Source organism: Oncorhynchus masou, unplaced genomic scaffold (assembly GCF_036934945.1).
Source record: "Oncorhynchus masou masou isolate Uvic2021 unplaced genomic scaffold, UVic_Omas_1.1 unplaced_scaffold_1693, whole genome shotgun sequence".
NCBI classification, from domain to species: Eukaryota; Metazoa; Chordata; class Actinopteri; order Salmoniformes; family Salmonidae; genus Oncorhynchus; species Oncorhynchus masou.
In genome coordinates this window covers 1-120,376 of record NW_027007080.1, presented here as the reverse complement: position 1 = coordinate 120,376, position 120,376 = coordinate 1, and the positions used below count along the sequence as shown (strand labels likewise).

Here is a 120,376-nt window from a genome sequence, read left to right as displayed (position 1 = left end):
GTACTTCGTTCAGTTACATGTGCTTTGGGCTGGGGTCGTTGAATGGTGAAATGTGGCTGGGCTGGAGGTCGTTGAAGGGTGAGATGTGGTTGGGCTGGAGGTCGTTGAAGGGTGAGATGTGGCTGGGCTGGGGGTCGTTGAAGGGTGAGATGCGGCTGGGGAGTCGTTGAAGGGTGAGATGTGGTTGGGCTGGAGGTCGTTGAAGGGTGAGATGTGGCTGGGGGTTGTTGAAGGGTGAGATGTGGCTGGAGGTCGTTGAAGGGTGAGATGTGGCTGGAGGTCGTTGAAGGGTAAGATGTGGCTGGGGGTTGTTGAAGGGTGAGATGTGGCTGGGGGTCGTTGAAGGGTGAGATGTGGTTGGGCTGGGGGTCGTTGAAGGGTGAGATGTGGCTGGGGGTCGTTGAAGGGTGAGATGTGGTTGGGGAGTCGTTGAAGGGTGAGATGTGGCTGGGGGTCGTTGAAGGGTGAGATGTGGTTGGGCTGGGGGTCGTTGAAGGGCGAGATGTGGCTGGGGGTCGTTGAAGGGCGAGATGTGGCTGGGGGTCGTTGAAGGGCGAGATGTGGCTGGGGGTCGTTGAAGGGCGAGATGTGGCTGGGGGTCGTTGAAGGGCGAGATGTGGCTGGGGGTCGTTGAAGGGCGAGATGTGGCTGGGGGTCGTTGAAGGGCGAGATGTGCCTGGGGGCCGTTGAAGGGTGAGATGTGGTTGGGCTGGAGGGTCGTTGAAGGGCGAGATGTGGCTGGGGGTCGTTGAAGGGCGAGATGTGGCTGGGGGTCGTTGAAGGGCGAGATGTGGCTGGGGGTCGTTGAAGGGCGAGATGTGGCTGGGGGTCGTTGAAGGGCGAGATGTGGCTGGGGGTCGTTGAGGGGCGAGATGTGGCTGGGGGTCGTTGAGGGGCGAGATGCGGCTGGGGGTCGTTGAGGGTGAGATGCGGCTGGGGGTCGTTGAGGGGTGAGATGCGGCTGGGGGTCGTTGAGGGGTGAGATGCGGCTGGGGGTCGTTGAGGGGTGAGATGCGGCTGGGGGTCGTTGAGGGGTGAGATGTGGCTGGGGGTCGTTGAGGGGTGAGATGTGGCTGGGGGTCGTTGAGGGGTGAGATGTGGCTGGGGGTCGTTGAGGGGTGAGATGTGGCTGGGGGTCGTTGAGGGGTGTGATGTGGCTGGGGGTCATTGAAGTGTGAGATGGGGTTGGGCTGGAGGTCGTTGAAGGGTGAGATGTGGTTGGGCTGGAGGTCGTTGAAGGGTGAGATGTGGCTGGGGGTCGTTGAAGGGAGAGATGTGGCTGGGGAGTCGTTGAAGGGTGTGATGTGGCTGTGGAGGTCGTTGAAGGGTGAGATGTGGTTGGGCTGGAGGTCGTTGAAGGGTGAGATGTGGTTGGGCTGGAGGTCGTTGAAGGGTGAGATGTGGCTGGGGGTCGTTGAAGTGTGAGATGTGGTTGGGCTGGAGGTCGTTGAATGGTGAAATGTGGTTGGGCTGGAGGTCGTTGAATGGTGAGATGTGGTTGGGCTGGAGGCCGTTGAATGGTGAGATGTGGCTGGGCTGGAGGTCGTTGAAGGAGATGTGGTTGGGCTGGAAGTCGTTGAAGGAGATGTGGTTAGGCTGGAGGTCGTTGAAGGGGTGAGATGTAGCTGGGCTGGGGGTCGTTGAAGGGTGAGATGTGGCAGGGGGTCGTTGAAGGGAGATGTGGCTGGGGAATTCGTTGAAGGGGGAGATGTGGCTGAGGGAGTCGTTGAAGGGAGATGTGGCTGGGGTCGTTGAAGGGGAGATGTGGTTGGGCTGGGGTCGTTGAAGGGCGAGATGTGGTTGGGCTGGGGGTCGTTGAAGGCGAGATGTGGTTGGGCTGGGGGTCGTTGAAGGGCGAGATGTGGTTGGGCTGAGGGAAGTCGTTGAAGGCGAGATGTGGTTGGGCTGGGGGTCGTTGAAGGGCGAGATGTGGCTGAGGGGTCGTTGAGGGCGAGATGTGGCTGGGGGTCGTTGAAGGGTGAGATGTGGCTGGGGGTCGTTGGGGGTGAGATGTGGCTGGGGGTCGTTGAGGGGTGAGATGGCTGGGGGTTGTTGAAAGGGCGAGATGTGGCTAGGAGGTCGTTGAAGGTGAGATGTGGCTGGGGGTCGTTGAAGAGGAGATGTGGCTGGGGGTCGTTGAAGGTGAAGATGTGGCTGGGGGTCGTTGAAGGTGAGATGTTGCTGAGCTAAGGAGCTGTCCTGGTACAGCCAGGGTTGATTCTTCTGCACTCTGTGTGCTGCATCAGGACATTTCTATACAACCGGGCTAGATGATCATCACATGGACGTCAGCAGCAAAGAGACTACAGTATTCAAATAGTGATGGGCGGTGTTGTGTTGTGTTTTGCAGGTGGAATAATTCAGTGTAATTGTCACGTCTGTATATTCTAGGTAGATGTGGAGATATGATTCTATAATGTCTGTATATTCCAGGTGGAATATGATTCTATAATGTATATATCTTTTTATATTCCAGGTAGAGGTGGAATAGGATTCTATAATATATCTCTGTATATTCCAGGTAGAGGTGGAATAGGATTCTATAATGTGTGTATATTCCAGGTAGAGGTGGAATATGATTCTATAATGTATATATCTGTATATTCCAGGTAGAGATGGAATAGGATTCTATAATGTATATATCTCTGTATATTCCAGGTAGAGGTGGAATATGATTCTGTAGTGTATATATCTCTGTATATTCCAGGTAGATGTGGAATATGATTCTATAATCTCTGTATTCCAGGTAGATGTGGAATAGGATTCTATAATGTATATATCTCTGTATATTCCAGGTAGATGTGGAATATGATTCTATAATCTGTATTCCAGGTAGATGTGGAATGGGATTCTATAATGTATATATCTCTGTATATTCCAGGTAGATGTGGAATAGGTTCTATAATGTCTATATATATTCCAGGTGGAATATGATTCTATAATGTATATATCTCTGTATTCCAGGTAGATGTGGAATATGATTCTATAATGTGTATATCTCTGTATATTCCAGGTAGAGGTGGAATATGATTCTATAATGTATATATCTCTGTATATTCCAGGTAGATGTGGAATATGATTCTATAATGTATATATCTCTGTATATTCCAGGTAGATGTGGAATAGGATTCTATAATGTATATATCTCTGTATATTCCAGGTAGATGTGGAATATGATTCTATAATATATCTGTATTCCAGGTAGATGTGGAATAGGATTCTATGTCTATATATTCCAGGTGGAATATGATTCTATAATGTATATTCCAGGTGGATGTGGAATAGGATTCTATAATATATCTCTGTATTCCAGGTAGATGTGGAATATGATTCTATAATGTATATATCTCTGTATATTCCAGGTGGATGTGGAATAGGATTCTATAATGTGTATATCTCTGTATATTCCAGGTAGAGGTGGAATATGATTCTATAATGTATATATCTCTGTATATTCCAGGTGGATGTGGAATAGGATTCTATAATGTGTATATCTCTGTATATTCCAGGTAGAGGGGTGGAATATGATTCTATAATGTATATATCTCTGTATATTCCAGGTAGATGTGGAATATGATTCTATAATGTATCTCTGTATTCCAGGTAGATGTGGAGGTGTACAGGAGAGACTCCTGGAAGCTTCAAGTTTAGGGGAGAACCTGACATACGAGCTAGGAGAGTGTTTACCTGAATCTGATCTTAATGAAGGTTGGTATGACAACAAGCTCATTCCAAGGCGGTCTCCTCCCAGTACTAACCAGGCCCCGACCCTGAACAGGCGGTCTCCCTCCCCAGTACTAACCAGGCCGGCCCTGAACAGGCTGTCTCCGTCCCAGTACTAACCAGGCCCGACCCTGAACAGGCTGTCTCCCTCCCCCAGTTACCTAGCCGACCCTGAACAGGCTGTCTCCCGTCCCAGTACTATCCAGGCCCGACCCTGAACAGGCTGTCCCAGTACTATCCAGGCCCGACCCTGAACAGGCTGCTCTCCTCCCCAGTACTAACCAGGCCCGACCCTGAACAGGCTGTCTCCGTCCCAGTACTAACCAGGCCCGACCCTGAACAGGCTGTCTCCCTCCCAGTACTAACCAGGCCCGACCCTGAACAGGCTGTCTCTCGTCCAGTACTATCCAGGCCCGACCCTGAACAGGCTGTCTCCCTCCCCAGTACTATCCAGGCCCGACCCTGAACAGGCTGTCTCCGCTCCCCAGTACTAACCAGGCCCGACCCTGAACAGGCTGTCTCCGTCCCAGTACTAACCAGGCCCGACCCTGAACAGGCTGTCTCTCCCTCCCAGTACTAACCAGGCCCCGACCCTGAACAGGCTGTGTCCCTCCCCAGTACTAACCAGGCCCGACCCTGAACAGGCTGTCTCCCTCCCCCAGTACTATCCAGGCCCGACCCTGAACAGGTTGTCTCCCTCCCCAGTACTAACCAGGCCCGACCCTGAACAGTTGTCTCCTCCCCAGTACTAGCCAGGCCCGACCCTGAATTGGGCTGTCTCCCTCCCCCAGTACTATCCAGGCCGACCCTGAACAGGTTGTCTCCCTCCCCAGTACTATCCAGGCCCGACCCTGAACAGGTTGTCTCTCGTCCCAGTACTAACCAGGCCCGACCCTGAACAGGCTGTCTCCCTCCCCAGTACTAACCAGGTACGACCCTGAACAGGCTGTCTCCCGTCCCAGTACTATCCAGGCCCGACCCTGAACAGGCTGTCTCCCTCCCCAGTACTAACCAGGCCGACCCTGAACAGGTTGTCTCCCGTCCCAGTACTATCCAGGCCGACCCTGAACAGGCTACTCCCTCCCCAGTACTAACCAGGCCGACCCTGAACAGGTTGTCTCCGTCCCAGTACTAACCAGGCCCGACCCTGAACAGGCTGTCTCCTGTCCCAGTACCCAACCCAGGCCCGACCCTGAACAGGCTGTCTCCCGTCCCAGTACTATCCAGGCCGACCCTGAACAGGCTGTCTCCCTCCCCCAGTACTAACCAGGCCCGACCCTGAACAGGTTGTCTCCCCGTCCCAGTACTAACCAGGCCGACCCTGAACAGGTTGTCTCCTGTCCCAGTACTAACCAGGCCCGACCCTGAACAGGCTGTCTCCCTCCCCAGTACTAACCAGGCCCGACCCTGAACAGGTTGTCTCCTGTGTCAGTACTAACCAGCCCGACCCTGAACAGGCTGTCTCCCGTCCCAGTACTAACCAGGCCGACCCTGAACAGGCTGTCTCCCTCCCCCAGTACTAACCAGGCCGACCCTGAACAGGTTGTCTCCCGTCCCAGTACTAACCAGGCCGACCCTGAACAGGCTGTCTCCCTCCCCAGTACTAACCAGGCCCGACCCTGAACAGGCTGTCTCCTGTCCCAGTACTATCCAGGCCCGACCCTGAACAGGCTGTCTCCCTCCCAGTACTAACCAAGGCCGACCCTGAACAAGCTGTCTCCCTCCCCAGTACTAACCAGGCCCGACCCTGAACAGGTTGTCTCCGTCCCAGTACTATCCAGGCTGAGCCCTGAACAGGCTGTCTCCCTCCCCAGTACCTAACCAGGCCGACCCTGAACAGGCTGTCTCCCTCCCCAGTACTAACCAGGCCCGACCCTGAACAGGTTGTCTCCCTCCCCCGAAAGGCCTAGCCAGGTCCGACCCTGAACAGGTTGTCTCTCGTCCCAGTACTAACCAGGCCCGACCCTGAACAGGCTGTCTCCCTCCCCAGTACTAGCCAGGCCGACCCTGAACAGGCTGTCTCCCTCCCCAGTACTAACCAGGCCCGACCCTGAACAGCCAGGCTGTCTCCCTCCCCAGTACTAACTTAGGCCCGACCCTGAACAGGCTGTCTCCCGTCCCCAGTACTAACCAGGCCCCGACCCTGAACAGGCTGTCTCCCTCCCCAGTATAACCAGGCCGACCCTGAACAGGCTGTCCTGTCCCAGTACTAACCAGGCCCGACCCTGAACAGGCTGTCTCCTGTCCCAGTACTTATCCAGGCCCGACCCTGAACAGGTTGTCTCCCTCCCAGTACTAACCAGGCCGACCCTGAACAGGTTGTCTCCTCTCCCAGTACCCCAACAGGCCCGACCCTGAACAGGCTGTCTCCTGTCCCAGTACTAACCAGGCCCGACCCTGAACAGGCTGTCTCCCTCTCCAGTACTAACCAGGCCCGACCCTGAACAGGCTGTCTCCCTCTCCAGTACTAACCAGGCCCGACCCTGAACAGGTTGTCTCCCTCCCCAGTACTAACCAGGCCCGACCCTGAACAGGCTGTCTCCTGTCCCAGTACTAACCAGGCCCGACCCTGAACAGGCTGTCTCCCTCTCCAGTACTAACCAGGCCCGACCCTGAACAGGCTGTCTCCCTCTCCAGTACTAACCAGGCCCGACCCTGAACAGGCTGTCTCCCTCTCCAGTACTATCCAGGCCCGACCCTGAACAGGCTGTCTCCTGTCCCAATGCCTTAGACCCGACCCTGAACAGGCTGTCTCCTGTCCCAGTACTAACCAGGCCCGACCCTGAACAGGCTGTCTCCCTCTCCAGTACTAACCAGGCCCGACCCTGAACAGGTTGTCTCCCTCTCCAGTACTAACCAGGCCCGACCCTGAACAGGCTGTCTCCTGTCCAGTACCCAACCAGGCCCGACCCTGAACAGGCTGTCTCATGTCCCAGTACTAACCAGGCCACGACCCTGAACAGGCTGTCTCCTGTCCCAGGCTAACCAGGCTGACCCTGAACAGGCTGTCTCCTCCCAGTACTATCCAGGCCGACCCTGAACAGGTTGTCTCCTGTCCCAGTACTAACCAGGCCCGACCCTGAACAGGCTGTCTCCTGTCCCAGTACTAACCAGGCCCGACCCTGAACAGGCTGTCTCCTGTCCCAGTACTAACCAGGCCCGACCCTGAACAGGCTGTACTAACCAGGCCCGACCCCAGGTTGTCTCCCTCCCAGTACTAACCAGGCCCGACCCTGAACAGGCTGTCTTCTTCGCGGTACTAACCAGGCCCGACCCTGAACAGGCTGTCTCCTCCCCAGTACTAACCAGGCCCGACCCTGAACAGGCTGTCTCCTCCCCAGTACTAACCAGGCCCGACCCTGAACAGGTTGTCTCCCGTCCCAGTACTAACCAGGCCCGACCCTGAACAGGCTGTCTCCTGTCCCAGTACTAACCAGGCCCGACCCTGAACAGGCTGTCTCCCTCCCCAGTACTAACCAGGCCCGACCCTGAACAGGCTGTCTCCCTCCCCAGTACTAACCAAGGCCCGACCCTGAACAGGCTGTCTCCCTCCCAGTACTAACCAGGCCGACCCTGAACAGGCTGTCTCCCTCTCCAGTACTATCCAGGCCCCGACCCCTGAACAGGCTGTCTCCCTCTCCAGTACTAACCAGGCCCGACCCTGAACAGGCCGTCCCAGTACCTAACCAGGCCCCGACCCTGAACAGGCTGTCTCCTCCCCAGTACTAACCAGGCCCGACCCTGAACAGGCTGTCTCCCTCCTGAGTACTAACCAGGCCCGACCCTGAACAAGTTGTCTCCCTCCCCAGTACTAACCAGGCCCGACCCTGAACAGGCTGTCTCCTCCCCAGTACTATCCAGGCCGACCCTGAACAGGTTGTCCCAGTACTAACCAGGCCCGACCCTGAACAGGTTGTCTCCCTCTCCAGTACTAACCAGGCCCGACCCTGAACAGGTTGTCTCCCTCCCCAGTACTAACCAGGCCCGACCCTGAACAGGCTGTCTCCCTCCCCAGTACTATCCAGGCCCGACCCTGAACAGGTTGTCTCCCTCCCCAGTACTAACCAGGCCCGACCCTGAACAGGTTGTCTCCCTCTCCAGTACTAACCAGGCCCGACCCTGAACAGGCTGTCTCTCTCCCCAGTACTATCCAGGCCCGACCCTGAACAGGCTGTCTCTCCCCAGTACTATCCAGGCCGACCCTGAACAGGCTGTCTCCTGTCCCAGTACTAACCAGGCCGACCCTGAACAGGCTGTCTCCCTCCCCAGTACTAACCAGGCCGACCCTGAACAGGCTGTCTCCCTCCCCAGTACCTAGCCAGGCCCGACCCTGAACAGGTTGTCTCCCTCCCCAGTACTAACCAGGCCGACCCTGAACAGGTTGTCCCAGTACTAACCAGGCCCGACCCTGAACAGGCTGTCTCCTGTCCCAGTACTATCCAGGCCCGACCCTGAACAGGCTGTCTCCCTCCCAGTACTAACCAGGCCCGACCCTGAACAGGCTGTCTCCTCCCCAGTACTATCCAGGCCCGACCCACTCATGGCTCTCTCAGATATCTACATTTTTATTAGCCATTACCCGTCACATGATCGGATCCTTCAAGCAGCCATCTTGGGTCCTTCTAGCAGCCATCTTGGGTCCTTCTAGCAGCCATCTTGGGTCCTACTAGCAGCCATCTTGGGTCCTACTAGCAGCCATCTTGGGTCCTTCTAGCAGCCATCTTGGGTCTTTCTAGCAGCCATCTTGGGTCTTTCTCGCAGCCATATTGGGTCCTTCTAGCAGCCATCTTGGGTCCTACTAGCAGCCATCTTGGGTCCTTCTAGCAGCCACCTTGGGTCCTTCTAGCTGCCATCTTGGGTCCTTTTCAGGCTCCAAGTGAAGACAGCCACATCAGGGACGCAGTTGAGCGCTTCCTTATATTGAAGATGTTGGAAGAACTGTCCACATTTTTCTTTGAACCATTTCATCAACCAACAAGATGAGTAGGCCTAACGAACCACAAAATAACTAGCCTATGTCAATTTACTAGTCCCCATAGTACAAAAGTTGACCTATTCTGTGAAAGAACAATAAATATTCCAAACATTAGTCTGGGACAGTTGTGGAATATAATAGATCCCAAATTACCACCAGCATGAAAAAAATACCCTTTTCAAAAGCAATGAGGCTGATTCAACAGATCAGACCGTTCCACTGAAAACGTTGATGAACCATTCAGCTTGTTTCTCCATATAAGCGCAGCAATGCACACGGCAGGAGGCTATGAGCACGGAATGTTCCAAAATGCTAGCAAATAGCGGGACACAACTGGTATCAAAAGTGTTTCTGCGTGTAATGCTTTCTTATAAAGGGGCTTTTTTTTTTATGGTGAAAAATTATCTTCCCCAAATACTGTAAACTGACACACTGTCTATGTATTCCAGTTTGGCTGTCTGTATTCCAGTTTGGCTGTCTATGTATTCCAGTTTGGCTGTCTGTAGGCCAGTTTGGCTGTCTATGTATTCCAGTTTGGCTGTCTGTAGGCCAGTTTGGCTGTCTATGTATTCCAGTTTGGCTGTCTGTATTCCAGTTTGGCTGTCTATGTATTCCAGTTTGGCTGTCTATGTATTCCAGTTTGGCTGTCTGTAGGCCAGTTTGGCTGTCTATGTATTCCAGTTTGGCTGTCTATGTATTCCAGTTTGGCTGTCTATGTAGGCCAGTTTGGCTGTCTATGTAGGCCAGTTTGGCTGTCTATGTAGGCCAGTTTGGCTGTCTATGTAGGCCAGTTTGGCTGTCTATGTGCCAGTTTGGCTGTCTATGTATTCAGTTTGGCTGTCTATGTATTCTAGTTTGGTTGTCTATGTATTCCAGTTTGGTTGTCTATGTATTCCAGTTTGGTTGTCTATGTATTCCAGTTTGGCTGTCTATGTATTCTAGTTTGGCTGTCTATGTATTCTAGTTTGGCTGTCTATGTATTCCAGTTTGGCTGTCTATGTGTTCCAGTTTGGCTGTCTATGTGTTCCAGTTTGGCTGTCTATGTATTCTAGTTTGGCTGTCTATGTATTCCAGTTTGGCTGTCTATGTATTCTAGTTTGGCTGTCTATGTATTCCAGTTTGGCTGTCTGTATTCCAGTTTGGCTGTCTATGTGTTCCAGTTTGGCTGTCTATGTGTTCCAGTTTGGCTGTCTATGTGTTCCAGTTTGGCTGTCTGTGTGTTCCAGTTTGGCTGTCTGTGTGTGCCAGTTTGGCTGTCTGTGTGTGCCAGTTTGGCTGTCTGTGTGTGCCAGTTTGGCTGTCTGTGTGTGCCAGTTTGGCTGTCTAATGTGGCCAGTTTGGCTGTCTGCGTGCCAGTTTGGCTGTCTGCGTGCCAGTTTGGTTGGCTGTCTGCGTGCCAGTTTGGTTGGCTGTCTGCATGCCAGTTTGGTTGGCTGCCTAATGTAGGCCAGTTTGGCTGCCTAATGTAGGCCAGTTTGGCTGCCTAATGTAGGCCAGTTTGGTTGCCTAATGTAGGCCAGTTTGGCTTTACACTGGTTCTAAAGGGGATTAATGTGCTTAATTGTTATTTGGCATCTTTAGCTGTGATCCAAACCTTATCTGAACATATAGGCCTATGGGCTAACACGCCATTCACACGGGATGACACGCCATTCACACGGGACGACACGCCATTCACACGGGACGACACGCCATTCACACGGGACGACACGCCATTCACACGGGACGACACGCCATTCACACGGGACGACACGCCATTCACAGTGATGGCCTAATATTGTCACCCATCACACTTTGGGTGTTAAAATGTTATTTATTAAATCTTCTCCCCTTTTTCTCCCCAATTTCGATCTTGTCTCATCTTGTTGCAACTCCCCAAACGGGCTCGGGAGGCGAAGGTGGAGTCGTGCGTTCTCTGAAACATGACACGCCTAACCGCGCTCCTTAACACCCGCCAGCCTAACCCGGAAGTTAGCCGCACCAATGTGTTGAACAGGAAACACTGTTCAACTGGCGACTGAAGTCAGCCTGCAGACACCCGGCCCGCCACAAGGAGTCGCTAGAGAGCGGTGATCTTTACTTGGCTCGTGGCTCTCTAGCGACTCCTTGTGGCAGGCCGGGTGTCTGTAAGCTGACTTCAGTTGACGGTTGAATGAACCCAGGTCTGTGTGTCGCCTCGAGCACTGCGATGCAGTACCTTAGACCGCTGGGCCACTTGTAATTTTCCAGGAAAATGGTTGAATAAAACCAAGTTCATAACCTCTTTTTTCCCCTATCAGCTGGACTATGTGGTGACGTGTACCGTCTGCACGCGCTCAGACGCAGGAGACATCCACATTCACAGGAAGAAGTCTCAGGTAAGAGAGGACTCTTCAGACTACATCCCATTGGATTTACTGATGTAGCTATGGATAATGGGCTTCTATAGAACCTGACCCAGTAACTCTCTCTTCTCGGTTTTCTCTCTTCCTCGGTTTCTCTCTCTTCCTCGGTCTCTCTCTTCCGCTTTCTCTCTCTTCCTCGCTTTCTCTCTCTTCCTCGCTTTCTCTCTCTTCTCGCTTTCTCTCTCTTCCTCGCTTTCTCTCTCTTCCTCGCTTTCTCTCTCTTCCCGCTTTCTCTCTCTTCCTCGCTTTCTCTCTCTTCCTCGCTTTCTCTCTCTTCCTCGCTTTCTCTCTCTTCCTCGCTCTCTCCCCTTTCACGCTCTCTCTCTCTCCCCCTTTCTCGCTCTCTCTCTCCCCCTTTCTCGCTCTCTTTCTCTCCCTTTTTCTCGCTCTCTCTCTCCCCTTTCTCGCTCTCTCTCTCTCCCCCTTTCTCGCTCTCTCCCCCTTTCTCGCTCTCTCTCTCTCCCCTTTCTCGCTCTCTCTCTCTCCCCCTTCTCGCTCTCTCTCTCTCCCCCTTTCTCGCTCTCTCTCTCTCCCCCTTTCTCGCTCTCTCTCTCTCCCCCTTTCTCGCTCTCTCTCTCTCTCCCCTTCTCGCTCTCTCTCTCTCCCCCTTTTCGCTCTCTCTCTCTCCCCCTTTCTCTCTCTCTCTCCCTTTCTCGCTCTCTCTCTCTCTCTCCCCATTTCTCGCTCTCTCTCTCTCTCTCTCATCACAGCAAGTGTATGCGTCGCCAAGTAAACACGCCATGGACAGTAAAGGAGAGGAGTCTAAGATGAGCTACCCCAACATCTTCTTCATGATTGACAACTTTGAGGAGGTAACCATGACAACCGCCCACAATCCCTCCTCCCAATCAGGCACCTGACAGGTTGTGATTGACTGCTGGGGCCTCTAGGAAGGGCCCCCTGGGAGATGGGCTGTGTATTGAAGTGTGACCTGGGGTGTATTCATTATTCGGTCTCCGTTGCAACCCGGAAACCATTTACTCCAAATGGAAAACGTTTTACAATGAAAACAAGAGTTTCTATTGGACAAATTCAGGTAGGAACCTCTCTCCCGTTTCATTCCATTTCCTCTGCTTCCGTTGGTTCGTTAGAGTGCAAAACGTTTTAGCAACAGAGCAGACATTTTTTTTGCACGGAATCTAACTAATGAATACACCCCCTGATGCTGTCGGTCCATTTCAAAGCCACTACTGCAGTCCTGATTCCAGTGTATTAACCTCACGGCAGACGGGGTCAGTTACAACGTCTCTACGTTTTTACAGTGAGAATATAAAACAGCAGTGATTGAACCAGTCTTTTTCAGTTTCTGGTATCAGCTTTCTCAGCTACGTGACTCTGCAAACATACTTGTGACACACTCTGCAAACATACTTGTAAACAGACACTCTGTATTCTATATTGATATTTAATTAACCAATTGTATGGCAATAAAATGTTGCCCATATTCTTGAAGAATGTTAAGTTGGTTTCAGAATCCACTAAATAGGGCTGCCGATAACTCTAAAAACACTGATTTAAACGATTTAAAAATATATATTCAGTTCCAGTCAACAGTTTGGACACACCTTTCTCATTCAAGGGTTTTTCTTTATTTTGACTATTTTCTACATTGTAGAATAATAGTGAAGACCTCAACTATGAAGTAACACATATGGAGTCATGTAGTAACCAAAAAAGTGTTAAACAAATCAACATATATTTGAGATTCTTCAAAGTAGCCACCCTTTGCCTTGATGACAGCTTTGCACACTCTTGGCATTCTCTCAACCAGCTTTTTAAATACATTTTTATTTAACCTTTATTTAACTAGGCAAGTCATTTAAGAACTAATTCTTATTTACAATGACGGCCTACCCCGGCCAAACCCGGACGACGCTGGGCCAATTGTGCGCAGCCCTATGGGACTCCCAATCACGGCCGGATGTGATACAGCTGGATTCGAACCAGGGACTGTAGTGACGCCTCTTAGACCCCTGCACCACTCGGGAGCCCTAAGTTTCATGAGGTAGTCACCTGGAAGGCTTTACAATTAACAGGTGTGTTTTGTTAAAAGTGAATTTGTGGAATTTCTTTCCTTAATGCGTTTGAGCCAATCAGTTGTGTTGTGACAAGGTAGGGGTGGTATACAGAAGATAGTCCTATTTGGTAAAAGACCAAGTCCATATTATGGCAGGAACAGCTCAAATAAGCAAAGAGAAATGACAGTCCATCATCACTTTAAGACATTAAGGTCAGTCAATCGAGGAAATTTCAATAACTTGGAAAGTTTCTTCAAAATCAAAACAAATTTTATTTATGTTCAAGTGCAGTCGCAAAAAAACCATCAAGCGCTAAGATGAAACTGGCTCTCATGAGGACCGCCACAGGAAAGGAAGACCCAGAGTTACCTCTGCTGCAGAGGATAAGTTCATTAGAGATACCCGTGACCAATTCAGAACCTCCCGAGACCCAAATTTGGGTCGCGAACCACCAGTTGAGAATCACTGTTCTAACGTGTCTCTCTCTCGCACCCGTCTCACTCGCACCCTGTGTCTCACTGTCTCTCTCTGTGTCTCTCTCTGTGTCTCTCTCTCTGTGTCTCTCTCTGTGCCCCTCTGTCTCTCTGTATGTGTAGGTGTTCTGTGACATGACGGTAGGCGAGGGGGAGATGGTGTGTGTGGAGTTGGTAGCCAGTGATAAGAGCAACACGTTCCAAGGAGTCGTCTTCCAAGGTTCCATCCGCTACGAAGCTCTGAAGAAGGTTTACGACAACAGGGTAAGTCTCTCTACTCTATAGATATCTATCTGGGATGCCTCTCTACTCTATAGATATCTATCTGGGATGTTTCTCTACTCTATAGATATCTATCTGGGATGCCTCTCTACTCTATAGATATCTATCTGGGATGTCTCTCTACTCTATAGATATCTATCTGGGATGTCTCTCTACTCTATAGATATCTATCTGGGATGTCTCTCTACTCTATAGATATCTATCTGGGATGTCTCTCTACTCTATAGATATCTATCTGGGATGCCTCTCTACTCTATAGATTTCTATCTGGGATGCCTCTGAAGAAGGTTTATGACAACAGAGTAAGTCTCTATCTATAGATGTCTATCTGGGATGTCTCTTTACTCTAGAGATATCTATCTGGGATGTCTCTCTACTCTAGAGATATCTATCTGGGATGTCTCTCTCTACTCTAGAGATATCTATCTGGGATGTCTCTCTCTACTCTAGAGATATCTATCTGGGATGTCTCTCTCTACTCTATAGATATCTATCTGGGATGTCTCTCTCTGGAGAACTTCCATTCAGTGTATTTGGAAAGTTTGCGAACCCCTTGACTTTTTCCCAAAAATGTGTTAAATCATTATTCTAAAATATATATTTAAGAAAAATCAATCTACACACAATACGACAAGCATTTTTGCAATTGTGTTAATAATAAAAAACTGAAATCACATTAACATAAGTACTCAGACCCTTTACTCAGTACTTTGTTGAAGCACCTTTGGCATTTGATTACAGCCTCCAGTCTTCTTGGGTTTGACGCTACGCTTGGCACACCAGTATTTGGGGAGCTTCTCCCATTCTTCTCTGCAGATCCTCTCAAGCTCTGTCAGGTTGGATGGGGAGCGTCACTGCACAGCTATTTTCAGGTTTCTCCAGAGATGTTGGATCGGGTTCAAGTCCGGGCTCTGGCCGGGCCACTCAAGGACATTGAGACTTGTCCTGAAGCCACTCCTGTGTTGTCTTGTCTGTGTGCTTAGGGTTATTGTCCTGTTGGATGGTGAACCTTCGCCCCAGTCTGAGGTCCTGAGCGCTCTGGAACAGCTTTTCATCAAGGATCTCTCTGTACTTACCTCTGTTCATCTTTCCCTCGATCCTGACTAGTCTCCCAGTCCCTGCCGCTGAAAAACATCCCCACAGCATGATGCTGCCACCACCATGCTTCACCGTAGGGATGCTGCCAGGTTTCCTCCAGACGTGACGTTTGGCCTTCAGGCCAAAGAGTTCAATCAGACCAGAGAATCTTGTTTCTCATGGTCTGAGATTCCTTTTGCAAACTTCAAGTGGGCTGTCATGTGCCTTTTACTGAGGAGTGGCTTCCGTCGGGCCACTCTACCATAAAGGCCTGATTGGTGGAGTGCTGCAGAGATGGTTGTCCTTCTGGAAGGTTCTCCCATTGCCACAGAGGTAAACTCTGGAGCTCTGTCAGAGTGACCATTGGGTTCTTGGTCACCTCCTGACCAAGGCCCTTCTCCCTGATTGCTCAGTTTGGCCGGGCGGCCAGCTCGAGGAGGAGTCTTGGTCGTTCCAAACATCTTCCATTTAAACATGGAGGCCACTGTGTTCTTGGGGACCTTCAATGCTGCAGAAATGCTTTGGTACCCTTCCCCAGATCTGTGCCTCGACACAATCCTGTCTCGGAGCTCTACAGACAATTCCTTCGACCTCATGGCTTGGTTTTTGCTCTGACATCCACTGTCAACTGTGGGACCTTTATATAGACAGGTGTGCTTTTCCAAAGCAAGTCCAATCAATTTAATTTATGACAGGTGGACTCCAAGTTGTAGAAACATCTTTCTGAATATTCTGTGAAAATGTGAAATCAGCCTCAAGCTGTGAGAAACTTTACTGCTTGAATTATATAAAGACCTTGGAAAGAAGGAACTGGATGTGTTTGTCTTGATGAAATGGAGTTTACAGACATTACTAACAGAAAAACACAGTACTTTGTGGACAAGACATTACTAACAGAAAACACAGGACTTTGTAGTTTGTGGACAAGACATTACTAACAGAAAAACACAGGACTTTGTGGACAAGACATTACTAACAGAAAAACACAGGACTTTGTGGACAAGACATTACTAACAGAAAACAGGACTTTGTAGTTGATGGTTAAATACAAGACAAGATCCAAAAGGATCCATTATCAAGTCTTCCTGTTGTGTGTTTGTCTTGTAGGTGAGTGTGGCAGCGAAGATGGCCCAGCGCATGTCGTTCGGCTTCTACAAGTACAACAACATGGAGTTCGTCAGGATGAAGGGGCCGCAGGGCAAAGGTCACGCTGAGATGGCGGTCAGCCGGGTCCCGACGGAGACACGTCCCCTGCGGCACAGAGGAGGACCTGGACTCACCCCTACACGAGAGGGTAGGTAGAGTAGACAAATAGGCACGCACACACACATACGAGAGGGTTAGTATAATACACACACACACACACACACACACACACACACACACACACACACATACGAGAGGGTTAGTATAATACACACACACACACACACACGAGAGGGTTGGTATAATACACACACACACACACACACACACACACGAGAGGGTTAGTATAATACACACACACACACACACACACACACACGAGAGGGTTGGTATAATACACACACACACACACACACACACACAGAGGGTTGGTATAATACACACACACACACACACACACAAAAACGTGCATGGACACATTAGGAACACCTTCTCTTCCCATGACAGACTGACCAGGTGAATGCTGTGATCCCTGATTGATGTCACCTGTTAAATCCACTTCAGTCAGTGTAGATGAAGGGGAGGAGACGGTTGAAGAAGGATTTTTATACCTTGAGACAATTGAGACATGGACTGTGTTTGTGTGCCATTCAGCGGGTGAATGGGCAAGACAAAATATTTAAGTTCCTTTGAACGGGGTACGGTAGTAGGTGCCAGGCCATCCGGTTTGAGTCAAGAACTTCAACGCTGCTGGGTTTTTCACACTCAACAGTTTCCTGTGTGTATCAAGGATGGTCCACCACCCAAAGGACATCCAGCCAACTTGACACAACTGTGGGAAGCGTTGGAGTCAACATGGACCAGCTTCCCTGGGGAAGCGTTGGAGTCAACATGGACCAGCTTCCCTGGGGGAATGCTTTGGACTCCTTTAGAGTCCCATGCCCTGGACGAATTGAGGCTGTTCTGAGGGCAAAAGGGTGTAACTCAATATTAGGAACGTGTTCTTAATGTTTTGTACACTCAGTGTACACACTCAAACACAGGACACTAACCGTCCGCTAGACCAGAGGGTCGGGACGCTAACCGTCCGCTAGACCAGAGGGTCGGGACGCTAACCGTCCGCGAGACCAGAGGGTCGGGACGCCAACCGTCCGCTAGACATGCAGATCGCTGGAACACACTTCTATTCTGTAACGTGTGTGTGAGAGCATGCACACTTGTCCGTGCATTTACCACACAGGGAATAGAGGTGTGTGTGTGTGATTTATTGTGTCTTCAGTCACAGATGGGTTCTGTATGTCCTGAGGTTCTGTATGTCCTGAGGTTCTGTCCCCCTTTAACTGAGGTTCTGTCCCCCTTTAACTGAGGTTCTGTATGTCCTGGGATACTGTCCCCCTTTAACTGAGGTTCTGTATGTCCTGAGGTTCTGTCCCCCATTTAACTGAGGTTCTGTATGTCCTGAGATACTGTCCCCATTTAACTGAGGTTCTGTCCCCCTTTAACTGAGGTTCTGTATGTCCTGAGGTTCTGTCCCCCTTTAACTGAGGTTCTGTATGTCCTGAGGTACTGTCCCCCTTTAACTGAGGTTCTGTATGTCCTGAGATACTGTCCCCATTTAACTGAGGTTCTGTCCCCCTTTAACTGAGGTTCTGTATGTCCTGGGATACTGTCCCCATTTAACTGAGGTTCTGTCCCCCTTTAACTGAGGTTCTGTATGTCCTGAGGTTCTGTCCCCATTTAACTGAGGTTCTGTATGTCCTGAGGTTCTGTATGTCCTGAGATACTGTCCCCCTTTTAACTGAGGTTCTGTCCCCATTTAACTGAGGTTCTGTATGTCCTGAGGTTCTGTATGTCCTGAGGTTCTGTCCCCCTTTTAACTGAGGTTCTGTATGTCCTGAGGTTCTGTATGTCCTGAGGTTCTGTCCCCCTTTAACTGAGGTTCTGTATGTCCTGAGGTTCTGTATGTCCTGAGGTTCTGTCCCCCTTTAACTGAGGTTCTGTATGTCCTGAGGTTCTGTCCCCTTTAACTGAGGTTCTGTATGTCCTGAGGTTCTGTCCCCCATTTAACTGAGGTTCTGTCCCCCTTTAACTGAGGTTCTGTATGTCCTGAGGTTCTGTCCCCTTAACTGAGGTTCTGTCCCCCTTTAACTGAGGTTCTGTGTGATGTCCACTAGAGGATATCAGAGACTGGATTTGACTCAGTTGGAGGGGGGGGATAAATGGATTGACTTAAGTGTACTGGCATAGTCTTTAATACACAAAACCCAGTCTATTAAAAACCAATGAAACAACAGTATACTATTACAGAGTTACTGCCATGTTTAATACACTATTATATTACTACTGAGTTACTGCCATGTTTAATACACTATTATATTACTACAGAGTTACTGCCATGTTTAATACACTATTATATTACTACAGAGTTACTGCCATGTTTAATACACTATTATATTACTACAGAGTTACTGCCATGTTTAATACACTGTAGTATATTATATTACTACAGAGTTACTGCCATGTTTAATACACTATTATATTACTACAGAGTTACTGTCATGTTTAATACACTATTATATTACTACAGAGTTACTGCCATGTTTAATACACTATTATATTACTACAGAGTTACTGCCATGTTTAATACACTATTATATTACTACAGAGTTACTGCCATGTTTAATACACTATTATATTACTACAGAGTTACTGCCATGTTTAATACACTAGTATATTACTACAGAGTTACTGCCATGTTTAATACACTATTATATTACTACAGAGTTACTGCAATGTTTAATACACTATTATATTACTACAGAGTTACTGCCATGTTTAATACACTATTATATTACTACAGAGTTACTGCAATGTTTAATACACTATTATATTACTACAGAGTTACTGCCATGTTTAATACACTATTATATTACTACAGAGTTACTGCCATGTTTAATACACTGTAGTGTATTATATTAAATAACATTGCCACTGAGTTACTACAGTTTAACTACACAGGTATTAGAGCAACTAATTCGAACCATGTTCTTCCTCTTGGTAGTATTAGATATGTTGTGATTGGCTGTCTGTGTGTTTTCTCTGTAGTAGGTTGGTTTTGATTGGCTGTCCGTGTGCGCTCAATGTAGTAGGTTGGTTCTGATTGGCTGTCTGTTCTGTTTGGTCAGGTGACGCCATGTTCAGCACCCCTCCCACCCCGGAGAGGAACCGCCCTCGTTCTTCTCCCCTTCTCTCCGTCGGAAGGTCCCCAGGAACCGGATCACTGAGATGAAGAAGAGTCACTCAGCCAACGATAGTGAAGAGTTCTTCAGGGAAGAGGATGACGAGGTAATGATATTTTATACCCAAACACCACGTGTTGTGTGATTGTTGAAAATAGTGGAACCTGTGTTGAAAGATAGTGTAGAACCTGGATGTGTAGAGAGAGAGTGTAGAGAGAGAGTGTAGAACCTGGATGTAGAAGAGAGTAGAACCTGGATGTGTAGAACCTGGATGTGTAGAAGAGAGAGAGAGAGAGAGTGTAGAACCTGGATGTGTAGAACCTGGATGTGTAGAAGAGAAAGAGAGTGTAGAACCTGGATGTGTAGAAGAGAGAGAGTGTGTAGAACCTGGATGTGTAGAACCTGGATGTGTAGAAGAGAGAGAGAGTGTAGAACCTGGATGTGTAGAACCTGATGTGTAGAAGAGAAAGAGTGTAGAACCTGGATGTGTAGAAGAGTGAGAGTGTAGAACCTGGATAGAAGAGAGAGAGAGTGTAGAACCTGGATGTGTAGAAGAGAGAGAGAGAGGAACCTGTGTAGAAGAGAGAGAGAGTGTAGAACCTGGATGTGTAGAAGAGAGAGAGAGTGTAGAACCTGGATGTGAAGAAGAGAAAGAGAGTGTAGAACCTGGATGTGTAGAAGAGAGAGAGAGAGAGTGTAGAACCTGGATGTGTAGAAGAGAAAGAGAGTGTAGAACCTGGATGTGTAGAAGAGAGAGAGTAGAACCTGGATGTGTAGAAGAGAGAGAGTGTAGAACCTGGATGTGTAGAAGAGAGAGAGGATGTAGAACCTGGATGTAGAAGAGAGAGAGAGTAGAACCTGGATGTGTAGAACCTGGATGTGTAGAAGAGAAAGAGTGTAGAACCTGGATGTGTAGAAGAGAGAGAGAGAGTGTAGAACCTGTAGAACCTGGATGTGTAGAAGAAGAGAGAGAGAGAACCTGGAGAGAAGAGAGAGTGTAGAACCTGGATGTGAAGAGAGAGTAGAACCTGGATGTGTGTGTAGAACCTGGATGTGTAGAACCTGGATGTGAGAGAGAGAGAGTGTAGAACCTGGATGTGTAGAAGAGAGAGAGAGTGTAGAACCTGGATGTGTAGAAGAGAGAGAGAGAGTGTAGAACCTGTAGAACCTGGATGTGTAGAAGAGAGAGAGAGTGTAGAACCTGGATGTGTAGAACCTGGATGAGAGAAGAGAGAGAGTGTAGAACCTGGATGTAGAAGAGAGAGAAGAGAGGAGAGAGAGAGTGTAGAACCTGGATGTGTAGAGAGAGTAGAACCTGGATGTGTAGAAGAGAGAGAGAGAGTGTAGAACCTGGATGTGTAGAGAGAGAGAGAGAGTGTAGAACCTGGATGTGTAGAACCTGGAGAGAGTGTAGAACCTGGATGTGTAGAAGAGAGAGAGAGTGTAGAACCTGGATGTGTAGAAGAGAGTAGAACCTGGATGTGTAGAACCTGGATGTGTAGAAGAGAGAGAGAGAGAGAGAGAGTGTAGAACCTGGATGTGTAGAACCTGGATGTGTAGAGAGAGAGAGAGTGTAGAACCTGGATGTGTAGAACCTGGATGTGTAGAAGAGAGAGAGAGAGAGTGTAGAACCTGGATGTAGAAGAGAGAGAGAGAGAGTGTAGAACCTGGATGTAGAAGAGAGAGAGAGAGAGAGTGTAGAACCTGGATGTGAGAGAGAGAGAGAGAGAGAGTAGAACCTGGATGTGTAGAAGAGAGAGAGAGAGAGAGAGTGTAGAACCTGGATGTGTAGAAGAGAGAGAGAGAGTAGAACCTGGATGTGTAGAACCTGGATGTAGAAGAGAGAGAGAGAGAGAGTGTAGAACCTGGATGTGTAGAAAGAGAGAGAGAGAGAGTGTAGAACCTGGATGTGTAGAAGAGAGAGAGAGAGAGTGTGAACCTGGATGTGAGAGAGAGAGAGAGAGAACCTGGATGTGTAGAAAGAGAGAGAGAGAGAGAGTGTAGAACCTGGATGTGTAGAAGAAGAGAGAGAGAGAGAGAGAGTGTAGAACCTGGATGTGTAGAAGAGAGAGAGAGTGTAGAACCTGGATGTGTAGAAGAGAGAGAGAGAGAGTGTAGAACCTGGATGTGTAGAAGAGAGAGAGAGAGAGTGTAGAACCTGGATGTGTAGAAGAGAGAGAGAGAGAGAGTGTAGAACCTGGATGTGTAGAAGAGAGAGAGAGAGTGTAGAACCTGGATGTGTAGAAGAGAGAGAGAGAGTGTAGAACCTGGATGTGTAGAGAGAGAGAGAGAGAGTAGAACCTGGATGTGTAGAAGAGAGAGAGAGAGAGAGAGTGTAGAACCTGGATGTGTAGAAGAGAGAGAGAGAGAGAGTGTAGAACCTGGATGTGTAGAAGAGAGAGAGAGAGAGAGAGAGTGTAGAACCTGGATGTGTAGAAGAGAGAGAGAGAGAGAGTGTAGAACCTGGATGTGTAGAAGAGAGAGTGTAGAACCTGGATGTGTAGAAGAGAGAGAGAGAGAGTGTAGAACCTGGATGTGTAGAGAGAGAGAGAGTGTAGAACCTGGATGTGTAGAAGAGAGAGAGAGAGAGAGTGTAGAACCTGGATGTGTAGAACCTGGATGTGTAGAAGAGAGAGAGAGAGAGAGTGTAGAACCTGGATGTGTAGAAGAGAGAGAGAGAGAGAGAGTGTAGAACCTGGATGTGTAGAAGAGAGAGAGAGAGTGAGAACCTGGATGTGAAGAGAGAGAGTGTAGAACCTGGATGTGTAGAAGAGAGAGAGAGAGAGAGAGAGAGTGTAGAACCTGGATGTGTAGAAGAGAGAGAGAGAGAGAGAGTGTAGAACCTGGATGTGTAGAAGAGAGAGAGAGAGTGTAGAACCTGGATGTGTAGAAGAGAGTGTAGAAGAGAGAGAGTGTAGAACCTGGATGTGTAGAAGAGAGAGAGAGAGAAGATGTGTAGAACCTGGATGTGTAGAGAGAGAGAGAGAGTGTAGAACCTGGATGTAGAAGAGAGAGAGAGAGAGTGTAGAACCTGGATGTGTAGAAGAAGAGAGAGAGTGTAGAACCTGGATGTGTAGAAGAGAGAGAGAGAGAGGTAGAACCTGGATGTGTAGAAGAGAGAGAGAGAGTGTAGAACCTGGATGTGAGAGAGAGAGAGAGTGTAGAACCTGGATGTGTAGAAGAGAGAGAGAGAGAGAGAGAGAGACCTGGATGTGAGAGAGAGAGAACCTGGAGTGTAGAACCTGGATGTGTAGAGAAGAGAAGAGAGAGAGAGTGTAGAACCTGGATGTGTAGAAGAGAAGAAGAGAGAGAGAGTGTAGAACCTGGAGAGAAGAGAGAGAGAGAGAGTGTAGAACCTGGATGTGTAGAGAGAGAGAGAAGAGTGTAGAACCTGGATGTGTAGAAGAGAGAGAGAGTGTAGAACCTGGATGTGTAGAGAGAGAGAGAGTGTAGAACCTGGATGTGTAGAAGAGAGAGAGTGTAGAACCTGGATGTGTAGAGAGAGAGAGAGAGTGTAGAACCTGGATGTGAGAGAGAGAGAGTGTAGAAGAGAGAGAGAGAGAGAGTAGAACCTGGATGTGTAGGAGAGAGAGAGAGAGAGAGAGAGTAGAACCTGGATGTGTAGAAGAGTAGAGAGAGAGAGAGAGAGTGTAGAACCTGGATGTGTAGAGAGAGAGAGAGAGTGTAGAACCTGGATGTGTAGAAGAGAGAGAGAGAGTGTAGAACCTGGATGTGTTGACGAGAGTGTGTAGAACCAGGATGTTTTGAAGGGAGAGTGTAGAACCAGGATGTTTTGAAGGGAGAGTGTAGAACCAGAACGTTTTGAAGAGAGTGAGAGTGTTTAACCTATAACCTGGATTATGTGACCCCATGCAGACCTGTGTAACCAGTCCAACCTGCGGTCTCGCTCCCTGTCGGGTACAGGTCGGTCCCTGGTGGGATCTTGGCTCAAACTGAACCGTACGGAGGAGTACTTCCTGCTTTACTCCCACCTGACCTACGTCACCCTGCCGCTGCACCGCATCACCTCAGGTCAAGACCCACACTATCAGTCCCTAATGGTTCCCTATTACCCACACTATCAGTCCCTAATGGTTCCCTATCACCTCAGGTCCAGACCCACACCATCAGTCCCTAATGGTTCCCTATCACCTCAGGTCCAGACCCACACCATCAGTCCCTAATGGTTCCCTATTCCCTCAGGTCCAGATCCACACTATCAGTCCCTAATGCTTCCCTATTCCCTCAGGTCCAGATCCACACTATCAGTCCCTAATGGTTCCCTATCACCTCAGGTCCAGACCCACACTATCAGTCCCTAATGCTTCCCTATCACCTCAGGTCCAGACCCACACTATCAGTCCCTAATGGTTCCCTATCACCTCAGGTCCAGACCCACACCATCAGTCCCTAATGTTTCCCTATCACCTCAGGTCCAGATCCACACTATCAGTCCCTAATGGTTCCCTATCACCTCAGGTCCAGACCCACACCATCAGTCCCTAATGGTTCCCTATTCCCTCAGGTCCAGACCCACACCATCAGTCCCTAATGGTTCCCTATTCCCTCAGGTCCAGACCCACACCATCAGTCCCTAATGGTTCCCTATTCCCTCAGGTCCAGACCCACACCATCAGTCCCTAATGGTTCCCTATTCCCTCAGGTCCAGACCCACACCATCAGTCCCTAATGCTTCCCTATCACCTCAGGTCCAGACCCACACTATCAGTCCCTAATGGTTCCCTATCACCTCAGGTCCAGACCCACACCATCAGTCCCTAATGGTTCCCTATCACCTCAGGTCAAGACCCACACTATCAGTCCCTAATGGTTCCCTATCACCTCAGGTCCAGACCCACACTATCAGTCCCTAATGGTTCCCTATTACCTCGGGTCCAGACCCACACACCATCAGTCCCTAATGGTTCCCTATCACCTCAGGTCAAGACCCACACTATCAGTCCCTAATGGTTCCCTATTACCTCGGGTCCAGACCCACACACCATCAGTCCCTAATGTTTCCCTATCACCTCAGGTCAAGACCCACACTATCAGTCCCTAATGGTTCCCCGGGTCCAGACCCACACACCATCAGTCCCTAATGGTTCCCTATCACCTCAGGTCCAGACCCACACCATCAGTCCCTAATGGTTCCCTATCACCTCAGGTCAAGACCCACACTATCAGTCCCTAATGGTTCCCTATCACCTCAGGTCAAGACCCACACTATCAGTCCCTAATGGTTCCCTATTACCTCGGGTCCAGACCCACACACCATCAGTCCCTAATGGTTCCCTATCACCTCAGGTCAAGACCCACACTATCAGTCCCTAATGGTTCCCTATTACCTCGGGTCCAGACCCACACACCATCAGTCCCTAATGGTTCCCTATCACCTCAGGTCAAGACCCACACTATCAGTCCCTAATGGTTCCCTATTACCTCGGGTCCAGACCCACACACCATCAGTCCCTAATGGTTCCCTATCACCTCAGGTCCAGACCCACACACCATCCGTCCCTAATGGTTGACTATTCCCTCAGGTCCAGACCCACACTATCAGTCCCTAATGGTTCCCTATCACCTCAGGTCAAAACCCACACTATCAGTCCCTAATGGTTCCCTATCACCTCAGGTCAAAACCCACACCATCAGTCCCTAATGGGTCACTATCACCTCAGGTCCAGACCCACACACCATCAGTCCCTAATGGGTCACTATCACCTCAGGTCCAGACCCACACACCATCAGTCACTATCACCTCAGGTCCAGACCCACACACCATCAGTCCCTAATGGTTCCCTATCACCTCAGGTCCAGACCCACACACCATCCGTCCCTAATGGTTGACTATTCCCTCAGGTCCAGACCCACACACCATCAGTCACTATCACCTCAGGTCCAGACCCACACACCATCAGTCCCTAATGGTTCCCTATCACCTCAGGTCAAAACCCACACTATCAGTCCCTAATGGTTCCCTATCACCTCAGGTCAAAACCCACACCATCAGTCCCTAATGGGTCACTATCACCTCAGGTCCAGACCCACACACCATCAGTCCCTAATGGGTCACTATCACCTCAGGTCCAGACCCACACACCATCAGTCACTATCACCTCAGGTCCAGACCCACACTATCAGTCCCTAATGGTTCCCTATCACCTCAGGTCCAGACCCACACACCATCAGTCCCTAATGGGTCACTATCACCTCAGGTCCAGACCCACACACCATCAGTCCCTATTACCTCGGGTCCAGACCCACACACCATCAGTCCCTAATGGTTCCCTATCACCTCAGGTCAAGACCCACACTATCACCTCAGGTCAAGACCCACACCATCAGTCCCTAATGGTTCCCTATCACCTCAGGTCCAGACCCACACACCATCAGTCCCTAATGGTTCCCTATCACCTCAGGTCCAGACCCACACACCATCCGTCCCTAATGGTTCCCAATCACCTCAGGTCAAGACCCACACTATCAGTCCCTAATGGGTCACTATCACCGCAGGTCAAGACCCACACTATCAGTCCCTAATGGGTCACTATTCCCTCAGGTCCAGAACGACACTATCAGTCCCTAATGTTTCCCAATCACCTCAGGTCCAGACCCACACACCATCAGTCCCTAATGGGTCACTATTCCCTCAGGTCAAGACCCACACACCATCAGTCCCTAATGGGTTACTATTCCCTATCACCTCAGGTCCAGACCCACACACCATCAGTCCCTAATGGGTCACTATCACCTCAGGTCCAGACCTACACTATCAGTCCCTAATGGTTCACTATCACCTCAGGTCCAGACCCACACACCATCAGTCCCTAATGGGTCACTATTCCCTCAGGTCCAGACCCACACTATCAGTCCCTAATGGTTCCCTATCACCTCAGGTCCAGACCCACACTATCAGTCCCTAATGGGTCACTATTACCTCAGGTCCAGACCCACACACCATCAGTCACTATCACCTTAGGTCCAGACCCACACTATCAGTCCCTAATGGTTCCCTATTACCTCGGGTCCAGACCCACACACCATCAGTCCCTAATGGTTCCCTATCACCTCAGGTCCAGACCCACACTATCAGTCCCTAATGGGTCACTATTCCCTCAGGTCCAGACCCACACACCATCAGTCCCTATTACCTCAGGTCCAGACCCACACACCATCAGTCCCTAATGGTTCCCTATCACCTCAGGTCAAAACCCACACTATCAGTCCCTAATGGGTCACTATTCCCTCAGGTCCAGACCACACACCATCAGTCACTATCACCTCAGGTCCAGACCCACACACCATCAGTCCCTAATGGTTCCCTATCACCTCAGGTCAAACCCACACTATCAGTCCCTAATGGGTCACTATCACCTCAGGTCCAGACCCACACCATCAGTCCCTAATGGGTCACTATCACCTCAGGTCCAGACCCACACACCATCAGTCACTATCACCTCAGGTCCAGACCCACACTATCAGTCCCTAATGGTTCCCTATTACCTCGGGTCCAGACCCACACACCATCAGTCCCTAATGGTTCCCTATCACCTCAGGTCAAGACCCACACCATCAGTCCCTAATGGTTCCCTATTACCTCGGGTCCAGACCCCATCAGTCCCTAATGGTTCCCTATCACCTCAGGTCAAGACCCACACCATCAGTCCCTAATGTTTCCCAATCACCTCAGGTCCAGACCCACACACCATCCGTCCCTAATGGGTCACTATCACCTCAGGTCAAAACCCACACTATCAGTCCCTAATGGTTCCCTATCACCTCAGGTCAAAACCCACACTATCAGTCCCTAATGGGTCACTATCACCTCAGGTCAAGACCCACACTATCAGTCCCTAATGGGTCACTATTCCCTCAGGTCCAGACCCACACTATCAGTCCCTAATGGGTCACTATTCCCTCAGGTCAAGACCCACACTATCAGTCCCTAATGGTTCCCTATCACCTCAGGTCAAGACCCACACTATCAGTCCTTAATGGGTCACTATTCCCTCAGGTCAAGACCCACACTATCAGTCCCTAATGGTTCCCTATCACCTCAGGTCCAGACCCACACACCATCAGTCACTATCACCTTAGGTCAAAACCCACACACTATCAGTCCCTAATGGGTCACTATTCCCTCAGGTCCAGACCCACACACTATCAGTCCCTATTCCCTATAACCTCAGGTCCAGACCCACACCATCAGTCACTATCCCTCAGGTCCAGACCCACACACCATCAGTCACTATCACCTCAGGTCCAGACCCACACACCATCAGTCCCTAATGGTTCCCTATCACCTCAGGTCCAGACCCCACACCATCAGTCACTATCACCTCAGGTCCAGACCCACACACCATCAGTCCCTAATGGTTCCCTATCACCTCAGGTCAAGACCCACACCATCAGTCCCTAATGGGTCACTATTACCCACACTATCAGTCCCTAATGGTTCCCTATTACCTCGGGTCCAGACCCACACACCATCAGTCCCTAATGGTTCCCTATCACCTCAGGTCAAGACCCACACCATCAGTCCCTAATGGGTCACTATTACCCACACTATCAGTACCTAATGGTTCCCTATCACCTCAGGTCAAGTCCCACACACCATCAGTCACTATCACCTTAGGTCAAGACCCACACACTATCAGTCCCTAATGGGTCACTATTCCCTCAGGTCCAGACCCACACACTATCAGTCCCTATTCCCTATAACCTCAGGTCCAGACCCACACACCATCAGTCCCTAATGGGTCACTATCACCTCAGGTCCAGACCCACACTATCAGTCCCTAATGGGTCACTATCACCTCAGGTCCAGACCCACACTATCAGTCCCTAATGGTTCACTATCACCTCAGGTCAAGACCCACACTATCAGTCCCTAATGGTTCACTATCACCTCAGGTCCAGACCCACACTATCAGTCCCTAATGGTTCACTATCACCTTAGGTCCAGACCCACACTATCAGTCCCTAATGGTTCCCTATTACCTCGGGTCCAGACCCACACCATCAGTCCCTAATGGTTCCCTATCACCTCAGGTCAAGACCCACACCATCAGTCCCTAATGGTTCACTATTACCCACACTATCAGTACCTAATGGTTCCCTATCACCTTAGGTCCAGACCCACACTATCAGTCCCTAATGGTTCCCTATTACCTCAGGTCCAGACCCACACCATCAGTCCCTAATGGTTCCCTATCACCTCAGGTCCAGACCCACACTATCAGTCCCTAATGGGGCCCTGTTCCCCATTAGTCACATGCACAGGGTTGCAGATGTAAACTGAACAAAGATTTTACTGAGTTCCAGTTCATAGAAGGAAATGAATGAGGCCTTTATCTATGGATTTGACATGACTGGGCAGGGTGGGGGGGGGGGTAAATGTCCATTGGGGGGGCATCTTGGGATAACAGCCTGAGCTAGAGAGAGTGAAAATGTTCTGACAACACAACAGCCAGCTGGTCTGGCCATGCTCTGAGGGTGCGGCTCGGGTCTTCAAATCTTGATTCTTTACACTTTCTAGAGGACAGGGAGCCATTATGGGCTTTCCCTGTCGTGTGAATTACAGTATTGACTGCTCATTGACTGCTCATTGACTCTGTTGTCTGTCATCAGATATCCTGGAGGTGAGACAGAAGCCCATCCTGATGACATAGCAGATCAGAGCCTCCCTACGAAGTGCCTTCCTGCATCACTACAACCACCACTACAACCCAGTGGTGAGATGGGAAACTACAGCAGCATTACCGCCATCTGGTGGTGACATGGAGGAATTACAGCAACATTACCACCATCTGGGGTGAGATGGAGGAATTACAGCAACACCCATCTGGTGGCGAGACAGAACTACAACCAAACCTGAGTCAATGGCAAGAGGTGACTAAAAAACAACTTTGGAACAATGAAAACCAGCCAATCAAAAAGTGCCTCTTCCCTCTGTCAAGTTCGATGAGGATTCGCCGGTGGGTGTGAGGCGGTCGCCAGGGAAATGGGCATAGCAACCCACCTGTCCTGTCAGGATCACATGGTCGTGAAGTGCCGTGCCATTGGCTGAACTCTGACCTGGAACTAAAATGCTTTAGAATGTCTCTGGACAAATCTAAAATGGAACTCTATTCCCAGTTTAGTGCACTAACGTTGGCCTTAGCCCCAATGTGGACTCTGATCTAAAGTAAGTGCTCTATAAAAGGAACAGGGTGCCATTTTGGACAACGTCTCCTGTTTTCTTGTAAATATCCTGCTGCTTAACTATTCACTGATACGCCTTTAGGAAAGGTCACGCTTCTTCTGATGGGAACATAAAGCTTCTGTCTGTTTTGTCGTTGCGTGTTTGTGTTTCTATCTGCGAGGCGGAGAAGGTTAAAGAGTGGCGATGTGTGTCTACAACGTTGTCTCAGTCCCAGGGCTTTGTGGATGTGTGTCTCAGTCCCAGGGCTTTGTGGATGTGTGTCTACGTCCCAGGGCTTTGTGGATGTGTCTCAGTCCCAGGGCTTTGTGGATGTGTCTCAGTCCCAGGGCTTTGTGGATGTGTGTCTCAGTCCCAGGGCTTTGTGGATGTGCGTCTCAGTCCCAGGGCTTTGTGGATGTGTGTCTCAGTCCCAGGGCTTTGTGGATGTGTGTCTCAGTCCCAGGGCTTTGTGGATGTGTGTCTCAGTCCCAGGGCTTTGTGGATGTGTGTCTCAGTCCCAGGGCTTTTGGATGTGTGTCTCCATCCCAGGGCTTTGTGTCTCCATCCCAGGGCTTTGTGGATGTGCGTCTCAGTCCCAGGGCTTTGTGGATGTGTGTCTCAGTCCCAGGGCTTTGTGGATGTGTGTCTCAGTCCCAGGGCTTTGTGGATGTGTGTCTCAGTCCCAGGGCTTTGTGGATGTGTGTCTTCAGTCTGTCAGCACACCACTGGCACATAAAGGATGTTCCTCTTCCAGAATGGCACCGTATTGACCAGGGAGTTGGTTTCCATCAGGCTCACATTCTGGAGATCCTTCAACTCTTCAGTTTAACATGACGAACTTTCAACAGGGAACTGAAATTATCATCTATATAAAACAATGACTTGGAAATTCACACACACGCGAAAGAGGAGGATTTTCCTCAGCACTGGAACAAGATGGCTGAATATAGAAACACAGGGCTTGCTGATACTCCACTTTAGTAGCCGTAGATACTAAACCCTGTTTCTGTCTGGTCTCGTCCCCAGGCTGCCGTTGCTGTTACGTAGAGCCTGGTAACTGTGGGACTGTCTGGAACTAAGGGGGTGTGGATTTACTGAGTGATATGCTAATCAATTCAAATTCTGGAGCGAATCACACGACTGAGGAGGGAGCGATCCTGGGATAGTTGTATTTATGGAAGCCCATTCCTGCCACCCAAAATACAATGTCGACACTGCCTCAACATGTTGAGCTTCTAACTAAAACCATTTAGACAGAACATACATACACTACATGGACACCTGGTCGTCAAACATCTCATTTCAAAATCATGAGCATTAGTATGGAGTTGGGTCTCGTCCCCCTTTGCTGCTGAAACAGCCTCCACTCTTCTGGGAAGGCTTTCCACTAGATGTTGGAACATTACATAACAGCCTCCACTCTTCTGGGAAGGCTTTCCACTAGATGTTGGAACATTGCTGCTATAACAGCCTCCACTCTTCTGGGAAGGCTTTCCACTAGATGTTGGAACATTGCTGCTATAACAGCCTCCACTCTTCTGGGAAGGCTTTCCACTAGATGTTGGAACATTGCTGCTATAACAGCCTCCACTCTTCTGGGAAGGCTTTCCGCTAGATGTTGGAACATTGCTGTGGGGACTTGCTTCCATTCAGCCACAAGAGCATTAGTGAGGTCAGGCACCGATGTTGAGCTATTAGGTCTGGCTCGCAGTCGTTGTTCCAATTCATCCCAAAGGTGTTTGATGGGGTTGAGGTCAGGGTTCTGTGCAGGCCAGTCAAGTTCTTCCACACCGATCTCGACACACCACTTTTGTATGGACCTCACTTAGTGCACTGGGGGCATTGTCATGGTGAAACAGGAAAGGGCCTTCCCCAAACTGCTTCCATAGTTAGTTTGGAACTCGGTAGTGAGTGTTGCCATGGTGAAACAGGAAAGGGCCTCCATAGTTAATTTGGAACTCGGTAGTGAGTGTTGCCAGTGTTCAGCACTCGGCGGTCCCGTTCTGTGGCCTACCACAGCCGTTGTTGCTCCTAGACGTTTTCCATTTCACACTGACAGTTCACCGGGGCAGCACGAGCAGGGCAGAAATTTGACCAACTGACTTGTCGAAATAGCCAAATCCACTAATTTGAAGGGGTGTCCACATACTTCTGTGTATATACATACTCTGTGGTGAATGCTATCTATCCACATTGCAGAGTCCATTGCTGAACTGGCATTTGCCCCAACACTTTATATTGTTTAATAAAATAATTGACACAAAAGCATTGGTGTTAAGACTGATTTGTTAACTCCTGCTTCAGTCTGATGAACCACAGCTGGTCTAGAGTAGCCTACTGATAAACCACAGCTGGTCTAGAGTAGCCTACTGATGAACCACAGCTGGTCTAGAGTAGTCTACTGATAAACCACAGCTGGTCTAGAGTAGTCTACTGATAAACCACAGCTGGTCTAGAGTATCCTACTGATAAACCACAGCTGGTCTAGAGTAGCCTACTGATGAACCACAGCTGGTCTAGAGTAGCCTACTGATAAACCACAGCTGGTCTAGAGTATCCTACTGATGAACCACAGCTGGTCTAGAGTAGTCTACTGATAACAACCACAGCTGGTCTAGAGTATCCTACTGATAAACCACAGCTGGTCTAGAGTAGTCTACTAATAAACCACAGCTGGTCTAGAGTATCCTACTGATAAACCACAGCTGGTCTAGAGTATCCTACTGATAAACCACAGCTGGTCTAGAGTAGCCTACTGGCAACAACCACAGCTGGTCTAGAGTATCCTACTGATAAACCACAGCTGGTCTAGAGTAGCCTACTGATAAACCACAGCTGGTCTAGAGTATCCTACTGATAAACCACAGCTGGTCTAGAGTAGCCTACTGATGAACCACAGCTGGTCTAGAGTATCCTACTGATAAACCACAGCTGGTCTAGAGTATCCTACTGATAAACCACAGCTGGTCTAGAGTAGCCTACTGGTAACAACCACAGCTGGTCTAGAGTATCCTACTGATAAACCACAGCTGGTCTAGAGTAGTCTACTGATAAACCACAGCTGGTCTAGAGTAGCCTACTGATAAACCACAGCTGGTCTAGAGTATCCTACTGATAAACCACAGCTGGTCTAGAGTATCCTACTGATAAACCACAGCTGGTCTAGAGTAGCCAACTGATAAACCACAGCTGGTCTAGAGAAGCCAACTGATAAACCACAGCTGGTCAAGAGTATCTAACTGGTAACAACCACAGCTGGTCTAGAGTATCCTACTGATAAACCACAGCTGGTCTAGAGTATCCTACTGATAAACCACAGCTGGTCAAGAGTATCCTACTGATGAACCACAGCTGGTCTAGAGTATCCTACTGATAAACCACAGCTGGTCTAGAGTAGCCTACTGTTAACAACCACAGCTGGTCTAGAGTATCCTACTGATAAACCACAGCTGGTCTAGAGTATCCTACTGATAAACCACAGCTGGTCTAGAGTATCCTACTGATAAACCACAAATGGTCTAGAGTAGCCTACTGATAAACCCTGCTGATCTAGAGTAGCCTACTGATAAACCACAGCTGGTCTAGAGTATCCTACTGATAAACCACAGCTGGTCTAGAGTATCCTACTGATAAACCACAGCTGATCTAGAGTATCCTACTGATAAACCACAGCTGATCTAGAGTAGCCTACTGATCAACCACAGCTGGTCTAGAGTAGCCTACTGATAAACCACAGCTGGTCTAGAGTATCCTACTGATAACCCACAGCTGGTCTAGAGTATCTAACTGGTATCAACCACAGCTGGTCTAGAGTAGCCTACTGATAAACCACAGCTGGTCTAGAGTATCCTACTGATAAACCACAGCTGGTCTAGAGTATCCTACTGATAAACCACAGCTGATCTAGAGTATCCTACTGATGAACCACAGCTGGTCTAGAGTATCCTACTGGTAACAACCACAGCTGGTCTAGAGTATCCTACTGATAAACCACAGCTGGTCTAGAGTAGCCTACTGATAAACCACAGCTGGTCTAGAGTATCCTACTGATAAACCACAGCTGGTCTAGAGTATCTAACTGGTAACAACCACAGCTGGTCTAGAGTAGCCTACTGATAAACCACAGCTGGTCTAGAGTATCCTACTGATAAACCACAGCTGGTCTAGAGTAGCCTACTGATAAACCACAGCTGGTCTAGAGTAGCCTACTGGTAAACCACAGCTGGTCTAGAGTATCCTACTGATAAACCACAGCTGGTCTAGAGTAGTCTACTGATAAACCACAGCTGGTCTAGAGTATCCTACTGATAAACCACAGCTGGTCTAGAGTATCCTACTGATGAACCACAGCTGGTCTAGAGTAGCCTACTGATGAACCACAGCTGGTCTAGAGTATCCTACTGATAAACCACAGCTGGTCTAGAGTATCCTACTGATAAACCACAGCTGGTCTAGAGTATCCTACTGATGAACCACAGCTGGTCTAGAGTATCCTACTGATAAACCACAGCTGGTCTAGAGTATCCTACTGATAAACCACAGCTGGTCTAGAGTAGCCTACTGGTAACAACCACAGCTGGTCTAGAGTATCCTACTGATAAACCACAGCTGGCCTAGAGTAGTCTACTGATGAACCACAGCTGGTCTAGAGTATCCTACTGATGAACCACAGCTGGTCTAGAGAAGCCTACTGGTAACAACCACAGCTGATCTAGAGTATCCTACGGATGAACCACAGCTGGTCTAGAGTATCCTACTGATAAACCACAGCTGGTCTAGAGTATCCTACTGATGAACCACAGCTGGTCTAGAGTATCCTACTGATAAACCACAGCTGGTCTAGAGTAGCCTACTGATGAACCACAGCTGGTCTAGAGTAGCCAACTGATAAACCACAGCTGGTCTAGAGTAGCCTACTGATAACAACCACAGCTGGTCTAGAGTAGCCTACTGATAACAACCACAGCTGGTCTAGAGTATCCTACTGATAAACCACAGCTGGTCTAGAGTAGCCTACTGATAACAACCACAGCTGGTCTAGAGTAGCCTACTGATAACAACCACAGCTGGTCTAGAGTATCCTACTGATAAACCACAGCTGGTCTAGAGTAGCCTACTGATAAACCACAGCTGGTCTAGAGTAGCCAACTGATAAACCACAGCTGGTCTAGAGTATCCTACTGATAAACCACAGCTGGTCTAGAGTAGCCTACTGATAAACCACAGCTGGTCTAGAGTAGCCAACTGATAAACCACAGCTGGTCTAGAGTAGCCTACTGATAACAACCACAGCTGGTCTAGAGTAGCCTACTGATAACAACCACAGCTGGTCTAGAGTATCCTACTGATAAACCACAGCTGGTCTAGAGTAGTCTACTGATAACAACCACAGCTGGTCTAGAGTATCCTACTGATAAACCACAGCTGGTCTAGAGTATCCTACTGATAAACCACAGCTGGTCTAGAGTATCCTACTGATAAACCACAGCTGGTCTAGAGTATCCTACTGATAAACCACAGCTGGTCTAGAGTATCCTACTGATAAACCACAGCTGGTCTAGAGAAGCCAACTGATAAACCACAGCTGGTCTAGAGAAGCCTACTGATAAACCACAGCTGGTCTAGAGTATCTAACTGGTAACAACCACAGCTGGTCTAGAGTATCCTACTGATAAACCACAGCTGGTCTAGAGTATCCTACTGATAAACCACAGCTGGTCTAGAGTATCCTACTGATGAACCACAGCTGGTCTAGAGTATCCTACTGATGAACCACAGCTGGTCTAGAGAAGCCTACTGGTAACAACCACAGCTGATCTAGAGTATCCTACGGATGAACCACAGCTGGTCTAGAGTATCCTACTGATAAACCACAGCTGGTCTAGAGTATCCTACTGATAAACCACAGCTGGTCTAGAGTAGCCTACTGATAAACCACAGCTGGTCTAGAGTATCCTACTGATAAACCACAGCTGGTCTAGAGAAGCCAACTGATAAACCACAGCTGGTCTAGAGTATCCTACTGATAAACCACAGCTGGTCTAGAGTAGCCTACTGATAAACCCCAGCTGGTCTAGAGTAGCCTACTGATAAACCACAGCTGATCTAGAGTAGCCTACTGATCAACCACAGCTGGTCTAGAGTAGCCTACTGATAAACCACAGCTGATCTAGAGTATCCTACTGATAAACCACAGCTGATCTAGAGTAGCCTACTGATAAACCACAGCTGATCTAGAGTATCCTACTGATAAACCACAGCTGGTCTAGAGTAGCCTACTGATAACAACCACAGCTGGTCTAGAGTATCCTACTGATAAACCACAGCTGGTCTAGAGTATCCTACTGATAAACCACAGCTGGTCTAGAGTATCCTACTGATAAACCACAGCTGGTCTAGAGTAGCATACTGATAAACCACAGCTGGTCTAGAGTATCCTACTGATGAACCACAGCTGGTCTAGAGTATCCTACTGATAAACCACAGCTGGTCTAGAGTATCCTACTGATAAACCACAGCTGGTCTAGAGTATCCTACTGATAAACCACAGCTGGTCTAGAGTAGTCTACTGATAACAACCACAGCTGGTCTAGAGTAGTCTACTGATAAACCACAGCTGGTCTAGAGTAGTCTACTGATGAACCACAGCTGGTCTAGAGTATCCTACTGATAACAACCACAGCTGGTCTAGAGTAGTCTACTGATAAACCACAGCTGGTCTAGAGTAGTCTACTGATAAACCACAGCTGGTCTAGAGTAGTCTACTGATAACAACCACAGCTGGTCTAGAGTATCCTACTGATAAACCACAGCTGGTCTAGAGTAGCCTACTGATGAACCACAGCTGGTCTAGAGTAGTCTACTGATAAACCACAGCTGGTCTAGAGTATCCTACTGATAAACCACAGCTGGTCTAGAGTAGCCTACTGATAAACCACAGCTGGTCTAGAGTATCCTACTGATAAACCACAGCTGGTCTAGAGTATCCTACTGATAAACCACAGCTGGTCTAGAGTATCCTACTGATAAACCACAGCTGGTCTAGAGTATCCTACTGATAAACCACAGCTGGTCTAGAGTATCCTACTGATAAACCACAGCTGGTCTAGAGTATCCTACTGATGAACCACAGCTGGTCTAGAGTAGCCTACTGATGAACCACAGCTGGTCTAGAGTATCCTACTGATAAACCACAGCTGGTCTAGAGTAGTCTACTGATAACAACCACAGCTGGTCTAGAGTATCCTACTGATAAACCACAGCTGGTCTAGAGTATCCTACTGATAAACCACAGCTGGTCTAGAGTATCCTACTGATGAACCACAGCTGGTCTAGAGTATCCTACTGATAAACCACAGCTGGTCTAGAGTATCCTACTGATAAACCACAGCTGGTCTAGAGTATCCTACTGATAAACCACAGCTGGTCTAGAGTAGCCTACTGATGAACCACAGCTGGTCTAGAGTAGCCAACTGATAAACCACAGCTGGTCTAGAGTAGTCTACTGATAACAACCACAGCTGGTCTAGAGTATCCTACTGATGAACCACAGCTGGTCTAGAGTAGCCTACTGATAAACCACAGCTGGTCTAGAGTATCCTACTGATAAACCACAGCTGGTCTAGAGTAGCCAACTGATAAACCACAGCTGGTCTAGAGTAGCCAACTGATAAACCACAGCTGGTCTAGAGTATCCAACTGATAAACCACAGCTGGTCTAGAGTATCCTACTGATGAAGTTAAGTTAGTTAAGATTCCCCACTTCTCTGTGGTTTAAGTTAGTTAAGATTCCCCACTTCTCTGTGGTTAAAGTTAGTTAAGATTCCCCACTTCTCTGTGGTTTAAGTTAGTTAAGATTCCCCACTTCTCTGTGGTTTAAGTTAGTTAAGATTCTCCACTTCTCTGTGGTTAAGATGACGGAGAGAGTTGAGAACCCCCCCCCCTAGTGTTATAACTGCTGGTCCAAAGCTGTGAGAGAGAACCCCCCTAGTGTTATAACTGCTGGTCCAAAGCTGTAGAGAGAACCCCCCCCCTAGTATTATAACTGCTGGTCCAAAGCTGTAGAGAGAACCCCCCTGTCTCAGTATTATAACTGCTGGTCCAAAGCTGTAGAGAGCTCCCCCCCCCGTCTCAGTATTATAACTGCTGGTCCAAAGCTGTAGAGAGAACCCCCCTGTCTCAGTATTATAACTGCTGGTCCAAAGCTGTAGAGAGAACCCCCCTGTCTCAGTATTATAACTGCTGGTCCAAAGCTGTAGAGAGAACCCCCCCCCTGTCTTAGTGTTATAACTGCTGGTCCAAAGCTGTAGAGAACCCCCCCTGTCTCAGTATTATAACTGCTGGTCCAAAGCTGTAGAGAGAACCCCCCTGTCTCAGTATTATAACTGCTGGTCCAAAGCTGTAGAGAGACCCCCCCCTGTCTCAGTATTATAACTGCTGGTCCAAAGCTGTAGAGAGAACCCCCTGTCTCAGTGTTACAACTGCTGGTCCAAAGCTGTAGAGAGAACCCCCCCCTGTCTCAGTGTTACAACTGCTGGTCCAAAGCTGTAGAGAGAACCCCCCCCCTGTCTCAGTGTTATAACTGCTGGTCCAAAGCTGTAGAGAGAACCCCCCCCCGTCTCAGTATTATAACTGCTGGTCCAAAGCTGGCTGTAGAGAGAACCCCCCTGTCTCAGTATTATAACTGCTGGTCCAAAGCTGGCTGTAGAGAGAACCCCCCCCCCGTCTCAGTGTTATAACTGCTGGTCCAAAGCTGTAGAGAGAACCCCCCCCGTCTCAGTATTATAACTGCTGGTCCAAAGCTGTAGAGAGAACCCCCCCCCCCCCGTCTCAGTATTATAACTGCTGGTCCAAAGCTGTAGAGAGAACCCCCTGTCTCAGTATTATAACTGCTGGTCCAAAGCTGTAGAGAGAACCCCCCCGTCTCAGTGTTATAACTGCTGGTCCAAAGCTGTAGAGAGAACCCCCCCCCTGTCTCAGTATTATAACTGCTGGTCCAAAGCTGTAGAGAGACCCCCCCCGTCTCAGTGTTATAACTGCTGGTCCAAAGCTGTAGAGAGAACCCCGTCTCAGTGTTATAACTGCTGGTCCAAAGCTGTAGAGAGAACCCCCCCTGTCTCAGTATTATAACTGCTGGTCCAAAGCTGTAGAGAGAACCCCCCCCGTCTCAGTGTTATAACTGCTGGTCCAAAGCTGTAGAGAGAACCCCCGTCTCAGTGTTATAACTGCTGGTCCAAAGCTGTAGAGAGAACCCCCCTGTCTCAGTATTATAACTACTGGTCCAAAGCTGTAGAGAGAACCCCCCTGTCTCAGTATTATAACTGCTGGTCCAAAGCTGTAGAGAACCCCCCTCCCCCGTCTCAGTGTTATAACTGCTGGTCCAAAGCTGTAGAGAGTCCCCCCCCGTCTCAGTGTTATAACTGCTGGTCCAAAGCTGTAGAGAGAACCCCCCTGTCTCAGTATTATAACTGCTGGTCCAAAGCTGTAGAGAGAACCCCCTGTCTCAGTATTATAACTGCTGGTCCGAAGCTGTAGAGAGAACCCCCTGTCTCAGTATTATAACTGCTGGTCCAAAGCTGTAGAGAGAACCCCCCTGTCTCAGTATTATAACTGCTGGTCCAAAGCTGTAGAGAGAACCCCCCCGTCTCAGTATTATAACTGCTGGTCCAAAGCTGTAGAGAGAAACCCCCCTGTCTCAGTGTTATAACTGCTGGTCCAAAGCTGTAGAGAGAACCCCCTGTCTCTCAGTATTATAACTGCTGGTCCAAAGCTGGCTGTAGAGAGAACCCCCCTAGTATTATAACTGCTGGTCCAAAGCTGTAGAGAGAACCCCCCTCCCCCCTGTCTCAGTATTATAACTGCTGGTCCAAAGCTGTAGAGAGAACCCCCCCCTCCCCCTGTCTCAGTGTTATAACTGCTGGTCCAAAGCTGTAGAGAGAACCCCCCCGTCTCAGTATTATAACTGCTGGTCCAAAGCTGTAGAGAGAACCCCCCTGTCTCAGTATTATAACTGCTGGTCCAAAGCTGTAGAGAGAACCCCCCTCCCCCTGTCTCAGTATTATAACTGCTGGTCCAAAGCTGTAGAGAGAACCCCCCCCCGTCTCAGTATTATAACTGCTGGTCCAAAGCTGTAGAGAGAACCCCCCTGTCTCAGTATTATAACTGCTGGCCCAAAGCTGTAGAGAGAACCCCCCCCTCCCCTGTCTCAGTATTATAACTGCTGGTCCAAAGCTGTAGAGAGAACCCCCCCCCCTGTCTTAGTGTTATAACTGCTGGTCCAAAGCTGTAGAGAGAACCCCCCTCCCCCTGTCTCAGTATTATAACTGCTGGTCCAAAGCTGTAGAGAGAACCCCCCTGTCTTAGTGTTATAACTGCTGGTCCAAAGCAGTAGAGATAACCCCCCTGTCTCAGTATTATAACTGCTGGTCCAAAGCTGTGAGAGAACCCCCCTGTCTCAGTATTATAACTGCTGGTCCAAAGCTGTAGAGAGAACCCCCCCCCCTGTCTCAGTATTATAACTGCTGGTCCAAAGCTGTAGAGAGAACCTCCCCCCTAGTATTATAACTGCTGGTCCAAAGCTGTAGAGAGAACCCCCCCCTAGTATTATAACTGCTGGTCCAAAGCTGTAGAGAGAACCCCCCCCGTCTCAGTATTATAACTGCTGGTCCAAAGCTGTAGAGAGAACCCCCCTGTCTCAGTATTATAACTGCTGGTCCAAAGCTGTAGAGAGAACCCCCCTGTCTCAGTGTTATAACTGCTGGTCCAAAGCTGTAGAGAGAACCCCCCCCGTCTCAGTATTATAACTGCTGGTCCAAAGCTGTAGAGAGAACCCCCCTGTCTCAGTATTATAACTGCTGGTCCAAAGCTGTAGAGAGAACCCCCCCCTGTCTCAGTATTATAACTGCTGGTCCAAAGCTGTAGAGAACCCCCCCCTGTCTCAGTGTTATAACTGCTGGTCCAAAGCTGTAGAGAGAACCCCCCCCCCTGTCTCAGTATTATAACTGCTGGTCCAAAGCTGTAGAGAGAACCCCCCGTCTCAGTATTATAACTGCTGGTCCAAAGCAGTAGAGAGAACCCCCTGTCTCAGTATTATAACTGCTGGTCCAAAGCTGTAGAGAACCCCCCCCTGTCTCAGTATTATAACTGCTGGTCCAAAGCTGTAGAGAGAACCCCCCCTGTCTCAGTATTATAACTGCTGGTCCAAAGCTGTAGAGAGAACCCCCCCCCCCCTGTCTCAGTATTATAACTGCTGGTCCAAAGCTGTGAGAGAACCCCCCCCTGTCTCAGTATTATAACTGCTGGTTCAAAGCTGTAGAGAACCCCCCTGTCTCAGTATTATGACTGCTGGTCCAAAGCTGTAGAGAGAACCCCCCTGTCTCAGTGTTACAACTGCTGGTCCAAAGCTGTAGAGAGAACCCCCCTGTCTCAGTGTTACAACTGCTGGTCCAAAGCTGAGAGAACCCCCCCCTGTCTCAGTGTTATAACTGCTGGTCCAAAGCTGTACAACTAGAACCCCCCGTCTCAGTATTATAACTGCTGGTCCAAAGCTGTAGAGAGAACCCCCCTGTCTCAGTATTATAACTGCTGGTCCAAAGCTGTAGAGAGAACCCCCCCCGTCTCAGTATTATAACTGCTGGTCCAAAGCTGTAGAGAGAACCCCCCCGTCTCAGTATTATAACTGCTGGTCCAAAGCTGTAGAGAGACCCCCCACCCTGTCTCGGTATTATAACTGCTGGTCCAAAGCTGTAGAGAGAACCCCCCCCCCTGTCTCAGTGTTATAACTGCTGGTCCAAAGCTGTGAGAGAACCCCCCCCTGTCTCAGTATTATAACTGCTGGTCCAAAGCTGTAGAGAGAACCCCCTGTCTCAGTGTTATAACTGCTGGTCCAAAGCTGTGAGAGAACCCCCCTGTCTCAGTATTATAACTGCTGGTCCAAAGCTGGCTGTAGAGAGAACCCCCCCCCCTAGTATTATAACTGCTGGTCCAAAGCTGTAGAGAGAACCCCCCCCTCCCCCTGTCTCAGTATTATAACTGCTGGTCCAAAGCTGTAGAGAGAACCCCCCCCTGTTTCAGTGTTATAACTGCTGGTCCAAAGCTGTAGAGAGAACCCCCCTGTCTCAGTATTATAACTGCTGGTCCAAAGCTAGAGAGAACCCCCTCCCCCCCTGTGGGAGTATTATAACTGCTGGTCCAAAGCTGTAGAGAGAACCCCCCCTGTCTCGGTATTATAACTGCTGGTCCAAAGCTGTAGAGAGAACCCCCCTCCCCCCTCACCCGGTATTATAACTGCTGGTCCAAAGCTGTAGAGAGAACCCCCTCCCCCTGTCTGGAGGGGTATTATAACTGCTGGTCCAAAGCTGTAGAGAGAACCCCCCTCCCCCTGTCTCGGTATTATAACTGCTGGTCCAAAGCTGTAGAGAGAACCCCCCCTGTCTCAGTATTATAACTGCTGGTCCAAAGCTGTAGAGAGAACCCCCCCCCCCCCTGTCTCAGTGTTATAACTGCTGGTCCAAAGCAGTAGAGAGAACCCCCCTGTCTCAGTATTATAACTGCTGGTCCAAAGCTGTAGAGAGAACCCCCCCCCCCTGTCTCAGTATTATAACTGCTGGTCCAAAGCTGTAGAGAGAACCCCCCCACCCCTGTCTCAGTATTATAACTGCTGGTCCAAAGCTGTAGAGAGAACCCCCCTCCCCCTGTCTCAGTATTATAACTGCTGGTCCAAAGCTGTAGAGAGAACCCCCCTCCCCCTGTCCCTGTCTCAGTATTATAACTGCTGGTCCAAAGCTGTAGAGAGAACCTCCCCCCCCCCACCCCTGTCTCAGTATTATAACTGCTGGTCCAAAGCTGTAGAGAGAACCTCCCCCCTGTCTCAGTATTATAACTGCTGGTCCAAAGCTGTAGAGAGAACCCCCTGTCTCAGTATTATAACTGCTGGTCCAAAGCTGTAGAGAGAACCCCCCCGTCTCAGTATTATAACTGCTGGTCCAAAGCTGTAGAGAGAACCCCCCCCCCTGTCTCAGTATTATAACTGCTGGTCCAAAGCTGTAGAGAGAACCCCCCTGTCTCAGTATTATAACTGCTGGTCCAAAGCTGTAGAGAGAACCCCCCCCCTGTCTCAGTATTATAACTGCTGGTCCAAAGCTGTAGAGAGAACCCCCTCCCCCTGTCTCGGTATTATAACTGCTGGTCCAAAGCTGTAGAGAGAACCCCCCTCCCCCTCACCCGGTATTATAACTGCTGGTCCAAAGCTATAGAGGGAACCCCCCCCTCCCCTGTCCCGGTATTATAACTGCTGTGTAGTTGATACGAGGGCTGAATGTATCCGCTCTGTTTAAATAAGTCTCATCACAAATGGCTCCCTATATAGTGCATTTATCAAAAGGTAGTGCACTATGTAGGGAATAGGGCACCATTTGGGATAGAGGCATCAGATTTGATAACTTGAGTTTGTGATGCTTCTCTTGGCACTAGAGAACCCATCTCTGTCTGGCTGCTGTGGCACCGACAACCGATCCCAACGCTTCTTAACTTTGGTTTCTGTATCAGGACAGACAGTAAAATGTGCATGTCAGTGTAACAGTATAACTTTAGACCGTCCCCTCGCCCGACCCGGGCGCGAACCAGGGACCCTCTGCACACATCAACAACTGTCACCCCCTCGAAGCATCGTTACCCATCGCTCCCACAAAAGCCGCGGCCCTCGCAGAGCAAAGGGGAACTACTACTTAAGGTAAGTCGGGATAAACTACTAAATGACTTAAATGTAATGTAATGTCTCAGAGCAAGTGACGTCACCGATTGAAACGCTGTTTAGGCGCGCACCACGGCTAACGAAGCTAGCCGTTTCACATCCGCTACATGAGGACCATTCTTCTGTCTCACTTCTCTTCTGTTTGGACATGGTCCTGTACTGATGAATGCAGAGAATACCAGGGGGCCTTTTCTTCACCTCAGGCCCATTTAGAGTCATCAATCACCACAGGCACACTGTGTTCTTATTCGGACAAATGGCACCCTATTCCCTTCCTAGTGCACTACTTCAGACCAGGTCAGACCCTTCTTCTAAGTATGACATGTATTTAAAGTGAGTCTGGTACATATTTCAGTGTTCGACCGCCAGGCGGTACCCGGCCGACCGCCAGGCGGTACCCGGCCGACCGCCAGGCGGTACCCGGCCGACCACCAGTGACAAGAAAAACAAGTGCTACCCGTTGAATTGTTGATGAATTTATTCCCCATTTTAAATCAATGACTACAAAATGTTTCAGACAGGCGACGGCTGCATTGCCTCACCTCAGCGACAGACAAACAGGACACTTGGAAACAACCAAACCTAGAGACGAAGGATTGAGCATCCTTTCACACCAACTGATGATGCCTTGTGGAAAACAGACTGTGTGACCTTACAGGCCCTCTCCCTGCATCCAAAATGGTGTGCTTCTTTTGAGCAGCTCTAGAAATATATATCTATAATGCCTCTGAGAGGCTGTGAAGGGAGACATATTCCCAAAGAAAGACAATTACTGAAGCAGACATTCCCTTTCGAGACAGTTGTGGATGAACCGGCGGCCATTTTGAGTGAGTGTAATTCCACGAAGGAGAGAAGGGAGATGGAGTCCTTTTACTCAGACAGGTACACAGTTATGGGTGAACCGGCGGCCATTTTGAGTGAGTGTAATTCCACAAGGGAGAGAAGGGAGTTGGAGTCCTTTTACTCAGACAGGTACACAGTTATGGGTGAACCGGCGGCCATTTTGAGTGAGTGTAATTCCACGAAGGAGAGAAGGGAGTTGGAGTCCTTTTACTCAGACAGGTACACAGTTGTGGGTGAACCGGCGGCCATTTTGAGTGAGTGTAATTCCACGAGGGAGAGAAGGGAGTTGGAGTCCATTTACTCAGACAGGTAAAATAATGAATCTCACTTCAGCACAACATATTTCCATTTATCTTTTACAATAAATACAGTCTTACAAAGAAAAAAAAGATGTGAACAAACATTCAGTAGAAACACAGACAACACGAGGTTTAGGCAGTGAACGGTGAGAACTAACTAGATGCTGTTGGGGAGGGGAGGGTTTATCTAGTTCTCAGATTATCTGCTAAAACTGACCCAGTCTTGCATTAACATAAAAGGGTCTGCAGCTAAAATGACCCCCTATTCCCTACATAGTGCACTATTTTTGACCAGGGCCCTATGGGGTGGAACCCTATTCCCTACATAGTGCACTACTTTTGACCAGGGCCCTATGGGGGGGGAACCCTATTCCCTACATAGTGCACTACTTTTGACCAGAGCCCTATGGGGGGGAACCCTATTCCCTACATAGTGCACTAGATAGGGAATAGTGAGCCATTTGAAATGAACCCTCATCAACACACCCCTTTCAAAACACGGTTTAACTCCTCAAGTTATCCTCGGAGAGCTGGACAGAGAGCAGGTAGGAAGAAAAAAACAACTCCCTCGTCATACTAGTCTCCCACACTTTAATTAAAGGTCTCCTCTTGTCCACAACCAGAAGAACCACGGTATCGCCAACCGTTTAAAACATCAGCCTGCTTCCCTCTCGTCTCTTAACTCAAACTATAGCAGCAGTATTCCATTAGACGGAATGTTACTGAACCCCCCCACAACAAGATGAATGAACATGGGGCATTCAACAAGCCTCATGTCTGCCGGGAGCAAGACAGTGGAGCCCGTTGGACTTTCACAGTAATAAACACAACCATATGTTACAACTAAAAATGTGTGTTGCTACACAACGCATGCAAATAAAACATTTCAACGGTCACATGTACGTCTCTGTGTTAAAGTGGGTCTAGTCCAGGTGTGTCTCTGTGTTACAGTGTGTCTAGTCCAGGTGTGTCTAGTCCAGGTGTGTCTCTGTGTTACAGTGTGTCTAGTCCAGGTGTGTCTAGTCCAGGTGTGTGTCTAGTCCAGGTGTGTCTCTGTGTTACAGTGTGTCTAGTCCAGGTGTGTCTCTGTGTTACAGTGTGTCTAGTCCAGGTGTGTCTAGTCCAGGTGTGTCTCTGTGTACAGTGTGTCTAGTCCAGGTGTGTCTAGTCCAGGTGTGTGTCTAGTCCAGGTGTGTCTCTGTGTTACAGTGTGTCTAGTCCAGGTGTGTCTCTGTGTTACAGTGTGTCTAGTCCAGGTGTGTCTAGTCCAGGTGTGTGTCTAGTCCAGGTGTGTCTCTGTGTGACAGTGTGTCTAGTCCAGGTGTGTCTAGTCCAGGTGTGTGTCTAGTCCAAGTGTGTCTAGTCCAGGTGTGTGTCTGTGTGACAGTGTGTCTAGTCCAGGTGTGTGTCTAGTCCAGGTGTGTGTCTAGTCCAGGTGTGTGTCTAGTCCAGGTGTGTGTCTAGTCCAGGTGTGTGTCTAGTCCAGGTGTGTCTCTGTGTGACAGTGTGTCTAGTACAGGTGAGTTTAGAGGGGTTGTCCAGTCCAGGTGTGTGAATATAAAACTTGTTGTAGACGACCCCTCTGGCATCACATGACAAAATGGCCTCCTATCCCCTTTGTAGTTCACTAGTTCCAGATGACATGTTTGGTCTAAAGTAGTGCACTATATAGGGAATAGGGCCCTGGTCTAAAGTAGTGCACTAGATAGGGAATAGGGACCATTCCAGATTGGACAGTTGTCAGTGAGACAGGCAAGGATAAAGAGGGTTAAAATAAACATGACCTGGAGTGGAGGGGCTAGGGGTACAGGACTGGCCCTGGGGTGGAGGGGCTAGGGGTACAGGACTGGCCCTGGGGTAGAGGGGGTACAGGACTGGCCCTGGGGTAGAGGGGTACAGGACTGGCCCTGGGGTAGAGGGGCTAGGGGTACAGGACTGGCCCTGGGGTGGAGGGGTACAGGACTGGCCCTGGGGTGGAGGGGGTACAGGACTGGCCCTGGGGTAGAGGGGGTACAGGACTGGCCCTGGGGTGGAGGGGCTAGGGGTACAGGACTGGCCCTGGGGTAGAGGGGGGTACAGGACTGGCCCTGGGGTAGAGGGGGGTACAGGACTGGCCCTGGGGTGGAGGGGGTACAGGACTGGCCCTGGGGTGGAGGGGCTAGGGGTACAGGACTGGCCCTGGGGTGGAGGGGTACAGGACTGGCCCTGGGGTAGAGGGGTACAGGACTGGCCCTGGGGTGGAGGGGGGTACAGGACTGGCCCTGGGGTGGAGGGGCACAGGACTGGCCCTGGGGTGGAGGGGGGTACAGGACTGGCCCTGGGGTGGAGGGGTACAGGACTGGCCCTGGGGTAGAGGGGGGTACAGGACTGGCCCTGGGGTGGGGGGTACAGGACTGGCCCTGGGGTAGAGGGGGTACAGGACTGGCCCTGGGGTGGAGGGGTACAGGACTGGCCCTGGGGTGGAGGGGCTAGGGGTACAGGACTGGCCCTGGGGTGGAGGGGTACAGGACTGGCCCTGGGGTGGGAGGGGTACAGGACTGGCCCTGGGGTAGGGGGGGTACAGGACTGGCCCTGGGGTGGAGGGGAGGGGCTAGGGGTACAGGACTGGCCCTGGGGTAGAGGGGGGGTACAGGACTGGCCCTGGGGTGGAGGGGTACAGGACTGGCCCTGGGGTAGAGGGGGGTACAGGACTGGCCCTGGGGTAGAGGGGCTAGGGGTACAGGACTGGCCCTGGGGTAGAGGGGGTACAGGACTGGCCCTGGGGTGGAGGGGTACAGGACTGGCCCTGGGGGAGGGGGGTACAGGACTGGCCCTGGGGTAGAGGGGGTACAGGACTGGCCCTGGGGTGGAGGGGGGGTACAGGACTGGCCCTGGGGTGGAGGGGGGGGTACAGGACTGGCCCTGGGGTAGAGGGGTACAGGACTGGCCCTGGGGTGGAGGGGCTAGGGGTACAGGACTGGCCCTGGGGTAGAGGGGGTACAGGACTGGCCCTGGGGTAGAGGGGGGTACAGGACTGGCCCTGGGGTGGAGGGGGGTACAGGACTGGCCCTGGGGTGGAGGGGTACAGGACTGGCCCTGGGGTGGAGGGGGGTACAGGACTGGCCCTGGGGTGGAGGGGTACAGGACTGGCCCTGGGGTGGAGGGGTACAGGACTGGCCCTGGGGTGGAGGGGGGTACAGGACTGGCCCTGGGGTGGAGGGGTACAGGACTGGCCCTGGGGTGGAGGGGGGTACAGGACTGGCCCTGGGGTGGAGGGGGGGGTACAGGACTGGCCCTGGGGTGGAGGGCTAGGGGTACAGGACTGGCCCTGGGGTGGAGGGGTACAGGACTGGCCCTGGGGTACAGGACTGGCCCTAGAGGGGTACAGGACTGGCCCTGGGGTAGAGGGGGGGGTACAGGACTGGCCCTGGGGTGGAGGGGGGTACAGGACTGGACCTGGGGTAGAGGGGGTACAGGACTGGCCCTGGGGTGGAGGGGTACAGGACTGGCCCTGGGGTGGAGGGGGTACAGGACTGGCCCTGGGGTGGAGGGGGTACAGGACTGGCCCTGGGGTGGAGGGGGTACAGGACTGGCCCTGGGGTGGAGGGGTACAGGACTGGCCCTGGGGTGGAGGGGGTACAGGACTGGCCCTGGGGTGGAGGGGGTACAGGACTGGCCCTGGGGTGGAGGGGTACAGGACTGGCCCTGGGGTGGAGGGGGTACAGGACTGGCCCTGGGGTGGCTAGGGGTACAGGACTGGCCCTGGGGTGGAGGGGGTACAGGACTGGCCCTGGGGTGGAGGGGGTACAGGACTGGCCCTGGGGTGGAGGGGGTACAGGACTGGCCCTGGGGTGGAGGGGGTACAGGACTGGCCCTGGGGTGGAGGGGGTACAGGACTGGCCCTGGGGTGGAGGGGGTACAGGACTGGCCCTGGGGTGGAGGGGGTACAGGACTGGCCCTGGGGTGGAGGGGTACAGGACTGGCCCTGGGGTGGAGGGGGGTACAGGACTGGCCCTGGGGTGGAGGGGGGTACAGGACTGGCCCTGGGGTGGAGGGGGGTACAGGACTGGCCCTGGGGTGGAGGGGTACAGGACTGGCCCTGGGGTGGACTGGGGGGTACAGGACTGGCCCTGGGGTGGAGGGGGTACAGGACTGGCCCTGGGTTGGAGGGGGGTACAGGACTGGCCCTGGGGTGGAGGGGGGTACAGGACTGGCCCTGGGGTGGAGGGGTACAGGACTGGCCCTGGGGTTAGTTGATAGGCAGAAGGGAGGAGTGGGGCCAGCCTGTACCCCTCCAGGGGGCTCGTCCTCTAAGCTTTCTTCTCCTCCAGTATGTTGTGTAGTTCATCAGCGTCCTCTGCTGTTTTGACCCTGATGAGCATGGCGACAGGGTTGGTAGGGTTGTTGTGGTCCACGACAGGGTTAGGAACACACATCACCATCACGTTGTTCTTTCCCATCCTGGAACAGAGTATGGAGGGCTGGACCATGATGTTCAACAGGATGTTACCTGGAGGAGAGAGAGAGAGAGGGGGGGGGGTGTTATTGATGAGGGCTGGACCATGATGTTCAACAGGATGTTACCTGGAGGAGAGAGAGAGGGGGGGTGTTATTGATGAGGGCTGGACCATGATGTTCAACAGGATGTTACCTGGAGGAGAGAGAGAGAGAGGGGGGTGTTATTGATGAGGGCTGGACCAGGATGTTCAACAGGATGTTACCTGGAGGAGAGAGAGAGAGAGGGGTGGTTGTTATTGATGAGGGCTGGACCAGGATGTTCAACAGGATGTTACCTGGAGGAGAGAGAGAGAGAGGGGGGTTGTTATTGATGAGGGCTGGACCATGATGTTCAACAGGATGTTACCTGGAGGAGAGAGAGAGAGAGGGGGGGTTGTTATTGATGAGGGCTGGACCATGATGTTCAACAGGATGTTACCTGGAGGAGAGAGAGAGAGAGAGGGGGGGGTGTTATTGATGAGGGCTGGACCAGGATGTTCAACAGGATGTTACCTGGAGGTAAGTAAGGTTTAATAAGGCTTAATGCAGTAAGGTTTAATAAGGTTTAATGCAGTAAGGTTTAATAAGGTTTAATAAGGTTTAATGCAGTAAGGTTTAATAAGGTTTAATGCGGTAAGGTTTAATAAGGCTTAATGCAGTAAGGTTTAATACGGTTTAATAAGGCTTAATGCGGTAAGGTTTAAAAGGCTTAATGCGGTAAGGTTTAATAAGGTTTAATAAGGCTTAATGCAGTAAGGTTTAATAAGGTTTAATGCAGTAAGGTTTAATAAGGCTTAATGCAGTAAGGTTTAATAAGGCTTAATAAGGCTTAATGCAGTAAGGTTTAATAAGGCTTAATGCGGTAAGGTTTAATAAGGCTTAATGCAGTAAGGTTTAATAAGGCTTAATGCAGTAAGGTTTAATAAGGTTTAATAAGGCTTAATGCAGTAAGGTTTAATAAGGTTTAATGCGGTAAGATTTAATAAGGCTTAATGCAGTAAGGTTTAATAAGGCTTAATGCGGTAGGTTTAATAAGGCTTAATGCAGTAAGGTTTAATAAGGCTTAATGCAGTAAGGTTTAATAAGGCTTAATAAGGCTTAATGCAGTAAGGTTTAATAAGGCTTAATGCAGTAAGGTTTAATAAGGTAAGGTTTAATAAGGCTTAATGCAGTAAGGTTTAGTAAGGTTTAATAAGGTAAGGTTTAATAAGGCTTAATGCAGTAAGGTTTATAAGGCTTAATGCGGTAAGGTTTAATAAGGCTTAATGCGGTAAGGTTTAATAAGGTTTAATAAGGCTTAATGCGGTAAGGTTTAGTAAGGTTTAATAAGGTAAGGTTTAATAAGGCTTAATGCAGTAAGGTTTAGTAAGGTTTAATAAGGTTTAATAAGGTAAGGTTTAATAAGGCTTAATGCAGTAAGGTTTAATAAGGCTTAATGCGGTAAGGTTTAATAAGGTTTAATGCAGTAAGGTTTAATAAGGTTTAATAAGGCTTAATGCAGTAAGGTTTAATAAGGTTTAATAAGGCTTAATGCAGTAAGGTTTAATAAGGCTTAATGCGGTAAGGTTTAATAAGGCTTAATGCAGTAAGGTTTAATAAGGTTTAATAAGGCTTAATGCAGTAAGATTTAATAAGGTTTAATAAGGTTTAATGCAGTAAGGTTTAATAAGGTTTAAAAAGGTTTAATAAGGCTTAATGCAGTAAGGTTTAATAATGTTTAATAAGGCTTAATGCAGTAAGGTTTAATAAGGTTTAATAAGGCTTAATGCAGTAAGGTTTAATAAGGTTTAATAAGGCTTAATGCGGTAAGGTTTAATAAGGCTTAATGCAGTAAGGTTTAATAAGGTTTAATAAGGTTAGGTTTAATAAGGCTTAATAAGGTTTAATAAGGCTAACCTCTTAAAACTCTAGGGGTGCAATTTCATTTTGGATGAAAAACTTTCCGTTTTTAAACAAGATATTTTGTCACAAAAAGATGCTCGACTATGCATATAATTGATAGCTTTGGAAAGAAAACACTCTGAATTTTCCAGAACTGCAAAGATATTCTCTAGATAAGGTTTAAGAACGGGAGCTACAGGCAAAACCAAGATGAAAACGGCAACCAGGAAACCAACAGGATTTTTGAGGCTCCGTTTTCCATTGTCTCCTTATATGGCTGTGAATGCGAGAGGAATGAGCCTGCCCTTTCTGTCGTTTCCCAAGGTGTCTGCAGCATTGTGACGTATTTGTAGGCATATCATTGGAAGATTGACCATAAGAGACTACATTTTCCAGGTGTCCTCCGTCGAAATTGGTGCGTCTTTTTCAGCTGCTGGTATTTTTCCATGCGATTCTGAGGGGAAAGCAGGCTTCCACGAACTGCATATCAATGAAGAGATATGTGAAAAAACACCTTGAGGATTGATTCCAAACAACGTTTGCCATGTTTCGGTAGATATTATGGAGTTAATTCGGAAAAAGTTTGACGTTTTGGTGACTGAATTTTCGGTTCGTTTCAGTAGCCAAATGTGATGTACAAAACGGAGCGATTTCTCCTACACAAAGATTCTTTCAGGAAAAACTGAACATTTGCTATGTAACAGAGTCTCCTCATTGAAAACATCCGAAGCTCTTCAAAGGTAAATGATTTTATTTATTTGGTTAAATGTTGCGTGCTAAATGCTACTCAAAATGCTAAGCTAGCTTAGCATACTCTTACACAAATTAGTGATTTGCTATGGTTCAAAAGCATATTTTGAAAATCTGAGATGACAGTGTTGTTAAGAAAAGGCTAAGCTTGAGAGCAGGCGCATTATTTTCATTTTATTTGCGATTTTCAGAAATCGTTAACGTTGCGTTATGCTAATGAGCCTGAGGCTTTATTCACGATCCCGGATCCGGGATGGGGAGTATCAAGAGGTTTAATGCAGTAAGGTTTAATAAGGTTTAATAAGGCTTAACGCAGTAAGGTTTAATAAGGTTTAATAAGGCTTAACACAGTAAGGTTTAATAAGGTTTAATAAGGCTTAATACAGTAAGGTTTAATAAGGTTTAATAAGGTTAAATAAGGCTTAATGCAGTAAGGTGTAGTAAGGTTTAATAAGGTTTAATAAGGCTTAATGCAGTTAGGTTTACTAAGGTTAGGTTTAATAAGGCTTAATGCGGTAAGGTTTAAAAGGCTTAATGTGGTAAGGTTTAAAATGCTTAATGCAGTAAGGTTTAATAAGGCTTAATGCAGTAAGGTTTAATAAGGTTAGGTTTAATAAGGCTTAATGTGGTAAGGTTTAATGAGGTTAGGTTCAATAAGGTTTAATGCAGTAAGGTTTAATAAAGGCTTAATGCGGTAAGGTTTAATACGGTTTAATAAGGCTTAATGCGGTAAGGTTTAAAAGGCTTAATGCGGTAAGGTTTAAAAGGCTTAATGCAGTAAGGTTTAATAAGGTTTAATGCAGTAAGGTTTAATAAGGCTTAATGCGGTAAGGTTTAATAAGGCTTAATGCAGTAAGGTTTAATAAGGTTTAATGCAGTAAGGTTAAATAAGGCTTAATGCAGTAAGGTTTAATAAGGTTTAATAAGGCTTAATGCGGTAGGTTTAATAAGGCTTAATGCAGTAAGGTTTAATAAGGTTTAATAAGGCTTAATGCAGTAAGGTTTAATAAGGCTTAATGCGGTAAGGTTTAATAAGGTTTAATAAGGTAAGGTTTAATAAGGTTTAATAAGGCTTAATGCGGTAAGGTTTAATAAGGCTTAATGCGGTAAGGTTTTATAAGGCTTAATTCGGTAAGGTTTAATACGGTTTAATAAGGCTTAATGCGGTAAGGTTTAAAAGGCTGGTTATCATAGGTAAGGTTTAAAAGGCTTAATGCAGTAAGGTTTAATAAGGTTTAATGCAGTAAGGTTTAATAAGGCTTAATGCGGTAAGGTTTAATAAGGCTTAATGCAGTAAGGTTTAATAAGGTTTAATGCAGTAAGGTTAAATAAGGTTTAATAAGGTAAGGTTTAATAAGGTTTAATAAGGCTTAATGCGGTAAGGTTTAATAAGGCTTAATGCGGTAAGGTTTAGTAAGTTTTAATAAGGCTTAATGCAGTAAGGTTTAGTAAGGTTTAATAAGGTAAGGTTTAATAAGGCTTAATGCAGTAAGGTTTAGTAAGGTTTAATAAGGTAAGGTTTAATAAGGCTTAATGCAGTAAGGTTTAATAAGGTTTAATGCAGTAAGGTTTAATAAGGCTTAATGCAGTAAGGTTTAATAAGGTTAGGTTTAATAAGGCTTAATGCGGTAAGGTTTAATGAGGTTAGGTTCAATAAGGTTTAATGCAGTAAGGTTTAATAAGGCTTAATGCGGTAAGGTTTAAGCGGTTTAATAAGGCTTAATGCAGTAAGGTTTAGTAAGGTTTAATAAGGTAAGGTTTAATAAGGCTTAATGCAGTAAGGTTTAGTAAGGTTTAATAAGGTAAGGTTTAATAAGGCTTAATGCAGTAAGGTTTAATAAGGCTTAATGCGGTAAGGTTTAATAAGGCTTAATGCTGTAAGGTTTAATAAGGCTTAATGCAGTAAGGTTTAATAAGGTTTAATAAGGCTTAATGCAGTAAGGTTTAATAAGGTTTTAATAAGGCTTAATGTCAGTAAGGTTTAATAAGGTTTAATGCAGTAAGGTTTAATAAGGTTTAATGCAGTAAGGTTTAATAAGGCTTAATGCAGTAAGGTTTAATAAGGCTTAATGCAGTAAGGTTTAATAAGGCTTAATGCAGTAAGGTTTAATAAGGCTTAATGCTGTAAGGTTTAATAAGGTTTAATGCAGTAAGGTTTAATAAGGTTTAATGTGGTAAGGTTTAATAAGGCTTAATGCAGTAAAGTTTAATAAGGTTTAATAAGGCTTAATGCAGTAAGGTTTCGTAAGGCTTAATGCAGTAAGGTTTAATAAGGTTTAATAAGGCTTAATGCAGTAAAGTTTAATAAGGTTTAATAAGGCTTAATGCAGTAAGGTTTCGTAAGGCTTAATGCAGTAAGGTTTAATAAGGCTTAGTAAATTAAAGTTCTATATTTTAAAAACATACTGAGGTTGGTATCTTTCACACCACTGAGTACAGTCTAGGTCTCTAGATAAGGTTTAATAGGAAAAAATTAATAAGGTTTAATAAGGAAAGGTTTAATAACATACCCAGGCTGGTGTCAGCGGTCTCTAGGTAAGGTTTAATAAGGTTTAATAACATACCCAGGCTGGTGTAAGCAGTCTCTAGATAAGGTTTAATTAGGTTTAATAACATACCCAGGTTGGTGTCAGTAGTCTCTAGGTAAGGTTTAATAACATACCCAGGCTGGTGTCAGTAGTCTCTAGATAAGGTTTAATAAGGTTTAATAACATACCCAGGCTGGTGTCAGTAGTCTCTAGATAAGGTTTAATCAGGTTTAATAACATACCCAGGTTGGTGTCAGTAGTCTCTAGGTAAGGTTTAATAACATACCCAGGCTGGTGTCAGCAGTCTCTAGGTAAGGTTTAATAACATACCCAGGCTGGTGTCAGCAGTCTCTAGGTAAGGTTTAATAAGGTTTAATAACATACCCAGGCTGGTGTCAGCAGTCTCTAGATAAGGTTTATAACATACCCAGGTTGGTGTCAGCGGTCTCTAGGTAAGGTTTAATAACATACCCAGGTTGGTGTCAGCGGTCTCTAGGTAAGGTTTAATAAGGTTTAATAACATACCCAGGTTGGTGTCAGCAGTCTCTAGATAAGGTTTAATAACATACCCAGGTTGGTGTCAGCTGTCTCTAGATAAGGTTTAATAACATACCCAGGCTGGTGTCAGCAGTCTCTAGATAAGGTTTATAACATACCCAGGTTGGTGTCAGCGGTCTCTAGGTAAGGTTTAATAACATACCCAGGTTGGTGTCAGCGGTCTCTAGATAAGGTTTAATAAGGTTTAATAACATACCCAGGTTGGTGTTAGCGGTCTCTAGATAAGGTTTAATAACATACCCAGGCTGGTGTCAGTAGTCTCTAGATAAGGTTTAATAACATACCCAGGCTGGTGTCAGTAGTCTCTAGGTAAGGTTTAATAACATACCCAGGCTGGTGTCAGCGGTCTCTAGGTAAGGTTTAATAACATACCCAGGTTGGTGTTAGTAGTCTCTAGGTAAGGTTTAATAAGGTTTATAACATACCCAGGTTGGTGTCAGTAGTCTCTAGATAAGGTTTAATAACATACCCAGGCTGGTGTCAGTAGTCTCTAGATAAGGTTTATAACATACCCAGGTTGGTGTCAGTAGTCTCTAGATAAGGTTTAATAAGGTTTAATAACATACCCAGGCTGGTGTCAGTGGTCTCTAGATAAGGTTTAATAACATACCCAGGTTGGTGTCAGTAGTCTCTAGGTAAGGTTTAATAACATACCCAGGCTGGTGTCAGCAGTCTCTAGATAAGGTTTAATAACATACCCAGGCTGGTGTCAGTAGTCTCTAGGTAAGGTTTAATAACATACCCAGGTTGGTGTCAGTAGTCTCTAGGTAAGGTTTAATAACATACCCAGGCTGGTGTCAGCAGTCTCTAGATAAGGTTTAATAACATACCCAGGCTGGTGTCAGCAGTCTCTAGATAAGGTTTAATAACATACCCAGGCTGGTGTCAGCAGTCTCTAGATAAGGTTTAATAACATACCCAGGCTGGTGTCAGCGGTCTCTAGGTAAGGTTTAATAAGGTTTAATAACATACCCAGGTTGGTGTCAGTGGTCTCTAGGTAAGGTTTAATAACATACCCAGGCTGGTGTCAGTAGTCTCTAGGTAAGGTTTAATAACATACCCAGGTTGGTGTCAGCGGTCTCTAGATAAGGTTTAATAACATACCCAGGCTGGTGTCAGTAGTCTCTAGGTAAGGTTTAATAACATACCCAGGCTGGTGTCAGTAGTCTCTAGATAAGGTTTAATAACATACCCAGGTTGGTGTCAGTAGTCTCTAGGTAAGGTTTAATAACATACCCAGGTTGGTGTCAGTAGTCTCTAGATAAGGTTTAATAACATACCCAGGCTGGTGTCAGTGGTCTCTAGATAAGGTTTAATAACATACCCAGGTTGGTGTCAGCAGTCTCTAGATAAGGTTTAATAACATACCCAGGCTGGTGTCAGTAGTCTCTAGGTAAGGTTTAATAACATACCCAGGCTGGTGTCAGCAGTCTCTAGGTAAGGTTTAATAACATACCCAGGTTGGTGTCAGTAGTCTCTAGATAAGGTTTAATAACATACCCAGGTTGGTGTCAGTAGTCTCTAGATAAGGTTTAATAACATACCCAGGCTGGTGTCAGTAGTCTCTAGATAAGGTTTAATAAGTTTTAATAACATACCCAGGCTGGTGTCAGTAGTCTCTAGGTAAGGTTTAATAAGGTTTAATAACATAACCAGGCTGGTGTCAGCAGTCTCTAGATAAGGTTTAATAACATACCCAGGCTGGTGTCAGCAGTCTCTAGGTAAGGTTTAATAACATACCCAGGCTGGTGTCAGCAGTCTCTAGATAAGGTTTAATAACATACCCAGGCTGGTGTCAGCAGTCTCTAGGTAAGGTTTAATAACATACCCAGGCTGGTGTCAGTAGTCTCTAGATAAGGTTAAATAAGGTTTAATAACATACCCAGGCTGGTGTCAGCAGTCTCTAGATAAGGTTTAATAAGGTTTAATAACATACCCAGGCTGGTGTCAGTAGTCTCTAGATAAGGTTTAATAACATACCCAGGCTGGTGTCAGCAGTCTCTAGGTAAGGTTTAATAACATACCCAGGCTGGTGTCAGTAGTCTCTAGATAAGGTTTAAGGTTTAATAACATACCCAGGCTGGTGTCAGCAGTCTCTAGATAAGGTTTAATAACATACCCAGGCTGGTGTCAGCGGTCTCTAGATAAGGTTTAATAACATACCCAGGCTGGTGTCAGCAGTCTCTAGGTAAGGTTTAATAACATACCCAGGCTGGTGTCAGTAGTCTCTAGGTAAGGTTTAAAAGGTTTAATAACATACCCAGGCTGGTGTCAGTAGTCTCTAGGTAAGGTTTAATAAGGTTTAATAACATACCCAGGCTGGTGTCAGCAGTCTCTAGGTAAGGTTTAATAACATACCCAGGCTGGTGTCAGCGGTCTCTAGATAAGGTTTAATAAGGTTTAATAACATACCCAGGCTGGTGTCAGCGGTCTCTAGATAAGGTTTAATAACATACCCAGGTTGGTGTCAGCAGTCTCTAGGTAAGGTTTAATAACATACCCAGGTTGGTGTCAGCAGTCTCTAGGTAAGGTTTAATCAGGTTTAATAACATACCCAGGCTGGTGTCAGTAGTCTCTAGATAAGGTTTAATAACATACCCAGGTTGGTGTCAGTAGTCTCTAGATAAGGTTTAATAAGGTTTAATAACATACCCAGGCTGGTGTCAGCGGTCTCTAGATAAGGTTTAATAACATACCCAGGTTGGTGTCAGTAGTCTCTAGGTAAGGTTTAATAACATACCCAGGTTGGTGTCAGCGGTCTCTAGATAAGGTTTAATAACATACCCAGGCTGGTGTCAGCGGTCTCTAGGTAAGGTTTAATAACATACCCAGGTTGGTGTCAGTAGTCTCTAGATAAGGTTTAATAGCATACCCAGGTTGGTGTCAGTAGTCTCTAGGTAAGGTTTAATAACATACCCAGGCTGGTGTCAGTAGTCTCTAGGTAAGGTTTAATAACATACCCAGGCTGGTGTCAGCGGTCTCTAGGTAAGGTTTAATAACATACCCAGGTTGGTGTTAGTAGTCTCTAGGTAAGGTTTAATAACATACCCAGGCTGGTGTCAGCAGTCTCTAGGTAAGGTTTAATAAGGTTTAATAACATACCCAGGTTGGTGTCAGTAGTCTCTAGGTAAGGTTTAATAAGGTTTATAACATACCCAGGTTGGTGTCAGTAGTCTCTAGATAAGGTTTAATAAGGTTTATAACATACCCAGGCTGGTGTCAGTAGTCTCTAGGTAAGGTTTAATAAGGTTTAATAACATACCCAGGCTGGTGTCAGCGGTCTCTAGATAAGGTTTAATAACATACCCAGGCTGGTGTCAGCAGTCTCTAGGTAAGGTTTAATCAGGTTTAATAACATACCCAGGTTGGTGTCAGCAGTCTCTAGGTAAGGTTTAATAAGGTTTAATAACATAACCAGGCTGGTGTCAGCAGTCTCTAGATAAGGTTTAATCAGGTTTAATAACATACCCAGGCTGGTGTCAGTAGTCTCTAGATAAGGTTTAATCAGGTTTAATAACATACCCAGGCTGGTGTCAGTAGTCTCTAGATAAGGTTTAATAACATACCCAGGCTGGTGTCAGCAGTCTCTAGATAAGGTTTAATAACATACCCAGGTTGGTGTCAGCAGTCTCTAGGTAAGGTTTAATAACATACCCAGGTTGGTGTCAGCAGTCTCTAGGTAAGGTTTAATAAGGTTTAATAACATACCCAGGCTGGTGTCAGCAGTCTCTAGATAAGGTTTAATAACATACCCAGGTTGGTGTCAGCAGTCTCTAGATAAGGTTTAATAACATACCCAGGCTGGTGTCAGCAGTCTCTAGATAAGGTTTAATAACATACCCAGGTTGGTGTCAGCAGTCTCTAGGTAAGGTTTAATAAGGTTTAATAACATACCCAGGCTGGTGTCAGTAGTCTCTAGATAAGGTTTAATAACATACCCAGGCTGGTGTCAGTAGTCTCTAGGTAAGGTTTAATAACATACCCAGGTTGGTGTCAGCAGTCTCTAGGTAAGGTTTAATAAGGTTTAATAACATACCCAGGCTGGTGTCAGTAGTCTCTAGATAAGGTTTAATAACATACCCAGGCTGGTGTCAGTAGTCTCTAGATAAGGTTTAATAACATACCCAGGCTGGTGTCAGCAGTCTCTAGGTAAGGTTTAATAACATACCCAGGCTGGTGTCAGCAGTCTCTAGGTAAGGTTTAATAACATACCCAGGTTGGTGTCAGCAGTCTCTAGGTAAGGTTTAATAACATACCCAGGCTGGTGTCAGTAGTCTCTAGGTAAGGTTTAATAACGTACCCAGGCTGGTGTCAGCAGTCTCTAGGTAAGGTTTAATAACATACCCAGGTTGGTGTCAGCAGTCTCTAGATAAGGTTTAATAACGTACCCAGGCTGGTGTCGGTAGTCTCTAGATAAGGTTTAATAACATACCCAGGCTGGTGTCAGCAGTCTCTAGATAAGGTTTAATAAGGTTTAATAACATACCCAGGCTGGTGTCAGCAGTCTCTAGATAAGGTTTAATAACGTACCCAGGCTGGTGTCAGCAGTCTCTAGATAAGGTTTAATAACATACCCAGGCTGGTGTCAGTAGTCTCTAGGTAAGGTTTAATAACATACCCAGGTTGGTGTCAGCGGTCTCTAGATAAGGTTTAATAACATACCCAGGCTGGTGTCAGCAGTCTCTAGATAAGGTTTAATAACGTACCCAGGCTGGTGTCAGTAGTCTCTAGATAAGGTTTAATAACATACCCAGGCTGGTGTCAGCGGTCTCTAGATAAGGTTTAATAACATACCCAGGCTGGTGTCAGCAGTCTCTAGATAAGGTTTAATAACATACCCAGACTGGTGTCAGCAGTCTCTAGGTAAGGTTTAATAACATACCCAGGCTGGTGTCAGCAGTCTCTAGGTAAGGTTTAATAAGATTTAATAACATACCCAGGTTGGTGTCAGTAGTCTCTAGGTAAGGTTTAATAACATACCCAGGCTGGTGTCAGCAGTCTCTAGGTAAGGTTTAATAACATACCCAGGTTGGTGTCAGCAGTCTCTAGATAAGGTTTAATAACATACCCAGGCTGGTGTCAGCAGTCTCTAGGTAAGGTTTAATAAGATTTAATAACATACCCAGGTTGGTGTCAGCAGTCTCTAGATAAGGTTTAATAACGTACCCAGGCTGGTGTCAGTAGTCTCTAGATAAGGTTTAATAACGTACCCAGGCTGGTGTCAGCAGTCTCTAGATAAGGTTTAATAACATACCCAGGCTGGTGTCAGCGGTCTCTAGATAAGGTTTAATAACATACCCAGGCTGGTGTCAGTAGTCTCTAGATAAGGTTTAATAACATACCCAGGTTGGTGTCAGCGGTCTCTAGATAAGGTTTAATAAGGTTTATAACATACCCAGGTTGGTGTCAGTAGTCTCTAGATAAGGTTTAATAACATACCCAGGTTGGTGTCAGCAGTCTCTAGATAAGGTTTAATAACATACCCAGGTTGGTGTCAGCGGTCTCTAGATAAGGTTTAATCAGGTTTAATAACATACCCAGGTTGGTGTCAGCGCGGACTAGCAGCTGTGTCTTTCCGTCTGAGGTGGTTTTCAGATGCAGCGTTCCAACTACCCTTCTCCTTGAACTCCGTCTCTTTCTTATAGAACAGTTTACACCTGGAACACACACACACACGACTAACGTCAAGTTCATCGTTTGGAAGATTTCTGAAAAATACTGGACGTGTGTAACAAATACAAACGCATTGAGTTAATTCACTGTTTTATTTACTGTTTCATAAGCATAAGAATATATAGATATTTTTTTACATTTATTTAACTAGGCAAATCAGTGAAGAACAAAATTCTTATTTTCAATGACGGCCTAGTGGGTTAACTGCCTGTTCAGGGGCAGAACGACAGATTTGTACCTTGTCAGCTCGGGGATTTGAACTTGCAACCTTCCGGTTACTAGTCCAACACTCTAACCACTAGGCTACCCTGCCGCGCCCCATTGTACAGTTCTAATATAAATATAACACTGCAAGAGCGTCTGTCAACCGTGAGCCATAATGCATCCCATAATGCATCCCATAATGCATCCCATAATGCATCCCATAATGCATCCCATAATGCATCCCATAATGCATCCCATAATGCATCCCATAATGCATGCCATAATGCATGCCATAATGCATCTCATAATGCATCCCATAATGCATCCCATAATGCATCCCATAATACATCCCATAATGCATCCCATAATGCATCCCATAATGCATCCCATAATGCATCCCATAATGCATCCCATAATGCATCCCATAGGATAATTCGAAGACAGATCCTACAGATGTATAGAGCCATACTTTTAAATGTTTCTGTAAAAGGAGACCTACTTTTTGGAGTAGAACGCGTCAGTCTCCTTAATCTCCTGGACTTCCACTTTGGGAGGTTCATCCGACTCCTCCCCGTTTTCATCTACGGGACGACAAGGAAGAGACGGAGCATGCAACACTGTGTTTTAGTCTCTGATAACCAAATGGACAGATGAAACAAAAACATTCGGCCTAAATCCACTTTACACGAAGAACATTTACAAAATACACTATTTATTTTCCACAATGACCTTACATGTGAGCTCAGCCTCTTGGATGTGATTAAAATGGAGAGATTTAAGTCCTTGAATGTGATTTTTTTTAAAGAGATTTAAATCACTGGGACTAAAAACCTGAATGTGAGATTTTATCGAGGTTTAATCTGGGATTAAAAACCTGAATGTGAGATTTTATCGAGGTTTAATCTGGGATTAAAACCTGAATGTGAGATTTTAGAGAGGTTTAATCTGGCATTAAAAACCTGAATGTGAGATCTAATAGAGGTTTAATCTGGGATTAAAAACCTGCATGTGAGTATGTTGTCTATCACTAGCAGCACCATATAACCAGGTATCAATCTGAGTATGTTGTCTAGCAGCACCATATCACCAGGTAACATTCTGAGTATGTTGTCTATCACTAGCAGCACCATATCACCAGGTAACAATCTGAGTATGTTGTCTAGCAGCACCATATCACCAGGTAACAATCTGAGTATGTTGTCTAGCAGCACCATATCACCAGGTAACAATCTGAGTATGTTGTCTAGCAGCACCATATCACCAGGTAACATTCTGAGTATGTTGTCTAGCAGCACCATATCACCAGGTAACAATCTGAGTATGTTGTCTAGCAGCACCATATCACCAGGTGACAATCTGAGTATGTTGTCTAGCAGCACCATATCACCAGGTAACAGTCTGAGTATGTTGTCTAGCAGCACCATATCACCAGGTAACAATCTGAGTATGTTGTCTAGCAGCACCATATCACCAGGTAACATTCTGAGTATGTTGTCTAGCAGCACCATATCACCAGGTAACATTCTGAGTATGTTGTCTAGCAGCACCATATCACCAGGTAACATTCTGAGTATGTTGTCTAGCAGCACCATATCACGAGGTAACATTCTGAGTATGTTGTCTAGCAGCACCATATCCAGGTAACATTCTGAGTATGTTGTCTAGCAGCACCATATCACCAGGTAACAATCTGAGTATGTTGTCTAGCAGCACCATATCACCAGGTAACAATCTGATTATGTTGTCTTGCAGCACCATATCACCAGGTAACATTCTGAGTATGTTGTCTAGCAGCACCATATCACCAGGTAACATTCTGAGTATGTTGTCTTGCAGCACCATATCACCAGGTAACATTCTGAGTATGTTGTCTAGCAGCACCATATCACCAGGTAACATTCTGAGTATGTTGTCTAGCAGCATCATATCACCAGGTAACATTCTGAGTATGTTGTCTATCACTAACAGCACCATATCACCAGGTAACAATCTGAGTATGTTGTCTATCACTAGCAGCACCATATCACCAGGTTACATTCTGAGTATGTTGTCTATCACTAACAGCACCATATCACCAGGTAACAATCTGAGTATGTTGTCTATCACTAGCAGTACCATATCACCAGGTAACATTCTGAGTATGTTGTCTATCACTAACAGCACCATATCACCAGGTAACAATCTGAGTATGTTGTCTATCACTAGCAGCACCATATCACCAGGTATCAATCTGAGTATGTTGTCTAGCAGCACCATATCACCAGGTAACATTCTGAGTATGTTGTCTATCACTAACAGCACCATATCACCAGGTAACAATCTGAGTATGTTGTCTAACAGCACCATATCACCAGGTAACATTATGAGTATGTTGTCTATCACTAACAGCACCATATCACCAGGTAACAATCTGAGTATGTTGTCTAGCAGCACCATATCACCAGGTAACATTCTGAGTATGTTGTCTATCACTAACAGCACCATATCACCAGGTAACATTCTGAGTATGTTGTCTAGCAGCACCATATCACCAGGTAACATTCTGAGTATGTTGTCTATCACTAACAGCACCATATCACCAGGTAACATTCTGAGTATGTTGTCTAACAGCACCATATCACCAGGTTACATTCTGAGTATGTTGTCTAACAGCACCATATCACCAGGTAACATTCTGAGTATGTTGCCTATCACTATCAGCACCATATCACCAGGTAACATTCTGAGTATGTTGTCTAGCAGCACCATATCACCAGGTAACATTCTGAGTATGTTGTCTAGCAGCACCATATCACCAGGTAACATTCTGAGTATGTTGTCTAGTAGCACCATATCACCAGGTAACATTCTGAGTATGTTGCCTATCACTATCAGCACCATATCACCAGGTAACATTCTGAGTATGTTGTCTAGCAGCACCATATCACCAGGTAACATTCTGAGTATGTTGTCTATCACTAGCAGCACCATATCACCAGGTAACATTCTGAGTATGATGTATATCACTAGCAGCACCATATCACCAGGTAACAATCTGAGTATGTTGTCTTTCAGCACCACATCACCAGGTAACATTCTGAGTATGTTGTCTATCACTATCAGCACCATATCACCAGGTAACATTGAGTATGTTGTCTAACAGCACCATATCACCAGGTAACATTCTGAGTATGTTGTCTAACACTATCAGCACCATATCACCAGGTAACATTCTGAGTATATTGTCTAGCAGCACCATATCACCAGGTAACATTCTGAGTATGTTGTCTATCACTAACAGCACCATATCACCAGGTAACATTCTGAGTATGTTGCCTATCACTAATGTTGTCAGCACCATATCACCAGGTAACATTCTGAGTATGTTGTCTAGCAGCACCATATCACCAGGTAACATTCTGAGTCTGTTGTCTATCACTAGCAGCACCATATCACCAGGTAACAATCTGAGTATGTTGTCTAGCAGCACCATATCACCAGGTAACATTCTGAGTATGTTGTCTAACAGCACCATATCACCAGGTAACATTCTGAGCGTGTTGTCTATCACTAACAGCACCATATCACCAGGTAACATTCTGAGTATGTTGTCTATCACTAACAGCACCATATCACCAGGTAACATTCTGAGTATGTTGCCTATCACTAACAGCACCATATCACCAGGTAACATTCTGAGTATGTTGTCTAGCAGCACCATATCACCAGGTAACATTCTGAGTATGTTGCCTATCACTAGCAGCACCATATCACCAGGTAACATTCTGAGTATGTTGTCTAGCAGCACCATATCACCAGGTAACATTCTGAGTCTGTTGTCTATCACTATCAGCACCATATCACCAGGTAACAATCTGAGTATGTTGTCTAGCAGCACCATATCACCAGGTAATATTCTGAGTATGTTGTCTATCAGCACCATATCACCAGGTAACAGTCAGTCTGAGTATGTTGTCTAGCAGCACCATATCACCAGGTAACATTCTGAGTATGTTGTCTAGCAGCACCATATCACCAGGTAACAATCTGAGTATGTTGTCTATCACTAGCAGCACCATATCACCAGGTAACAATCTGAGTATGTTGTCTATCACTAACAGCACCATATCACCAGGTAACATTCTGAGTATGTTGTCTATCACTAGCAGCACCATATCACCAGGTAACAATCTGAGTGTTGTCTAACAGCACCATATCACCAGGTACCCTACATAACACCTTTCATATCGTACCTGTTGTCTAACAGCACCATATCACCAGGTACCCTCCATACATAACACCTACCATATCGTACCTGTTGTCTAACAGCACCATATCACCAGGTACCCTCCATACATAACACCTACCATATCGTACCTGTTGTCTAACAGCACCATATCACCAGGTACCCTACATAACACCCTCCATATCGTACCTGTGGTCTAACAGCACCATATCACCAGGTACCCTCCATACATAACACCTTCCATATCGTACCTGTTGTCTAACAGCACCATATCACCAGGTACCCTACATAATACCCTCCATATCGTACCTGTGGTCTAACAGCACCATATCACCAAGGTACCCTACATAACACCCTCCATATCGTACCTGTGGTCTAACAGCACCATATCACCAGGTACCCTCCATACATAACACCTTTCATATCGTACCTGTTGTCTAACAGCACCATATCACCAGGTACCCTACATAACACCCTCCATATCGTACCTGTGTCTAACAGCACCATATCACCAGGTACCCTACATAACACCCTCCATATTGTACCTGTTGTCTAACAGCACCATATCACCAGGTACCCTCCATACATAACACCCTCCATATCGTACCTGTGGTCTGGGTGGGGGCAGCCTCCGCTTTGGCCCCACTGAAGGAGAAGGCAGGAGGAGCAGCGCCTCCAAACAGGGAGGAGGAGGAGACACTAGGAGCTCCTCCGGTGCTCAGAGTCCCCAACACTGAGCTGTTCCCCTTCTGGCCCAAGCTAAAGCTGATGCCAGCGGGGATCGGAGCAGGAGCGGCTGGGCTGTCCACCGGGGCTCTGCCGTCCTTACTGAAGGAGAACACCGGGGCCGCGGCGGTCGGGCCGGCGGTGCTGGAGGAGGGTGGTGGTGGTGTACTGACTGCCCGCTTCTCCTCTGGTTCCTCTGCTCTGCTACTGCTCTCTGAGCCTCCGTCCACCACCACAGCAGCTCCAGTCCCTCCACTCCCTCCGTACTTCTTATCGATGCTGGCCAGGTGCTTTTCATAGTCCCTGAAGATGGGGTTTAGGTCACAGAGAGGGTTTCCGTTGACGTGCTTGGTGATCCAGTCCCTGACAGAGCAGTTGAGAGCTGTGAGCTGCCTACTGTATTCCTGGTTGTTACCGCTGTTAGAGGAGAGAGAGGAGCTGAGAGACCGACTGGAAACCGCGGGGGAGGAACCATTAGACTGCTGCCCTGTGATGACAGCACTGGAGGAGGGGCCGCTGAATGTTAACGAACCTAGGAGAGGAGGAGGAGGGGGAGGAAGAGGGGAGGAAGAGAGGGGATAGGGGGGAGGGGAGGAGGAGGAGGGGATAGAGGGGAGGAGGAGAGGGGATAGAGGAGAGGAGGAGGGGGAGGGGGATAGGGGAGGAAGAGAGGGGATAGAGGGGGGAGGGAGGGATAGGGGGGAGGAGGAGGGGATAGAGGGGATAGAGGAGATAGAGGGGAGGAGGAGAGGGGATAGAGGGAGAGGAGGAAGGGGATAGAGGAGGGAGGAAGGGGGATAGAGGAGAGAAGGAAAGGGGATAGAGGAGAGGAGGAAAGGGGATAGAGGAGAGGAGGAAAGGGGATAGAGGAGAGGAGAGAGGGGATAGAGGAGAGGAGGAGAGGGGGAGGGGATAGAGGGGATAGAGGGGATAGAGGGGATAGAGGAGAGGGGATAGAGGGGAGGAGAGGGGATAGAGGAGAGGAGGAGAGGGGATAGAGGAGAGGAGGAGAGGGGATAGAGGGGAGGAGGAGGGGGGATAGAGGAGAGGAGGAGGAGGGGGAGGAAGAGAGGGGATAGAGGGAGAGGGGATAGAGGGGAGGAGGAGAGGGGATAGAGGAGAGGAGGAGAGGGGATAGAGGAGAGGAGGGAGAGGGGATAGAGGAGAGGGGGAGAGGGGATAGAGGAGAGGAGGAGGAGGGGGGGAGGAAGAGAGGGGATAGAGGGAGAGGAGGAGAGGGGATAGAGGAGAGGAGGAGGGGGAGGAGAGAGGGGGATAGATGGGAGAGGAGTAGGAGGGGGGGGATAGATGGGATAGAGGAGAGGAGATAGAGGGGAGGGAGAGGGGATAGAAGAGAGGAGATAGAGGGGAGGAGGGATAGAGGAGAGAAGGAGAGAGGAGAGGGGAGGGGAAGGGGGGAGAGGGGATAGAGGGGAGGAGGGGGAGGAAGGGGATAGAGGAGATGGAGGAGAGGGGAGAGGGGGAGGAGAGGGGATAGAGGAGAGGAAGAGAGGGGATAGAGGAGAGGAGGAGAGGGGATAGAGGGGAGGAGGAGGTGAAGAGAGAACGAGAATGTAAACGTTACAGCAGGAGAGAGAAGCCGTGATACCTCACAGTAGCCTTAAGGCTTCAGCGTGAGTCACCTGGCGCCTAGCAACACAACGACTGTGTTGCCATACCTACCAAGAAGGGGAAAAGAAAAGGGCAATAGTACCGTTTGTCCATCTTGAGATGCTGTAGCCGGTAATCACTCAAAATAACTCCAGAAATATATATTTCTCCATCACAAAATGGCGTCCTCATAAATGGACAAACTGTTTCAGATGGGAAGCACGCGGACGCCCGCAGTATGCCCTGTGTTTCAGATGGGAAGCCTGCGGACGCCCGCAGTATGCCCTGTGTTTCAGATGGGAACTGCGGACGCCCGGGCGGATGCCCTGTGCCTGCCGGACGCCCGCAGTATGCCCTGTGTTTCAGATGGGAAGCCTGCGGACGCCCGCAGTATGCCCTGTGTTTCAGATGGGAAGCATGCGGACGCCCGCAGTATGCCCTGTGTTTCAGATGAGAAGCATGCGGACGCCCGCAGTATGCCCTGTGTTTCAGATGGGAAGCCTGCGGACGCCCGCAGTATGCCCTGTGTTTCAGGTGGGAAGCCTGCGGACGCCCGCAGTATGCCCTGTGTTTCAGATGGGAAGCACGTGGACGCCCGCAGTATGCCATGTGTTTGACGGTAGAGAAGAAGAGCTGTGTGGCTGTGACAGCACCACACAGAGCGAGAGAAGGAGAACAAGCACGTCCTAGACTGACTGACTACTGGAGCATTTCTGGTCTGCCATTCTGCCCTCAGGCACCACACTGGGAGAGGGGCTGACACACACAGCGAACCCCACTGACTCAGCTCCATTAACCTGTAATACCAGATCCACACAGCGAACCCCACTGAGTCAGCTCCATTAACCTGTAATACCAGATCCACAGAGGGAATCCCACTGATTCAGCTCCATTAACCTGTAATACCAGATCCACAGAGGGAAACCCACTGATTCAGCTCCATTATCCTGTAATACCAGATCCACACAGGAACCCCACTGAGTCAGCTCCATTAACCTGTAATACCAGATCCACAGAGGAAACCCCACTGATTCAGCTCCATTATTCTGTAATACCAGATCCACACAGCGAACCCCACTGACTCAGCTCCATTATCCTGTAATACCAGATCCACACAGCGAACCCCACTGACTCAGCTCCATTATCCTGTAATACCAGATCCACAGAGCGAACCCCACTGACTCAGCTCCATTATCCTGTAATACCAGATCCACAGAGGGAACCACACTGATTCAGCTCCATTAACCTGTAATACCAGATCCACAAAACAAACCCCACTGATTCAGCTCCATTATCCTGTAATACCAGATCCACAGAGGGAACCCCACTGATTCAGCTCCATTATCCTGTAATACCAGATCCACACAACAAACCCCACTGATTCAGCTCCATTATCCTGTAATACCAGATCCACACAGCGAACCCCACTGATTCAGCTCCATTATCCTCATACCAGATCCACACAGCGAACCCCACTGAGTCAGCTCCATTAACCTGTAATACCAGATCCACACAGCGAACCCCACTGATTCAGCTCCATTAACCTGTAATACCAGATCCACAGAGGGAACCCCACTGATTCAGCGCCTTTATCCTGTAATACCAGATCCACACAACGAACCCCACTGACTCAGCTCCATTAACCTGTAATACCAGATCCACAGAGGAAACCCCACTGATTCAGCTCCATTATCCTGTAATACCAGATCCACAGAGGGAACCCCACTGACTCAGCTCCATTATCCTGTAATACCAGATCCACAGAGGGAACCCCACTGACTCAGCTCCATTATCCTGTAATACCAGATCCACACAACGAACCCCACTGATTCAGCTCCATTAACCTGTAATACCAGATCCACACCGAACCCCACTGATTCAGCTCCATTATCCTGTAATACCAGATCCACAGAGGGAACCCCACTGATTCAGCTCCATTATCCTGTAATACCAGATCCACAGAGGGAACCCCACTGATTCAGCTCCATTATCCTGTAATACCAGATCCACAGAGGAAACCCCACTGATTCAGCTCCATTATCCTGTAATACCAGATCCACAGAGGGAACCCCACTGATTCAGCTCCATTATCCTGTAATACCAGATCCACACAACAAACCCCACTGATTCAGCACCATTATCCTGTAATACCAGATCCACAGAGGGAACCCCACTGACTCAGCTCCATTATCCTGTAATACCAGATCCACAGAGGGAACCCCACTGATTCAGCTCCATTATCCTGTAATACCAGATCCACAGAGGGAACCCCACTGACTCAGCTCCATTATCCTCATACCAGATCCACAGAGGAAACCCCACTGATTCAGCACCATTATCCTGTAATACCAGATCCACAGAGGGAACCCCACTGACTCAGCTCCATTATCCTGTAATACCAGATCCACAGAGGGAACCCCACTGATTCAGCTCCATTATCCTGTAATACCAGATCCACAGAGGGAACCCCACTGACTCAGCTCCATTATCCTCATACCAGATCCACAGAGGGAACCCCACTGATTCAGCTCCATTAACCTGTAATACCAGATCCACAGAGGAAACCCCACTGATTCAGCTCCATTATCCTGTAATACCAGATCCACAGAGGGAACCCCACTGACTCAGCTCCATTATCCTCATACCAGATCCACAGAGGGAACCCCACTGATTCAGCTCCATTAACCTGTAATACCAGATCCACAGAGGAAACCCCACTGATTCAGCTCCATTATCCTGTAATACCAGATCCACACAACGAACCCCACTGAGTCAGCTCCATTAACCTGTAATACCAGATCCACAGAGGGAACCCCACTGATTCAGCTCCATTAACCTGTAATACCAGATCCACAGAGGGAACCCCACTGATTCAGCTCCATTAACCTGTAATACCAGATCCACATAGGGAACCCCACTGATTCAGCTCCATTATTCTGTAATACCAGATCCACAGAGGGAACCCCACTGATTCAGCTCCATTAACCTGTAATACCAGATCCACATAGGAACCCCACTGAGTCAGCTCCATTAACCTGTAATACCAGATCCACACAGCGAACCCCACTGATTCAGCTCCATTAACCTGTAATAGCAGATCCAGAGGGAACCCCACTGATTCAGCTCCATTAACCTCATACCAGATCCACAGAGGGAACCCCACTGATTCAGCTCCATTATCCTGTAATACCAGATCCAGAGGGAACCCCACTGATTCAGCTCCATTATCCTGTAATACCAGATCCAGAGGGAACCCCACTGATTCAGCTCCATTAACCTCATACCAGATCCACACAACAAACCCCACTGATTCAGCTCCATTATCCTGTAATACCAGATCCACACAGCGAACCCCACCGAGTCAGCTCCATTAACCTGTAATAGCAGATCCCGCTCAACAATGGAGGATTTTCAACTCGCTTTCACAAGTTATCCTATCGGACTTGCACATTAACTGTACAGCGGGTTTCTCCCCCCCAAACAATCCGTCTCTTACCTGGTGTGGTGGTCTTGGTGGCAGTAGGAGAGGTGAACCCGGTGAGGGCTGGAGTGACAGGTTTGACACTGTTCCCATTGGACAGTCCAGACAGGGGTTTAAACCCTACCCCATTCCCGAACCCGGAGAAGGCTGTGATCCCCTCAGCGGCTGGCCCGGTTCCCGATGTAGGGGCCAGGGAGAACCCTTTAAACACTTTGAATGCTCCTCCACTCTGCCCCTGTAGGCAGAAAAGACAAGAAGGAAACAAATGATTCACTCGGGAACTGGATGCTTCTATCTCCCTCCATTAGGCTAAAACATCACTGGAGGGGTCTCTTTAAAAAGAGTTCTGGCATCCAAGTAAGCAAACACAGCTGGCCTTGGGTTAATGTAAAGCTGGAAGGAAGGAAGGAAGGAAGGAAGGAAGGAAGGAAGGAAGGAAGGAAGCACTGCTTGCCTTGGGTTAATGTAAAGCTGGAAGGAAGGAAGGAAGGAAGGAAGGAAGCAAGCACTGCTGGCCTTGGGTTAATGTAAAGCTGGAAGGAAGGAAGGAAGGAAGGAAGGAAGGAAGGAAGGAAGCACTGCTTGCCTTGGGTTAATGTAAAGCTGGAAGGAAGGAAGGAAGGAAGGAAGGAAGGAAGGAAGGAAGGAAGGAAGGAAGGAAGGAAGGAAGGAAGGAAGGAAGGAAGGAAGGAAGGAAGCACTGCTGGCCTTGGGTTAATGTAAAGCTGGAAGGAAGGAAGGAAGGAAGGAAGGAAGGAAGGAAGGAAGGAAGGAAGGAAGGAAGGAAGGAAGGAAGCACTGCTGGCCTTGGGTTAATGTAAAGCTGGAAGGAAGGAAGGAAGGAAGGAAGGAAGGAAGGAAGCACTGCTGGCCTTGGGTTAATGTAAAGCTGGAAGGAAGGAAGGAAGGAAGGAAGGAAGGAAGGAAGGAAGGAAGGAAGGAAGGAAGGAAGGAAGGAAGGAAGGAAGCACTGCTGGCCTTGGGTTAATGTAAAGCTGGAAGGAAGGAAGGAAGGAAGGAAGGAAGGAAGGAAGGAAGGAAGCACTGCTGGCCTTGGGTTAATGTAAAGCTGGAAGGAAGGAAGGAAGGAAGGAAGGAAGGAAGGAAGGAAGGAAGGAAGGAAGGAAGGAAGGAAGGAAGGAAGGACTGCTTGCCTTGGGTTAATGTAAAGCTGGAAGGAAGGAAGGAAGGAAGGAAGGAAGGAAGGAAGGAAGGAAGGAAAGAAGGAAGGAAAGAAGGAAGCACTGCTTGCCTTGGGTTAATGTAAAGCTGGAAGGAAGGAAGGAAGGAAGGAAGGACGGAAGGAAGGAAGCACTGCTTGCCTTGGGTTAATGTAAAGCTGGAAGGAAGGAAGGAAGGAAGGAAGGAAGGAAGGAAGGAAGGAAGGAAGCACTGCTTGCCTTGGGTTAATGTAAAGCTGGAAGGAAGGAAGGAAGGAAAGGAAGGAAGGAAGGAAGGAAGGAAGGAAGGAAGGAAGGAAGCACTGCTTGCCTTGGGTTAATGTAAAGCTGGAAGGAAGGAAGGAAGGAAGGAAGGAAGGAAGGAAGGAAGGAAGGAAGGAAGGAAGGAAGGAAGGAAGCACTGCTTGCCTTGGGTTAATGTAAAGCTGGAAGGAAGGAAGGAAGGAAGGAAGGAAGGAAGGAAGGAAGGAAGGAAGGAAGGAAGGAAGGAAGGAAGCACTGCTGGCCTTGGGTTAATGTAAAGCTGGAAGGAAGGAAGGAAGGAAGGAAGGAAGGAAGGAAGGAAGGAAGGAAGGAAGGAAGGACTGCTTGCCTTGGGTTAATGTAAAGCTGGAAGGAAGGAAGGAAGGAAGGAAGGAAGGAAGGAAGGAAGGAAGGAAGGAAGGAAGGAAGGAAGGAAGGAAGGAAGGAAGGAAAGAAGGAAGGAAAGAAGGAAGCACTGCTTGCCTTGGGTTAATGTAAAGCTGGAAGGAAGGAAGGAAGGAAGGAAGGAAGGAAGCACTGCTTGCCTTGGGTTAATGTAAAGCTGGAAGGAAGGAAGGAAGGAAGGAAGGAAGGAAGGAAGGAAGGAAGGAAGGAAGGAAGGAAGGAAGGAAGGAAGCACTGCTTGCCTTGGGTTAATGTAAAGCTGGAAGGAAGGAAGGAAGGAAGGAAGGAAGGAAGGAAGGAAGGAAGGAAGGAAGGAAGGAAGGAAGGAAGGAAGGAAGCACTGCTTGCCTTGGGTTAATGTAAAGCTGGAAGGAAGGAAGGAAGGAAGGAAGGAAGGAAGGAAGGAAGGAAGGAAGGAAGGAAGGAAGGAAGGAAGGAAGGAAGGAAGGAAGCACAGCTTGCCTTGGGTTAATGTAAAGCTGGGTTGTGTTCAGTCGGCACTAAACTGAAGAAAACGTGAAACAGGGATGTAGTTGCCACCTGAACTTGTGCAATAACATCCTCGCTTGCCTTTTTTCTTCTAATGAACATGACCCAGGTTTCCCCCTGACACACTAAGACAGCATGTGAGCTAGTTCCTGTGGTGTTGGTTAGTTAACGAGTCTAGAAAAGTCTGTGGCCATTAATGCCAGCTTCTAGCCTACGTCACCTAGGTCAACAGCTAGTCACACACAGACAGCATGCATGCTAGTGCCCTTGGGCGTTGGTTAGTTAGTCAGGTAGCCTACATCACCTAGGTCAACAGCTAGTCACACAGACACAGACAGCATGCATGCTAGTGCCCTTGGGCGTTGGTTAGTCAGTCAGGTAGCCTACATTACCTAGGCCAACAGCTGGTCACACACAGACAGACAGCATGCATGCTAGTGCCCTTGGGCGTTGGTTAGTCAGTCGGGCAGCCTACCTCTGAACCAGCAGCCCGACGCTTGGCCTTCTTGATGGGCCTGCTCTTCATCACATCATCACTCGCGATGGAAAATGTCCCTGCCTGATGAACACCATCAGAACACTATTAGAAATAGGATTAAATATGTACAACACATCCTCACTCTGCTATATAGTCCAGGTAATATCTACAACACATCCTCACTCTGCTATATAGTCCAGGTAATATGTACAACACATCCTCACTCTGCTATATAGTCCAGGTAATATCTACAACACATCCTCACTCTGCTATATAGTCCAGGTAATATCTACAACACATCCTCACTCTGCTATATAGTCCAGGTAATATCTACAACACATCCTCACTCTGCTATATAGTCCAGGTAATATCTACAACACATCCTCACTCTGCTATATAGTCCAGGTAATATCTACAACACATCCTCACTCTGCTATATAGTCCAGGTAATATCTACAACACATCCTCACTCTGCTATATAGTCCAGGTAATATCTACAACACATCCTCACTCTGCTATATAGTCCAGGTAATATCTACAACACATCCTCACTCTGCTATATAGTCCAGGTAATATCTACAACACATCCTCACTCTGCTATATAGTCCAGGTAATATCTACAACACATCCTCACTCTGCTATATAGTCCAGGTAATATCTACAACACATCCTCACTCTGCTATATAGTCCAGGTAATATCTACAACACATCCTCACTCTGCTATATAGTCCAGGTAATATCTACAACACATCCTCACTCTGCTATATAGTCCAGGTAATATCTACAACACATCCTCACTCTGCTATATAGTCCAGGTAATATCTACAACACATCCTCACTCTGCTATATAGTCCAGGTAATATCTACAACACATCCTCACTCTGCTATATAGTCCAGGTAATATGTACAACACATCCTCACTCTGCTATATAGTCCAGGTAATATCTACAACACATCATCACTTTATTTTGTAATTTTATTTCACTTTTATTTGACCAGGTAGGTCCAGGTAATATGACAACACATCCTCACTCTTATTTAGTCCAGGTAATATTACAGAACACTTTTATTTAACCACACAGGCTCAGTTGAGGAACACCATTTATTTGACCAGGTAATATTGAGAACACTGCTATTTATTTCTACAACCAGGTAGGCTAGTTGAGAACACATCCTTTATTTGACCAGGTAATATTGAGAACACCTTTATTAGACCAGGTAGGCTAGTTGAGAACACTTTATTTGACCAGGTAGGCTAGTTGAGAACACCTTTATTTGACCAGGTAGGCTAGTTGAGAACACTTTTATTTAACCAGGTAGGCTAGTTGAGAACACCTTTATTTAACCAGGTAGGCTAGTTGAGAACACTTTTATTTAACCAGGTAGATAGTTGAGAACACCTTTATTTAACCAGGTAATAGTTGAGAACACCTTTATTTAACCAGGTGCTAGTTGAGAACAAGTTGTCATTTACAACTGCGACCTGGTCAAGATTAAGAAAAGCAGTGTGACACAAACAACAACACAGAGTAACATGTGGAATGAACAAGCGTTCAGTCAATAACACAATAGAGAAAGTCTATATACAGTGTGTGCAAATGGCATGAGGAGGTAAGGCAATAAATAGGCCAATAGTAGCGAAGTAATTACAATTTAGCAGATTAACACTGGAGAGATGGATGAGCAGATGAACATGTGCAAGTAGAGATACTGGTGTGCAAAAGAGCAGAAAAGAAAAGAAAAACAATATGGGGATGAGGTAGATTGGGTGGGCTATTTACAGATGGGCTATGTACAGCTGCAGCGATCGGTTAGCTGCTCAGATAGCTGATGTTTAAAGTTAGAGGGAGATATGAGTCTCCAGCTTCAACGATTTTTGCAAATCGATCCAGTCATTGGCAGCAGAGAACTGGAAGGAAAGGCGGCCAAAGTAGGTGTTGGCTTTGGGGGTGACCAGTGAGATAAACCTGCTGGAGCGCGTGGGTGTTGTTATGGTGACCAGTGAGCTGAGATGAGGCGGGGCTTTACCTAGCAAAGACTTATAGATGACCTGGAGCCAGGGGGTTTGGCGACAAATATGCAGCTATAGAGCCAGGGAAGAGCATACACATCCGCAGTGGTGAGTGGTATAAGGTAATTTGGTAACAAAACGGATTGCACTGTGATAAACTGCATCCAGTTTGCTGAGTAGAGTATTGGAATATTTTGTGGATGACATCCGAAGTCGAGGATCAGGTAGGATTGTCAGTTTTACTAGGGTAAGTTTGGCGGCGTGATTGAAGGAGGCTTTGTTGCTAAATAGGAAGTAATTCTAAATTTAATTTTGGATTGGAGATGTTTAATATGAGTCCGGAAAGAGAGTTTACAGTCTAACCTCACCTAGGTATTTGTAGTTGTCCACATATTCAGGTCAGAACGTCCAGAGTAGTGATGCAACACATGGGTGCAGGCAGCTATATACGGTTGAAAAGCATGCATTTGGTTTTACTAGCTTTTAAGAGCAGTTGGAGGCCACGGAAGGAGTGTTGTATGGCATTGAAGCTCGTTTGGAGGTTTGGTAACACAGTGTCCAAAGAAGGGCCAGAAGTATACAGAATGGTGTCGTCTGCGTAGAGGTGGATCAGGGAATCACCCGCAGCAACATGACATCACTTGATAAGTACAGAGAAAATATCGGCCCAGGAATTGAACCCTGTGATACCCCCATAGAGACTGCCAGAGGACGGAACAACATGCCCTCCGATTTGACACACTGAACTCTGTCTGCAAAGTAGTTGGTGAACCAGTCCAGGCAGTCATTTGAGAAACTAAGGCTATTGAGTCTGCCGATAAGAATCCAGGTGATTGACAGTCGAAAGCCTTGGCCAGGTCGATGAAGACGGCTGCACAGTACTGTCTTTTATCGTTGGCAGGTTATGATATCTTTAGTATCTTGAGCGTGGCTGAGGTGCACCCGTGACCAGCTCGGAAACCGGACTGCAAAGCAGAGAAGGTACAGTGGGATTCGAGATGGTCAGTAATCTGTTTATTAACTTGGCTTCCGAAGACTTTAGAAAGGCAAGGGCAGGATGGATATAGGTCTGTAGCCTTAAACATGACAAACTGTTGAGTCAGTTTCTGTAGTAACATGGACTTAAACATGATGAAACTGTTGCTCCTTGCTGAAACAAGCAACAAATAAATAGAACAGGCTTGGAACCGCTAACCCTGGTAAATAGAATGAATAGAACTGCTATATAGTCTTGGTAAACATCTGACCCTGGTAAATAGAATGAATAGAACAGGCTTGGAACCTCTGACCCTGGTAAATAGAATGAATAGAACAGGCTTGGAACCTGCTGACCCTGGTAAATAGAATGAATAGAACAGGCTTGGAACCTCTGACCCTGGTAAATAGAATGAATAGAACAGGCTTGGAACCTTACTAACCCTGGTAAATAGAATCAATAGAACAGGCTTGGAACCTCTGACCCTGGTAAATAGAATGAATAGAACAGGCTTGGAACCTCTAACCTGGTAAATAGAATGAATAGAACAGGCTTGGAACCTCTAACCCTGGTAAACAGAATCAATAGAACAGGCTTGGAACCTCTGACCCTGGTAAACAGAATCAATAGAACAGGCTTGGAACCTCTGACCCTGGTAAATAGAATCTAGGCTTGGAACATCCTCTAACCCTGGTAAATAGAATGAATAGAACAGGCTTGGAACCTCTGACCCTGGTAAATAGAATGAATAGAACAGGCTTGGAATATCTAACCCCAGTAATATGACTGGTATATAGAAGGTAAATAGAACAGGCTTGGAACCTCTGACCAGGTAATATGACTGGTAAATAGAATGAATAGAACAGGCTTGGAACCTCTAACCCTAGTAAATAGAATGAATAGAACAGGCTTGGAACCTCTGACCCTGGTAATATCCTGGTAAATAGAATGAATAGAACAGGCTTGGAACCTCTGACCCTGGTAATATGACTAGAACAATAGAATGAATAGAACAGGCTTGGAACCTCTAACCCTAGTAAATAGAATGAATAGAACAGGCTTGGAACCTCTGACCCCGGTAATATGACTGGTAAATAGAATGAATAGAACAGGCTTGGAACCTCTAACCCTGGTAAATAGAATGAATAGAACAGGCTTGGAACCTCTAACCCCGGTAATATGACTGGTAAATAGAATGAATAGAACAGGCTTGGAACCTCTAACCCCGGTAATATGACTGGTAAACTCATGGCTGCCTGGTATTGTGATGCAATCATTTCCATGGTAATGTAGAATGTTTATTCAAATGATGTTCACTGATGTGGCTCAAACAATGGAATGTATTATTTGTAACGCCTGTAGAGTTGAATCAACAAATAACAGCACAGGGTACACTTCCTGCTTTTACTTCCTGCTTTGCTCCAAGGTTAAAAAAAACAAGGTTACAACAACGTAATAACCGGCATCAGGAAGCATTTGAAAATAAAACAAATTCATGGGACCAGTTCATTTGAAAACTACATGCGCCGTTGATAAATAGCGACTCCAACCTCTACCAACAGCTCCTCCCCCGCAGCTACTCGCCCAAGCCTCTCCAGGTTCTCCTTTACACAAATCCAGATAGCAGATGTTCTGAAAGAGCTGCAAAACCTGGACCCGTACAAATCAGCTGGGCTTGACAATCTGGGCCCTCTATTTCTGAAACTATCCGCCGCCATTGTCGCAACCCCTATTACCAGCCTGTTCAACCTCTCTTTCATATCGTCTGAGATCCCCAAGGATTGGAAAGCTGCCGCAGTCATCCCCCTCTTCCAAGGGAGACACCCTGGACCCAAACTGTTACAGACCTATATCCATCCTGCCCTGCCTATCTAAGGTCTTCGAAAGCCAAGTCAACAAACAGGTCACTGACCATCTCGAATCCCACCGTACCTTCTCCGCTGTGCAATCGGGTTTCCGAGCTGGTCACGGGTGCACCTCAGCCACGCTCAAGGTACTAAACGATATCATAACCGCCATCGATAAAAGACAGTACTGTGCAGCCGTCTTCATCAACCTGGCCAAGGCTTTCGACTCTGTCAATCACCATATTCTTATCGGCAGACTAGGTAGCCTCGGTTTTTCTGATGACTGCCTTGCCTGGTTCACCAACTACTTTGCAGACAGAGTTCAGTGTGTCAAATCGGAGGGCATGTTGTCCCGTCCTCTGGCAGTCTCTATGGGGGTGCCACAGGGTTCAATTCTCAGGCCGACTCTTTTCTCTGTATGTATCAATGATGTCGCTCTTGCTGCGGGCGATTCCCTGATCCACCTCTACGCAGACGACACCATTCTATATACTTCCGGCCCGTCCTTGGACACTGTGCTATCTAACCTCCAAACAAGCTTCAATGCCATACAACACTCCTTCCGTGGCCTCCAACTGCTCTCAAACGCTAATAAAACCAAATGCATGCTTTTCAACCGTTCGCTGCCTGCACCCGCACGCCTGACTAGCATCACCACCCTGGATGGTTCCGACCTTGAATATGTGGACATCTATAAGTACCTAGGTGTCTGGCTAGACTGTAAACTCTCCTTCCAGACTCATATCAAACTTCTCCAATCGAAAATCAAATCTAGAGTCGGCTTTCTATTCCGCAACAAAGCCTCCTTCACTCACGCCGCCAAACTTACCCTAGTAAAACTGACTATCCTACCGATTCTCGACTTCTGCGACGTCATCTACAAAATAGCTTCCAACACTCTACTCAGCAAACTGGATGCAGTTTATCACAGTGCCATCCGTTTTGTTACTAAAGCACCTTATACCACTCACCACTGCGACCTGTATGCTCTAGTCGGCTGGCCCTCGCTACATATTCGTCGCCAGACCCACTGGCTCCAGGTCATCTACAAGTCCATGCTAGGTAAAGCTCCGCCTTATCTCAGTTCACTGGTCACGATGGCAACACCCACCCGTAGCACGCGCTCCAGCAGGTGTATCTCACTGATCATCCCTAAAGCCAACACCTCATTTGGCCGCCTTTCCTTCAGTTCTCTGCTGCCTGTGACTGGAAAGCCTTTGCAAAAATCGCTGAAGTTGGAGACCTTTATCTCCCTCACCAACTTCAAACATCTGCTATCTGAGCAGCTAACCGATCGCTGCCGCTGTACATAGTCTATCGGTAAATAGCCCACCCAATTTGACCTACCTCATCCCCATACTGTTTTTATTTATTTACTTTTCTGCTCTTTTGCACACCAATATCTCTACCTGTACATGACCATCTGATCATTTATCACTCCAGTGTTAATCTGCTAAATTGTAATTATTGAAGAGCCTACCTCCTCATGCCTTTTGCACTCAATGTATATAGACTCTCTTTTTTCTACTGTGTTATTGACTTGTTTATTGTTTACTCCATGTGTAACTCTGTGTTGTCTGTTCACACTGCTATGCTTAATCTTGGCCAGTTTCGCAGTTGCAAATGAGAACTTGTTCTCAACTAGCCTACCTGGTTAAATAAAGGTGAAAAAAAAAAAACGCCGGTCCCATGAATCGCCAAATGATGGGATATTAGAACACCTCTGTCTTATTAACCTTGTAATCTTCAGCCTAGACGTTAGCTAATGGCTAGATGGTTGTCTCTTTCCCACGTAAGCTTCAATGCTATTTTTATTTCCTTACCAACCTCATGATCTGTTTCAGACAGCTTGCCTTCTGCCGAGGCAGCGTAGTCCAATACCTGAGCTGATCACATGGTTGATTCAGAGAGGTAGAACCTCAAACATTATTGTGAATCCGTTGTCTTTAACCTTCCCATTTTATAACCTAGCTTTGCTCCTATGGGGACACTCAACATGGCCGAACAGTCCTGTCATTATGCCACCATCTGTTCTAGTCATTATATTTCTATGGAACAGCACATGCAGTCAGGAGCAGAGGAGGGGAGAAAATCTGTGTTTAAAAAAATACAATTTAAAAGGCTGGTAACCTGTCTAACCCTGGTAAATCAAAACTCTATACCAATCACTTGAAGACCTATCCAACCCCCCTCTATACCAATCACTGAAGGCCTATCCAACCCCCTCTATACCAATCACTGAAGACCTATCCAACCCCTCTATACCAATCACTGAAGGCCTATCCAACCCCTCTATACCAATCACTGAAGGCCTATCCAACCCCCTCTAAATACCAATCACTGAAGGCCTATCCAACCCCCTCTATACCAATCACTGAAGACCTATCCAACATCCTCTATACCAATCACTGAAGGCCTATCCAACCCCCTCTATACCAATCACTGAAGACCTATCCAACACCTGGTATACCAATCACTGAAGACCTATCCAACCTCCCCTCTATACCAATCACTGAAGACCTATCCAACACCTCTATACCAATCACTGAAGACCTATCCAACACCCTGAATACCAATCACTGAAGACCTATCCAACCCACTCTATACCAATCACTGAAGACCTATCCAACCCCCTCTATACCAATCACTGAAGACCTATCCAACTTGGAATTCTATACCAATCACTGAAGGCCTATCCAACCCCCTCTATACCAATCACTGAAGACCTATCCAACCCCCTCTATACCAATCACTGAGGCCTATCCAACCCCTCTATACCAATCACTGAAGGCCTATCCAACCCCTCTATACCAATCACTGAAGGCCTATCCAACCCCCTCTATACCAATCACTGAAGACCTATCCAACATCCTCTATACCAATCACTGAAGGCCTATCCAACCCCCTCTATACCAATCACTGAAGACCTATCCAACACCCTCTATACCAATCACTGAAGACCTATCCAACCCCCTCTATACCAATCACTGAAGACCTATCCAACACCCTCTATACCAATCACTGAAGACCTATCCAACACCCTCTATACCAATCACTGAAGACCTATCCAACCCCCTCTATACCAATCACTGAAGACCTATCCAACCCCCTCTATACCAATCACTGAAGGCCTATCCAACCCCTCTATACCAATCACTGAAGGCCTATCCAACCCCTCTCTATACCAATCACTGAAGGCCTATCCAACCCCTCTATACCAATCACTGAAGGCCTATCCAACCCCCTCTATACCAATCACTGAAGGCCTATACAACCCCCTCTATACCAATCACTGAAGGCCTATCCAACCCCTCTATACCAATCACTGAAGGCCTATCCAACCCCCTCTATACCAATCACTGAAGACCTATCCAACCCCCTCTATACCAATCACTGAAGGCCTATCCAACCCCTCTATACCAATCACTGAAGACCTATCCAACCCCCTCTATACCAATCACTGAAGGCCTATCCAACCCCTCTATACCAATCACTGAAGGCCTATCCAACCCCCTCTATACCAATCACTGAAGGCCTATCCAACCCCCTCTATACCAATCACTGAAGACCTATCCAACATCCCTCTATACCAATCACTGAAGGCCTATCCAACCCCTCTATACCAATCACTGAAGACCTATCCAACCCCTCTATACCAATCACTGAAGACCTATCCAACACCCTCTATACCAATCACTGAAGGCCTATCCAACCCCTCTATACCAATCACTGAAGGCCTATCCAACCCCCTCTATACCAATCACTGAAGACCTATCCAACACCCTCTATACCAATCACTGAAGACCTATCCAACCCCCTCTATACCAATCACTGAAGACCTATCCAACCCCTCTATACCAATCACTGAAGACCTATCCAACCCCCTCTATACCAATCACTGAAGGCCTATCCAACCCCCTCTATACCAATCACTGAAGACCTATCCAACCCCTCTATACCAATCACTGAAGGCCTATCCAACCCCCTCTATACCAATCACTGAAGGCCTATCCAACCCCCTCTATACCAATCACTGAAGGCCTATCCAACCCCTCTATACCAATCACTGAAGGCCTATCCAACCCCACTATACCAATCACTGAAGACCTATCCAACCCCTCTATACCAATCACTGAAGGCCTATCCAACCCCCTCTATACCAATCACTGAAGACCTATCCAACCCCTCTATACCAATCACTGAAGACTTATCCAACCCCTCTATACCAATCACTGAAGACTATCAACCCCCGTAAATCCAAAGGTGAAATCTCAATGACGCCCCTATACCAATCACTGAAGGCCTATCCAACCTCCTCTATACCAATCACTGAAGACCTATCCAAACCCCTCTATACCAATCACTGAAGGCCTATCCAACCCCTCTATACCAATCACTGAAGACCTATCCAACCCCTCTATACCAATCACTGAAGGCCTATCCAACCCCTCTATACCAATCACTGAAGGCCTATCCAACCCCTCTATACCAATCACTGAAGGCCTATCCAACCCCTCATACCAATCACTGAAGACCTATCCAACCCCTCTATACCAATCACTGAAGACCTATCCAACCCCCTCTATACCAATCACTGAAGGCCTATCCAACCCCCTCTATACCAATCACTGAAGACCTATCCAACCCCAATTCTATACCAATCACTGAAGGCCTACCCAACCCCCTCTATACCAATCACTGAAGACCTATCCAACCCCTCTATACCAATCACTGAAGACCTATCCAACCCCCTCTATACCAATCACTGAAGACCTATCCAACCCCTCTATACCAATCACTGAAGGCCTATCCAACCCCTCTATACCAATCACTGAAGACCTATCCAACCCCCTCTATACCAATCACTGAAGACCTATCCAACCCCTCTATACCAATCACTGAAGACCTATCCAACCCCTCTATACCAATCACTGAAGGCCTATCCAACCCCCTCTATACCAATCACTGAAGACCTATCCAACCCCCTCTATACCAATCACTGAAGACCTATCCAACCCCCTCTATACCAATCACTGAAGGCCTATCCAACCCCCTCTATACCAATCACTGAAGACCTATCCAACCCCTCTATACCAATCACTGAAGGCCTATCCAACCCCCTCTATACCAATCACTGAAGACCTATCCAACCCCTCTATACCAATCACTGAAGACCTATCCAACCCCCTCTATACCAATCACTGAAGACCTATCCAACCCCCTCTATACCAATCACTGAAGGCCTATCCAACCCCTCTATACCAATCACTGAAGGCCTATCCAACCCCCTCTATACCAATCACTGAAGGCCTATCCAACCCCTCTATACCAATCACTGAAGACCTATCCAACCCCTCTATACCAATCACTGAAGGCCTATCCAACCCCTCTATACCAATCACTGAAGACCTATCCAACCCCTCTATACCAATCCTGAAGACCTATCCAACCCCTCTATACCAATCACTGAAGACCTATCCAACCCCCTCTATACCAATCACTGAAGACCTATCCAACCCCTCTATACCAATCACTGAAGGCCTATCCAACCCCTCTATACCAATCACTGAAGGCCCTGCAGACTGTGTATTATCATCAGACTAAGTAGTATCAGTGACCCCTCTATACCAATCACTGAAGACCTATCCAACCCCCTCTATACCAATCACTCCTGATCCCAACCCCTCTATACCAATCACTGAAGACCTATCCAACCCCTCTATACCAATCACTGAAGGCCTATCCAACCCCTCTATACCAATCACTGAAGACCTATCCACCCTCTATACCAATCACTGAAGACCTATCCAACCCCTCTATACCAATCACTGAAGACCTATCCAACCCCCTCTATACCAATCACTGAAGGCCTATCCAACCTCCTCTATACCAATCACTGAAGGCCTATCCAACTCTATACCAATCACTAAGTACCTATCAAGGCTCTATAAACACTGAAGACCAGCCAACCTCCTCTCCCTCATCCTCCTATCCCACCCTCTATACCAATCACTGAAGACCTACCAACCTCCTCTATACCAATCACTGAAGGCCTATCCAACCCCTCTATACCAATCACTGAAGACCTATCCAACCTCCTCTATACCAATCACTGAAGGCCTATCCAACCCCCTCTATACCAATCACTGAAGGCCTATCCAACCCCTCTATACCAATCACTGAAGACCTATCCAACCTCCTCATACCAACTGAAGACCTATCCAACCCCTCTATACCAATCACTGAGGCTATCCAACCAGCCAACCTCCTCTCCCCATCTCTATACCAATCACTGAAGACCTATCCAACCTCCTCTATACCAATCACTGAAGACCTATCCAACCCCTCTATACCAATCACTGAAGACCTATCCAACCCCTCTATACCAATCACTGAAGGCCTATCCAACCCCCTCTATACCAATCACTGAAGGCCTATCCAACCCCCTCTATACCAATCACTGAAGGCCTGCAGACTGTGTATTATCATACAGACTATAGTAGTATCAGTGAGGCAGTAGAAACACAGTGCAGCAGCCAACCTCCTCTCCCTCATCCTCCTGATCCCAGTTCCGGTCAGTCAGCTCTTTGTCGGCAATCCTCTTCGCCATGGCAACGCTGCTCTCTGGTAGACAACACAAGAGACGAGTCAACACACGAATGATTCAACGGTGATCATTAATAACATACTTCAAAATGTCTCGTTATGTTTGTGAGTTTCAGTGGTTACATGATAACAAGTATACTACAAACATATACAATAAAACACTAGAGAATCTCAATAACAATATTTCAACATCTGGGACATTGGACGAACATAATTAACTACAGTAAACAGCAAACTAAGTTAACTACAGTAACTAGTTGATTGAGGTGAGTGCTTTTCCCCCTATGTCCTGTTAGACTGAGTTGATGTAGCTAGTTATTATATTATATATATATATATATATTATGTAGTTAGTTATGTAACACGTTGATACTGATTTAAGTCACAAACTGTTGTACAAAGAGACAGAAAAGTGGAGGCCAAAAAAAGAGCCCATATCGGTTCTTGTTTAGTGAATAGTTATGGGCTCGCTAATGGTGAAATATCAACATAGGTAACTTTAGCTTGCACCATTAGGATGTCGAAATGCCTGGTAGTAACTAGATGTACTACTAGTTAACTAAGTAACGTTACATATAATCGAGTACGTATTTTCTCTTCTGGCTAAGGATAATTTGGCCAACCATCTGTGGGTGTCTTTCCTTTCTCTAATGTTCTCTAAATGTGTGTCAATATCAAAGACAATAGTAGTTAGCGGACTATAAAAAGTTCGGCGAAATATCAGTTGCCGGTAACAACACGGGTTACTTATGTATCTAACAAGTTAGCTAGTTCGCTAACCAATTTAGCAACTTGCTATTTTTTGGCATCATGTATTTGGTACCTTTTAGTCACACGTGGTGCAGAGTAACATTAGAGTGTATTTTGCGTGTTTAGCATGGCCCTATAATGTGATTTATTCCATGCTAGCTACAGTAGCACCACCATCAACAATATGAACAGCCATGAAGTCTCCTGCTAGCTGTGTTGATAGGCTAACTACTGCCCCGATGTCATTGAATATATAAAAGAAACATACCTTTTTCCCCCTTTAATTAAAATGTTCGATAACAACTGCCCTTTGATAGTAAATCAATTCCAAATGCTACTAAACTTGGAATAATTGCTGGTTGTCCGATCAGCGAAGAAGAAGAGGCAAAGCGAGAGGTTTTACTCCGCCCATCGGAATTGTGATTTATTTTGTTGTATGTGTGGGGTCAATGAGAGTGTAGAATTTGGTCGAATTTAAAAATGTAATTTGCTACATGAGGTTTATTTGGTCGAATAAAAGTTTCAGTAATGTTTAGGCTGTTGCGAATGCACTGATAAAACTGGACGCACGCACTATTTCGTGAACTTGATTAATAAAAAATTCATAAAACAACGACTTTTATGTCAATCATATGTGTATCTGCCCTCTCATTGGTTAGAATGGTCCACGTGATCTCTCCCAGTCTATAGACCTCAGAGGACGTTTACACGCACACAATAATGCGATTATTATAGAGAGGTTAATATAATAGTTCGATTAAAAATATTGACATGGTATGAAAGAAGAACGATTCTGTAATAATCCTGTTTACATAGAAACATCTGAAAAGGATACCTGATAGCACTTATAAATGCAATCAAAATAAACGTTCTACCACACAGCCAACAATTTATTTTTGGGAAGCATATTTGATTCTTAGTTTGTATGTGAAAAAACGAGTTCTAGAAGCATAGAATCCGTTCCAAACTCACTCCTGCTAAAGAGGGCTGTTCACTTGGCTGGCGCGAGCACATGCAGAGGTCAAATACACTTCTGGAATGACGATTGTGTTTACACGACCTAATAATTCGAAAGATTGCTCAGAAATCCAGATGTTTTAATCGGAGTATGATTTTGACCGTACGCCGATTATTAAAATAAACAGAGGACGGTGTTTACAAGACTATTGCATTTATCAAGAGTTCCATCAGTAGCTTGATTTCAGATGTGTCCATGTAAATGGGATTATTAGGGAAATCGTTCTTCTTGCAAAGCATGTTAACGTTTAAAATGAACTATTATATTAACCTTTCTACAATAATCGCATTATTGTGTGCATGTAACCGTGCTCAGTAATGTCTCTACCTCCCGCCTGCATTCCATCTTTGACAACATGTATTTCCATCGTTAGAGTGGTCACTTGATTATCTTGTCAATATAATAGAAAGTCTTTGGTTTAGTTTAGTAAATGTGTCCGGGCCTTTTCACGCCGCCATTTCACAAAACGGAATCTCCGCGCGCCTCGTCTCCGTTGGCCCAATGCGCAAGTGCGAAATATAGAACCATTCATGGGAGTTGTAGTCCTGTAGCAGAGTTTGAGAGTCCTTTTAAAGAGCTCAGTGTCTGTTTGTCTGGCTGTTTTAAAATATTTCTACTGAAATGCCCCCCAAAATTCCCCAAAACTCACTTCCTCAAGAGAATGGTGATGAGGAGATTATACACACACACACATACATACACACTTAGAGTTGTGCCACACTATATATCCTGTCAGTGAGTCATATACAATATTCATACTGTATGATTCAAAATAGGCCCAGAATGTGCTTGTGATACTTATGGCATGAGATGGTGTCTTCCTCATCAGGGCTGTGGCTTCAAATCATTATGGCTCTACCCCATGCTACATTATGGAGATGTCATTTATAGATCGGCAGGTAAGGGTGCTCTCGGGCGGCTAGATGTTCTTTACCGTTCGACCATCAGATTTACCACCAATACTCCTTATAGGACACATCACTGCACTCTATACTCCTCTGTAAACTGGTCATCTCTGTATACCCATCGCAAGACCCACTGGTTGATGCTTATTTATAAAAACCCTCTTAGGCCTCACTCCCCCCTATCTGAGATATCTACTGCAGCCCTCATCCTCCACATACAACACCTGTTCACTCCCCCCCTATCTGAGATACCTACTGCAGCCCTCATCCTCCACATACAACACCTGTTCTCCTCCCATCTGAGATATCTACTGTAGCCCTCATCCTCCACAACCTTCTTAGGCCTCCTCCCTATCTGAGATACCTACTGCAGCCCTCATCCCCCACATACAACACCTGTTCACTCCCCCTATCTGAGATAGTTTTAGCCCTCATCTCTTCATACAAAGTCACACTCCCCCCCATCTGGACCCTCTTAGCCCTCATCCTCCAGTTAAAACAGCTTTTTTCCATCTCTCCATTCGTGATCTATTACCTTGTCTCTACCTTCTTGCCCTTTGTGCTGTTGTCTGTGCCCAGTAATGTATGTACCCTGTTTGTGCTGCTACCATTTTGTGCTGCTGCCATGTTGTGTTGCTACCATGTTGTGTTGCTGCCATGTTGTTGTTATGTTGTGTTGCTACCATGTTGTGCTGCTGCCATGTTGTTGTTATGTTGTGTTGCTACCATGTTGTGTTGCTGCCATGTTGTTGCTGCCATGTTGTTGTTATGTTGTGTTGCTACCATGTTGTTGCTGCCATGTGCTGTTGTCTGTGTTATGTTGTGTTGCTACCATGTTGTGTTGCTGCCATGTTGTTGTTATGTTGTGTTGCTACCATGTGCTGCTACCATGTTGTGCTGCTGCCATGTTGTTGTTATGTTGTGTTGCTACCATGTTGTGTTGCTGCCATGTTGTTGTTATGTTGTGTTGCTACCATGTTGTGTTGCTGCCATGTTGTTGTTATGTTGTGTTGCTACCATGTTGTTGTTATGTTGTGTTGCTACCATGTTGTGTTGCTGCCTGTGTAACATGTTGTTGTTATGTTGTGTTGCGAACCATGTTGGACCCTTGCACACATCATGTTGTGTTCTGCCATGTTGCATTGTTACCCATTGCTACCCACCCATGTTGTGTTGCTGCCATGCAGAGTTATGTTGTGGAACTACTATGTTGGTGCTGCCAGAGCATGTTGACTTCTACCATGATGTGTTGCTGCCATGTTTTGCACCACCGCTAACATGTTTCACATTGTTATGTTGTGTTGCTACCATGTTGTGTTGCTGCCATGTTGTGATGCTGCCATGTTGTGATGCTACCATGTTGTGATGCTGCCATGTTGTGTTGCTGCCATGTTGTGTTGCTACCATGTTGTGTTGCTGCCAATGTTGTGTTGCTGCCATATGTTGTGTTGCTACCATGTTGTGTTGCTGCCATGTTGTGTTATGTTGCTGCCATGTTGTGTTGCTGCCATGTTGTGATGCTGCCATGTTGTGATGCTACCATGTTGTGTTGCTGCCATGTTGTGTTGCTGCCATGTTGTGTTGCTACCATGTTGTGTTGCTACCATGTTGTGTTGCTACCATGTTGTGTTGCTGCCATGCTGTGTTGCTGCCATGTTGTGTTGCTGCCATGTTGTGTTGCTACCATGTTGTGCTGCTACCATGTTGTGTTGCTACCATGTTGTGTTGCTACCATGTTGTGTTGCTACCATGTTGTGTTGCTACCATGTTGCTATGTTGTTGTCTTAGGTCTCATGTTTATGTAGTGTAGTGGTGTCTCTGTTGTCATGCTATGTTGTTGTCTTAGGTCTCGCTTTATGTAGTGGTGTGCTACCATGTTGTCATGCTATGTTTGTTGTCCAGGTCTCTCTTTATGTAGTGGTGTCCTCTTGTCATGCTATGTTGTTGTCTTAGGTCTCTCTTTATGTAGTGTAGTGGTGTCTCTCTTGTCATACTACGTTGTTGTCTTAGGTATCTCTTTATGTAGTGGTGTCTCTCTTGTCATGCTATGTTGTTGTCTTAGGTCTCTCTCTATGTAGTGTAGTGTTGTCTCTCTTGTCATGCTATGTTGTTGTCTTAGGTCTCTCTTTATGTAGTGTTGTCTCTCTTGTCATGCTATGTTGTTGTCTTTTAGGTCTCTCTTTATGTAGTGTAGTGTTGTCTCTCTTGTCATGTTATGTTGTTGTCTTAGGTCTCTCTCTATGTAGTGTTGTCTCTCTTGTCATGCTATGTTGTTGTCTTTAGGTCTCTCTTTATGTAGTGTTGTCTCTCTTGGCGTGATGTGTGTTTTGTCCTATATTTATATTTAATTTATTTGTTATTTTTAATCCCATCCCCCGTCCACGCAGGAGGCCTTTGAGTAGGCCGTCATTGTAAATAAGAATTTGTTCTTTACTGACTTGCCTAGTTAAATAAAGGTCAAATAAAAAATCATACAAAATGAAAATAACTAGGCTCCAGGGACTGAGGGTAGAATGGCTCACGGGACTGAGGGTAGAATGGCTCCAGGGACTGAGGGTAGAATGGCTCCAGGGACTGAGGGTAGAATGGCTCCAGGGACTGAGGGTAGAATGGCTCCAGGGACTGAGGGTAGAATGGCTCCAGGGACTGAGGGTAGAATGGCTCCAGGGACTGAGGGTAGAATGGCTCCAGGGACTGAGGGTAGAATGGCTCCAGGGACTGAGGGTAGAATGGCTCCAGGGACTGAGGGTAGAATGGCTCCAGGGACTGAGGGTAGAATGGCTCCAGGGACTGAGGGTAGAATGGCTCCAGGGACTTAGGGTAGAGTGGCTCCAGGGACTGAGGGTAGAATGGCTCCAGGGACTGAGGGTAGAATGGCTCCAGGGACTGAGGGTAGAATGGCTCCAGGGACTGAGGGTAGAATGGCTCCAGGGACTGAGGGTAGAATGGCTCCAGGGACTGAGGGTAGAATGGCTCCAGGGACTGAGGGTAGAATGGCTCCAGGGACTGAGGGTAGATTGGCTCCAGGGACTGAGGGTAGAATGGCTCCAGGGACTGAGGGTAGAATGGCTCCAGGGACTGAGGGTAGAATGGCTCCAGGGACTGAGGGTAGAATGGCTCCGGGGACTGAGGGTAGACCAAGTGGCTGGGGACTGAGGGTAGAATGGCTCCAGGGACTGAGGGTAGAATGGCTCCAGGGACTTAGGGTAGAATGGCTCCAGGGACTGAGGGTAGAATGGCTCCAGGGACTGAGGGTAGAATGGCTCCAGGGACTGAGGGTAGAATGGCTCCAGGGACTGAGGGTAGAATGGCTCCAGGGACTGAGGGTAGAATGGCTCCAGGGACTGAGGGTAGAATGGCTCCAGGGACTGAGGGTAGAATGGCTCCAGGGACTGAGGGTAGACCATGGCTCCAGGGACTGAGGGTAGAATGGCTCCAGGGACTGAGGGTAGAATGGCTCCAGGGACTGAGGGTAGAATGGCTCCAGGGACTGAGGGTAGAATGGCTCCAGGGACTGAGGGTAGATTGGCTCCAGGGACTGAGGGTAGAATGGCTCCAGGGACTGAGGGTAGAATGGCTCCAGGACTGAGGGTAGAACCAGTACTGCAGTAAACCAGGCTGCAGTAGACCAGGCTGCAGTAGGCCATGGCTGCAGTAGACCAGACTGCAGTAAACCAGGCTGCAGTAGACCAGACTGCAGTAGACCAGGCTGCAGTAGACCAGGCAGCAGTAGACCAGACTGCAGTAGGCCATGGCTGCAGTAGACCAGACTGCAGTAAACCAGGCTGCAGTAGACCAGGCAGCAGTAGACCAGACTGCAGTAGCCATGGCTGCAGTAGACCAGGCTGCAGTAAACCAGGCAGCAGTAGACCAGGCTGCAGTAGACCAGGCTGCAGTAGACCAGGCAGCAGTAGACCAGGCAGCAGTAGACCAGACTGCAGTAGGCCTGGCTGCAGTAGACCAGACTGCAGTAGACCGGGCTGCAGTAGACCAGGCAGCAGTAGACCAGACTGCAGTAGGCCTGGCTGCAGTAGTCCAGGCAGCAGTAGACCAGGCTGCAGTAGACCAGGCTGCAGTAGACCAGGCTGCAGTAGACCAGGCTGCAGTAGTCCAGGCAGCAGTAGTCCAGACTGCAGTAGGCCTGGCTGCAGTAGACCAGGCTGCAGTAGACCAGGCTGCAGTAGGCCTGGCTGCAGTAGACCAGGCTGCAGTAGACCAGGCAGCAGTAGACCAGGCTGCAGTAGACCAGGCTGCAGTAGACCAGGCTGCAGTAGACCAGGAAGCAGTAGTCCAGGCAGCAGTAGGCCTGGCTGCTGGAGGCCTGGCTGCAGTAGTCCAGGCAGCAGTAGACCAGGCTGCAGTAGACCAGGCTGCAGTAGACCAGGCTGCAGTAGTCCAGGCAGCAGTAGTCCAGGCAGCAGTAGACCAGACTGCAGTAGGCCTGGCTGCAGTAGACCAGGCTGCAGTAGACCAGGCTGCAGAGGCCTGGCTGCAGTAGGCCTGGGCTGCAGTAGACCAGGCTGCACTACCATGGTAGACCAGGCTGCAGACTAGAGAGGCATGGGTCCAGGGACTCGGGAGTAGAACCATAGAATGGGGCAGAGTTGTAAAGCAGAGCAGATGGCTGGTCTCCAAGCACCCAGGATTCTCCAGTCCAGTGCCAGGGCCTTGCCAAGGCAGGAACAGGTGCTGGAGAAACGGATGCTGAGCTGGGGGCTCAGAGGCCCTTGGACCAGGGGAAATCAGCCCGGAGCAGCTGGTCTGGAGGAGAAAATACTAGGCCGGGGAGCCTTGGGTTGGTTGGGCTGCTAGAAAGAGAAAGCTGTTCCAACGGGGAGAGAACAGGGACAAATGGGTCATTGAGGAGAATTCAAGGTAAATATAAAATGTAAGGTGCATGAAGCAGAGAGGACCTATAAAATACCATTTTACAGTGGAGTGAAATGCATGCTGGGGAAACCAACTACCATGGGTCAGTGGAGTGAAATGCATGCTGGGGGAGCCAACTACCATGGGTCAGTGGAGTGAAATGCATGCTGGGGGAAGCCATCTACCATGGGTCAGTGGAGTGAAATGCATGCTGGGGGAGCCAACTACCATGGGTCAGTGGAGTGAAATGCATGCTGGGGGAGCCAACTACCATGGTTCAGTGGAGTGAAATGCATGCTGGGGAAGCCAACTACCATGGGTCAGTGGAGTGAAATGCATGCTGGGGGAGCCAACTACCATGGGTCAGTGGAGTGAAATGCATGCTGGGGAGCCAACTACCATGGTTCAGTGGAGTGAAATGCATGCTGGGGAAGCCAACTACCATGGGTCAGTGGAGTGAAATGCATGCTGGGGGAAGCCAACTACCATGGGTCAGTGGAGTGAAATGCATGCTGGGGGAAGCCATCTACCATGGGTCAGTGGAGTGAAATGCATGCTGGGAAGCCATCTACCATGGGTCCTAGCTTGCTCCATTATGCTTTAATTTGCCGGTTGACAATTGATAATGATATTCATTTGTCGTACCGGTATTCAGAGCACCAGTGAAGTGCATTAGGTTCAGTCATCCATAGGGGGCCTTGGTAGGCTATTCTCCAGCCCAGGGAGGAGGGGCGTAGATGGGGTAAAAATGGAGGCCCTCTGCCTGCCTGCTGGGTGGAGGAGATTACCAGCCAGGCTGACAAAATGGAGGGGCCCTACTAGGCACTGTGGGGGAACCACTGCTATAGGCAGGTTAAGAGTTATACACACACACACACACACACACACACACACACACACACACACACACACTACACACACACACACACACACACACACACACACACACACACACACACACACACACACACACACACACACACACACACACACACACACACACACACACACACACACACACACACACACACACACACACACACACACACACACACACAGCCATAGGCATGGTAGGGTAGCTGAAAGGATCAATAGATGTCAGATGGAGACCTCAGAGACTGGTTAGAATCACAGGCTTGTTGTTTCCCTGGACAGACAGAGACTGGTTAGAATCACAGGCTTGTTGTTTCCCTGGACAGACAGAGACTGGTTAGAATCACAGGCTTGTTGTTTCCCTGGACAGACAGAGACTGGTTAGAATCACAGGCTTGTTGTTTCCCTGGACAGACAGAGACTGGTTAGAATCACAGGCTTGTTGTTTCCCTGGACAGACAGAGACTGGTTAGAATCACAGGCTTGTTGTTTCCCTGGACAGACAGAGACTGGTTAGAATCACAGGCTTGTTGTTTCCTGGACAGACAGAGACTGGTTAGAATCACAGGCTTGTTGTTTCCCTGGACAGACAGAGACTGGTTAGAATCACAGGCTTGTTGTTTCCCTGGACAGACAGAGACTGGTTAGAATCACAGGCTTGTTGTTTCCTGACAGACAGAGACTGGTTAGAATCACAGGCTTGTTGTTTCCCTGGACAGACAGAGACTGGTTAGAATCACAGGCTTGTTGTTTCCCTGGACAGACAGAGACTGGTTAGAATCACAGGCTTGTTGTTTCCTGGACAGACAGAGACTGGTTAGAATCACAGGCTTGTTGTTTCCTGGACAGACAGAGACTGGTTAGAATCACAGGCTTGTTGTTTCCCTGGACAGACAGAGACCGGTTAGAATCACAGGCTTGTTGTTTCCCTGGACAGACAGAGACTGGTTAGAATCACAGGCTTGTTGTTTCCCTGGACAGACAGAGACCGGTTAGAATCACAGGCTTGTTGTTTCCCTGGACAGACAGAGACTGGTTAGAATCACAGGCTTGTTGTTTCCCTGGACAGACAGAGACTGGTTAGAATCACAGGCTTGTTGTTTCCCTGGACAGACAGAGACTGGTTAGAATCACAGGCTTGTTGTTTCTCTGGACAGACAGAGACTGGTTAGAATCACAGGCTTGTTGTTTCCCTGGACAGACAGAGACTGGTTAGAATCACAGGCTTGTTGTTTCCCTGGACAGACAGAGACCGGTTAGAATCACAGGCTTGTTGTTTCCCTGGACAGACAGAGACTGGTTAGAATCACAGGCTTGTTGTTTCCCTGGACAGACAGAGACTGGTTAGAATCACAGGCTTGTTGTTTCCTGGACAGACAGAGACTGGTTAGAATCACAGGCTTGTTGTTTCCCTGGACAGACAGAGACTGGTTAGAATCACAGGCTTGTTGTTTCCCTGGACAGACAGAGACTGGTTAGAATCACAGGCTTGTTGTTTCCCTGGACAGACAGAGACTGTTTTGATCACTACGAGAGGATGTCAGACCCCTGTAATTATTGCCGATGATTCTCTGATTCCAACACGGTGTCACCAATCCAGCCGAAGGTGATTCCTCTCCCTGTTCGTGCGGCGCTCGGCGGTCGTCGTCGCCGGCCTACCAGCTGCCACCGATCCCCTTTTCTGTTTCATTTAGTTTTGCCTGATTAGTTTCTCCTGTTTGTTGTTTGGGTTTTGTTTTGGGGCTATTTAAACCCGGTAGGCCCGCCTGCTTTTGTGCGGGCTTGTTCTTCTGTTCATGGTGGGTGGATTTATGTGGATTTCTTTTTCCGGAAGGTTCCGTCCTGTTTGTTGGACTTGGTTATTTATGCGCCCTTGTGTTTGTCGTGACCGATGTTCCTGGAATAAAGACCCACGTTTGAACTCTGCTCTCTGCGCCCAACTCCTCCACCCACAACTCCTAGAAACCGTGACACACGGCCTCAGTACATCAGGACAAGGACAATACATGTTCAACCACATGTCTGTTATGTCACAGCTTTCTTCAGGAAGAATTGAAATGGGAGATATTTACAGCTAAATCTGGTACAATATTTAAGATATACAGCTTTTTTTTTTTTTTTCTTCTTTTTTTTAAACATATAATTCCATGTAAAATATTATAATGAATAGTAGTGAACTAAAGCATCTCTATGCTTTGTTACACCTCGCTGTTTGGCTCATAGAAAACATCCTCATACACATCTTCATCCCTTTAGTTGTGTTGTTAATTATATCCACAGGTCTTAATTATAATTCCTGCAGCAGCCATCTCTAATAGCTGGTCGGCTCTCATCGTGACATAGCTACATCCAAAATGGCCGCCCTATTCACTATACAGTGCACTACTTTGGACCAGGCGCATTGGGCTCTGGTTAACATCAGGTGCACTATGTAGCGAATAGCAGGGTTCGGTTTGGGACGCGTGTCATATTTAAATGTCAATCAGGCGCTATGCAGATCACTGAAGCAGTAATTACACCCAATTAGTTAGCAGCGTTATACAGTAATTAGTAGAGTGACAAATTAATTTCATGACTCAACACAAATCACCATTATCAAAAGAAATGAGAACTACAATGCTAACTGTGGAAATAATGTGAATTTCTCTCCTAGTAAAATAAATGCTAACTGTGGAATGAGGGTAAACACTAATGACAGGGAAGGGTACTAACTAATGACAGGGAAGGGTACTAACTCGTGACAGGGAAGGGTACTGACTCGTGACAGGGAAGGGTACTAACTAGTGACAGGGAAGGGTACTAACTCGTGACAGGGAAGGGTACTAACTCGTGACAGGGAAGGGTACTAACTAGTGACAGGGAAGGGTACTAACTAGTGAGAGGGAAGGGTACTGACTAGTGACAGGGGAAGGGTACTGACTCGTGACAGGGAAGGGTACTAACTAGTGAGAGGGAAGGGTACTAACTAATGTGAGAGGGAAGGGTACTGACTAGTGAGAGGGAAGGGTACTAACTAGTGACAGGGAAGGGTACTAACTAGTGACAGGGAAGGGTACTAACTAGTGACAGGGAAGGGTACTAACTAGTGAGAGGGAAGGGTACTAACTAGTGACAGGGAAGGGTACTGACTAGTGACAGGGAAGGGTACTAACTAGTGACAGGGAAGGGTACTGACTAGTGACAGGGAAGGGTACTAACTAGTGAGAGGGAAGGGTACTGACTAGTGACTAGTGACAGGGAAGGGTACTGACTAGTGACAGGGAAGGGTACTAACTAATGACTAGTGGGAAGGGTACTAACTAGTGAGAGGGAAGGGTACTGACTAGTGAGAGGGAAGGGTACTGACTAGTTACAGGGAAGGGTACTGACTAGTGACAGGGAAGGGTACTAACTAGTGACAGGGAAGGGTACTAACTAGTGAGAGGGAAGGGTACTAACTAGTGACAGGGAAGGGTACTAACTAGTGACAGGGAAGGGTACTAACTAGTGACAGGGAAGGGTACTAACTAGTGACAGGGAAGGGTACTGACTAGTGACAGGGAAGGGTACTAACTAGTGACAGGGAAGGGTACTAACTAGTGACAGGGAAGGGTACTAACTAGTGACAGGGAAGGGTACTAACTAGTGACAGGGAAGGCTGCTAACTAGTGACAGGGAAGGGTACTAACTAGTCACAGGGAAGGGTACTAACTAGTGAGAGGGAAGGGTACTAACTAGTGACAGGGAAGGCTGCTAACTAGTGACAGGGAAGGGTACTGACTAGTGACAGGGAAGAGTACTAACTAGTGACAGGGAAGGGTACTAACTAGTGACAGGGAAGGCTAGTGGCTAACTAGTGACAGGGAAGGGTACTAACTAGTGAGAGGGAAGGGGTACTAACTAGTGACAGGGAAGGGGTACTAACTAGTGACAGGGAAGGGGTACTAACTAGTGACAGGGAAGGGTACTAACTAGTGAGAGGGAAGAGTACTAACTAGTGACAGGGAAGGGTACTGACTAGTGACAGGGAAGGGTACTAACTAGTGAGAGGGAAGAGTACTAACTAGTGACAGGGAAGGGTACTAACTAGTGGCAGGAAAGTGTACTGACTAGCGTCAGAGAAGGGGACTAACTAGTGACAGGGAAGGGTACTAACTAGTGACAGGGAAGGGGTACTAACTAATGACAGGGAAGGGTACTAACTAGTGACAGGGAAGGGTACTGACTAGTGACAGGGAAGGGTACTAACTAGTGACAGGGAAGGGTACTAACTAGTGACAGGGAAGGGTACTAACTAGTGACAGGGAAGGGTACTAACTAGTGACAGGGAAGTGTACTAACTAGTGACAGGGAAGGGGTACTAACTAGTGACAGGGAAGGGTACTGACTAGTGACAGGGAAGGGTACAAACTAGTGACAGGGAAGGGTACTAACTAGTGACAGGGAAGGGTACTAACTAGTGACAGGGAAGGGTACTAACTAGTGACAGGGAAGGGGTACTAACTAGTGAGAGGGAAGGGTACTAACTAGTGACAGGGAAGGGTACTAACTAGTGGCAGGAAAGTGTACTGACTAGCGTCAGAGAAGGGGACTAACTAGTGACAGGGAAGGGGTACTAACTAATGACAGGGAAGGGTACTGACTAGTGACAGGGAAGGGTACTGACTAGTGACAGGGAAGGGTACTAACTAGTGAGAGGGAAGGGTACTAACTAGTGACAGGGAAGGGTACTGACTAGTGACAGGGAAGGGTACTAACTAGTGAGAGGGAAGGGTACTAACTAGTGACAGGGAAGGGTACTAACCAGTGAGTGAGGGAAGGGTACTAACTAGTGAGAGGGAAGGGTACTAACTAGTGACAGGGAAGGGGGTACTAACTAGTGACAGGGAAGGGTACTAACTAGTGAGAGGGAAGGGTACTAACTAGTGACAGGGAAGGGTACTAACTAGTGACAGGGAAGGGTACTAACTAGTGAGAGGGAAGGGTACTAACTAGTGACAGGGAAGGGTACTAACTAGTGAGAGGGAACAGGGGTACTAACTAGTGAGAGGGAAGGGTACTAACTAGTGACAGGGAAGGGTACTAACTAGTGAGAGGGAAGGGTACTAACTAGTGAGAGGGAAGGGTACTAACTAGTGACAGGGAAGGGTACTAACTAGTGACAGGGAAGGGTACTAACTAGTGACAGGGAAGGGTACTAACTAGTGACAGGGAAGGGTACTAACTAGTGACAGGGAAGGGTACTAACTAGTGACAGGGAAGGGTACTAACTAGTGAGAGGGAAGGGTACTAACTAGTGACAGGGAAGGGTACTAACCAGTGAGAGGGAAGGGTACTAACTAGTGACAGGGTAGGGTACTAACTAGTGACAGGGAAGGGTACTGACTCGTGACAGGGAAGGGTACTAACTAATGACAGGGAAGGGTACTAACTAGTGACAGGGAAGGGTACTAACTAGTGAGAGGGAAGGGTACTAACTAGTGACAGGGAAGGGTACTAACCAGTGACAGGGAAGGGTACTGACTAGTGACAGGGAAGGGTACTAACTAGTGAGAGTGACAGGGAAGGGTACTAACTAGTGACAGGGAAGGCTACTAACTAGTGAGAGGGAAGGGTACTAACTAGTGACAGGGAAGGGTACTAACTAGTGACAGGGAAGGGTACTGACTAGTGACAGGGAAGGGTACTAACTAGTGAGAGGGAAGGGTACTAACTAGTGACAGGGAAGGGTACTAACTAGTGACAGGGAAGGGTACTAACTAATGATAGGGAAGGGTACTAACTAGTGACAGGGAAGGGTGACTAACTAGTGAGAGGGAAGGGTACTAACTAGTGACAGGGAAGGGTACTGACTAGTGACAGGGAAGGGGGTACTAATTAGTGACAGGGAAGAGTACTAACTAGTGACAGGGAAGGGTACTGACTAGTGACAGGGAAGGGTACCGACTAGTGACAGGGAAGGGTACTGACTAGTGACAGGGAAGGGTACTGACTAGTGACAGGGAAGGGTACTAACTAATGACAGGGAAGGGTACTAACTAGTGACAGGGAAGGGTACTAACTAGTGAGAGGGAAGGGTACTAACTAGTGACAGGGAAGGGTACTGACTAGTGACAGGGAAGGGTACTAACTAGTGACAGGGAAGGGTACTAACTAGTGAAAGGGAAGGGTGCTAACTAGTGAGAGGGAAGGGTACTAACTAGTGACAGGGAAGGGTACTAACTAGTGACAGGGAAGGGTACTAACTAGTGAGAGGGAAGGGTACTAACTAGTGACAGGGAAGGGTACTAACTAGTGAGAGGGAAGGGTACTAACTAGTGAGAGGGAAGGGTACTAACTAGTGACAGGGAAGGGTACTAACTAGTGACAGGGAAGGGTACTAACTAGTGAGAGGGAAGAGTACTAACGAGTGAGAGGGAAGGGTACTAACTAGTGACAGGGAAGGCTGCTAACTAGTCACAGGGAAGGGTACTAACTAGTGAGAGGGAAGGGGTACTAACTAGTGACAGGGAAGGGGTACTAACTAGTGACAGGGAAGGGTACTGACTAGTGACAGGGAAGGGTACTAACTAGTGAGAGGGAAGAGTACTAACTAGTGAGAGGGAAGGCTACTAACTAGTGACAGGGAAGGGTACTGACTAGTGACAGGGAAGGGTACTGACTCGTGACAGGGAAGGGTACTAACTAGTGAGAGGGAAGGGTACTAACTAGTGACAGGGAAGGGTACTAACTAGTGACAGGGAAGGGTACTAACTAGTGACAGGGAAGGGTACTAACTAGTGAGAGGGAAGGGTACTAACTAGTGACAGGGAAGGGTACTAACTAGTGACAGGGAAGGGTACTAACTAGTGAGAGGGAAGAGTACTAACGAGTGAGAGGGAAGGGTACTAACTAGTGACAGGGAAGGGTACTAACTAGTGAGAGGGAAGGGTACTAACTAGTGACAGGAAGGGTACTAACTAGTGAGAGGGAAGGGTACTAACTAGTGAGAGGGAAGGGTACTAACTAGTGACAGGGAAGGGTACTAACTAGTGAGAGGGAAGGGTACTAACTAGTGTCAGAGGGAAGGGTACTAACTAGTGACAGGAAGGGTACTAACTAGTGAGAGGGAAGGGTACTAACTAGTGACAGGGAAGGGTACTAACCAGTGAGAGGGAAGGGTACTAACTAGTGACAGGGTAGGGTACTAACTAGTGACAGGGAAGGGTACTAACTAGTGACAGGGAAGGGTACTAACTAGTGACAGGGAAGGGTACTAACTAGTGACAGGGAAGGGTACTAACTAGTGACAGGGAAGGGTACTAACTAGTGAGAGGGAAGGGTACTAACTAGTGACAGGGAAGGCTGCTAACTAGTCACAGGGAAGGGTACTAACTAGTGAGAGGGAAGGGTACTAACTAGTGACAGGGAAGGGGTACTAACTAGTGACAGGGAAGGGTACTAACTAGTGACAGGGAAGGGTACTAACTAGTGAGAGGGAAGGGTACTAACAAGTGACAGGAAGGGTACTAACTAGTGACAGGGAAGGGTACTAACTAGTGACAGGGAAGGGGACTAACTAGTGACAGGAAGGGTACTAACTAGTAGGAGTCAGGGAAAGGGTACTAACTAGTGACAGGGAAGGGTACTAACTAAAATCTAACTAGTGTAGGGAAGCCTGATATCACTGTGTACCAAGCCTGAGGGTATCACTGTGTAGGGAAGCCTGATATCACTAGTGTACAAACCTGATATAACTGTATAGGGAAGCCTGATATCACTGTGTACCAAACCTGATATCACTGACTAGTGACCAAGGGCCTGATATCACTGTGTACTAAACAGGGAATATCACTGTGTACCAAGCCTGATAGTCAGGAAGTGTACTAACCTGATATCACTGTGTACCAAACCTGATATCACTGTGTACCAAACCTGATATCACTGTGTACCAAACCAGATATCACTAGTGTACCAAGGGTACTAACTGATGATCACTGTGTACCAAGCCTGATATCACTGTGTACAGGGAAACTAACTAGTGACAGGGATATCACTAGTGAACCAAGCCTGATATCACTAGTGACCAAGGGTACTAACTATCACTGTGTACCAAGCCTGATATCACTAGTGTACCAAACCTGATATCACTGTGTACCAAGCCTGATATCACTGTGTACCAAGCCTGATATCACTGTGTACCAAGCCTGATATCACTGTGTACCAAACCTGATATCACTGTGTACCAAGCCTGATATCACTGTGTACCAAGCCTGATATCACTGTGTACTAAACCTGATATAATTAGTGTACCAAGCCTGATATCACTGTGTACCAAACCTGATATCACTGTGTACCAAACCTGATATCACTGTGTACCAAGCCTGATATCACTGTGTACCAAACCTGATATCACTGTGTACCAAACCTGATATCACTGTGTACCAAACCTGATATCACTGTCATGTGGGTTGGAAATTAGTTAAATTAAATTAAATGAAAAATAGAAGCAGAAATCAAACCAGGGAACCTGGTCTAAAGTAGTGTACTATATAGGGAATAGGGCCCTGGTCTATAGTAGTGTACTATATAGGGAATAGGGCTCTGGTCTATAGTAGTGCACTATATAGGGAATAGGGTTCTGGTCTAAAGTAGTGCACTATATAGGGAATAGGGCCCTGGTCTATAGTAGTGTACTATATAGGGAATAGGGCTCTGGTCTAAAGTAGTGTACTATATAGAAGGAATAGGGCCCTGGTTTATAGTAGTGTACTATATAGGGAATAGGGCCCTGGTCTAAAGTAGTGTACTATATAAGGAATAGGGCCCTGGTCTATAGTAGTGTACTATATAGGGAATAGGGCTCTGGTCTAAAGTAGTGTACTATATAGGGAATAGGGCCCTGGTTTAAAGTAGTGTACTATATAGGGAATAGGGCTCTGGTCTATAGTAGTGCACTATATAGGGAATAGGGCTCTGGTCTAAAGTAGTGCACTATATAGGGAATAGGGTTCTGGTCTAAAGTAGTGCACTAGATAGGGAATAGGGCTCTGGTCTATAGTAGTGTACTATATAGGGAATAGGATCCTGGTCTATAGTAGTGCACTATATATAGGGAATAGGGCTCTGGTCTAAAGTAGTGCACTATATATAGGGAATAGGGCTCTGGTCTAAAGTAGTGCACTATATATAGGGAATAGGGCTCTGGTCTAAAGTAGTGCACTATATACAGGGAATAGGGCTCTGGTCTAAAGTAGTGCACTATATACAGGGAATATGTTGCCATTTGGGACTGATCCTTTCACTGTTATTCTGAGCTTGGAGAACACTTTACGAAGGCAATCTCCCGCTGTCTATTTATTATCTGTGACTGTGCTCTCTGTGTTTTGGCCTGAGCTGGAGAGAATGCCCATGTTTTTTCTTCTTGCACACAAAGGAAGTGAATTAAATTCTTATCAGGGAAAACAACAAACCCTCGTTGCATAGAGGCAATGTTTTTGTGGATAACATTTTTAGACTCATCAAGTACAAAGCACAATCTCAGGAACACACAGCGCTCATCGGGAACAGGCTGATATGACAAACCCCGTTCCCTATCTGGTGCACTACTTTAGACCAGGACCCGATCTAGTGCACTACTTTAGATAGGGCCCTATGGAACCCCGTTCCTATGTAGTGCACTACGTTAGACAGGGCCCTATGGAACCCCGTTCCCTATCTAGTGCACTACTTTAGATCAGGGCCCTATGGAACCCCGTTCCCTATCTAGTGCACTACTTCAGACCAGGGCCTATGGAACCCCGTTCCCTATCAGTGCACTACTTCAGACCAGGGCCCTATGGAACACCGTTCCCTATCTAGTGCACTACTTTAGACAGGGCCCTATGGAACCCCGTTCCCTATCTAGTGCATTACTTTAGACAGGGCCCTATGGAACCCCGTTCCCCTATCTAGTGCACTACTTTAGACAGGGCCCTATGGAACCCCCGTTCCCTATCTAGTCCACTACTTTAGACCAGGGCCCTATGGAACCCCGTTCCCTATCTAGTGCACTACTTTAGACAGGGCCCTATGGAACCCCGTTCCCTATCTAGTGCACTACTTTAGACAGGGCCCTATGGAACCCCGTTCCCTATCTAGTGCACTACTTTAGACAGGGCCCTATGGAACCCCGTTCCTATGTAGTGCACTACTTTAGACAGGGCCCTATAGAACCCCGTTCCCTATGTAGGCCACTACTTTAGACAGGGCCCTATGGAACCCCGTTCCTATCTAGTGCACTACTTTAGACCAGGGCCCTATGGAACCCCGTTCCCTATGTAGTGCACTACTTTAGACAGGGCCCTATGGAACCCCGTTCCCTATCTAGTGCATTACTTCAGACAGGGACCAATGGAACCCCGTTCCCTATGTAGTGCACTACTTTAGACAGGGCCCTATAGAACCCCGTTCCCTATGTAGGCCACTACTTTAGACAGGGCCCTATGGAACCCGTTCCCTATCTAGTGCACTACTTTAGACCAGGGCCCTATGGAACCCCGTTCCCTATGTAGTGCACTACTTTAGACAGGGCCCTATAGAACCCCGTCCCTATGTAGGCCACTACTTTAGACAGGGCCCTATGGAACCCCGTTCCCTATCTAGTGCACTACTTCAGACAGGGCCCTATGGAACCCCGTTCCTATCTAGTGCACTACTTCAGACAGGGCCCCATGGAACCCTGTTCCCTATCTAGTGCTCTACTTTAGACAGGGCCCTATGGAACCCCGTTCCCTATCTAGTGCACTACTTTAGACAGGGCCCTATGGAACCCCGTTCCCTATCTAGTGCAGTACTTCAGACAGGGACCAATGGAACCCCGTTCCCTATCTAGTGCACTACTTCAGACAGGGCCCCATGGAACCCCGTTCCTATCTAGTGCACTACTTTAGACCAGGGCCCTATGGAACCCCGTTCCCTATCTAGTGCACTACTTCAGACAGGGCCCCATGGAACCCCGTTCCTATCTAGTGCACTACTTTAGACCAGGGCCCTATGGAACCCCGTTCCCTATCTAGTGCACTACTTCAGACAGGGCCCTATGGAACCCCGTTCCCTATCTAGTGCACTACTTTAGACCAGGGCCCTATGGAACCCCGTTCCCTATCTAGTGCACTACTTCAGACAGGGCCCCATGGAACCCGTTCCCTATCTAGTGCACTACTTTAGACAGGGCCCTATGGAACCCCGTTCCCTATGTAGTGCACTACGTTAGACAGGGCCCTATGGAACCCCGTTCCCTATCTAGTGCACTACTTTAGATCAGGGCCCTATGGAACCCCGTTCCCTATCTAGTGCACTACTTCAGACCAGGGCCCTATGGAACCCCGTTCCCTATCTAGTGCACTACTTCAGACCAGGGCCCTATGGAACACCGTTCCCTATCTAGTGCACTACTTTAGACAGGGCCCTATGGAACCCCGTTCCCTATCTAGTGCATTACTTTAGACAGGGCCCTATGGAACCCCGTTCCCTATCTAGTGCACTACTTTAGACAGGGCCCTATGGAACCCGTTCCTATCTAGTCCACTACTTTAGACCAGGGCCCTATGGAACCCCGTTCCCTATCTAGTGCACTACTTTAGACAGGGCCCTATGGAACCCCGTTCCTATCTAGTGCACTACTTTAGACAGGGCCCTATGGAACCCCGTTCCCTATCTAGTGCACTACTTTAGACAGGGCCCTATGGAACCCCGTTCCCTATGTAGTACTACTTTAGACAGGGCCCTATGGAACCCGTTCCCTATCTAGTGCACTACTTTAGACCAGGGCCCTATGGAACCCCGTTCCCTATGTAGCACTACTTTAGACAGGGCCCTATGGAACCCCGTTCCTATCTAGTGCATTACTTCAGACAGGGACCAATGGAACCCGTTCCCTATCTAGTGCACTACTTCAGACAGGGCCCCATGGAACCCCGTTCCCTATCTAGTGCACTACTTCAGACAGGGCCCTATGGAACCCCGTTCCCTATCTAGTGCACTACTTCAGACAGGGCCCTATGGAACCCCGTTCCCTATGTAGTGCACTACTTTAGACAGGGCCCTATAGAACCCCGTTCCCTATGTAGGCCACTACTTTAGACAGGGCCCTATGGAACCCCGTTCCCTATCTAGTGCACTACTTTAGACCAGGGCCCTATGGAACCCCGTTCCCTATGTAGTGCACTACTTTAGACAGGGCCCTATAGAACCCCGTTCCCTATGTAGGCCACTACTTTAGACAGGGCCCTATGGAACCCCGTTCCCTATCTAGTGCACTACTTCAGACAGGGCCCTATGGAACCCCGTTCCTATCTAGTGCACTACTTTAGACCAGGGCCCTATGGAACCCCGTTCCCTATCTAGTGCACTACTTCAGACAGGGCCCCATGGAACCCTGTTCCCTATCTAGTGCACTACTTTAGACAGGGCCCTATGGAACCCCGTTCCCTATCTAGTGCATTACTTCAGACAGGGACCAATGGAACCCCGTTCCTATCTAGTGCACTACTTCAGACAGGGCCCCATGGAACCCCATTCCCTATCTAGTGCACTACTTTAGACCAGGGCCCTATGGAACCCCGTTCCCTATCTAGTGCACTACTTCAGACAGGGCCCCATGGAACCCCGTTCCCTATCTAGTGCACTACTTTAGACAGGGCCCTATGGAACCCCGTTCCCTATCTAGTGCACTACTTCAGACAGGGCCCTATGGAACCCCGTTCCCTATCTAGTGCACTACTTCAGACAGGGCCCTATGGAACCCCGTTCCCTATCTAGTGCACTACTTTAGATAGGGCCCTATGGAACCCGTTCCCTATCTAGTGCATTACTTCAGACAGGGACCAATGGAACCCCGTTCCCTATCTAGTGCACTACTTCAGACAGGGCCCCATGGAACCCCGTTCCCTATCTAGTGCACTACTTTAGACCAGGGCCCTATGGAACCCCGTTCCCTATCTAGTGCACTACTTCAGACAGGGCCCTATGGAACCCCGTTCCCTATCTAGTGCACTACTTTAGACCAGGGCCCTATGGAACCCGTTCCCTATCTAGTGCACTACTTCAGACAGGGCCCCATTGAACCCCGTTCCCTATCTAGTGCACTACTTTAGACAGGGCCCTATGGAACCCCGTTCCTATCTAGTGCACTACTTTAGACAGGGCCCTATGGAACCCCGTTCCCTATCTAGTGCACTACTTTAGATAGGGCCCTATGGAACCCCGTTCCCTATGTAGTGCACTACTTTAGACAGGGCCCTATGGAACCCGTTCCTAACTAGTGCACTACTTTAGACAGGACCCAATGGAACCCCGTTCCTATGTAGTGCACTACTTTAGACCAGAGCCCTATTCCCTATATAATGCATTACTTTAGACCAGAACCTTATTCTCTATATAGTGCACTACTATTGACCAGAGCCCTATTTCCTATATTGTGCACAACTATAGACCAGAGCCCTATTCCCTATGTAGTGCACTACTATAGACCAGAGCCCTATTCCCTATATAGTGCACTACTTTAGACCAGGGCCCTATTCCCTATCTAGTGCACTACTATAGACCAGGATCCTATTCCCTATATAGTACACTACTATAGACCAGAGCCCTATTCCCTATCTAGTGCACTACTTTAGACCAGAACCCTATTCCCTATATATAGTGCACTACTTCAGACCAGAGCCCTATTCCCTATATATAGTGCACTACTTTAGACCAGAGCCCTATTCCCTATATATAGTGCACTACTTTTGACCCCGAGCCTTTTGGGTCCTATTTATAGCCCCAGGGCTCCTGGTCTAAAGTAGTGCACTATATAGGGCTCCTGGTCTAAAGTAGTGCACTATATATAGGAATAGGGTTTCATTTGGGACTAAGCACCAAGATCTCCACATGTGATTTCTCTCACCAGGACTGAACAATACAAGCTTTTACAATGAGAGTGCTGAGATTCAACGAATCACAATTGTTTATTTTAGAGACGAATGTAATTTTGTGGACAAAGCCAAACCATTTCCATAGTGATACAATTACACTCTGGATGCTAGCCAAATGGCACAGATTCCCACAGTGCACTTCTTCTGACCAATACCTGTAGGGCTCTACAGTAATTCAAACAAGCACAGCACTTACACAAATGACTGATGATTGGCTGAGAGAAATTGATGATATTTTTTTTTTGTGGGGGCTGTTCTGTTAGACTTCCGTGTGGAATTTTGACATTTATCGATCATAGTTTGCTGCTGGAAAAACGTATGTGTTATGGCTTTACACCCCCTGCTATAATGTGGATGAAGAGTTTCCTGTCTAACAGAACACAGAGGGTGTTCTAGAATGGAAGCCTCTCCAACATCATCCAGGTAACAGAACACAGAGGGTGTTCTAGAATGGAAGCCTCTCCAACATCATCCAGGTAACAGAACACAGAGGGTGTTCTAGAATGGAAGCCTCTCCAACATCATCCAGGTAACAGAACACAGAGGGTGTTCTAGAATGGAAGCCTCTCCAACATAATCCAGGTAACAAAACACAGAGGGTGTTCTAGAATGGAAGCCTCTCCAACATAATCCAGGTAACAGAACACAGCGGGTGTTCTAGAATGGAAGCCTCTCCAACATAATCCAGGTAACAGAACACAGAGGGTGTTCTAGAATGGAAGCCTCTCCAACATAATCCAGGTAACAAAACACAGAGGGTGTTCTAGAATGGAAGCCTCTCCAACATAATCCAGGTAACAGAACACAGAGGGTGTTCTAGAATGGAAGCCTCTCAACATATCCAGGTAACAGAACACAGAGGGTGTTCTAGAATGGAAGCCTCTCCAACATAATCCAGGTAACAGAACACAGAGGTGTTCTAGAATGGAAGCCTCTCCAACATAATCCAGGTAACAGAACACAGAGGGTGTTCTAGAATGGAAGCCTCTCCAACATCATCCAGGTAACAGAACACAGAGGGTGTTCTAGAATGGAAGCCACTCCAACATCATCCAGGTAACAGAACACAGAGGGTGTTCTAGAATGGAAGCCTCTCCAACATAATCCAGGTAACAGAACACAGAGGGTGTTCTAGAATGGAAGCCTCTCCAACATAATCCAGGTAACAGAACACAGAGGGTGTTCTAGAATGGAAGCCTCTCCAACATAATCCAGGTAGAATCAGGCATTGGAAAAAGGGAAGCTGTTTAGGCTCATTAATTTGTTCAATCTTGACTAATGAATTGCCACTGGCTTTGAGTAAAGCCAGAGTGTCTATGTATGCAGATGACTCAACACTGTACACGTCAGCTACTATAGAGACTGAAATGACTGCCACACTCAACAAAGAGCTGCAGTTAGTTTCAGAGTGGGTGGCAAGGAATAAATTAGCCCTAAATATTTATAAAACTAAAAGCATTTTATTTGGGACAAATCATTCACTAAAGCACAAACCTCAACTAAATATTGTAATAAATCATGTGGAAATTGAGCAAGTTGAGGAGACTAAACTGCTTGGAGTAACTCTGTATTGTAAACTTTGATGGTCAAAACATATAGCTAAGATGGGGAGAGAAGTCTGTCCATCATAAATCACTGCTCACAAGGCAAGGCAGGTTCTACAGGCCTAGTTTCTACCTTCTTAACAACACTATCAACAAGGCAGGTCTTACAGGCCCTAGTTTCTACCTTCTTAACAACACTATCAATAAGGCAGGTCCTACAGGCCCTAGTTTCTACCTTCTTAACAACACTATCAACAAGGCAGATCCTACAGGCCCTAGTTTCTACTTTTAACAACACTATCAACAAGGCAGGTCCTACAGGCCCTAGTTTCTACCTTCTAACAACACTATCAACAAGGCAGGTCCTACAGGCCCTAGTTTCTACCTTCTTAACAACACTATCAACAAGGCAGGTCCTACAGGCCCTAGTTTCTACCTTCTTAACAACACTATCAACAAGTCAGGTCCTACAGGCCCTAGGTTTGTCACACCTGGACTACTGTTCAGTCATGTGGTCAGGTGCCACAAAGGACTTCAGAAAATTACATTTGGCTCAGAACAGGCAGCACGGCCCATTGAATGTACACAGAGAGCTAATATTAATAATATGCATGTCACTCTCTCCTGGCTCAAAGTGGAGGAGAGATTGACGACTTCATCACTACTTGTATTTATGAGAGGTATTGACATGTTGAATTCACGAGCTGTCAGTCTAAACTACTGGCACACAGCTGTCTGTTTGAACTACTGGCACACAGCTGTCTGTTTGAACTACTGGCACACAGCTCAGACACCCATGCATATCCCACAAGACATGCCACCAGAGGTCTCTTCGCAGTCCCCAAGTCCAGAACAGACTATGGGAGGTGCACAGTACTACATAGAGCCATGACTACATGGAACTCTATTCCACAGTACCACATAGAGCCATGACCACATGGAACTCTATTCCACAGTACTACATAGAGCCATGACTACATGGAACTCTATTCCACAGTACTACATAGAGCCATGACTACATGGAACTCTATTCCACAGTACTACATAGAGCCATGACTACATGGAACTCTATTCCACAGTACTACATAGAGCCATGACTACATGGAACTCTATTCCACAGTACCCCATAGAGCCATGACTACATGGAACTCTATTCCACAGTACTACATATAGGTGAGCCATGACTACATGGAACTCTATTCCACAGTACTACATAGAGCCATGACTACATGGAACTCTATTCCACAGTACTACATAGAGCCATGACTACATGGAACTCTATTCCACAGTACTACATAGAGCCATGACTACATGGAACTCTATTCCACAGTACTACATAGAGCCATGACTACATGGAACTCTATTCCACAGTACTACATAGAGCCATGACTACATGGAACTCTATTCCACAGTACCACATAGAACCACGACTACATGGAACTCTATTCCACAGTACTACATAGAGCCACGACTACATGGAACTCCTATTCCACAGTACTACATAGAGCCATGACCATGGAACTCTATTCCACAGTACTACAGAGCCATGACTACATGGAACTCTATTCCACAGTACTACATAGAGCCATGACTACATGGAACTCTATTCCACAGTACTACATAGAGCCATGACTACATGGAACTCTATTCCACAGTACTACATAGAGCCATGACTACATGGAACTCTATTCCACAGTACTACATAGAGCCATGACTACATGGAACTCTATTCCACAGTACCCCATAGAGCCATGACTACATGGAACTCTATTCCACAGTACTATAGAGCCATGACTACATGGAACTCTATTCCACATACCGCATAGAGCCATGACTACATGGAACTCTATTCCACAGTACTGCATAGAGCCATGACTACATGGAACTCTATTCCACAGTAGTACATAGAGCCATGACTACATGGAACTCTATTCCACAGTACTACATAGAGCCATGACTACATGGAACTCTATTCCACAGTACTACATAGAGCCATGACTACATGGAACTCTATTCCACAGTACCCACATAGAGCCATGACTACATGGAACTCTATTCCACAGTACTACATAGAGCCATGACTACATGGAACTCTATTCCACAGTACTACATAGAGCCATGACTACATGGAACTCCATTCCACAGTACTACATAGAGCCATGACTACATGGAACTCTATTCCACAGTACTACATAGAGCCATGACTACATGGAACTCTATTCCACAGTACCCCATAGAGCCATGACTACATGGAACTCTATTCCACAGTACCACATAGAGCCATGACTACATGGAACTCTATTCCACATACGCATAGAGCCATGACTACATGGAACTCTATTCCACAGTACTGCATAGAGCCATGACTACATGGAACTCTATTCCACAGTACTACATAGAGCCATGACTACATGGAACTCTATTCCACAGTACTACATAGAGCCATGACTACATGGAACTCTATTCCACAGTACTACATAGAGCCATGACTACATGGAACTCTATTCCACAGTACCACATAGAGCCATGACTACATGGAACTCTATTCCACAGTACTACATAGAGCCATGACTACATGGAACTCTATTCCACAGTACTACATAGAGCCATGACTACATGGAACTCTATTCCACAGTACTACATAGAGCCATGACTACATGGAACTCTATTCCACAGTACTACATAGATTCATGACTACATGGAACTATATTCCACAGTACTGTAAGAGCCATGACTACATGGAACTCTATTCCACAGTACTACATAGAGCCATGACTACATGGAACTCTATTCCACAGTACTACATAGAGCCATGACTACATGGAACACACACACACACACACACACACACACACACACACACACACACACACACACACACACACACACACACACACACACACACACACACACACACACACACACACAGGGGGGCCTGTAGGGGCCTGAGGGGGGACTGTAGGGGCCTGAGGACACACAGTGTGTTGTGCAGATATGTGGCAGTGGTGGAGTAGGGCCTGAGGGCACACAGTGTGTTGTAGATATGGTAGTGGTGGAGTAGGGCCTGAGGGCACACAGTGTGTTGTAGATATGTGGTAGTGGTGGAGTAGGGGCCTGAGGGCACACAGTGTTGTAGATATGTGGTAGTGGTGGAGGAGGGGCCTGAGGGCACACAGTTTGTGAATGTATTCTAACCAGTATCTACTTCCAAGGACTGCAGCATTACGAGAGACAACTGTTCACTTCCTGTCCGTCTTTGTCAATGCCTTCTCTCGTCAGCAGATCTCTAAACAAACAGAGACAGGAGAAACAGCACCTAGCTCGTCTGTTTATCTCTGATACAGTTAAATGCCTTCTCTCATCAAGCAGATCTCTAAACAAACAGACAGGAGAAACAGCACCTAGCTAGTCTGTTTATCTCTGATACAGTTAAATGCCTTCTCTCATCAAGCAGATCTCTAAACAAACAGACAGGGAGAAACAGCACCTAGCTAGTCTGTTTATCTCTGATACAGTTAAATGCCTTCTCTCATCTAGCAGATCTCTAAACAAACAGGATACAGGAGAACAGCACCTAGTTAGTCTGTTTATCTCTGATACAGTTAAATGCCTTCTCTCATCAAGCAGATCTCTAAACAAAGAGACAGGAGAAACAGCACCTGGCAAGTCTGTTTATCTTGGATACAATTAAAGCTGAAGTGGACATATGCATCCCAAATGGCACTCTATTCCCTATATAGTACCTACTTTAGACAAGAGCCCTATTGGAATATAGGGAATAGGGTGCCATTTAGGGTGCCATTAGGTGTCATAGGGAATAGGGTGCCATTTAGGGTGCCGTTTAGGTGTAATAGGGAATAGGGGTGCCATTTAGGGTGCCATTTAGGGTAATAGGGAATAGGGTGCCATTTAGGGTGCCATTTAGGGTGTAATAGGGAATAGGTGCCATTTAGGTGTAATAGGGAATAGGGTGCCATTTAGGGTGTAATAGGAATAGGGTGCCATTTTAGGGCCATTTAGGTGTCATAGGGAATAGGGTGCCATTTAGGGTGCCATTTAGCGTGCCATTTAGGGTGTCATAGGGAATAGGGTGCCATTTAGGGTGCCATTTAGGGTGTCATAGGGAATAGGGTGCCATTAGCGTGCCATTTAGGGTGTCATAGGGAATAGGGTGCCATTTAGGGTGCCATTTAGGTGTCATAGGGAATAGGTGCCATTTAGGTGTCATAGGGAATAGGGTGCCATTTAGGGTGTAATGGGGAATAGGGTGCCATTTAGGTGCCATTTAGGTGTAATAGGAATAGGTGCCATTTAGGTGCCATTTAGGGTGTAATAGGGAATAGGGTGCCATTTAGGTGCCATTTAGGGTGTAATAGGGAATAGGGTGCCATTTAGGGTGCCATTTAGGTGTAATAGGGAATAGGTGCCATTTAGGTGCCATTTAGGGTGTAATAGGGAATAGGGTGCCATTTAGGGTGCCATTTAGGTGCCATTTAGGTGCCATTTAGGGTGCCATTTAGGTGTAATAGGGAATAGGGTGCCGTTTAGGGTGCCGTTTAGGTGCCATTTAGCGTGCCATTTAGGTGCCATTTAGGGTGCCATTTAGGGTGTCCTAGGAATAGGGTGCCGTTTAGAGTGTCATACTGTGTGGTGTAGTACTGTATACTGTATACTGTGTGGTGTAGTACCTTATACTGTATACTGTAGTGCAGTACTGTACTGTATACTGTGGTGTAGTACATTTACATTTTACATTTAAGTCATTACTGTATACTGTGTAGTGTAGTACTGTGTATACTGTGTAGTACTGTACTATATATTGCGTAGTACTGTACTGTATACTGTGTGGTGCAGTACTGTATACTGTGTAGTGTAGTACTGTACTGTATACTGTGTAGTACTGTACCAGCCCATACTGTGTAGTGCAGTACTGTACTGTATACTGTTTGGTGTAGTACTGTATACTGTATACTGTGTAGTACTGTACTGTATACTGTGGTGCAGTACTGTATACTGTGTGGTGTAGTACTGTATACTGTATGCTGTGGTGTAGTACTGTACTGTATACTGTGTGGTGTAGTACTGTACTGTATACTGTCTGGTGTAGTACTCTATACTGTATACTGTGTGGTGTAGTACTGTATACTGTGTACTGTGTAGTGTAGTACTGTATACTGTATACTGTGTGGTGCAGTACTGTACTGTATACTGTGTAGTGTAGTACTGTATACTGTATACTGTGTGGTGCAGTACTGTACTGTATACTGTGTGGTGTAGTACTGTATACTGTATACTGTGTGGTGCAGTACTGTACTGTATACTGTGTAGTACTGTATACTGTGTAGTACTGTACTGTATACTGTATACTGTGTAGTACGGTATACTGTGTAGTACTGTACTGTATACTGTATACTGTGTGGTGTAGTACTGTACTGTATACTGTGTGGTGCAGTACTGTACTGTATACTGTGTAGTACTGTACTGTATACTGTATACTGTGTAGTACTGTATACTGTGTGGTGCAGTACTGTATACTGTATACTGTGTAGTACTGTATACTGTGTAGTACTGTACTGTATACTGTATACTGTGTAGTGCAGTACTGTACTGTATACTGTGTAGTACTGTATACTGTATACTGTGTAGTGCAGTACTGTACAGTATACTGTGTAGTACTCTATACTGTGTAGTACTGTACTGTATACTGTGTAGTGCTGTATACTGTGTAGTACTGTATACTGTGTGGTGCAGTACTGTATACTGTATACTTGTGTGGTACTGTATACTGTGTAGTACTGTACTGTATACTGTATACTGTGTAGTGCAGTACTGTACTGTATACTGTGTGGTACTGTATACTGTATACTGTGTAGTGCAGTACTGTACAGTATACTGTGTAGTACTCTATACTGTGTAGTATTGTACTGTATACTGTGTAGTGCTATACTGTGTAGTACTGTACTGTATACTGTGTAGTACTCTATACTGTGTACTGTACTGTATACTGTGTGAGTGCTATTATACTGTGTAGTACTGTACTGTATACTATACCAATATGGTGCAGTACTGTGAAATCCCTCTCTCTGGCGTGTGGTCCCCTGCTTTGTATGTTTTCAACCTGAGATCCAGTAGGATCCCTCTCTCTAGGCGATGTGGTTTTCCCTGCTGTATGTTTTCAACCTGAGATCCAGTGAGGATCCCTCTATCTGACGTGTGGTCCCCTGCTGTATGTTTTTTCCAGCCTAGAGATCAGTAGGATCCCTCTCTCTAGCGTGTGGTCCCCTGCAGTATGTTTCAACCTGAGATCCAGGATCCCTCTATCTGTGCGTTTTGTTGCCAACCTATTTTGCTACCCTGACAATTTTACGGTTTTTACTTTTTAATTACTGTTGTTATACACACACACACATATATATATATATTTTTTTTTTCCACCCACAACTTTTTCCTCCGGACGCTTTATCTGGACACGGTCGTCAGGACCTCCAACACCCGGCTAGTAGTAACATTAACATGATGCCTTCTAATTGCAGTCGCTGTACTCGCCTTACGGCGAGGATAGCTGTGCTACAAGCCCGGCTTCAGACGCAATCGTTAGGCAGGGTAATTTCAGTGTAGGAAAGGATGAAACAGCGTCTGTGCCACCAGTAAGTACAGATAGTAGTATAAATCCCTGGCACAGTCCCCGCAGCCGGACAACTTTCTCACGGTTTCTGGAAGGAAATGCTGTAGGAACGCTCAACCGGTGTCGCTCATTCAGCCGACAGAAACTTTCAACCGGTTTTCCCCATTAAGCAGCGAGTCGGAGTCAGAGGCCGAGCCTTCTCTGGTCTATACTCCTCCCGTTAAGGGGTCTGGGAGACTCCGAAGCTTCCCACCATTAGCTCTGACAAATTGAAAACTCTAGTCATTGGCGACTCCATTACCCGCAGTATTAGACTTAAAACGAATCATCCAGCGATCATACACTGTTTACCGGGGGGCAGGGCTACTGACGTTAAGGCTAATCTGAAGATGGTGCTGGCTAAAGCTAAAACTGGCGAGTGTAGAGAGTATAGAGATATTGTTATCCACGTCGGCACCAACGATGTTAGGATGAAACAGTCAGAGATCACCAAGCGCAACATAGCTTCTGCGTGTAAATCAGCTAGAAAGATGTGTCGGCATCGAGTAATTGTCTCTGGCCCCCTCCCAGTTAGGGGAGTGATGAGCTCTACAGCAGAGTCTCACAACTCAATCGCTGGTTGAAAACTGTTTTCTGCCCCTCCGAAAAGTTAGAATTTGTAGATAATTGGCCCTCTTTTTGGGACTCACCCACAAACAGGACCAAGCCTGACCTGCTGAGGAGGACGGACTCCATCCAAGCTGGAGGGGTGCTCTCATCTTATCTACCAACATAGACAGGGCTCTAACTCCTCTAGCTCCACAATGAAATGGGGTGCAGGCCAGGCAGCAGGCTGTTAGCCAGCCTGCCAGCATAGTGGAGTCTGCCACTAGCATAGTCAGTGTAGTCAGCTCAGCTATCACCATTGAGACCGTGTCTGTGCCTCGACCTAGGTTGCGCAAACTAAACATGGCGGTGTTCGCCTTAGCAATCTCACTAGGATAAAGACCACCTCCATTCCTGTCATTATTGAAAGAGATCATGATACCTCACATCTCAAAATAGGGCTACTTAATGTTAGATCCCTTACTTCAAAGGCAATTATAGTCAATGAACTAATCACTGATCATAATCTTGATGTGATTGGCCTGACTGAAACATGGCTTAAGCCTGATGAATTTACTGTGTTAAATGAGGCCTCACCTCCTGGCTACACTAGTGACCATATCCCCTGCATCCCGCAAGGGGCGGAGGTGTTGCTAACATTTACGATAGCAAATTTCAATTTACAAAAAAAATGACGTTTTCGTCTTTTGAGCTTCTAGTCATGAAATCTATGCAGCCTACTCAATCACTTTTTATAGCTACTGTTTACAGGCCTCCTGGGTCATATACAGCGTTCCTCACTGAGTTCCCTGAATTCCTATCGGACCTTGTAGTCATAGCAGATAATATTCTAATCTTTGGTGACTTTAATATTCATGGAAAAGTCCACAGACCCACTCAAAAGGCTTCAGACCATCATCGACTCAGTGGGTTTTGTCCAACATGTCTCTGGACCCACTCACTGTCACAGTCATACGCTGGACCTAGTTTTGTCCCATGGAATAAATGTTGTGGATCTTAATGTTTTTCCTCATAATCCAGGACTATCGGACCACCATTTATTACGTTTTGCAATTGCAACAAATAATCTGCTCAGACCCCAACCAAGGAACATCAAAATTAGGTGCTATAAATTCACAGACAACACAAAGATTCCTTGATGTCCTTGAATTCCCTCTGTCTACCCAATGACACCAGAAGGACAAAATTCAGTTAACCACCTAACTGAGGAACTCAATTTAACCTTGCGCAATACCCTAGATGCAGTTGCACCCCTAAAAACTAAAAACATTTCTCATAAGAAACTAGCTCCCTGGTACACAGAAAATACCCGAGCTCTGAAGCAAGCTTCCAGAAAATTGGAGCGAAATGGCGCCACCAAACTGGAAGTCTTCCGTCTAGCTTGGAAAGACAGTACCGTGCAGTACCGAAGAGCCCTTACTGCTGCTCGATCATCCTATTTTCTAGCAATTGAGGGACAATAAGAACAATCCAAAATTCCTTTTGATACGGTCGCAAAGCTAACTAAAAAGCAGCATTCCCCAAGAGGATGACTTTCACTTTAGCAGTGATAAATTCATGAACTTCTTTGAGGAAAAAATTATGATTATTAGAAAGCAAATTACAGACTCCTCTTTAAATCTGCGTATTCCTTCAAAGCTCAGTTGTCCTGAGTCTGCACAACTCTGCGTGGACCTAGGATCAAGAGAGACGCTCAAGTGTTTTAGTACTATATCTCTTGACACAATGATGAAAATAATCATGGCCTCTAAACCTTCAAGCTGCTTACTGGACCCTATTCCAACTAAACTACTGAAAGAGCTGCTTCCTGTGTGCTTGGCCCTCCTATGTTGAACATAATAAACGGCTCTCTATCCACCGGATGTGTACCAAACTCACTAAAAGTGGCAGTAATAAAGCCTCTCTTGAAAAAGCCAAGCCTTGACCCAGAAAATATATAAAACTATCGGCCTATATCAGATCTTCATTCCTCTCAAAAATCTTAGAAAAGGCTGTTGCTCAGCAACTCACTGCCTTCTGAAGACAAACAATGTATATGAAATGCTTCAGTCTGGTTTTAGACCCCATCATAGCACTGAGACGGCACTTGTGAAGGTGGTAAATGACATTTTAATGGCATCGGACCGAGGCTCTGCATCTGTCCTCGTGCTCCTAGACCTTAGTGCTGCTTTTGATACCATCGATCACCACATTCTTTTGGAGAGATTGGAAACCCAAATTGGTCTACACGGACAAGTTCTGGCCTGGTTTAGATCTTATCTGTCGGAAAGATATCAGTTTGTCTCTGTGGATGGTTTGTCCTCTGACAAATCAACTGTAAATTTCGGTGTTCCTCAAGGTTCCGTTTTAGGACCGCTGTTGTTTTCACTATATATTTTACCTCTTGGGGATGTTATTCGAAAACATAATGTTAACTTTCACTGCTATGCGGATGATACACAGCTGTACATTTCAATGAAACATGGTGAAGCCCCAAAATTGCCCTCGCTAGAAGCATGTGTTTCAGACATAAGGAAGTGGATGGCAGCAAACTTTCTACTTTTAAACTCGGATAAAACAGAGATGCTTGTTCTAGGTCCCAAGAAACAAAGAGATCTTCTGTTGAATCTGACAATTAATCTTAATGGTTGTACAGTCATCTCAAATAAAACTGTGAAGGACCTCGGCGTTACTCTGGACCCTGATCTCTCTTTTGAAGAACATATCAAGACCATTTCAAGGACAGCTTTTTTCCATCTACGTAACATTGCAAAAATCAGAAACTTTCTGTCCAAAAATGATGCAGAAAAATTAATCCATGCTTTTGTCACTTCTAGGTTAGACTACTGCAATGCTCTACTTTCCGGCTACCCGGATAAAGCACTAAATAAACTTCAGTTAGTGCTAAATACGGCTGCTAGAATCCTGACTAGAACCAAAAATTTGATCATATTACTCCAGTGCTAGCCTCCCTACACTGGCTTCCTGTCAAAGCAAGGGCTGATTTCAAGGTTTTACTGCTAACCTACAAAGCATTGCATGGGCTTGCTCCTACCTATCTCTCTGATTTGGTCCTGCCGTACATACCTACACGTACGCTACGGTCACAAGACGCAGGCCTCCTAATTGTCCCTAGAATTTCTAAGCAAACAGCTGGAGGCAGGGCTTTCTCCTATAGAGCTCCATTTTTATGGAACGGTCTGCCTACCCATGTCAGAGACGCAAACTCGGTCTCAACCTTTAAGTCTTTACTGAAGACTCATCTCTTCAGTGGGTCATATGATTGAGTGTAGTCTGGCCCAGGAGTGGGAAGGTGAACGGAAAGGCTCTGGAGCAACGAACCACCCTTGCTGTCTCTGCCTGGCCGGTTCCCCTCTTTCCACTGGGATTCTCTGCCTCTAACCCTATTACAGGGGCTGAGTCACTGGCTTGCTGGGGCTCTCTCATGCCGTCCCTGGAGGGGGTGCGTCACCTGAGTGGGTTGATTCACTGATGTGGTCATCCTGTCTGGGTTGGCGCCCCCTTGGGTTGTGCCGTGGCGGAGATCTTTGCGGGCTATACTCAGCTTTGTCTCAGGATGGTAAGTTGGTGGTTGAAGATATCCCTCCAGTGGTGTGGGGGCTGTGCTTTGGCAAAGTGGGTGGGGTTATATCCTTCCTGTTTGGCCCTGTCCGGGGGTGTCCTCGGGTGGGGCCACAGTGTCTCCTGACCCCTCCTGTCTCAGCCTCCAGTATTTATGCTGCAGTAGTTTATGTGTCGGGGGCTGGGGTCAGTTTGTTATATCTGGAGTACTTCTCCTGTCCAATTCGGTGTCCTGTGTGAATCTAAGTGTGCGTTCTCTAATTCTCTCCTTCTCTCTCTCGGAGGACCTGAGCCCTAGGACCATGCCCCAGGACTACCTGACATGATGACTCCTTGCTGTCCCCAGTCCACCTGGCCGTGCTGCTGCTCCAGTTTCAACTGACCTGAGCCCTAGGACCATGCCCCAGGACTACTTGACATGATGACTCCTTGCTGTCCCCAGTCCACCTGGCCGTGCTGCTGCTCCAGTTTCAACTGTTCTGCCTTATTATTATTCGACCATGCTGGTCATTTATGAACATTTGAACATCTTGGCCATGTTCTGTTATAATCTCTACCCGGCACAGCCAGAAGAGGACTGGCCACCCCACATAGCCTGGTTCCTCTCTAGGTTTCTTCCTAGGTTTTGGCTTTTCTAGGGAGTTTTTCCTAGCCACCGTGCTTCTACACCTGCATTGCTTGCTGTTTGGGGTTTTAGGCTGGGTTTCTGTACAGCACTTTGAGATATCAGCTGATGTACGAAGGGCTATATAAATAAATTTGATTTGATTTGATTTGATCTGGCGTGTGGTCCCCTGCTGTATGTTTTCAACCTGAGATCCAGTAGGATCCCTCTATCTGGCGTGTGGTCCCCTGCTGTATGTTTTCAACCTGAGATCCAGTAGGATCCCTCTATCTGGCGTGTGGTTCCCTGCAGTATGTTTTTCATCCTAGTGTGTGTTATGATCCTTCACTCTGCCATACTG

The 120,376-nt window shown here is 47.1% G+C and overlaps 2 pseudogenes; one reads left to right on the top strand and one right to left on the bottom strand.

Moving 5' to 3' along the window:
* The first annotated feature begins 2,281 nt into the window (after positions 1 to 2,281).
* Positions 2,282 to 29,143, top strand: LOC135531984 (uncharacterized protein KIAA0930 homolog; annotated as a pseudogene).
* Positions 29,144 to 48,525: 19,382 nt separating this feature from the next.
* LOC135531982 (nuclear pore complex protein Nup50-like) lies at positions 48,526 to 84,758 on the bottom strand (annotated as a pseudogene).
* Positions 84,759 to 120,376: the final 35,618 nt, after the last annotated feature.